The sequence below is a fragment of the Macrobrachium nipponense genome, chromosome 13 (genome assembly GCF_015104395.2).
Source record: "Macrobrachium nipponense isolate FS-2020 chromosome 13, ASM1510439v2, whole genome shotgun sequence".
NCBI classification, from domain to species: Eukaryota; Metazoa; Arthropoda; class Malacostraca; order Decapoda; family Palaemonidae; genus Macrobrachium; species Macrobrachium nipponense.
This window is the reverse complement of record NC_087206.1, coordinates 24,611,622-24,735,309: the sequence shown is the minus strand read 5'-3', so window position 1 is coordinate 24,735,309 and position 123,688 is coordinate 24,611,622. Positions and strand designations below refer to the sequence as shown.

The following is a 123,688-nucleotide window of genomic DNA, read 5'->3' as shown; positions in this document are numbered from 1 at the left end:
TACATGAGAGAAAACTAAAGGAAATTATGGATATGATAATTTTCATACATTAATCATTTCTTTATTTTAGAAACATTCAAGTAATAATACAGTATATCTAATAAATAAGAATGATATTGATACACTTTATTTAATCTCGTGATGCATGCATTTACAATGGTTTTCAAAGAGAACAGTGCAGAACAGAGTAAAAAGACGAGAGAGAGAGAGAGAGAGGGATGCTTCATCTTATCCCCCGAATATTCTTTTTTCAAATTCAGTTGACTGTTTTCTTGGAACGTTCTACACAAGGAAAAAAATTAACATCAAATGAAAAAAAAAAAATTTCATATTCAAATTTCTCAATTTATAGAAAAGTTCAGATAACAGACATCTTTAAGCATTTAATCACACACAAACACAACGTGTTTGAGCACCAACTATATTTACATCCGCTAATCCTTACCTTCACCATAAAGGACCCCAGCTTATAAGATTTGACCATTCTTAAGAGATTAACGAAGGGTATATTGTTCTTGACTGACAGATACAGATTTCGATACTTGACTGAGAATCGAGATTGTAGATGTGGCAACATGTTTGCCACGTTTCTCAAATATGATATTGAAAAACTTAAGAATGTTGATCATTAACAACTGTATACATAAAAATAACAATTTGTCGAAAATTGTATTTTTCCTAACTATACAAACCTGAGGTCCTTTACAATAGGAATGGTACTTAGCGGCAGCAGAACCGGTCGTAAGCTTTTCGAACAAGGGGTTCGGTAGTTAACTACTTGTTCGGCAGTTAGCGGTACATTCGACTGCGAGGCGAGGAGTCACTTCGCTTGAGACCCAGGAAACGCAGAGTGAGGGGTTGCATGAGGGGAACTATATGTAAAGGACCTCAGGTTTGTATAGTTAGGAAAAATACAATTTTCGACAAATTGTTATTTGTTCCAATACGGTATACAAACCCTCGGTCCTTTACAATAGGAAGACTCACTTATTGGTGGGTGGAATCTGAGTCTTATGAACAGACTGGTGTTCGTCCTACCTTGGATTCCCTCCCTGGTCGTAAGAGCAGAGGGAGGGATCCTAGCCTCTGCCCACCTGATCGGGGTGTGCACCGCAGGATCAGAGGTCAGACTTATGGACCAAATTATAAGAGGGAGGCAAGCGTACCTCTTATAATTAGCAAAAGCAAGAATTAGTTCCTACTTCAAGAGCCAAAGTAAAGTTATGGGTTTGTCTCTTGTTGGCTTCCACTCCCCCCCTTGTTGGGGAGTGGTGGATAAACACTTCTATCCTTACTGAAAGGGATAGAATGGGGATCGGTTGTGTAGCTTACCTGCATCGGCCTCCTGTTCAGCGTAGTGACGACCGTGGCCCTCTGCCCACAGGTAGAGGGAAGAATGAAGGAGGAAGAGAAGCCAGTCACACTATTTCACTCGTCCATACATATAGTCACACAAGGATGCGATGCTGTTCTGTCTGCTCGGGTGCTGGGTAGACTACACAACTTGTTGAGCAGCCACCACGGGTCCCAAGGAAAAGGTGTCCAAGGACCTGTGGGTGATATCCCGAAGGTAAAAAGAATTGAAGGTGGTCTGGTTGGCCCAAACCCCTGCCTTCAGAACCTCACCAGGGAGAAGTTCTTGCGAAACGCAAGGGTTGGACCAATACCTCTGACTTCGTGGGCTCTCGGATGAAGGGTATGGGTGTCGTCACTGTCAGCTGTCTCGTAAGCCCTCCTGATCACCTCACGCAGCCAGAAAGAAAGTGTTCTTGGAAACCTCTTTCTTGGTTACCCCTGTGCTAACAAAGAGGCGTCGACACCCAGGCCTGAGGTGCCGAGTTCTCTTCAGATAGAGTTCTCTTCAGATAGCGCCGTAGCGCCCTCACAGGACAAAGCAGCATCTCATCCGCATCATTATCGGTGAAATCCTTCAGGGAGGGGATCGTGAAGGACTCAAACTGGTCGTCAGGGACCGAAGGATTCTGAGACTTCGTTACGAAGTTTGGGACGAAATCGAGCGTCACGGATCCCCAACCCCTAGAATGCTTAACGTTGAAGGAAAGACCATGAAGTTCGCCTATTCTCTTTGCCAATGCCAGGGCCAGCAAGAAGAGGGTCTTGAGGGTCAGATCCCTGTCTGTCGACTCTCGGAGTGGCTCGAAGGGTCTGCGAGTTAAACTCCTAAGGACGAGAGTCACATCCCACCCCGGGGGCCTGAGTTCCCTGGGTGGGCAAGACCTCTCGGAGTTCTTCATCAGGAGGGAGATCTCAAAAGAAGAGGAGATATCCACACCTCGCAGTTTAAGGACTAAGGCCAGGGCGGCTCTGTAGCCCTTAATTGTGGAGACAGAGAGGAGCTTCTCTCGGCGAAGAAAGACAAGGAAATCCGCTTCCTGCTGAAGAGAGGCTCCACAGAAGACGGACCACTTCCCCTGGTAGACAGCCGCAGAGGACTGTCTAAGGTATCCGGCCATCTCTGTTACTGCGCTGCGAGAAAAGCCTCTCGCTCGCAAGAGATGGTGGATAGAAGCCAGCCGTGAAGACAGGGACTTGACGGATCGGTGGTACCATTCTACGTGTGGCTGGCACAGAAGGTTGTGCCAGGGGGGAATCTCTCTTGGCGTTCTGGCAAGCAGAGCCAGCAGGTCCGGATACCAAACAGCTTGAGGTCATTTGGGTGCCACCAGGATCATCCGAAGGTTCACAGTGATCAGCGCCCTGCTGATCACTGCGAATCAGACAGAACGGGGGAAAGGCGTAGACGAAGAGGTTGTCCCACGAATGCTGAAGGGCATCCTCTGTGGCTGCCCATGGGTCGGGCACAATCGATTAGAAAACCTGGAGTTTTCTGTTGTGCCGGATGGCGAACAGATCCACGACTGGGCGCCCCCACAGGTTGAAGAGCCTTTCCGCCACATCTGGATGAAGGGACCACTCGGTTCCTATCACCTGATCCTGACAGCTGAGCTTGTCGGCTACCACATTCCTCTTGCCTGGAATGTAGCGGGCCGACAACTCTATTGAGTGTGCCGCCGCCCACTCATGCACCTGCAGCGTCAACTGGTGCAGCGGGAGGGACACTAGGCCACCCTCCTTATTATTACCCATATTAAATGAAGGAGAAAACACGCAAACCATCATAGTGATGAATGCGCAGGGTTTAGTTACGAGTAACTCAAAAAGAAAAATAGAGTACTTAGAAGAACTAACCCAAATTGAAAAGAAAATAGATATAATGTATATAAGTTAAACCTGGTATTCCCAAGAGACTGGAAATGATGATCAAATAAAAGGGTTCCAAACTTATAGATCAGATAGAAAAAATAGGAATCAAGGGGGAACCGCAATATATGGGAAAGACAAAAAACAAGGAAAAATATATGAGAAATATAGTAACTCAGAATGTGAACTAATAGCGGTAGAATTTGAATCTGAAAAATTAATGAACATAGTAATATATAGACCTCCTAATACTAAAGAGTTTGACTTAATAATAGAAAAATTGGATGATATATGTAGAAATCACAAGGACTGGACTATTCTCCTATCTGGAGACTTCAACTTTCCTTTCGTAGACTGGAAAGAACGAATAGGAGATTGTGGTTGTGCTTATACATATAAAAAAGAGAGTAATAGTAGTGCAGAGAGAGCAATTCGAAAAGCTATTAGATATGCTTCTAGAATACAACATTCAACAAATAAATCACCTGCCAACAAGAATGGAAAATACTTTAGACCTAGTATTTGTGAACGAGATGAATTATGTTAAAGAAATAATAGTTTATAATGCGAGTATTTCAGACCATAATGTCATAGAATTAACAGTCCATTAAAAGCAAGTAAAAACAGAGATAAGGAAGAAATGAAAAAGTGGGAAGGATGGAAAATAAGAGGCAATTCGAAAAGCTATTAGATATGCTTCTAGAATACAACATTCAACAAATAAATCACCTGCCAACAAGAATGGAAAATACTTTAGACCTAGTATTTTGTGAACGAGATGAATTATGTTAAAGAAATAAGAGGCAATTCGAAAAGCTATTAGATATGCTTCTAGAATACAACATTCAACAAATAAATCACCTGCCAACAAGAATGGAAAATACTTTAGACCTAGTATTTGTGAACGAGATGAATTATGTTAAAGAAATAATAGTTTATAATGCGAGTATTTCAGACCATAATGTCATAGAATTAACAGTCCATTAAAAGCAAGTAAAAACAGAGATAAGCAAGAAATGAAAAAGTGGGAAGGATGGAAAATTACAACCTTCTACAGTAAAAATATAAAATGGTCCAGAAATAATGAAGAATTAAACAAAGATTGGGATAACATTTTCGTAAGTGATGACATAAGGGTAAATACGGAGATGATATATAAATTATTAGAGAAAATAGTGGATGAATATATACCGAAGAAGAAAAGTAAACATCAGTCATGCATACCAAGAGACAGAAGGATCTTGTTCCAGAAAATCAGAAAGTGGAAAAAAGGTCTTGCAAAAGAAAAAAAATGCATGGAAAGTTATAGAACTAAAAAGTAAGATAGGAAAATTGCAGGTCAAACAAAATGATTATACAATCAAAAGAAAATGAAAAACAGGGACTTGGAAGAAAAAAACCCTAATAAATATCAAGCAAAACCCCAAACTATTATACTCATACGCAAAAAAGATGATAAAAGAAAAATAGAAAAATAGGAAATAGGCCTCTAAGAATTGAACGGGAGATTAACGAATGAAAAAAAAAGGAAATTTGCAACATATTGGCAGAACGATATAAGAGAGAATTCACCCCTAGAATAGATAATGAAGATAATGATATAGAAGTAAGGGACGAAAATAGTGAATATTTAGCTGACATAGATATTAATGAAGCTGATATTGTGCAGGCTATTAATGAAATTAAAAATGGAGCTGCAGCAGGGCCGGATGGAGTTCCTGCTATTTTGTTAAAGAAAGTAGTTCATTCTATCGCAAAGCCACTTGCAATATTATTAAGACAAAGCGTAGATACAGGCACGATTTATGATGAGCACAAATTAACATATATTACCCCTACATTCAAAAGTGGATCAAGACTAGAGGCAAGTAATTATAGGCCTGTGAGTCTAACATCACATATTATGAAAGTGTATGAAAGGGTAATGAAGAAAAATAATATGAAACATTTAATAAAAAATAATCTGTTTAATATAGGACAACATGGTTTCGTACCCGGAAAAAGTACACAAACCCAACTGTTGGTCCACGGTGAAAACATATACAAAAATATGAAAAGCGGAAATGAAACGTGGTTTATCTAGACTTTGCAAAAGCTTTTGACAAGGTAGACCATAATATATAGCGAAGATTAGAAACAAGTATAGTGGATAAAGTAGGAAGATGGTTAAAAGAATTTTTACACAACAGAAAACAGATAGTTATTGCAAACTATGAGAAATCAGGATGAAGCTAAGGTAATTTCCGGTGTCCCACAAGGTACGTGTTTAGCTGCATTACTGTTTGTTATTATGATTGCAGACATAGACAGTAATGTTAAGGACTCGGTAGTGAGTAGTTTCGCCGATGACACAAGAATAAGTAGAGAAATTACTTGTGATGAAGATAGGAACGCACTACAAAGAGACTTTAACAAAGTATATGATTGGGCAGAGGTAAATAGGATGGTATTTAACTCTGATAAATTTGAATCAATAAACTATGGAGACAGAGAAGGAAAGCTATATGCATATAGGGGACCTAATAATGAGACAATCACAAATAAGAAAGCAGTTAAAGACCTTGGTGTGATGATGAATAGGAACATGTTTATGCAACGATCAAATAGCAATCTATTGGCAAAATGTAAAGCAAAAATGGGAATGTTGTTACGGCATTTCAAAACAAGAAAAGCTGAACACATGATTATGCTTTATAAAACATATGTTCATAGTCCACTTGAATATTGCAATATGATATGGTATCCATACTATCAAAAGGATATTGCACAAATAGAGAGTGTACAAAGGTCCTTTACAGCTAGAATAGAAGAAGTTAAGGACCTTGACTACTGGGAAAGACTACAATCCTTAAAATTATATAGTCTAGAAAGGAGAAGAGAATGCTACATGATAATCCAGGCATGGAAACAGATAGAAGGAATAGCTTAAAACATCATGGAGCTAAAAATATCAGAAAGAGCAAAAGCAGAGGTAGATTAATAGTGCCCAAAACTATACCAAGAAAAATAAGGAAAGCACACAGGAATTATCCACTACGGCACCACATCTATAATGCAGCGTCTATTCAATGCGTTGCCAGCTCATCTGAGGAATATAACAGGAGTGAGCGTAGATGTGTTTAAGAATAAGCTCGACAAATATCTAAACTGCATCCCAGACCATCCAAGATTGGAAGATGCAAAATATACCGGAAGATGTACTAGCAACTCTCTGGTAGACATTAGAGGTGCCTCATACTGAGGGACCTGGGCCAACCCGAACAAGATGTAAGGTCTGTAAGGTAAGGATGTATGCCACTACTGTGGTGTTGTTGCACATCAACACCACCGAGTGTCCCACCAGACGGTCCCGGAACTCTTGGAAAGCCAGGAACGCTGCCTTGAGCTCCAGGACGTTGATGTGAAGGTGCTTGTCGCGATGGTCCCACACACCTGCAGTCAGCAACTCCTCCAGGTGTGCGCCCCATCCCTCTGTCGATGCGTCCGAGAAGAGAAGCATCTCTGGGGGGGGAGTGCGAAGAGGCACTCCTCTTACAAGGTTCCTGTCGTCTATCCACCAGGCTAAGTCCTGCCTCACCTCCTCCGTGAGGGACACGGGGAAGAAGGGAGGGTCCCATGCCTGTGACCAACACTCCTTTAGTCTCCACTGGAGAGACCGCAGGTGAAGACGCCCGTGAGGGACTAGCCTCTTGAGACGACAGGTGGCCGATCACGACTTGCCACTGCTGAGCCGGTTGCTCCTGTCAAGACAGGAACTGTCTTACTGCCTCCCTGAACCTGCTGATCCGCAAATCTGTGGGGAAGACTTGCCCTGCTGCCGTGTCGATCAGCATGCCCAGGTACTTCATCCTCTGTTTGGGTTCGAGCTCTGACTTCTCATAATTCACAACGATTCCCAGATCGCAGCAGAATTCGAGGAGTCGATCTCTGTCCTGCAGCAACTGCGAGTGGGAGCTCGCCAGGACCAACCAATCGTCGAGATACCTCAAGAGACGTATCCCTACCGAGTGGGCCCAAGCCGACACCAGCGTGAACACTCGAGTGAACACCTGTGGGGCGGTTGAGAGACCAAAACAAAGTGCCCTGAACTGGTACACTGTCCCGTAGAGGATGAAGTGGAGGTACTTCCTGGAGGATTGATGGACTGGTATCTGGAAATACGCGTCCTTCAAATCCACAGAAAGCATGAAGTCGTTCTCCCTAATGGAATCGAGCACCAAACGTGCTGTTTCCATTGTGAACCGAGTCTGGCGAACGAATTGGTTCAAGGGAGAGAGATCTATCACTGGGCGCCAGCCCCCCGAAGACTTCTCCACAAGGAAGAGGCGGCTGTAGAAGCCCGGTGACTGATCCTGAACGATCTCCACAGCTCGTTTGCTCAGCATGGCTTCTACTTCCTGCTGAAGCATCACGTCCTTGGTCGAGTCAGGAATGTAGGTTTGGAGATGGACTGGGTCCGAGGGGAGGGGTGGCCAAGACTCGAAGGGTAGTAAATATCCCTCCCGAAGGACGTTTACTATCCAGGTCTCCGCACCGTTGCCCAATGGCTCGCCAGGCAACCCCCCCTTCTGGCAGCAGGTGAGGGGGAACGCCGTCCCTAGCGTTTCCCACCTCCTTTCAACTTCTTCTTACCCTCCCCCCCTCGTGAGGAGGAGGGCTGGTGACGATCGCCTCTAGAAGGAGTTCAAGGCAGAGCCTTTCCTTTGGGCTTCGACGATGCGATCGTCTTGGCCGCAGAGGAAGCGCTAACCAAACTCTTAGGCTTGGCCGCAGTAACTCGAGACTGCCTGGTGTACTAAACGGTCACTGTGTCAGTGCGCCATCTTTCCACCGCAGCGTCCACCATCTCTCCTGGGAAGAGAGAGGAGGAGCTCCACACCAGTCCGTTGCGAAGACTCAGAGCCGCCTCACGCCCAGCTGCCCTGGTCACTCGGGTGAGAACAGCGTATCTACGCTGGAGAACCAGGTTGGCCCACAGTTTGGCCGTCTGGTGGGCCAGGTAGGCAATAGCCCTACCCCCAGACTGGCACAGTCTCACAAAAGCCGGGTCCCCTTCAGGAGTGATGTTCCCTAAGGAGGCCGCGGTTTTCGACACTGTGAGGACCACAGGTCGAGCCACGAGACCGCTTGGAAGGCTGCCATTGCGGTAGACTCCAAGGCAAGTGCCTCCTGCTGCGAGAACCAGAGGTTCTCCAACAGGAGCTGCGGCAGAGACACCCCCGGAGTTAGCCTAGCTAGCTCCAGGTTAACCTGTTTGGGCGGCAGAGGGTCCTCCGAAGGCAAGTAAAAGCGCCTCTGTTGCGGTAGAGGTGGAAGAAGGAGCTTGGCAGACCTACTGGACTGAAGCGAACCCTCCTGTCCGGAGACGAGAGCGTCTACCTGGCCCAGCACGCAGCCAAAGCTGATCGCGGCAGACCCACCTGTCCTGGGTTCCTTCTTAGGTCCCCAGAACGCCTCCAAGCCCGATATGAGTTCGGTAAGTGGGAGCGGCGATCCTTCTCCGAGGTCGTTGTGCTGACGGATCAGCGCAATTACCTCTGTGAACGACCTCTGGATCTCGGGAGTTACTGCATCCTGTGGAGACGGACCGTCAAGCCCTTCCAACGAGAATGCCTCCCGAGAACCTCCTCCTTCCACAGGAGGAACCACGTGTACGATCTGGTTGGTCCGAGGACCGTGCCAGGTTCGTAGGGCGTCGTGGCGAGATCGCGAGGGGCGCGCCCTTTGTGATCGCTCCTGATCACCTCGCTCTTCCCGGTAAAGCCCGAGGAAGTTGAAGGGATCGTAGAGGCAGACCTGACACTCCCCCCGCGCCCACCGGCAGAGCCGGTGTGCTGAGGGGGCTGCAGGCGATCGTCAACCCGCGGTGGCGATCAGTCTGCAGGCCTGGTCGAACGGCTCTCCCGGGGAGAGCGGCTGGACCGAGAACAGCGGCGACGGTCCCGAGCGTCAGAAGAGCTGCTGCTGGTTCCCTTCTCCGCCCGGTCCCGGAAGGAGCAGCGGTCAGGGGTCCTGCAGAGTCCACTGTCGCGGTGGGAGCGAGGCCTATCCTCATGGCGCGTCACGCCGCCTGGACCAGCCGAGGCTGGTTCAGGCGACCGAGGGAACCGCTTCCTCGCCTCAGCCCGCGAGCAGTCTGGGACCATCGCGTCAACCCTGGGTGCCAGCGCATCGCCGTGAGAGCGATCGCTGGTCTGGTGAGAGTCGCCCGAGTGACTCCCTCCAGTCTTCCGTCCCGTGCCTGGATCCTGGCGCTGAGAGAACTCGGATGCCTGGGTCTTGGCTGTCCGGTCAGCTGCAGGTGACCGTACACTCGGTGACTCTCGCAAACAAGAGGCCGAGACAGTACCTGGCGCCAAGGCAGAGCCTCTGGCGCCAGGTGAGGAAGTGCCGGTGCTAGCCGACACTCCTCCGGTCCCCGTCTTCTTCTTCCTTGCAGAAGGAGAGACGGACCCTGTTCCCGAAGGAACAGAGGACTGACGGAAGTCCCAACCGTCCCACCGGAGCGGGACGGACCCTTAGAAGTCTCGGCACGAGACCTCTTAGGGGGGGAGGAGGCAGACTTCTTCTTCTTCGTCTTGGGGGCCTTAGAAGTTGAAGGGGAAGCGGTGGCAGGCGACGACGATGAAGACGAAGACGACACCTTCCTCCTCTTCCTCTTCCTCTTCATCATCTTCCTCAGCACCATCGTCAGGTCTTCCATCCAGGATGGAGCCGGGGCAGTTGCCAAAGCAACAGGGCCCAACTGCACCTGTCCGGAAGGACCTGGGGTGGGAGCAGCAACACCACAGGCAGGAATGATGGCGGCAGGAACTGGTACCAAGGCTGGAGCGGTAATGAAATCAGAAACAGGAGGCGGGGCAGGAACCGGCAGCATCCTCTGCACAGGAGGTAGATCTAGCGGCGAGCTCTTGGGACACCGGAAGTCCGGGGCTGCGGCAGGAGCGGGAAAACCAGGAGGCGGCGTAGCAACGGGCAAGGAAACCTCCGGCAGCGGAGCCTGCACAGCGGCTGTTGGGGTCACCGTGGCTACGTACTGTGTATACACAAGGTGAGGCGGAGCAGCGTAGCCCGGCTTGGATACCGTCGTGGTGGTAGGCCCGTGCGTAACCGGCGTAGCCCCTCTCGCCAGATGACTAAGCAGCCCCTGGACCGTCGGTGTCCCTTGCAGCCCCAGCGAGTACCAGGCCCTACCAAGATCGTCGCCCGTGATCAGCAAGTGAGGGGAGGAAAAGTCGGGTAGATTAGTTGGGGGTCCCCCATCGCCCGGGGGGGGGGGGGGGGGGGGGAATAGTTCCCAGCCCGAGCAAACGGAGGACCCCGAATACAACTGGATGTCGGGGTATCTCGCCCCCTCCTCTACGCTCGACTGATCGAGGGAGGAGAGGGAGCGAGAAACCTTTCCCGAAGGGGAGAGAGCTGAGCCGGAGGGAGAAATACAAATCGGTGACCAAGGGCATAGCCGGGGAGTCCTCTGACAACTCCTTAGCCAGCTTCTTCCTCCCCCCCATAGCGCTCCCACTGTGCCTCCGACCAAAAGATACAAGTATCACAAGTCTCGGTGCGAGAGCATTCATGCCCTCTACACCGAGCACAAAAATCATGAGGATCTACCTCCACAGAAGAGCGGAAAGCCCCACACTAAAGGCGGCCATACACGTACGCGACTGGCGCGCTGATTTCGTAGCGACTGGCACGAACCGGTCAGTCCTTATCGTGTATGGGGGCTATTGATGCCAGTCCTGTCGAGCCAGTCCTGTCCCGTCGTCATTTCAGCATGTTGAAATGACTGGCGCGTCGCAACTAGCGCAGCGGGTGTTTGGGAGGACTGAGGCCAAGTTTCAACATGTACAATACCTTATTTCCTCGTGGGAGTCGGGGCAGTACCTACTGCTGTTGTGAAAGGATGTTGCAGTCAGTCAAGTATTTATCTCATGATTCCATTCTGATTTTTTTGGACCTGTACAGAGCACTACCGTGCTTTGAGAAAATACGAAGTCCGGATTATTCCAATCAAGTAAAAAGACAAGCAGCTTATGAGCAATTACTGGAATTATGTAAAAAAAATAGATAAAGATGCAAACAGCTTTTGTGAAACCCAAAACTGCCAGCCTTTCATGGTAACTTTTCACTAATATAAATGAGTTTTACAATTAATTTGTAAAACATTTTAAAGGATAAACGTGGCGATAAAAACATTAACATTCTTAAACGACTGTGAATTTCACTAGTAATACAGTTGAGAGGAAATCTGTCCATAGTGATCGATATCACACCTTTCATCGATATTCAAATTCATTCATCTCCAGAGTCAACTTAGATTCCTGTTATACGAAGTAAAGTATGTTTAAGAATGATGCATTCCATATCACCTTGAGAGAGAGGGAGAGAGATTCTGATGCCGGTAAAACTTTGCGTTGGTTAAATAAAATGAAAAAGCTGAAAAGCATATAGTATATTCAGAGGTCCTCCTAAACTATATGAATGGATTCCATTACCCAATTACTGTACCTGAACCAGCAATAAAAATTAAGAACACCCCAACCATCATCAGTCATTCTTAAATCATTTCTATAATCTTCCGGGTTATTTTCCTTTAATTCTTTCATTTAAGTCATATGGTAAAACCTCTCTTTATTAGCCATGGTTTCACCCATACTTTACAATTTTTCTTGCATATTTCATGCTCATATTCGTCTTGCAGGAGTGCTATTATCATTATTGCACTTATCTTCCTTTTACTTGGTGCCATGATTTAAAAACTCACCATATCAGGACACTACAGGACTGAAAGGAACACGGCCACTGCATATTAGCTCTGCCCTCTCAAAATATGCGTGAGCAAGTCCTCTGCGTGTAATACCCAAGAGGACTGGAGCGCGCGCTAATCCCGGCAGGACAAACCCCATGCCAGTCGCGTACGTGTATGGCCGCCTTTACAGTCCCCAATACCCGGGCATAGTCTACAGTTGATGGGGGAACGAGGGAGTTTCTCCGGCTCTTGTTGCATAATTTCCATAATAAAAATGAAAACCAAAACAGACACGCACTTACTTTTGTACTTGCAACACAGGTGGGAGGCGGCATATACTTATATCTCTTGCGGTGGCGGGGTTGTATGGGGCTTCACTGCCAGTCCTGGAATTGAGAGGTCGATGGTTCGCGTTTGTCGATCACCAATTCTATTATCGCTTAATAAATTCCCCCTCTGTTAAACATATATGAAAATATATTAATTCCGAGGTAGAGCGAATTAGATATTAGGACATTTGTAGTTTGAATATAATATATATATATATATATATTAATATATATATATATATATATATATATATATATATATATATATATATATATATTGTTCAACTACCTCTCCAATTTAGGTGTCCCGTATTTCAATTTTCAAAATCTGGTCACCCTGCCCATGCAGGCTCATGACCCGAGAGGTAGTATGGTGTTGTGGCGCCTGTTATCCATCTTGTCGGTGCAAGTGACGAATGACGATACAGTTTAACTTCCCCTGTAAGTGTGGCGTCACACGAGCACTTAGGAGATTTTTTCTTTTTTGTGTTTTTGACAACGATTATGGTAGAATTTTATCATTCCTTATTTATATAATATCGGTGATGATTATGCAATATCATTTTATTAGTTAAGTTTTTATTTGGATTCGAAATATAGTTTCTTATTTGACTCTTTTGCCCAATCATCTGGCACGAAATTTTTGCTGGCCATTCATTCTTATATTCTTCACCGAACAATTAATAACCAAAAACAAATAAGAATAGCTAATTTCACTGTATATATCAAAAGAATAAATTATTAGGTGAACGAAAACTTATGGAAAACGTTGCAGAATATTTTTGAGTGACTGTAAGAAGTATATGAGGCATAGGATTAAATCGCTCATCGGTAATTTGGTAGGGGCGTTCAAGCGGTAAGCATAAAAACTTCCCCTAAATCCTAAAACTTATGTGCCGGGTATGTCTTGATAGCCATACCCCACAGGACACAGTCCCGCGTGCCACTCAGTACGGCAGACACCCTTTTATACAATCATGTACTCGAGAAGCAGCCGCGAAACAAGAGGATGTATCGTAACTATACTGATCGGAATATTTTATGCAATATTTTTTTAAATAAAAGCTTTACTTAAAATTATTTTAAAATTTTTATTTGAAAATAACATTTTAATCAAAATAATAATAATATAATGTAAAGATTTGTTGTGTATTGTACATAGCAGAGTTTATCTGTTTTTGGCATGGACTTTGTGGGCTTCCTTGATAAGTCAGATTTACATCGAACAACCATTTACTATTGCAGTCGTGAAAGTATTTCGGGGGAATTAACCTGTTAGGTTATCGGAAATTCTTTATAGTAATAATGGTTGCTAACCCCATGCACTTCCCCACTTCAGTCGACTAGCTACAAGTTGCTAATAAATAGCAATAAAATCCACGGAAACACCGCGGTAGAATTTTAAAAAATGGAGCAAGATATCTATTTAGCCTTGCGTGGGATAGAACTCGTTCTTTTATATGCAATGTGTATAACTAACTTGTATCGTTTTTAGAACTGCAACAGTGTACTACACCGGTGCTGTAACCTACTTGGTTACCTGTTGAGTCATTTTAAGCTTGCTTTCATTGTACTCTTTCCTATTTCATTTTTCACTTTCAACAGTTTATCATATCATTACTTACTCTACATAACAGATTCAGAGGAAGTTTACGGGAAAGAAATATTACCGAATGATTAACATGAGCTCATCTATGAACGCAATCATCTGTACTACTTGTTTTATTTCCAGAGACTATAGTTCGCTGTAAAAAATGGGAACCAGCTGGGAAGAAGAAGATATTTTGCTCACTTACAAGGCCGGTAACACAACTCGATGTACAGGCTATGTTTATTATTATCATCGTTACCTTTATTTCTTTGAAGTCCCTCGTTTCAACTTCGTTCGATCCATCTGGAGGAACCCATCATTACAGTTTTCTTGGACTTGTTTTTCTGTGCTATAATGTTATTAGATAGACAAGACCCAAGTTTCTCTTTAAAAGTCTCTTCGCTTTCGCACCTTTTCGGTATATTTGGTACAACTAAAGTGTACATTCTGGTTTTGGCGTATTCAAGGATTCTTTGTCTTTCTGTAGACGGTCAAGACTCAAAACGTGTGTTCTGTTTTCACGCTCTGGTTTCGTAACCATATGGATGAACGAGGCCGAATCTCATGCGAATGAACCGAGGCCAAAAAAATTTTCTTTTATAACAGTATCCTATTTTCACCGCATGAATATTTGATCTGTCATATTTAGATTTTATTACTTAGTACTCTAAAGCTCCTTACTGTTTTTCCAATACATACTTTTGAACTTTGTTTTTAATTTTGTGATATCAATCTTTTTTTAGTTTTCGTTCGTGATAATTTTCACTTCGTTTTCATCTTCCTTTTGTTAGAATCCATTGCCGCTCATCCCGTTCCATATGCTCTATATGACCAGGTAAAATTATGTATAATCAACATTATCCCTAATAATAATTAGACAGCGGATATACTAAATATGCCAATATCGCGCACAGTGACGTATGGATCAAGTCAAATTGTACATAACTTACGTTCGGTCATTCCATTCTTGCTCTTTAAAAAAAAAAAAAAAAAAGTCTTCATACATTCTTATACGAGCGATAAATTAAAAAGTCTTCATACATTCTTATACGAGCGATAAATTGTGTAAAGGATGATTATTTCTACAATTACAGGCAGCTGACTATTTCTTTCTACCTAAACATTAGCAGCAGTGCATAATAATATGCGCTAAAAGATCGCCACCTCCTAGAATTCTGTCTATAAACACCAATGCAACTACCATGGCACATCCGAAGATACATAAGCTTGAATCCTCTTACATCAGCGTCAGTGTTATTGAGAAAGAAACCAATTGTTTTCCCTAGGTTCAGTAAGCCACTACAGAAAATGTCATAGCATGATAATCATTTTTATAGCAATAATGTCAGATTGACCAATTCACCGAAAGACGTGTACTGCACATCGGGAAGTTTACCAATAAAAATATACCAAAGAGTTATTTGACTTCCAGTCATTTTAGGAGTTGTCGTAATGTGCAGGTACATTATCCTACATTCTAAATGTCATTGCCGTTTTATCATGTACTTTAAAATAATATAATTTACTGAATCACGAATTTCATGGAAAAATAGGTCAACGTGGGAATTTGAAAAAAAATTAATGGGATGAATAGTGACTGGAGGTCATGTCTCCTTTGGAAGTTGTTGTCCGTCGTGAGGAAGGGCCGAAGATCTAGATTGGTCGATGTATGGTAAAAGCTTTTCTCTTTCTTTGCATTACATCAATTTTTGTGCAATGGTTATAACTTAATGTGATGTTCTTGGAGTAGATTGTGATCTTTAAATCATTTATAGTACATCACCTGAAAATTTCAGTATCGGGAAGTGTCAGAAAGTCCAGAAAATATTTGGGTTTGACTTACCCAAGCCATTGTTATTGTGGCTTATGTTACGCCCATTTACCCATTTAAGTCTCGTATCTTTCGCCGAGACTTTTACCAGACTCCGAGGAGGTGAGTAATGAGTATTTGTATGAATAGTAGAATTATTGAAACTAAGGTGACATTGACTAGAACTTAATGACTACAGCTAATCCATAAGTAAAACTGATGTCGGCTTTCCGTGGACGGCCAATTCGAGGTACCGATCCCCAGGGTAGTCCTGGCAGGACTTAGCTGTCGACTAGTATGGGTGGGCGTTGACATCGGGTTTCATGATGGAAATTGGCCAGATTAATCCCCAGTCACCCTAAAATCCTCTTCCCCAGTGGGATCATTCCTAAGCTGATAGGTAGATCAGGTATTTCCGTGGGATAGGTAGCTACTAGCTAGGTACTATATAGTAGTAGGTAGCTAGCTACTACTAGGTAGTACCTATACCTAACCTTAGTAGTATAGCAAACCTACAAGGTAACCTGGTCCGCCCTTAACCTAGCTTTAACCTAGGGCGCTGTGCCGTGATCTGGGTGGGTCTTTGCCCCGTTAGACTGTGATATGACACACAGTAGAATGACCCAAGTGCAACTGGTAGGTAGTCTACAGTCGACCTATTAGCCTATTGCAAACTGATCTTGGTTTGCAACAAATGGAGGTAGCCTACGCATGCTCCTGGCCCCTCGTATTTTATCATTTTTATAGGCTAGAATCATTTTGGGTAAAACTGAAGATGACCACCATGGCTTGGTTTCCCCCAGTCACTGACTGGGATAAATACTGCCTTTTCTTCATTGTTTTTATGTAGGGTATGTGTATCCTTTTTTTATGTTGGGTATTTCTTTATGTTTTATTTATTTGGGGCATGTTTATCTTTTTGTGTTATGATATTTACTGCATTTTGTTTATGCATTCATCCCCAAGGCTGGTACTAATCAGGGACCCATATTGTACATTAATTGGTGGTTTCCAAACCAGAGGGACGAGGTAGTAGTCTCAGTTTTATCCCTTTTTGAATACATTGTATGGAGCACCTTCGTCATTATGGTTAAAAACCCAGTTTATTCCTACATGAATACAAAACAGAACTTTTTTTTCCTTGAATAGAGCATTCCTAGTACCACTGGAAACTAATAGTAACAAGGTGGTTAACTCATGTCTGTTGACTAATGTGTCAATGGTGAGTGTATCCTCATTACTATAATTTATCTCTGCCCATTAGTTGTCATTTTTACTTGTGATGATAATTTTTTAATGTTTACCTGTGTTAATAATTTTGCCATTTTTATCATATTCTATTACAAAATGTGCCTAAAAGTCATATGTTTTGGTTTCAATTTATAGTTAAAAGTTTAATGCCTAATTTTCAAAGCATATATAATTTTTACCCATTTTTCTTTCTTTTCTTTAATGTCCTCGCAAATGTAAAGCTATCAAAAGCAGCAGTGCAAGTTGTATCACTTCACCACATACTTATGCATATTAGGATGTGACTTAATTAGAATGAAAAAATACATTTATTACATGTAGTTGTAACAAGGGACTTTCAAGTGTCTTTTTCAGCATGAAGCCTCACCTCTGTTTCAAAACTAAAACCTCTCACTCAACCAGATAAATTAAATTTAATGATATAATGAGTTATGTCATCACTTAGCCAGCGAGTGCGTAGTGATGTCATGTCATAAAAGGGAAAATCATTCACCAATCGAGAAGAGATTTATCCCTGGGAATTTAAGCAAACTGCTTCACTAACTTGCTATTCAGAATGGGAAAACCCTGCAAAGGGCCAAGTGACAAGATTTGGGTTAACTAGGTGAGTGACAGGGCAATTTTCACATGTCACTAGCCCATTACCTGTTTTTTTTTTTTTTTTTTTTTTTTTTTTTTTTTTTTTTTTTTTTTTTTTTTTTTTGTCAGCTCTGGGTTGTGAAGTTTGTCATTTATCATATTATTATTATTATTATTATTATTATTATTATTATTTTTTTTTTTTTTTTTTTTTTTTTTTTTTTTTTTTTTTTGCTCTATCACAGTCCTCCAATTCGACTGGGTGGTATTTATAGTGTGGGGTTCCGGGTTGTTGGCATCCTGCCTCCTTAGGAGTCCATCACTTTTTCTTACTATGTGCGCCGTTTCTTCTAGGACCACACTCTTCTGCATGAGTCCTGGAGCTACTTCAGCATCTAGTTTTTCTAGATTCCTTTTCAGGGATCTTGGGATCATGCCTAGTGCTCCTATGATTATGGTGCACTAGGCACGATTCCAAGATCCCTGAAAAGGAATCTAGAAAAACTAGACGCTGAAGAAGCTCCAGGACTCATGCAGAAGAGTGTGGCCTAGAAACGGCGCACATAGTAAGAAAAGTGATGGACTCCTAAAGAGGCAGGATGCTAACCCGGAACCCCACACTATAAATACCACCCAGTCGAATTGGAGGACTGTGATAGAGCAAAAAAAAAAAAAAAAATAAAATAAAATAATAATAATAATATGATAAATGACAAACTTCACAACCCAGAGCTGACAAAGAAAAAGGAATAATGGGCTAGTGACATGTGAAAATTATATATTCAGAAGATGAACCCTATTCATATGGGACAACCCTACCATAGGGGCCATTGACTTGTAATTCAAGCTCCCAAAGAGTGTGGTATTCATTTGAAAAAAGTAACAGAAGGTTATCACAGATTTGGTTGCAATTATGATAGGTGCTGAAACAACCATTTCTTCGGTTAATTTGTTTTCTTTAGCAGCAACATTTGTCTTGAAACTTCAAGTTCACTACATTTTGAATTTTCATACAGTTTATTTACCTTGCCTTTCTACTATGTAAAACTTCGGTTTGATTAGAGAACCTAAGTAGTTGTGTGCCATCTTCTCTAGAGGCATGGGTGATGTTCTGTTTGTGCTCTTCCTGCTATCTCCAAACTTCTTGTCTTTGGGCCATTTGGAGAGGGTAGCTTATTGGAAATTATCTCTTCTGCCTTATTCTTAGGGGCTTTCTTATAAGCAATGATTTTTTTTTTAGAAGAGTCTTCACTTCTGTAGGACTAAGCCAGAAGTAATTGTTGATTAGTCTTGAAGGCTGTGACCGACTTGTGAGATTTCCTGGGAAGATAGGTCTATTCTTGTCCTATTGGCCAGTCTCTACAGAGCTGCCCTTGTGTATGGGGTCACATGTCTTCAGTTTACTTGCAGCATGTTCTTCACTAAGGGCTCAGAGAGCGTAGGAGATGACCTTGGTGAAGGGACGAGCATGTTTATGTGCTCCACTTCCTTTCTGTCTTTTTACCATCCCCAGAATGAGAGCGGGTTCCTCACTGCCCCTTTTGGATTTGTCCACTATCTTGACACACTTCTACAAACCTGTACTATACTAGACAGGTGTTTGGATTATAAGGTTGTTAAATTCACGAACAAGATGGTTAGGCAGTAACTGCTATCTGGTAGACAGGTAGACCCAGCTGAAGAAAGCGCCTCTGTGGCGTGGTCGGTATGGTGTTGGCGTGCCACTTCGGTGGCCGCAAGTTGGTTCTTGGGTATCCTATTGAGGGGCCAGAGATGTGTATTTCTGGTGGTAGAAGTTAACTCACGACATGGTTTGGAAGTCACGTAAAGCCGCTGATCCCGTTGCTGAATAACCACTGGTTCCATCAAATGTAAAAACCATACAATAAAAACAATACCCAGCTGAAGATGTATGTTTGTGAGGTCTTACTGACTAGCTGTTAATCACAATTTCCCAGACAAACCATGCAAGTAAGGCCAGGCAACAGGATCACCCTGCCTTTCATTTGTTTCCAACACTGTCTGGATCATCCAAGCCTTTACAGTATTGGAATAATGATGCAGAGTCATTACTTCATGCCCAGAAGTCTAGCAGTTTCAACATCCCATATGTTCAACAAGCTAGAGGTGCAGGATTACTTCCTCAGCTTAACCGGGTGGGAAGAATTACCAGTTGGTTGAGTGATTTACCCAGCCCTCCCCCCCCCCACCATCTGTAGTTAACTACCTTGTCTGAAAGTTAAGCGGACATTCCAATTCTGAAATAACTCAGGTTTGCATGCTGTGAAATTAAAAATTACTTTAGAAATTTATATTTGTTCCGATACATATACAAACCCTCGGTCCTTTAACGATAGGAAGGTACTTAGCGGCAGCTGAACTGGTCGTAAGCTTCGAACAAGGAGGTTCGGTAGTTAACTACTTGTCTGGCAGTTGGCGGTCAGCTCGACTGTGAGGAGAGGAGTCACTTTGCTTTCGGCCGCGCTAGTGGATGGACTTGCTGCTCGTCTCTCTGCCCTCTTCTGTCATATGCTTGGTTTGCTTCACTGCGTGAAGAATTTTTTTTGCTTTTCCTTTTACTGTGTGTTAGTGCAAAGGATATAAGTAAGTACGTGTGTGTTTTTTTATTCATACAGTGCTTTATTGTTATGGATATGGAACCATGAGAGCTGGAGAGACCCCCTCGCCCCCCCATCAGCCGCAGATTCTGCCCTGGTGTGGAGGGCCGTAAGTGTGGGGCCTTCCGATCATCTGTAGAGGTTGATCCTCATGATTTTTGTACTTGGTGTAGAGGGTGAGAATGCTCTCGCACCGAGACATGTGATACTTGTATTTTTTGGTCAGAGGAGCAGTGGGAGTGCTATGGGGGGAGGAAGAAGCCGCGCAAGCCGGCCAAGGAGTCGTCGGAGGGTTCTCTGGCTACGCCCTTGGTCACGGACACGCCTCCCTCTTTTCTCCCTCCATCTCAGCTCCCTCGTATGGCTCCTTCCCCCTTCGGGGGAGGTTTCTCACTCCTCCTCCTCTCTCGATTAGTCGAGGGGGGGGCAAGATACCCTGACATCCAGTTGTACTCGGGGTCCTCCATTCGCTCGGGGTGGGAACTGTCCCCCCCCCGAGTGATGGGAGGCCCCTTTCACTAACGCACCCGACTTTTCCTTCCTCAGACTTGCTTGCCACGGGGGACGATCTCGGACGGGCCTGGTACTCGCTGGGGCTGCAAGGAACACCGACAGTCCAGGGGCTGCTGAGTCACCTGGCAAGAGGGGCCATGCCGGTAACACACGGGCTGACCACCACGGTGGTGTCCACGTCAGGCAACGCTGCTCCGCCACACCTGGTTTAAACTCAGCACGTAGCCACGGTGACCCCGACAGCCGCTGTGCAGGCACCGCTGCTGGGGGTTTTGATGCACGCTGTGACGCCGCCACCTGGGTTTGCCGCTCCTGCTACAGACCCAGACTTCCGGTGTCCCAAGAGCTCTCCTCTAGACCTGCCTCCTGTGCAGAGGATGCTGCTGGTTCCTGCCCCGCCTCCTGTTCCTGAGTATGCTGCCGCTCCAGCCCTGGTACCAGTTCCTGCCGCCGTCATTCCTGCCTGTGGTGTTGCTGCTCCCACCCCAGGTCCTTCCGGACAGGTGCAGTCGGGCCCTGTTGTGTTTGGCAACTGCCCCGGCTCCGTCCTGGATGGAAGACTTGACGGTGGTGCTGAGGAAGCTGATGAAGAAAAAGAAGAGGAGGAGGAAAGAGTCATCTTCATCGTCTTCTTCGTCGTCGTTGTCTGCCGCCTCTTCCCCTTCAACTTCTAAGGCCCCACAGCCGAAGAAGAAGAAGGTTGCCTCCGCCCCTCCAAGAAGGCTTGTGCTGAGACTTCTTAGGGTCCGTCCCACTCCGGTGGGACGGTTGGGACTTCCGTCGGTCCTCCTGTTCCTTCGGGAACGGGGCCCGTCTCTCCTTTTGGCGCCAGAGGTTCTGCCTCGACGCCAGGTACTGTCTCGGCCTCTCGTTCACGAGAGCCACCGAGTGTACAGCCAAGACCCAGGCAACCAAGTCCACTCAGCGCCAGGATCCAGGCACGGAGCGGAAGACTGGTGGCGATGCGCTGGTACCCAGGGTTGACGCGACTGTCCCAGACTGCTCGCAGGCTGAGGTGAGGAAGCGGTCCCCTTGGTCGCCTGAACCAGCCTCGGCTGGTCCAAGCGGCGTGACGCGCCGTGAAGACAGGCCTCGCTCCCACCGCGACAGCGGACTCTGCAGGTCCCCTGATCGCCGCTCCTACTAGGACCGGGCGGAGAGTGGGACCAGCAGCAGCTCTTCTGACGCTCGGGACCGTTGCCTCTGTTCTCGGTCCAGCCGCTCGACCAGGCCTGCAGCCCGATCGCCTGCACGATCCCGCCATGACGCCCTACGAACCTGGCCCGGTCCTCGGGCCAACCAGATCGTACGCGCAAGTGGCAGGAGGAGACCAGGAGGGGTCTGTCGTGGTTCCTCCTGTGGAAGGAGGAGGGTCTCGGGAGGCATTCTCGTTGGACGGGCTTGATGGTCCATCTCCACAGGATGCAGTCACTCCTGAGATCCAGAGGTCGTTCGCGGAGGTAATTGTGCTGATTCGTCAGCACAACGACCTCGGAGAAGGATCGCCGCTCCCACCTACCGAGCCCACATCGGTCTTTGAGTCATTCTGGGGACCTAAGAAGGAACCCAGGACGACGGTGCGTCTGCCGCGATCGGCCTTGGCTGACAGCGTGCTGAGCCAAGTGGACGTTCTTGTCTCCGGACAGGAGGGTTCGCTTCGGTCCGGTAGGTCTGCCAAGCTCCTTCCTCCACCTCTGCTGCGACAGAGGCGCTTCTACATGCCTTCAGAGGACCCTCTGCCGCCCAAACAGGTTAACCCAGAGCTAGCTAGGCTAACTCCGGGGGTGTCTCTGCCGCAGCTCCTGTCGGAGAACCTTTGGTTCTCGCAGCAGGAGGCACTTGCCTTGGAATCTACCGCAATGGCAGCATTCCAAGCAGTCTCATGGCTCGACCTGTGGTCCCTCACAGTGTCGAAAGCCATGGCCTCCTTGGGGAACATCACTCCTGAAGGGGACCCGGCTTTTGTGAGTGTGCCAGTCTGGGGGTAGGGCCATCGCCTACTTGGCCCACCAGACGGCTAACCTGTGGGCCAACCTGGTTCTCCGGTGTAGAGACGCTGTTCTCACCCGAGTGTCCAGGGCGGCTGGGCGTGAGGTGGCTCTGGGTCTTCACAACGGACTGATGACAGTGACCGTCTGGTCCACCAGGCAATCTTGAAGGTGGCTGGGCAACCTCGGACAACTGTGGCTAAGCCCAAGAGTTTAGCTAGCACTTCCTCTGCTGCCAAGACGGTCGCCTCGTCGAAGCCGAGAGGAAAGACTCTGCCTTCGACTTCTGCTGTAAGGAGTGACCGCAACCAGCCCTCTTCCCAGTCCTTCTCTTGAGGAGGATCTGGGAAGAAAAAGTCAAAAAGAGGAGGGAAACTCTAGGGACGGCGTTCCCCCTCACCTGCTGCTGGAAGTTGGGTGGTGCCTGGTGAGCCATTGGGCAACATGGCAGAGCTACGGTGCGGAGACCTCGATAGTAAATGTCCTTCGGGAAGGATATCTACTACCCTTCAAGTCTCGACCACCCCTCACCTCCAACCCAGTCCATCTGCAAACCTACGTTCCTGGCTCGACCAAGGATGTGACGCTTCGGCAGGAAGTAGAAGCCATGCTGAGCAAACGTGTTGTGGAGATCGTACAGGATCAGTCGCTTGGCTTCTACAGCCGACTCTTCCTAGCGGAGAAGTCCTTGGGGGGCTGGCGCTTGGTGATAGATCTCTCTCCATTGAACCGATTCGTTCGCCAGACTCGGTTCACGATGGAAACAGCACGTTCAGTACTCGATTCCATCAGGGAGGACGACTTCATGCTTTCGGTGGATCTGAAGGACGCGTATTTCCAGATACCCATCCATCAATCCTCCAGGAAGTACCTCCGCTTCATCCTCGACGGGACAGTGTACCAATTCAGGGCACTTTGTTTCGGTCTCTCAACACCACCCCACAGGTGTTCACTCGAGTGTTCACGCTGGTGTCGGCTTGGGCTCACTCGGTAGGGATACGTCTCTTGAGGTATCTCAACGATTGGTTAGTCCTGACGAGCTCCCGCTCGCAGTTGCTGCAGGACAGAGATCGACTACTTGAATTCTGTCGCAAACTGGGAATCGTAGTAAATTACGAGAAGTCAGATCTCGAGCCCAAGCAGAGGATGAAGTACCTGGGCATGCTGATCGACACGGTAGTAGGGCGAGTCTTCCCCGCAGATTTGCGGATCAGCAGGTTCAGGGAGGCAGCAAGACAGTTCCTGTCTCTACAGGAGCAAGCAGCTCAGCAGTGGCAGGTCGGGATCGGTCACCTGTCGTCTTTCGAGAAGCTAGTCCCTCATGGGCGTCTTCACCTGCGGTCTCTTCAGTGGAGACTAAAGGAGTGTTGGTCACAGGCAAGGGACCCTCCCTTCTTCCCCGTGTCCCTCTCGGAGGAGGTGAGGCAGGACCTAGCCTGGTGGCTGGACGACGGGAACCTCGTAAAAGGAGTGCCTCTTTCCCCCCCCTCCCCGGAGTTGCTGCTCTTCTCGGACGCATTGACTGAGGGATGGGGCGCACACCTGGAGGAGTTGCTGACTGCAGGTGTGTGGGACCATCGCGACAAGCACCTTCACATCAACGTCCTGGAGCTCAAGGCAGCGTTCCTCACTCTCCAAGAGTTCCGGGACCATCTGGTGGGACACTCGGTGGTGCTGATGAGCAACAACACCACAGTCGTGGCGTACGTCAACAAGCAGGGGTGGCCTAGTGTCCCTCCCGCTGCACCAGTTGACGTTGCAGGTGCACGAGTGGGCCGCGGCACACTCAGTAGAGCTGTCGGCCCACTACATTCCAGGCAAGAAGAATGTGGTACCCGACAAGCTCAGCCATCGGGATCAGGTGATAAGAACCGAATGGTCCCTTCATCCAGACGTGGCGGAAAGGCTCTTCAACCTGTGGGGTGCGTCCAGTCATGGATCTGTTCGCCACCCGGCACAACAGAAAACTCCAGGTTTTCTACTCAGTTGTGCCGGACCCATGGGCAGCTGCAGAGGACGCTCTTCAACATCCGTGGGACAACCTCTTCGTCTACGCCTTTCCCCCGTTCTGTCTGATTTGCAAAGTGATCAGCAGGGCGCTGATCACCGTGAACCTTCGGATGATCCTGGTGGCGTCCAAACGACCTCAGGCCATTTGGTATCCGGACCTGCTGGCTCTGCTTGCCGAAGCGCTGAGAGAGATTCCCCCTGGCACAACCTCCTGTGCCAGCCACACGTAGAACGGTACCACCAATCCGTCGAGTCCCTGTGTCTTCACGGCTGGCTGTTATCCACCATCTCTTGCGAGCAAGAGGCTTTTCTCGCAGCGCAGCAACAGAGATCTCCTCTTCTTTTGAGATCTCCCTCCTGACGAAGAGCAAGAGGTCTTGCCCACCCAAGGAACTCAGGCCCCCAGGGTGGGATGTGACTCTTGTCCTTAGGAGTTTGACTCGCAGACCCTTTGAGCCACTCCGAGAGTCGTCAGACAGGGATCTGACCCTCAAGACCCTTTTCTTGCTGGCCCTGGCATCGGCGAAGAGAGTAGGGGAACTTCATGGTCTTTCCTGCGATGTCAAGCATTCCAGGGGATGGGGATCCGTGATGCTCTATTTCGTCCCGAACTTCGTAGCGAAGACTCAGAATCCTTCGGTCCCAGACGACCGGTTCGAATCCTTCACGATCCCCTCCCTGAAGGATTTCACTGATAATGATGCGGATGAGATGCTGTTTTGTCCTGTGAGGGCGCTATCTGAAAAGAACTCGGCACCTCAGGCCTGAGTGTCGACGCCTCTTTGTTAGCACCGGGGTTACCAAGAAAGAAGTTTCCAAGAACACTCTTTCTGGCTGCATGAGGTGATCAGGAGGGCGTACGAGACAGCTGGTAGTGACGACACCCGTACCCTTTGTCCAAGAGCCCACGAAGTCAGAGGTATTGGTCCAACCCTTGCGTTTCACAAGAACTTCTCCCTGGCGTAGGTTCTGAAGGCAGGGGTTTGGGCCAACCAGACCACCTTCACTTCATCTACCTTCGGGATATCATCCACAGGTCCTTGGACACTTTTTCCTTGGGACCCGTGGTGGTTCAACAAGTTTTGTAGTCTACCCAGCACATCCTTGTGTGACTGCATGAATGGACAAATGAAAGAGAGTGTGACTAGCTTCTCTTCCTCCTTCGTTCTTCTCCTCTACCTGTGTGCAGAGGGTCGCGATCGTCACTATGCTGAACAGGAGGCCGATGCAGGTAAGCTACACTACTGAGCTCCATTCTATCCCTTTCAGTAGGGATAGGAGTGTTTATCCACCACTCCCCGACAAGGGGGGGGGGGGGGGGGGGAGTGGAAGCCAAAAAGAGACAAACCCATAACTTTACTTTGGCTCTTGAAGAAGGAACTAGTTCTTGCCTTTTGCTATTTATAAGAGGTAAGCTTGCCTCCCTCCTATAAATCTGGTCCAGAAGTCTGACCACTAATCCTGGGGTGCACACCCCAATCAGCTGGGCAGAGACTAGGATCCCTCCCTCTGCTCTTACGACCAGGGAGGGAATCCAAGGTAGGACGAACACCAGTCTATTCGTAAGACTCAGATTCCACCCACCAAGAAGTGAGTCTTTCTATTGTTAAAGGACCGAGGGTTTGTATATGTATTGGAACAAATAACAATTTGTCGGAAATTGTATTTTTCCTAACTATACAAACCTGAGGTCCTTTACAATAGGAAGGTACTTAGCGGCAGCTGAACCGGTCGTAAGCTTCGAACAAGGGGGTTCGGTAGTTAACTACTTGTCCGGCAGTTGGCGGTCAGCTCGACTGTGAGGAGAGGAGTCACTTTGCTTTAGGCCCAGGAAATGCAGAGTGAGGGGTGGCATGAGGTGGGACTATATGTAAAGGACCTCAGGTTTGTATAGTTAGGAAAAATACAATTTCCGACAAATTGTTGTTTTACAAGAAAAGTTGGTTTAATATGATATTCCAAAGGGTTGTGTATTTTTAATGTTTCATTTTAGCACAGTGGCCTGAGTTTAAAAGTTAGAGATCTTTATTATGTGCTAAGTGTTGTTTAATACCATATTTTCAAGGTTTGAATATGGAAAGTAATATTAGCAATTTGTTGAAGATTGGGTTGGTATTTTATAATGAATAAAAATATTTAATCAGTTCTTTATGGTTTTGATTGATTGCCTTGAATAGATTAATACTTTGGTAGGGTGTAAGCTGAACGTATTATACTGTCCCATAAGTTCAACAGAAGTGTGATTGTAGTTGTTATTAATATTTTTTTTTATGTTCCTTACAGCCACAAGTGTTTTGGGTTATCCCAGAACACATTAAAGAAGCCTGTTGCCTACAAACAGTATGGAGGAGTCTATGTGGAATGTATCCAATAATCCCTATCCTTCTTGCATGAAAGAAGAACCATTAGCTAACGATGCTTCAGCTTCTCAGAGTCTGTGGGAGAGAGATGATGGCATAAATGTAGTTGAGCCAGTTGTGGAAATCAAGACAGGAGGTGATTATTTAGAAAGTGTGGATGGCATTCAACCAGATCTTCATGACCGAGGAGGGAGACCCGACTACTCATATAACTCTACAGGTGAGCTTTGCACATGTTTTGCCATTTTGTGGCTTTTTATGAGAAAGACTGTGTAACAAACAATTTTATATAAGTTACTTACCAAATAATTATATAGCTATAGTTTCTACTTTACGCGGCAGCTCAAAATACAAAAATGCATTATAGTGCTCTTTTGTTTTAGGTGTAGACAGTTTGCCCCCTCCCCATTACCGGGGAAGAATAAGTACAACACAACTGGAGCAGACAATTCATTTCTGCCGGTCAGTTACTAAATGGGTTGTTGAGCAGCTCTCATTGGATTTGTTTTGTCACCTGATGGTTTGGTTGGCTCTACATTAGGTGATGTACTTTATTTATTTTATTTTTTTATTTATTTATTTTTTTTGTAGTCCACTATTAATTAAATATTGAATTACTAATATTTAATAGCGTAGCAAATATTCTGTGTTTTGTTCATGAAACTTACCTGTCAGATATATATATATATATGTAGCTGTATTTTCTGAAGTCCGACAGAATTTTAAAAACTTCCGACACACGCAGTGGTCGGCCAGGTGGTTAGTACCCATTCCCGCCGCTGGGAGGCGGGTATCAGGAACCATTCCCATTTTCTATTCATAATTTTTCTGTCGCCAGTGCTGGAAACAGCTGTTTCCAGTACCTCCGTCTTAGATTTTGGAAACTTCATTGCCGCTAAGTATCCTAATTGTCTTTTAATTTATTTACTTGGATTTGTGGCTAGGCATACGCTATCTTAAATTGATTTGAATTTGATTCATTTTTGCATAAGATATCTGAATCTAGTTAGGCTAGTTTCAGAGGGTGTTGTCTGCAAAGATAGGGTGTGGCTACCGAAAGCTTCGGTAGATCCGCACTTGGTATGCACGAGGGGTATGAGTCTTGCTTCTTTGTTGAGATTTGTCATGTAAGGAGTGTGAGACTTTGTCTAACTTCCGTAAGGAAGACGTATGATTCGTATGTACGCAATTAATCAGTAAACATGTCCCTAATTCCGTAAGGAAAAACGTACGATTTCATGTACGCAATTAATCAGTAAACAAAAGTCAGGGTAGTGAACCTGCTAACCTTCCTGTAGATTTTTTTTTTTTTTTGCTTAACCCTGTAGTATGGCCTACGGGTTATGAATATGTCTGCGGGAGGTGATCGCTCTCCTTCATTGTTGTGAAGAGTGCTACTTCTGTTATTGTGTTTCTCATAACCCTGTAATGTTGCCTTCGGGCCCTAAACAGTGGTCTGTAGAGGTTATTGCCCTTTCTCTAATACTCTTTCGATTCGTATCTTAGAATCGAAAGTGCTTGCTTTAGAGAGCAATAGTGAAGTGGCTAAGTGCAGTGACAGTGCCCCTTGTGTAGTGGAGGGTGCGTCAGATCGGCCTTATTTCGCCTCTAGGCCGGGACCTCTGCTTGACTCCCAGGGCCCGGGGAGAGAGCATGTCGAAAGCCGAAGGAGCGTTACGAGGAACCCCCACCGATCTGGCGTGGCTTCGGCAGTTTTTCTGATGAAAAATCCCCAGACTGCCTAAGTGCGTGCACGTGCACGAATCCTGAAGGATTGCTTCTCGTCCTCCGAAGTGTCCTCCCCGCGCAGGGGTTGGAGCTTTCGGAAGGACTCGCGCCCTCTAAATAGAAGCTTTATAGAAGAGGACGCTTCACGTCCTCTCTCTCTCGTTATGCGTTCCAGTGAGAAGTAAGAAGGCGAACGTCGCCTGATCACGTGTACGTCTTTCCACCGAGAAATATGAAAAAGAAGTCTTAGTAGCAGGACGCTTTTGAGAGCGGACGTCCGAGCTTTGTTACTGTGAGAATAAGAAGGCGTTCCCCCGCCCCCTCCCCTCGTATTCTCACACGATCAACCCTTCTCCTGAGACTGTTTTCGTGCAGTCGGATTTCTCTCCGAGATGTATCTCGCTTGTTTGACGCCTGTCAGGGAGCGTGACGCTTTTCTGCCAACGACTTCTTTTGAACGCTCGGCTTGGACGGGACGTTCGGATGGACGCCAGGCGCGCGGGCCCGTGCACCCGCCAAGCGCGCACCAGTGGACGCCGAGCGCACGCCAGTGGATACCGAGCGCGCGCCGCGCGCGCCAGTGGACGCCGAGCGTGCTCGCTGCTCGCCAGTGGACGCCGAGCGCGCGCGCCAGCGCACGCCAGGTGTGTCGCCTGGCTGAACGTTTCTGTTGAACTCTTCAAGCTCTTGTTTACGATTTGGGCCTCAAGAATTTTTACCTCTACCTTCGGTGATACCTTATACCTCACATGCAAAGAATGTGAAGTAAGCAGTGCTTCGGAGGAAGCTTAAAGTGAACAGACAACTTCGTCTTCGAAACCCAGCAAGACCTCGGGTTTCGTGAATTCAAGAGGTCTTTGTCAATATTATATTGCTTTTCGCAAAGGTGGATGGAGTTAAGGAAAGCTCAAGGGAAGATCTCGTTTTCTCTACCGCAGTCAAGACTTTGCGATAAGGCAGTTACGGGTTATGTAAAGGCTCGATGTCCTGCACGTCAGGACTCTCGGCAACGTTCAGTAGGATTCTTGCAAAGGCACTCATCAAAAGGACGCTCTTCAGGAAAGCGCAAGACAGGACTTCCTTTGCCATACTGCAATAAATTTAAGCTTTAGCAGGCATTAGTTGTGATACGGGAGAGGAAGCTGGTTGGAGAGTTTCTTCCTCTTCCCAGGATAATTTTGCAAGCTTTTTAGCCCATCTGAAAGGTTTTTTGATAATAGATTTTGTTAGTTTCTAGTCGGGACTACGCTGCCGAATTGAACATCGTCGTTCTACCTGCCGTAAGCCCAGTCTCTTAACAGGATTCTTGCCCCTTCCTCGTTTGAGACGGGAATCGGAAAAATAAAATGCTCGACTTCCTGGATTACGTTTTGTCATTCAGTGACTTTCCCCCATTGACAATATACTATCGTTTTGTCAAGTAAGTGGGTATCCCCTCATTGACAAAATATCTCTTTGTCCCGTAAATGGGTTAGTTCTCATTGACAAACATCTCATTAACTTGATATTGCGTAAGCGAATAAGCTCTTATTGACAAGATTCGGAAGAGCTCTCATTCGTCATTCGCAGACTCGTACAAGAAATAGGGGAACTTGTAGACTACGTCAATGAACGCTTATGTTCCCAATAAACATAAGAAGCTTGAGCTGACGCTTCGATTCTCTTAAGTTTTGTTCATGAAACTTGCCTGTCAGATATGTATGTAGTTGTATTTCCGAATTCAGCTATATATATGTCTGCCAGGTAAGTATGAACAAACTTTATTGTGATATAATTTCATATTTTGCCTTGCGTTATTTTATTTCTGGTTGGTTCAAGTCAATATACACTTGCTGTAGTTACCTCTTCGGATTGGCAACCGAGAGTCTATTGTCTATTTTAAGGACATTTAATCGTTACTCCCTGCAGCCTTCCAGGAGTTTCCGATTTATCTTTTACCGTTGTATGGTAGTGTTCTGACGACACAAACGCATCTATATATTTAGCGTTTTCTGTTTCGCTTAAATATACCAGCTTGAGAGTCTTTCTGCTCAAAAAATAACGGACCTATTTTCTTTGTAGAATAGGGTAGCTGGCAACCCAGACATAAAGTTAAGAGACGACGTTCGTAAGCTGCTGGCTGCTGCTGTCACGCTGTGTCTGTCCTCCTCCTCCAGTCCAACCGAGCCAGTAACAGATCGTGCGCTGTCATACGCGGTAGGTTACGTCTCTCTCTCCTGCGGGATTGACTGACTAACCGTATCTCTGTGCTGGCGGTTACGTCTCTCCTGCGGGATTGACTGATTAACTGTATCTCTGTCCTACAATCACGGACTTTAAGCCTAAGATTGAGGGGATTTCTTACGTGAATCGAATAAACGGTTGCATTCGTTTTGCCTTACTATGTTCAACAGAGTTATCCTCTTAATCCTTTCGGTGCTCGTTACCAGCACGTATAGAACTACGAGTCTACCGCAACATTGCACTTTTATATGCTCTCCTGCTTAGGCAAAGCGCAGCCTTATTAGGGAAGTAAGGCATACTCGGGGAGGGAATGGATGAGCTTGCTGGGGACCATTTCCTTCCTGAAGAAGTTTGTTTCCCTGAATAGACTGCAATTCAGACCACAGTTTTTTTCCTACCGGGAAACTGAAATATTATTCAAGATCTAGGAATGATTCTGAACATCTCTCAGTGCGTCTATCACCTGAGTGATAGAAAGAAGGTGCCGGACATCTGGATAGGGTTTCAGATGTCCTGGATCTTAATCTGAAAGAAGTAAAGGCGATTCGGTAGTCCCTCCAGTCCTCGAAACGAGTTTTTGGGAACCAGTGGTCCAGATCAACTCTGATATTCCACAGCTCTCTCATATCTTAAGAAGTATCTTCTCTCGGTCCCTGTTCGAGTTTACGAGAAAGAGCCTATTATAACAACAGGCGTAGAATGTAACGATCCTCTAGGGGTTCGTTACAGGATTGCAAAAGTCCGTACGAATCGTCTCGATTGACGGCAGCAACTATTGACTTCCGAGTGGAATCTTTCTTTAGAAGTAAGTTGAGAGTTGTGGAGACTTTAGGGACGCCCTTTCATTCTTCTCTTCGATATGTTGAGGACGAAGAGGCTTCTTCTTCTCTGCTCCCTTATTCTCGATCCGGGATCGGTACCATTAAACGCCATCCTATGATATTGAACGGGGATGGATGTTTTAGTCTCTTTTCCCCTTTTTCAATCGCTTAGGAAATGTAATAAGAGGATTTATGACGTCACAGGGAGCGACAATGACGCTGATCGCCCCATGTTGGCCTTCAGGATCCTGGATTCACAGAGGTCACATCCTAGTTCACTTTTCAAGGACCTTTTCCGAGAGAGTCGGTCTACTCTAACTCGAAAGGTACCTATAACCTCTCCGCTCTGAGTCTGACTACGTTCAGGCTATCGAGATGTTGACAGGAATAAGATTACCGTCTTCCATTTCCGTCTGAAGAATGGGATAAGCTGGCAGTCACAACTATTAAAGAATACGCAAATATGTTGTTGACGGCCTTTGGGCTCAGAGATTTGCGTCTGTCAAACAACAGAGCCCTTCACGATCTTTGAGTTCTGTGGAATCTCGAATCTCGCTCACCATCTACTTTTTGTCTCACCTGTTTTCTCGGAGTCAGACACTCGTTGGGCGAAATCAGGGCGGAAACATTATAGTAGCCCTGAGTTTCTTGTTGACGAAGTCGGTTGCGTTTATACACCCCCGATGATCGTGTAACATGAGACCAGGTTGGACTGTCAGGCATTCTTCCTTCGGGACTGAATCGCCTTTTTGCTCCTCGCTCCTTTCTCCTGGCACCAGAAGCTCGAGTCAGGAGTTGATTCGCTGACGACGTTGGGTTGCGTTGATACACCCCCCAAGGTTTGCTTAGATTGAATCGCCCAGGCAGTCCAGACACTCATCCTTCAGCGAAGAATAGTGCCTTATGGTCTTCAGGGTACAGCCTTGCTGTCCTTGATTCGTCTGACTGGTCAACTGGTCGGTCACCTGACTTTAGTACAGACGGACTGACTGTGCATGTCCAGATCGAAGCTTTCAATATGGAACTTAGACGTAGTCTGAAGTTCTTGATGTCAAAGCATTCGAACCTCTCCTACCTGTTAACTTCTTGCATGTGATCAGGAAGGCCTTCTTCTAACCACCCTAGATACGACAAAGAGGGTTAGTGAGATTTTAAGCCATCGTCACAAGTTTTGGCTTTAGAGAACACAAGGCGGTGTGCTCTCTAAGCCTTCCGTTGTGGCCTAAGAATGGAAACCCGCCCTTTTGTCCTTGGGCCAGGAGCTTGGAAGCAAGGATGGCACAAGTTAGTGGGCAGGAGCCAGAGAGAGTCCTGTGCCCTGTCGGTCTCTCAAGTTTTATCTACATAAAACTCAAGAAAGTCGAAGTCATTCGGGGCAATCTGCAGTGTTCCGAAAAAGACCAGACTTGCCCATATCGAAGAACAGCCTGGCTTTAGTGTTAAGGAGTTCTTTCAAAAATGCTCCTTCATTGTTTTTGCACAAAGATTTGAAATCTTTTTATCTGAATGCTCACATGGCACTCAGCAACATCCTGAGTACCATGTTTTAGCGAAGCAACTCTGTGTTCACTTCACACTCCCTGCGAGATGTGAAGATGGCATATGAGATCTGCTGCTCGCTAGGGCCATACGTGTCTGCAGACACAATCTTGGGGCAAGAAGTACCACTCATCCTATCCTGTAGAAAATGGTTAGGAAGAGCTCTTAATTTAGTTGTTTGAGTCGCCGACAACGGCGACTTCTTAACTCTTAAGCCTTAGTTAAACACACCTTAACTTTGGCTAGGTTGGTCAGGTGGTGTTATATATATTTATATAATATATATTTTTTTTACTTCTTAGCGCTCATGGTATGGTCAATATGGGTCTAGTCACATTGTGGTCACGCCCCCGTTGACAGATCATCTGGAGTGCACCAGCTTTATAGGCTCTCTACCTCGCTGGCAACTCTAGTAAAGCAGAAGCAGACTTGGGTGACAGTAATCACGAAGTCAGCTATGCTAACAGGTGGAACCAAGATGTAAATCATCTGCATGCATTTGTTTCCCAAAATCCTTCTATTCTGTCCCTTCCCACCTCCAAAGGTGGGATTCAGCTATATATATATCTGACAGGCAAGTTTCATGAACAAAATGATATTGTTATGATACAATAAAGTTTGTTCATACTTACCTGGCAGATATATATAATCAAGTACCCACCCACCTCCTCCCCTCAGGGGACAGTGGAAATAAAAATTATGAATAGAAAAATGGGAATGGTTCCTGATACCCGCCATTACCCAGCGGCGGGAAATGGGTACTAACCACCTGGCCGAAACCACTGCGTGTGTCCGGAAGTTTTTTAAAATTCTGTCGGACTTCAGAAAATACAGCTATATATATATCTGCCAGGTAAGTATGAACAAACTTTATTGTATCATAACAATATCATATTTTGTATTGTGATTTACTTCATTATATCAGACACTAATATTTTAGCATTAGGTATTGCAGTAAAGGCTGCAAAATGAGTCTTGCGTTGGCAAAGTATGATAGACATTGTGCAGAGAAAGTTAATTGTGAAGAATGTAAGGGATAAGGAAACTTGGAAGACTTTCAAATAATCATTTGGACAAGCTTCATAGAGACAAACTGAGAAAGGCAGCAGGTAGGGCCGAAGCTAACACTTGAATTAGTCAGGGTGAATCTCCTAAAGTAGCAGTTGATATACCCATTCCTTCAATGCTTGTGACTGCTTTCTCCCCTATCTCCAGTCCTCCTATTTTTCCAGTTACTCCAATACCTGGCTCCCTTTCTTCTGAGTCCAATGCCGTTGTTAGCTTAGAACAGTGTTTTTCAACCTTTTTACCTCGGGGTGCATCTATGAATTAACAGAAACTTTAGGGCGCACCTTTGATTCTAGTCTTTACCATCTTCCTGCAAGCGGGCAAAATAATAGATTCAGCAAGAATATGCGACTTCATCTTTACGACAATCATTTCCAATACTTTGTAAGATTCAATTTGAGCTTTTTCAGACAACGTTACTCTACTTTTGAAAGCAAATGCTTGCTTTGTTGCTCAAGTAGTCTTTTGAAATAATTTGTCTTTTCCTTAAAGACTGCAATGTGATGTTTGAAAATGTTAACTTAATTTACTAGGAAGCATCGACTCATTTGACATTTTGCAATCACAAACCAAACACAATGGGAGAGGCTGATTTTCATCTCCAGTCCGTGTGAAGCCAAAACTTGAATAACTTTTGTTGTATTTCCGATTAGGTCTAATCTTAATTTTCTTAGCTTGACAGTTCACTTCACTCGAAACGGTTTCATCACTAACCTGGATTGCTGCACTGGTTAATTCTGTAGCCAACTGACCTCAAGGAAAATTGGGTATTAGCTATGCCCTTTCAAGGAAAATTGGGTATTAGCTATGTTCTTTCATCCACTGCACTGACCATATGGTGAAGTCATTAACCTGGATTACTGTACTAGATTAGGCTTAGTTTATTCTGGTATCTGGCCTCGGGAAATTTAGTATTATTCCTGCTTTGTTTTTATGAGAGGAAATCAGAGATACGAGTGACAGGCAGCTACTGTGGCTGAGAATCGATGGAAAATGCTGGAACTTAAGAAATTATGTTAACAGAAGAATATACTATTCTTCATCACAACAGTTCTACAATTTAATATTCGAGCACATATCAGAGAGAAAGAGAGAGAATCATGAAAAAAAAAACTCTACCAAAAGTAATAAAAGATTAAGATTGTCAGTTCCATTTCAACCACGAATAAGACTGAAGATTTTGTAGAATCAGTCAAAAAGTACTGGAAAAAGGACTGGTTTTTAACACATTTTTTATGGAAATGCTTATATCAGCAATAAAATAATAATTATTTTTTAGAATATTTTTCCGATACTGAGATTAAGGATGAAATAGTTAAAAATATATGTTTTCATTTAGCAATGAATTTTGCAAAGCATAAAACAAACACATAAACTTGTGAAAAAGTTGTTCGTGAAAGGAAAATGTGTCCATTAGCCTTAAGGAAAAAAAACTGAGGGTTGTCATTTTCAGCTAAGCAACTACTAAGAAGATTAGCAGGATAGAAATTCTTAAAGGGAATAAAAGAGGGCCAGTAATAAAACTTGATTTTCCAAAACCCCCAATGGGGGAAAAATGGGAAAAAGGGGGAAAGATTAAGGAATTTACCTTCCTGTTTAAAATGTCAACTATCAAAGACTTGACTCAGACATAGAAACACATACTCGGTGTCTGCAAAATTTATGAAAATAATAACAGATATTTTAAACAGAATATAATTTTCCTATTTCTTGGGGCACACCTGAGCACCTCACGGTGCACCCGGCCGCACAGGTTGAGAAACGTTGGCTTAGAACGTGTAGATCGTGAATTTAATCTTTCGGTTAATATCATTTCACAGATTGGTGATTCAGTGAAAATTCTCACAGACAAATTTGAAAGTGTCAGTTTGTCATTTTTGGCAGGGGAGATTTCTCCCAATCTTCCCCTTACGTGTTACTAGCAGGCATAGGTTCTTGCTATTAATCCCCATCCTGGGTGAGGAACTGTGTATTGGAGTTCATACATGTTAATATCATAAGTTTTGAATATTAGATTATGCTTAGTTGTATTTGCTTTGTTACTCTTAGATAAGGGTAAACGAAGTTCATCGGAATAAGTAATATTAGACTTATGTTGCAGGGCCATAATTCCCTGTTAAAGAAACCTACCCTGAGCTAATTAAAATCACATTTTCATGCAAATTGATATTATTTGAGATGAAGCTTACCTACTGTTAAAGTTAGCTCATATCTCCACGCCAATAGGAGAGTCAGCATTCCAAACAAAAGAAAAAACGATCGCTTGGCTGACCAGGAAGACTGTCTAGTTTACCTGTTCTCCACCAGGTGTGTTCAAATGTTTTGGCTCTAGTCAGAATTCTCCTTGCTGCCATTAGGTCTAGGCGAATGTTGATATTTGGTGAATCTTGGCTGTTTTTCTTCTATCACAGTACTGTAAATTTAATCATCCTAGGATGTCTTCCACTGGAAGCAAGTCAACCAATATCAGGTTATGTAGGAATGATTATTGTGTAACAAGAATGCCTACATTTGAGATAGATCAACATAATGTTTGTACCAGCTGCAGGGGTACAGAGTGTGTGATATAGAGATTAGGTGTGAGGAATGCAAGGATTGGCCTAAGGATATTATGCTCAAAAGTATTAGAAATAGGAAAAGAAGGGAAGCAGTTAGACTGCGGAAGCAGTTAATTAGGTCAGGGCATAAAATTGCCTTTTCTCCCATTCCTGTTGAGCCTTTGTCTGCAGTTACCCCTACTCAAACTACAGTTTTTTTTCCTATACTAGGCCTAATACTGATAATGATAGTACTAGCGTTTCCTCTGTAGCTCTTGACTTCCGCTTCCCTTTCGGTTCAGGAAAAGCTTATCGAGAAACTTGAACAGGATGTAAGTCTTATTTTAGATTCCGTTAAAAGTTTAACTGAATTTATAATAACAAACCATTTTGAGTCCCTCCATAGTGAGCGTTCTTTTTCGCGTTCCCCTTGTAGAGTTAAGGTGTCGGTGCCTTCGCCTGTATGTAGCCCCAGCCTAGGACTGCCATGCGACAGGTGGAGAAGTCCGCTGCCAGGGAATCGGGTCGGTTGTCGGGGCGATGAGGTTCTGTACCCTCCGACTCCTACCTCTCCTTTTTCACGCTGTCACGTGCAGTCACGCTTAACGCGTTCGCCGAAAGATCGTTTTGGTAAGCGTAAGTCTTCGCACAGCATTTCAACCTCGCCTTCATCCAGAGCTAGCAATGAGGTTTCTAGAACTGACAAGAGTAAGAATTTAGATATAGACTTTATTAATAATGATATCCCAGTAGCGGGTTGTTCTAATTCTTTTACATTGATTCAGTTAGTTGTTGAACCTATTTCGTCTGCTTCTACGTCTCATTCTAAATCTTTCTTGGCTATTCCTAGGTCTTCTACTGTTGGAGAGTCTCTGGTGGACTCTGCTAATGTCTCTCTTTCTCTTCTTTCTATGGTTACAGATTCTACTGTTGTTTCCAAACTAGATGCTATTCAAGCTGCTTTACTCTCTAAAGATGTCGTCTGGGATCGTTCCCAAGCTGCTTGAGACGCATTCGGGCGAAGTGGTACAGTTTAGTGTCAACGAATCTTCTTTGCCTCTCTACAAGTCCCATTTTCTTTGCTGACGGGTATTCCCTCTGCTTCGGCTTGGGCGACTGGTGTCGACACTAGTAAACAACTGCAGACTACTTCTCCTGGAGGCTCTTCGCCTATCGAGCCAAATTTTCGTTGCGAGGAGTCAGCTGCTGTCGTCTCGAATCTGTAACTGGCGGAAGAAGAGCTTGAGTTGGAAGAGTCTCCGTCAGTCTTTCGGCGCTTACTGGAATGTTGCGCTTCTCTTTATCCTTATTTGGTGGAGGAAAGAGATTCTGTAGAGACTAGGTCTTTTTTGTCTTCCAGCATTTCAACTGCCATTGAGTCTGAAGAAACCTAAGCTTTCGCCTTCAATTAGAGGACGTTTTGACGAAATATCTTGTCTTCTGGTGCATAAAGCTTCTGGTAAGTCTGCCAGCTCTAGTATTCCGGGGTTTTTGAAATCGCATAGAATCATTTACTATTACGAGACAGGCTCGTTACCGGCACTGAAACTGTCCTCGGTCGACGATGCTGATTTCCTTGCGTGTCTCGATCCTGTGAAAAGACGCACTCTTGAGACTGGTAAGGTGCTTTGGTCTAATTCAGAGGCAGAGACTGTCAAAGTCTTTGTTTAGAAGTATTGAGGTTTTGTCTTTTGTGGAACTTTCGCTAAGTACTAGTGCTGCTTCTTTGCGTCAGCTTAAAGACTCTGACGCCAGCAGGTATCAAAACTTGGGAAGAGTCTTTAGATTTTTTGTCTTGCCTGGATAAGGCTAGTTCAGACGCGGCAGGTGAATGTTCTCATGCTTTCACTAATTCGATCTTGAAGAAAAGAGAACAATTGTGCTCTTATCTTTCGACCAAGGTCTCTCCTTCTCAAAAGATGGCTGTAGTTTTGGGTTCCCCTGTGGACCGCCTTCTGAATCCATCTCTGTTTAAGGCAATAAGGGAGGATATTTCCATACAGGAAAATAGGGAATTTATCAGACAATCTTTTAAAGCGGAGAACAAAAGACCTGCTCCTTCATTGCCTTCTGGCCCTCTGGTGAAAATTTGTCCTTCCTCATCTCATGAACAGTCTTCAGCTGCTAATCCCTTTCGTAGGTCTTACCAGGCTCCAATAAAAACAAAACTGCTAAGTTTTTTAGGAAGAAATGAATCTTCATGATCTCAGGTTCCAGTAGGAGGTCGACTGCAGATCTTCTGGCATGTGTGGAGAGACTAAGGAGCAGAACCTTGGGTGATGGAGGTACTGAAGGAAGGCTACAAAATTCCTTTTCTGTCTCCTCCACCTCTGTCGTTGTCTCCAATTGCTCTTCCAGCTTATCGTCATAAGCAGGGAAAATTTCTTGTACTTCAGAAAGAGGTGGTATCATTACTAGAGACGAAAGTGATAAGAGAGGTGTCAGGAAACTCGCCTGGGTTTTACAACCGTCTTTTCTGGTGCCCAAAACGTCTGGAGGGTGGCGTCCAGTACTGGATGTGTTGAGACTCAACACGTTCATTCGTCTAACCTCATTCTCCATGGAATCACCCAGCACAGTACTAGCGGCAGTACAGAAGAACGACTGGATGATGTCGGTGGACTTGCAAGATGCTTATTTCCACATTCTGATAAATCCTCAGTCATGCAAGTTCCTGCGCTTTGTCTTCCCAGGGAAGACATTTCAATTCAGAGCTCTCTTCTTCAGCCTGTGCACAGCACCACAGGTACTCACAAGGATTTCAGCACCAGTAGGGGGATGGTGTCTTTTGTTGGGAGTGAGAATTCTGCTCTATTTAGACGACTGGCTAATGTTGGCCAACTCTTTCAAGGGAATTCTGAGGGCCAAGGATCTGTTACTTTGTCTGGCTCAATCACTGGGCATATTGACAAATTTTCAGATGTCTGCTCTGATTCCAACTCACAATTCTCTGCTCTGATTCCAACTCACAATTCTCTGCTCTGATTCCAACTCACAGTTCTCTATCTAGGGATGAGGATAGACACTCGCAGTTTTCAGGTTTTTCCATCGGAGGAACGGATAGACAATTTTTTATTGCTTGTAGGAAAATTTCAGCTCTTAAGAAAGCTTCCAGCAAGGCAATGGCTGTCTCTGTTGGGACACATGGCATCTCTGGAAAGATTTGTCAGTTTAGCAAGGCTCAGGATGTGACCAATTCAACTCTACTTGAGAGAATCTTGGGACAGGAAGTCCCTGCCAGACTCGCATTTAATTCCAGTCCCAGTAAGTCTTTGGGAGACGTTAGCATGGTGGAAGGATCGTCAAAGACTGGGAACAGGGACATCCCTAAGAGTAGTGAGCCCAGACCTAACCTTGTTTTCAGATGCTTCAATGACAGGCTGGGGAGCTGGCCTGGGAGGCCATAGATGTCCGGGGTATGGTCACTGCAAGAGAGGGAGTTACACATACACAATCTAGAACTGTTGGCAGTATTGAAGTCCCCCTTCAGTGCGAACAGATAGTCAGAGGAAAGGTAATAGCAGTATTTTCAGACAATGCTACCTCTTTGGCATAGCATACATCAGCAACCAGGGTGGAACAAGATCAAAGTCAATGTTTCTGATAGCGGAGAAGTTGTTTCTTTAGGTGGAAGCCAGGAACATAGTATTGGTTCCACAGTTCATACCAGGGAAGAACAATGTCTTGGCAGATCAATTGAGCAGGAAGGGACAAGTCCTACCCATGGAATGGTCTTTACATCCGCAAATCTGCCAGTCCCTGTGGAGTCTATGAGGAGCTCCAAATGTGGACTTATTTGCAACACCAATGAACAAGAAACTCCCAGTGTATTGCTCTCCATGCCAGGACCCTCAGGCTTGGGCAGTAGACGCATTTCTTCAAGATTGGTCCAACCTAGATGCATATGCTTTTCCTCCATTTGCAACAATAAGAAAAGTGCTGAACAAGTTTTAAGAATTGAATCACTGCAGAATAACACTAGTAGCTCCATGGGGGCCTCAGAGAGAATGGTTTCTGGACCTTCTAGCACTTTCAGTGGATCTCCCTCGTGGCTTTCCATTAAGGAAGGATCTACTCAGACAACCGAATTCCAAGTGGTTCCACCAAAGCCTCCGCATCTACACTTATCCGCTTGGAGACTCTCAACCGTCTCATTCGAGCGAGAGGATTTTCTAAAGTATCTCGGAAGTCTATCCTTAAATCAAGACGAACAACAACCTTGGTCTTGTATCAGAGACAATGGGTTGTGTACTGCTCCTGGTGTCGTTCTAGAGGGATTTCCAGCACCCGTACCTCTGTAAACAACATAATAAAGTTCTTTCGATATCTTAGATATAGTAAGAAGCTTTCTGTAGATATAGTAAGAAGCTTTCTGTAGCTGCTATTCCAGTACAGGCGGCCCGCGATTAACGGCGAATCGGTTTTACGGCGGTCGTCAAAAATATTCATTAAAAAAATAAGGCATTTTAAAGGTATTTTTACGGCACAATTTTCAGTTAACAGTGCCGCTAGCGCCATTGTTTAACGAGTTCATACATTTGTAGAAATGCTGTTCAGACCGTAAAGGTTATGCAAATTATATTAACAAATTCTATGGAGAGTTAATACGTAGGTATTAGGGTAAAATGTATGCCTCTGACGCTGTTCTATGCCGAAAATATCGAGTTACATAAGTGCAAATTTAGCTATGGATGTGTCGATTTATAAATGTTCATGCTTTTGTTTAAAATGTGTATGAAAATGTATTACGTGTAAAGTATTTTTATTTCTGCACAGAAATATGATACAGAGGCAGCTTTTGAAACTGCCCTTCACGTTTTCAAATACGATGTTTTTTCATGGTCTTTCTTGTGAGCCGCCGCCTGCCGCTCTTCCGAAAATATTGATTTTAAAAAAGTGCAAATTAGCGATTGATGTGTCGATTTTATAAATGTTTATGCTTTTATGTTTAAAATGTGTATGAAAATGTATTACAAATAGGGTATTTTTATTTCTGTGCAGAAATATGATAAAAAGGCAGCTTTTGAAACTACCCTTCAAGTTATCAACTACAATGTTTTTTCAAGTTCGTTCTTGTATGCCGCCGTCTGCCGCTCTTCCGAAAATATCGAGTTAAAAAGAGTGCAAATTTAGCGACCGATGTGTCGATTTTTTAAATATTTATGCTTTTATGTTTAAAATGTGTATGAAAATATATTACGTAAAGGTATTTTCATTTTTGTACAGAAGTAAGATACAAATTAAGGCAGCCTTTGTAACTATGCTCCACGTTGTCAGGGGATGTTTTTTCATGTTCGTTCTTGTCCACCACTGTTCTGAAAAATGCATTGTATTATTTTATTAATTATGCATCTTTTTCATAAATCCTTTAAAAAGTTATACATTATTTCACTGTATCCAAGAATATTGTATGTATTCTCATATTATTGTATTTTAAGATACTACAGCAAATTTAAGCCAGTGTTCGGCGGAGCGGCCAATGTTGTGGTTTGAAATCAGCTGATGAATACGAGTTTGTGCAATTCTGAGCGAATGCTCTTGCTTCTAGTTAGCATATACAAATATCCAGATAGTACTTGACTTATATGAGACAAAGTTATTTTTCCTTAAACAACGTGTTTTTAGGTGGAAATATTTATTGAATATGTCTCGTTGTGAATGTGAACTACTATTTTTTTTGTTAACAGATTACGTTGGCGGCATGTTTATTGCGTAAAAAATTATGTGATTCTATTCGCAATAATCCTTTATATCATCGTAATACGAACTTTACGTTATTTTTCTTATATCGGCGTGAAACCAACAGTAAAGTATGTTCTTTCAAGCACAGTAGTTTTGATTAAAATAATTTTATCCCAATTTTATCTACGGTTGTGTTTGATGGCATACGTTTACTGCGGTTTTATCCTTGTTGCCGATGTACGATAATAGTCATTAGCAGCTTGAACAGTTTTCTCAGCTTCAGTTATAACTAGGTTTAAATTTAACAGTATATTTCCCGATTGATCTTTAATCTATATTGATCTTTGATCTATAGCGAATAAAGTTATTACATTAAGATATCTCAGTTCTATTCTATACATAACGCTATTTATAACAACTACGGTAATGTTGTACTGTAGTACGATGATTGAAATACAAGCCAAACAGATGTTATCCAGTTCAGTTGTACTTAGAAAAAAAAAGTCTTTTCTCGTTCGGTTGTTCATGGCTGTACATGTTCACGCAACGAGTATAACGTTAAAACCATACTTTCATTATTCTCTTTTGCTGTTATTGAACTTATGTAACTAGAAGATGGATAAAGTTAGGCCATTGTAATTTGATCTCTCATAAAATCGGACTATCGTAAGACTAATGATCGTAACTTGAACACTACAGCTACCTGTACACTGTATAAACTTTATTATATCTTTACATACTCTAGACACCCAAAGGATTAAAGCTAGGCTTTTTTCACTTTACAGTATTTACAATGCTAAAATGTACTGTACAGTACTACTGTACAGTAAATTCTATAGTACTATACTGCATATATATAATTTTACTTATTGCGCCGTTGTGGGATTACGGCGCCTTTGACTGGTTTAGAGTTTCGAAAGAAGGTGTGCGGTGGCCGTAGGCTTTAAAATCGCTTAGCGTCGAAAATCGCTTGGCGTCAGCGGCCAGGAACGGAACCCCTGCCGCTAACCGAGGGCCGCCTGTATATACAGTGGTCCCCCCGTATTCGCGGGGGATGCGTACCAGACCCCCCCGCGAATAATTAGAATCCGCGAATGTTTGGAACCCCCCTCTATAAATGCTCATAAACTATCTTGAACATGCAAACACCAAAGTATCCCTTAAAGACCATCTTTCATCAAATATACATAAAATATCCTATTATGGTTCATATTAATCTTTCAAATATTATTAATACTATTTTAAAGTAAATCTTACATTTTATGTTTATACATAAATACATACTATGTACGTACTGAATGACTTAGTTACGTATGTGAAAATAATTCAGTCCCCCCATAAGTATTCAGTCATGCACGTTTTCTTTCATACTGTTACTATTTGAGACATCCATTTTCTTTTTACAAGGGAACAATGTAATGCGAAATCCCAAATACCAAATGTCTACTTAAAGTATTATCCTACATCAAATATACCATTGAATTGGTATTATTAATATCATTTAAAAGTAATCTTAAACTTTTACACATGCAACTTACCCGGCAGATATATACTTAGCTTATGTCTCTGACGTCCGACAGAATTCAAAACTTGCGGCACACGCTACAGGTAGGTCAGGTGATCACCCCCTACCGCCGCTGGATGGCGGTAATAGGAATCATTCCCGTTTTCTGACAGAATTTTTCTGTCGCCGGTGCTGACAACAACTTTGTTGGTAGCTCCTGCTTAGAATTTCTTGCTTGCTTCGCCGAGGATTATTTGGGAAGTATTTGATCTTTGGTTGTTGGCATACGCTGTGTGTTGGATTTAGTTGGTTAATATGTCCGATTTAACACCTGGAACTCTGTTTAGAGTATGTGTAAATGAGGGATGTAAGGTGAGGTTGCCTAAGGCTACTTTGGACCCTCACACTGTTTGTGTAAAATGTAGGGGGAGGGATTGTTCGGTTAAGGGATACATGTGATGTATGTGAGAGCTTAACTGAATTACAATGGAAAGAACTAACTTTGTATGTTAGAAAGTTAGAAAAGGATAGGATTAGAAAAGCTTCAGCTAGAAGTTCAAGTAGATCCTGTTCTGCGGAACAGGATAGTTATTTCTAACCCTGCAGTAGCTTCGCCATCTTCCTTTTTGGTTTCAGCTCCTTCCCCCCGCAGCGAACCCGCAGATGTGTCTGCCGAGAGAGCCGCTGTGGAAGCTTCAATCCGCAATTTGCAACAGCAATTGCGAGATATAAACCAAGGTAAGGGTGAAGTGTCTAGTGATAAGTGCAGTGTCCCCAGTGCAGTGGAGGGGGCGTCTGACCGACTCCGCATCGCTCCTAGGCCTAGACCTCTTTCAGACTCCCATGCCCAGGGGAGGAGGAATGTCGAAAGCCGCAAGGGGGATGTATGAGTATCCCCAACGGTCAGGCGTCCCTTCAGCAGGTCCTGTAGACTCGTCCCAGGCTGCTATAGAGAGCTATAGGAAAAGCCTCTTAAGGAAGTGTTTTTCCGACTCTGATTCGTCCTCTCCTAAACGAGGATGGAGCTCTTCTTCCAAATTGCGCCCTCTCAAGAGAGCCTGGAAACCTCCAGGAGAAGGCGCTCTTGACTCCAGCCTGGAGCCTTTTCCGGAGTATTCTCCTGCGCCTAAGAAGGCTATGAAGGATCCAGAATCCTCTCCAGAAGGGATTCGGTCCTCTACTAGAGATTCCTGTTGGACCTCCAAGAGAATCTCTCTTCTTTAGTAGGCTCGCTTTCTACTAGTAGGCGCAAGGAGCCTTCTCGCAGGAAGGACGCCTCTCTTCCAGTCAAGAGGTCTGTTAGGAAGGAGGAGTATTATAGGCGATCTTCTCCAGTAAGAACCTATTCGCCCCCAAGAGTAGACGACTCCTTTGAAACTTTGTCGAGACAAGGAAGATGGTATTTTCCTCGTAGAAGCTCTGAGGCTAGGAGTCATAGCGCAAAGCGCCAAGAAGTAGGCGCTAGATCCTCTCCTTGTAGGAGTAAGGAGAAAGTCTCCTTGCGAGAAGACAGCGATCGGTTCGTATCTGTCGAACATTCTCCTAGGAGTAGGATCTCTCTGCAAGTGGAAGGAAAGAACGAGAGCGCTCTGCTCAGAGAGATAGAAGCGAGAAAGGCTCTCCTTCTAAGGATGATTTTTCTAGAAGGCGCCAACGTTCGATAGGACGCCTGGATGATTGAATCTCGTTAAGTTACTCGAGACCTTATGATAGGCTTTCTTCAAGGGAGTCAAGCACCTCTCCTAGCAGGTTCCAAGATTCTACGAAGAACCTAAACAGGGGTTCGCGCCCTACTCCTGGAAGAGTATCTAGAGCGGACGCTTACCGTTCTCCTAGCAGGCGTCAAGAGCCTGAAAGGAGCCTAATCGTGGATCTGCGCCCTACTCCTGTAAGACGATCAAGAGTAGGCGCAAGCTCTTCGCCTCAAAGGCAGCAAGAGCCTAAAACGAGCCTTTCCAGGGATTTGCTCCCTAATCCTGGAAGATCAGGAGTAGGCTCTGACGCCTCTCCTCGTAAGATTCAGGAGCCTGAAAGGAGCCTTTTGTCAGGCGCGCGCCCTACTCCTAAGAGTCACAGAAGAGTAAGCTCAAGCGCCTCTCCTCACAGGCGCCAAGAGCCTGAAAGGATCCTGACTTTGGATTCGCGCCCTACTCATAGTAGGCGCTCGAGAATAGAAACGAGTGTTTCTCCGGATAGGTGCCAAGAGCCTAATGACGCAGGCTCTAGATCCTCACCTAGTAGGTATCAAGAACCTGGGGAGCGGAGAAAAGCGGAGTTTGGTTCTTTACCGAGGAAACATATCTCGGGTATTGAACTGGCTGCTCCTTCTGACGAGCTCTTGAAGGATAAGAGTCGCATACCTGCCAGGACTTCTTCACCTAAGAAGTCTCCCTCTCCGAATGTAACCTTGGAGGAAGTCTCGGAGGAGGAAGAGACGAAAGAAGTAGGAGTCTCTGATTATAAGAGACTTTCTGCATTACTTCTTCAGGAGTTTGGGGACTCGCTGCGTTCGGCTGATCCTCCTTCTCCGGGATCTCTGCTATCGAGTACTAAGTTGGCAAAATCCCCCTCTTTTGTCAAGATGCGGCCAACTCTACTCTATGAGAAAGGCCATCAAGAAGCTGGAGAACTGGCTCCTGGTTAAGAAGAGGGGCAGGTAAGACGGTGTTTTTGTGTCCTCCGTCTAGATTGACAGGTAAGCCGGGTGTCTGGTACGACACGAAGGAACCCATGGGGTTAGGCCTTCCGGCTTCCGCATACGCGGATTTTTCTGCTCTAGTAGAATCATCTAGAAGACGCTCTCTACTTTCGGCTAAAGCGTCTTGGGGAATGTGCGAGATGGACCATTTACTCAAGGGTCTATTTCGCACACTAGAAGTCTTCAACTTCATGGATTGGGCCTTGAGCGCAAGATCCGGAGTTTGTGACTATGGAGGTGTTATCAAGTGTCCTTTCATGCTTGGACAAGGCAGTCATGGATGGATCCACAGAAGTAGCATCTCTCTTTGGAGCAGGAGTGCTCGAAAAGAGAGCAGTTTACAGCTCGTTTCTCTCCAAGTCTGTTTCGCCCTTACAGAGAGCCTCTTTGCTTTTTTCCCCACTCTCGGAATACCTTTTTTCTCAGGAGACAGTGAGGAACATTTCTAGATCACTGTCGGAGAAAGCTACGCAGGATCTTCTTGCTCAGTCCGCCAAGAGGCTTAAACCTGCTGTGCCGATGGCTAAGAGAGAAGGAACAGCGAATAAAGTGTCTTTCCAACAGCCCTTTCGAGGAAGAACAACCTCAAGACCCGCATCTAAGAGTAGAAGGCCGTTCAAGAGAGGACGATCTTCTCGAAGACCATTCTCGAAGCCGCAGTGAGACAGGAGTCCTCCACTCCAGTAGGAGCCAGACTTTTGAGGCTTCTGCGAAAGTCTGGGCTCGAGAGGGGCGGACAACTGGTCCCTCTCGATCCTCGAGAGAGGATACCTGATCCCCTTCAGGGAAAAACCGCCTTTAACCTCCACTCCAAGGGAGTTAGCGGCAAGATACAGAGATCCTTTAAAAAACCAAGCACTATTACATCTGGTGCAACAGATGCTAGAAAAGAAGGCTATAGAAAAGGTATTAGACATTCATTCTCCAGGATTTTACAATCGCCTCTTTCTGGTACCAAAAGCCTCGGGGTAGTGGAGACCAGTGCTGGACGTAAGCGCTCTGAATCACTTTGTGATCAAAACAACGTTCACGATGGAGACGACGTCGTCAGTTCTTTCAGCGCTAAGACAAGGGGATTGGATGGTGTCATTGGATCTGCAAGATGCCTACTTTCATGTACCCATCCATCCCTCGTCCAGAAGGTATCTAAGATTTATGATACAGGGCCAAGTATTTCAGTTTCGCGCCCTTTGTTTCGGTCTTTCCACAGCTCCCCAAGTTTTCACGGGATTGATGAAAAATGTAGCACATTGGCTACATTTAAAAGGAATAAGGATATCGCTGTATCTCGACGATTGGTTAATTCGCTCGCAATCCAGGGATCAGTGTCTGGAGGACCTAAGGTCGACATTGGACTTGACTCAGTCTCTGGGACTGTTAGTGAACCTCGGGAAATCCCAGATGGATCCCCAGCAAAGCATTGTCTATCTGGGGATTCTGATGGATTCTCGGGGTTTTCAAGTGTGTCCGTCCATAGAAAGACAGGAACGGTGCATTCTAAAAGTGAAGACCCTCCTAGAGAAAGAACAATGTTCGCGAGGGATGGATGAGTCTTCTGGGGACCCTCTCCTCGTTGAACAGTTCGTTTCTCTAGGGAGGCTTCACATAAGACCTCTTCAATTCTTCTTGAAGGAGAATTGGGACCAGAAGAATCAGGATCTGTGGGAATCTTTTCCTCTGTCCAGAGAGATAAAGGAAAGCCTCAGCTGGTGGTTAGAACCAGGCAGACTGAACGAGGGACTATCGCTGCAGTTACCGAACCCTTCCCTAGTGTTGTTTACAGACGCATCGGAGACGGGATGGGGGGCGACGTTGGGGCCCGAGAGAAGTGTCAGGCACCTGGAGTGGGGAACAGGTGTCCTGCACATCAACGAGAAAGAGTTAGTGACAGTGCATCTAGCTCTCAGGCAGTGGGAAGCCCAAGTCGCGAACTCAGTGTTGCAGGTAAATTCCGACAACACGACAGCTCTAGCCTACATAAGAAAAACAGGGGGGGACTCACTCCCTCTCACTGTACAAGAAGGCGAAAGAGCTTCTTCTATGGTCAAAGGAGCGGAAAACATCACACTCTTTACGAGGTTTATACAAGGCGAAAACAAAAACGTCAGAGCAGACTTGTTGAGCAGGAGAGATCAAGTCATTTCCACGGAGTGGGACTCTACACTCAGAGGTCTGCAATCAAATTTGGAGCCTATGGGGAAGGTCAAACATAGACCTGTTTGCAACTCATTGGAATGCCAGGCTGGAGAACTACTGCTCTCCGATTTCAGATCCAAGAGCAGTAGCGATAGACGGCCTCCTCCTAAATAGGGAAGGAATAGACGGCTACGCTTTTCCTCCTTTCAAGATCATAGGAAACGTCATAAGGAAGTTTGTTCTGACGAAAGGAGGGAAATTGACCCTAATCGCCCCATTTTGGCCAGCTCAAGAGTGGTTCACAGAGGTACTGGAATGGATGATAGATTTTCCAAGGTACCTTCCTTTACGGAACGATCTTCTCAGACAGCCCCACTTCGACAGATACCACAAAAAAACCTCCCCGCGCTCGGTCTGACTGCCTTCAGACTGTCGAAGGACTCGTCAGAGCGAAGGGGTTTCACGCGCGGCTGCAAAGGCGATTGCAAGGGCCAGGAGACCGTCAACTATACGCGTGTACCAGTCGAAGTGGGAAGTGTTCCGAAGGTGGGCCAGGAATCAGAATGTATCCTCTTCCAGTACCTCTGTGACGGAAATAGCAGATTTCCTATTATATTTGAGACTAAAATGTAACCTTGCAGTCTCGACTATAAAAGGTTATAAAAGTATGCTTTCTTTGGTGTTTAGACATACAGGACTAAACATCACGGAGGACAAAGATTTACACGATTTGATTAAATCATTTGAGACTTCGAAGTCCAAGACAGCCAGACCACCCAGCTGGAACCTGGATGTGGTACTAAGGTTTCTCATGTCAGAGAAATTTGAACCTCCCAATAACTCATCGTTCAGAGACTTGACTAGAAAAATCGATTTTCCTCTTTGCATTAGCATCAGCTAAAAGGATAAGTGAACTCCAGGCTTTAGAAGGCACAGTGGGCTTCAGGAAGGATTCTGCAGTGTGTTTCATTTAAACCCCCTATTTTTAGCAAAAAATGAGAATCCTTCTATGCCTTGGCCAAGGACGTTTGAAGTTAAAGGATTGACTTCCCTGGTAGGGAGAGAGATAGAGAGAACCTTGTGTCCGGTAAGGATCCTCAAGTTCTATCTAGAGAGGAAAAAAACAAATGGGAGGAAACCAGAGAGCCTTTGGTGCTCGGTAAGAGATCCGAGAAGAACGATGTCCAAAGAATGCACAGGTATTCTTTATCAGAGAGATTATTAAAGAAGCACATATTGCCTGTGAAGAGGAATATCTCGGGCAGCTGAGAGTTAAAACGCATGAGGTCAGAGCCGTAGCAACCTCATTAGCTTTCCACAAGAATATGTCGATAAACGACTTAATTGGATCCACATATTGGAGATGCAATTCTGTGTTTGCGTTCTACTATTTGAGAGACGTACGTGTAACTTATGATAAGTGCTTCTCTCTCGGACCTTACGTGTCTGCGGATTGGTGCTGGGACAGGGGGCTGAAACCAATCTAGCTTAGTTTAGATAGATTAGGTAATTTTAATCTTGTGGTGTTGTTTTTATGGTCGATTGAAAGTGGTCAGGGAAAAGTACCACTTTCAATCGTATGTATAACAAAGTAGTGTGGTCAGGTGGTCGAGATTGGTTGTTTTCATGCTCCTTGTAATGTTTTGGACCTAGGCTCTGTCTTGTAAGGAGGGTTAGTTATCCCCGTTGATACGACAAAGGTGAAGGCTCTACCATGTAAGTGGGATAGGCCCCATTGGTACGATCCAAATAAGGCTCTGTCGAGTAAGCGGGCTAGCCCCCATTGACATGATCCAGCAGAGTTCTCAGTGACAGGTCTCATCCTCACTGGAACTCTTGAGGCAAGCAGACTCATAGACAGTACTCATGAAGTCCTCTGCCCAATAAGGTAGGAATCAAGGTATTTAAGTTTATTTATAGTACCTACAACAAAAGTTGTTTTCCCTGTTTTTTGAATTGCTATTCATATTGAGTAACTATCTCTTACCCTCCTCCAAGGGTGCCAATCAGCTAAGTATATATCTGCCGGGTAAGTTGCATGTGTAAAAATGAAATTGTTAAGATACAATAAAGTTTTACACATACTTACCTGGCAGATATATACGTTTAATGGCCCACCCATCCTCCCCTCAGGAGATAGGGGGAAGAAAAATTCTGTCAGAAAACGGGAATGATTCCTATTACCGCCACCCAGCGGCGGTAGGGGGTGATCACCTGACCTACCTGTAGCGTGTGCCGCGAGTTTTGAATTCTGTCGGACGTCAGAGGCATAAGCTAAGTATATATCTGCCAGGTAAGTATGTGTAAAACTTTATTGTATCTTAACAATTTCATATTTTACCATTAGAAATATAAACAGCCAATAGCAGAGAAAGAGAGAGAGAGAGAGAGAGAGAGAGAGAGAGAGAGAGAGAGAGAGAGAGAGAGAGAGAGAGAGAGAGAGAGAGAATGTTATTGTTACTGTTTAATCTCATTAAACGTAATATTATTTGTAAACTAGTACTGTATATTATTATTTTACCATAAAGATATACTTATACATACACTTCCAGCCCAAACAGAGGGCGATAGTTACCACTAGCGCATGCTAGTATCTCGTGTGGAGAGAGAGAGAGAGAGAGAGAGAGAGAGAGAGAGAGGGAGAGAGAGAGAGAGAGTTGTCCTTATTTAAAAGTGAAAGTTGGATAGATTAATTGTACTTCTGTAAAAAATTTAAAAACTATATGAATTTTGAATATAGGTTATATTAACTATTATTAGTTATTATTGCAAAAATATTAATAAAACATACACAAATATACCATTAGAAATTTCTCTCATCTCAGTTAAAAGAGAGAGGAGAGAGAGAGAGGAGAGGTTAAGAGAGAGAGAGAGAGAGGAGAGAGAGAGAGAGAGAGTTAACATTATACCTGAGAGATGGCAACACAGGTTGTTGGGACCCCAAGCCAACTCGGCTTGCTACTGGAGTATTCCAAGAGAAAGATGCAGGATTAAAAGGCATTTTCTTTCATTCTTACGTAACTTTCTTTTTATTTTGATAAACTTAAAATCTGTTGCTAATTCAACTTTAGGTATTTTTCCTTTAATGAATTTATATTAGTTGCTGTTTACATTAATATTGATATTTGAAAATTAGTAAATCCATCATCCAAAAAAAACCTTAACCATGAGCTTTGAGAGAGAGAGAGAGACGAGAGAGTATGAGGAGCGGAGAAGAGAGGACGAGAGAGAGAGAGGAGAGAGAGAGGAGAGATTATCGTCAGTATGGCATTTTGTAAAAATACCTTTCACATATGATTTTTGTAATTACAGTTATTATTATTATTATTAGTTATTTGAAAACTATTATCAAAACATATTTTCGCATCATATGTAGCATAAAAATCTCTCATCTCAGTAAAGAAAAGAAGATGAGAGGAGAGAGAGAGAGAGACAGGAGGAGGAGAGGAGAGGAAGAGAGAGAGAGAATCAGAGAGAGAGAAGAGAAGAGAGAGAAGAGGGTGGAAATCTCATGGAGACGTTGATGGCGTTAAGCAAACAAAGCAAGCTCCCGTTCCACCCCCTCGGTCACTTAAACTTGATAGTATATCTGAGTTTTAGTACCTGGAGGGGAGTTAGAGAAAGAATCCTGACTGGATTTGCCTTTCATTTCTTCCATAATTTTTTAAATTTTTTAAAATAAAGCTAAAATCTTACTAATTGCACTTATTGGATTTTCTTTAATGAATTGATATTATTGCTGTACGTATTAAATTAAATTAATTAATGAATTTTGAAAATAGTTAAATCATTATTTATTTTATCATACAAAAAACATAACATCTTTGTGAGTAGAGACGAGAGATGAGAGAGAGGAATTATTAGTTTTATTATGTTGATATTTAAAACTTTACATTAAACTTACTAACACAGTATTAATCAAAATTAAGTATTTGAAAATTAGGTAAATCATTTTTTGTATCATAAAAAATGTATTTAGTTTCATGAAAATAAACATCAAAATACCACTAATTAGTGATTATCTTTCATCCGGAAAATTCCGCGATAATGGGCGAGGTCCGTCCAAGCGAATAATTTCTATGATAGGTTACCAAAGAAAAAATCAGCGAATGTGTGAGCTCCGCGAATTCCAGAGAACGCGGAATACGGGAGGGGGGAACGCTGGAGATCCATTGCTGTCATCAGTGCTACAGGCATGTACAAATGAGATATTTCTAACGATCCAGATGTCTTAAGGAGGCAATTGAAGATCGTTTGAAATTGAAGTCCCCAAAAGTTCAGATTCAATTTCTTTTTTATCTGCAGGAATCCAATTTGAACCTTTGGAATCTGACTTCTTTGAAAGTTTCTAACCATGAAAAACGATCGTTTTGGTCAGCGCTAAGCGGACAGCCAACCAAAAAGAGTAAGGCAACGTTACAAGCATTCTCCAATAATGGTTAGCCATATTGTAGAGGAGATGCTCTTTATTTATCATTTATGCCCTTGTTCAGGGCTAAGAAATGATGTCAAGGCTAAAACTTCTATCTAGAACGCTAAGCAATTCCAAAATTTGACCTCATTAGGGAACCGAGTTAATAATTTAATTTTTGTAGTGGGTTAGAAAAACCTAACAACCCTTTATCTAAGAATGCAATGTATTTTTTTGTTGAAGTATTTAAACCCTTAAAATGCCGAACTGAGGACATATTATACGTTGACTAAAATTGTTCGTTGGGTTCTAATGGATGTACAGTTACGTCCAACTACAAAAAGTTTTTTTAAATATTCGTTGGAAAAATAGTATAAAGGCCTAGTTGGCCAAAATATTTTTAAATCACGCGCCATGAGGGATGCTGGGAGTTCACGGATCACGCTGGTTGTTTTTGTTTACCAGAGTTAGTCAGGCACACATGCACCAAATTGCTTTCTTGCTCGCACTAGAAAGCAGATCAGCGACGCCAATCTCAGAAAATTCTTTTAATCAAATCTTGTCAGTAAATTTTTTGTACCACCGTTTTATATGAGCCGTTACCATAAGAGTTTTATATATGAAAATGTGGGGCAATTTCATGTAAAAATACAACAAAAAACAAAAAAAAACCCATGATTGGTAGGCTTTTTTATCAGTTTTGGAAATATTTTCATATTAAAATCACGATTAAGTTGCCAAAATTTCAACCTTTGCGGTCAACTTTGACTCGTTCCGAAAATGGTCTCGAAAAAAAACCGCAATTGTTAGCTAAAACTCTTACATTCTTAAGTAATATTCAATCAGTAACCTTTTATCATTTTGCAACAAATTGGAAGTCTCTAGCCAAAGTATTTTGATTTATGGTGAATTTTTGAAAAAAACTTTTTTCCCTTACGTCTGCTCGCGGGTAACTCGGCTGAAAATCTTGGAAATTCTTTTGTCACTTTGTCATTAATTTTTGTTCACTGTTTCATATTAGGAGTTACAATAAAGTGTTATACGTAGAAAATGTGCACAATTCAGTGTTTTCATGTAGAATACAACAAAAAATAAACTTCATGGTTGGGTTGTAGCTTTTATCAGTTTTGAAAATATTTTCATATTAAATCTGATAAGTGCCAAAATTTTAAAACCTATTTCATGGGTCAACTTTGACTCAACTGGAAATGGTAAAAAAATAAAAAAAATTAATTGTAAGCTAAGACTCCCTTACATTCTAGTAACATTAAATCATTTACCTTCATTTTGCAACAAATTGAAAGTCTCTAGCACAATATTTTGATTTATGGTGAATTTTTTAAAAAACTTTTTCCTTATGTCCGTGTGGTAACTCGGCTGAAAATCGCAGAAATTTCTTCGTCACCATTTTATATTAGCCATTACATAAAGTTTTATATGTGAAAATGTGCGCAATTTCATATAAAGTACAAAAAAAAAATAATTCATGGTTGTAGCTTTATCAGTTTTGAAATATTTTTCATATAAAATCACGATAAATAGAAAAAATTCGACCCTCAGTCAACTTTAACTCGACTGAAATGGTCGAAAACTGCAATTGTAAGCTAAAACACTTACAGTCTAGTAATATTCAATCAATTACCTTCATTTTGCAACAAACGGGAAGTCTCTAGCACAATATTTCAATTTATGGTGAGTTTTTGAAAAAAACTTTTTTTTACATCTGCGCATTACGAATTCATGCATCATTTTGTGATAATATTTTCTCTGTGTTGCTTTGATCACTTTACAATTTGTTACATACGAAAATCATCGCAATTTAGTGTGCAATAAAAAAAAAAAAAATTTAACTCATTAGCTTTAACTGTTTTGCTTACAGCGCGATTTGTATACAGTGGGCCCCCCGTATTCGCGTTCTCCGGATTCACAGACTCACTGATTCGCTGATTTTTTTCTGGACCTTATCTAACCATTATTTGCGGTGAATTCGCCTATTTGCGGGATTTTCCGACAATAAATAACCACTAATTAGTGTATTTTGATGTTATTTTCATGCCTAAATACATTTTTATGGTACAAAAACGATTTACTGATTTTAAAATATTAACCCTTAAACGCCGAAGCGGTAAAAAAAAAATGTCTCCCGTGTGCCGGAGACGTTTCAGAGTGAGCGCGGGAGCGGAAAAAATATTTAAAAAAAAAAATCATAGCGCGCTTAGTTTTGAAGATTAAGAGTTCATTTTTGGCTCCTTTTTTTGTCATTGCCTGAAGTTTAGTATGCAACCATCAGAAATGAAAAAAAATTATCATTATCATATATAAATAATGCGATATATGATAGCGCAAAAACGAAATTTCATATATAATTGTATTCAAATCGCGCTGTGCGCAAAACGGTTGAAGGTAACAAGTTACTTTTTTTTTCGTTGTAATGTACACTAAATTGCAATCATTTTGGTATGTAACAAATTGTAAAACGATAAAAGCAACACAGAGACAATATTATCACAAAATAATGCATGAATTCGTAACGCGCAGATGTAAACACATTTTTTTTTCAAAAATTCACCATAAATCTAAATATTGTCCTAGAGACTTCCAATTTCTTTCAAAATGAAGACAAATGATTGAATATTACTATACTGTAAGAATATTAGCTTACAAATGCAGTTTTCGACCATATCTGACGAGTTAAAGTTGACCGAATGTCGAATTTTTTTTATATATATTTTTTTATATGCAATTATTTCGGAAATAAGAAAAGCTACAACTTTCAAATATTTTCCGTTTTATTCTACATGAAATTGCACACATTTTCATGTATAAAACTCTATAACTCTATATTAATCACGATAAGTGCCAAAATTTCAACCTTTGGTCAAATAACTTTGACTCGTCCGAAATGGTCGAAAAAACGCAATTGTTAGCTAAAACTCTTACATTCTAGTAATATTCAATCATTAACCTTTATCATTTTGCAACAAATTGGAAGTCTCTAGCAAAGTATTTTGATTTATGGTGAATTTTTGAAAAAAACTTTTTCCTTACGTCTGCTCGCGGTAACTCGGCTGAAATCTTGGAAATTCTTTGTCACTTTGTCATAATTTTTGCACTGTTTCATATTAGGCGTTACATAAAGTGTTATACGTGAAAAGTGCACAATTCAGTTTTCATGTAGAATACAACAAAAAATAACTCATGGTTGTAGCTTTTATCAGTTTTGAAATATTTTCATATAAATCTGATAAGTGCCAAAATTTAAACCTATGGTCAACTTTGACTCAACTGAAATGGTAAAAAAATGTAATTGTAAGCTAAGACTCTTACATTCTAGTAACATTAAATCATTTACCTTCATTTTGCAACAAATTGAAAGTCTCTAGCACAATATTTTGATTTATGGTGAATTTTTTAAAAAACTTTTTCCTTATCCGTGTGGTAACTCGGCTGAAAATCGCAGAAATTTCGTTCACCATTTTATATTAGCCATTACATAAAGTTTTATATGTGAAAAAATGTGCGCAATTTCATATAAAGTACAAAAAAAAAAATAATTCATGGTTGTAGCTTTTATCAGTTTTGAAATATTTTCATATAAATCACGATAAATAGAAAAAATTCGACCCTCAGTCAACTTTAACTCGACTGAAATGGTCGAAAACTGCAATTGTAAGCTAAAACACTTACAGTCTAGTAATATTCAATCAATTACCTTCATTTTGCAACAAACGGGAAGTCTCTAGCACAATATTTCAATTTATGGTGAGTTTTTGAAAAAAACTTTTTTACATCTGCGCATTATGAATTCATGCATCATTTTGTGATAATATTTTCTCTGTGTTGCTTTGATCACTTTACAATTTGTTACATACGAAAATCATCGCAATTTAGTGTGCAATACAAAAAAAAAAAATTAACTCATTAGCTTTAACCGTTTTGCTTACAGCGCGATTTGTATACAGTGGGCCCCCCGTATTCGCGTTCTCCGGATTCACAGACTCACTGATTCGCTGATTTTTTTCTGGACCTTATCTAACCATTATTTGCGGTGAATTCGCCTATTTGCGGATTTCCGACAATAAATAACCACTAATTAGTGTATTTTGATGTTATTTTCATGCCTAAATACATTTTTATGGTACAAAAACGATTTACTGATTTTAAAATATTAACCCTTAAACGCCGAAGCGGTAAAAAAAAAAATGTCTCCCGTGTGCCGGAGACGTTTCAGAGTGAGCGCGGGAGCGGAAAAAATATTTTTAAAAAAAAATCATAGCGCGCTTAGTTTTGAAGATTAAGAGTTCATTTTTGGCTCCTTTTTTTGTCATTGCCTGAAGTTTAGTATGCAACCATCAGAAATGAAAAAAATTATCATTATCATATATAAATAATGCGATATATGATAGCGCAAAAACGAAATTTCATATATAATTGTATTCAAATCGCGCTGTGCGCAAAACGGTTGAAGGTAACAAGTTACTTTTTTTTTCGTTGTAATGTACACTAAATTGCAATCATTTTGGTATGTAACAAATTGTAAAACGATAAAAGCAACACAGAGACAATATTATCACAAAATAATGCATGAATTCGTAACGCGCAGATGTAAACACATTTTTTTTTCAAAAATTCACCATAAATCTAAATATTGTCCTAGAGACTTCCAATTTCTTTCAAAATGAAGACAAATGATTGAATATTACTATACTGTAAGAATATTAGCTTACAAATGCAGTTTTCGACCATATCTGACGAGTTAAAGTTGACCGAATGTCGAATTTTTTTTATATATATTTTTTTATATGCAATTATTTCGGAAATAAGAAAAGCTACAACTTTCAAATATTTTCCGTTTTATTCTACATGAAATTGCACACATTTTCATGTATAAAACTCTATACTCTATATTAATCACGATAAGTGCCAAAATTTCAACCTTTGGTCAACTTTGACTCGTCCGAAATGGTCGAAAAACGCAATTGTTAGCTAAAACTCTTACATTCTAGTAATATTCAATCATTAACCTTTATCATTTTGCAACAAATTGGAAGTCTCTAGCAAAGTATTTTGATTTATGGTGAATTTTTGAAAAAAACTTTTTCCTTACGTCTGCTCGCGGTAACTCGGCTGAAAATCTTGGAAATTCTTTTGTCACTTTGTCATAATTTTTGCACTGTTTCATATTAGGCGTTACATAAAGTGTTATACGTGAAAATGTGCACAATTCAGTTTTCATGTAGAATACAACAAAAAATAACTCATGGTTGTAGCTTTTATCAGTTTTGAAATATTTTCATATAAATCTGATAAGTGCCAAAATTTAAACCTATGGTCAACTTTGACTCAACTGAAATGGTAAAAAAATGTAATTGTAAGCTAAGACTCTTACATTCTAGTAACATTAAATCATTTACCTTCATTTTGCAACAAATTGAAAGTCTCTAGCACAATATTTTGATTTATGGTGAATTTTTTAAAAAACTTTTTCCTTATGTCCGTGTGGTAACTCGGCTGAAAATCGCAGAAATTTCTTCGTCACCATTTTATATTAGCCATTACATAAAGTTTTATATGTGAAAATGTGCGCAATTTCATATAAAGTACAAAAAAAAAATAATTCATGGTTGTAGCTTTTATCAGTTTTGAAAAATAATATTTCATAATAAATCACGATAAATAGAAAAAATTCGACCCTCAGTCAACTTTAACTCGACTGAAATGGTCGAAAACTGCAATTGTAAGCTAAAACACTTACAGTCTAGTAATATTCAATCAATTACCTTCATTTTGCAACAAACGGGAAGTCTCTAGCACAATATTTCAATTTATGGTGAGTTTTTGAAAAAAACTTTTTTACATCTGCGCATTATGAATTCATGCATCATTTTGTGATAATATTTTCTCTGTGTTGCTTTGATCACTTTACAATTTGTTACATACGAAAATCATCGCAATTTAGTGTGCAATACAAAAAAAAAAAAATTAACTCATTAGCTTTAACTGTTTTGCTTACAGCGCGATTTGTATACAGTGGGCCCCCCGTATTCGCGTTCTCCGGATTCACAGACTCACTGATTCGCTGATTTTTTTTCTGGACCTTATCTAACCATTATTTGCGGTGAATTCGCCTATTTGCGGGATTTTCCGACAATAAATAACCACTAATTAGTGTATTTTGATGTTATTTTCATGCCTAAATACATTTTTATGGTACAAAAACGATTTACTGATTTTAAAATATTAACCCTTAAACGCCGAAGCGGTAAAAAAAAAAATGTCTCCCGTGTGCCGGAGACGTTTCAGAGTGAGCGCGGGAGCGGAAAAAATATTTTTAAAAAAAAATCATAGCGCGCTTAGTTTTGAAGATTAAGAGTTCATTTTTGGCTCCTTTTTTTGTCATTGCCTGAAGTTTAGTATGCAACCATCAGAAATGAAAAAAATTATCATTATCATATATAAATAATGCGATATATGATAGCGCAAAAACGAAATTTCATATATAATTGTATTCAAATCGCGCTGTGCGCAAAACGGTTGAAGGTAACAAGTTACTTTTTTTTTCGTTGTAATGTACACTAAATTGCAATCATTTTGGTATGTAACAAATTGTAAAACGATAAAAGCAACACAGAGACAATATTATCACAAAATAATGCATGAATTCGTAACGCGCAGATGTAAACACATTTTTTTTTCAAAAATTCACCATAAATCTAAATATTGTCCTAGAGACTTCCAATTTCTTTCAAAATGAAGACAAATGATTGAATATTACTATACTGTAAGAATATTAGCTTACAAATGCAGTTTTCGACCATATCTGACGAGTTAAAGTTGACCGAATGTCGAATTTTTTTTATATATATTTTTTTATATGCAATTATTTCGGAAATAAGAAAAGCTACAACTTTCAAATATTTTCCGTTTTATTCTACATGAAATTGCACACATTTTCATGTATAAAACTCTATACTCTATATTAATCACGATAAGTGCCAAAATTTCAACCTTTGGTCAACTTTGACTCGTCCGAAATGGTCGAAAAACGCAATTGTTAGCTAAAACTCTTACATTCTAGTAATATTCAATCATTAACCTTTATCATTTTGCAACAAATTGGAAGTCTCTAGCAAAGTATTTTGATTTATGGTGAATTTTTGAAAAAAACTTTTTCCTTACGTCTGCTCGCGGTAACTCGGCTGAAAATCTTGGAAATTCTTTTGTCACTTTGTCATAATTTTTGCACTGTTTCATATTAGGCGTTACATAAAGTGTTATACGTGAAAATGTGCACAATTCAGTTTTCATGTAGAATACAACAAAAAATAACTCATGGTTGTAGCTTTTATCAGTTTTGAAATATTTTCATATAAATCTGATAAGTGCCAAAATTTAAACCTATGGTCAACTTTGACTCAACTGAAATGGTAAAAAAATGTAATTGTAAGCTAAGACTCTTACATTCTAGTAACATTAAATCATTTACCTTCATTTTGCAACAAATTGAAAGTCTCTAGCACAATATTTTGATTTATGGTGAATTTTTTAAAAAACTTTTTCCTTATGTCCGTGTGGTAACTCGGCTGAAAATCGCAGAAATTTCTTCGTCACCATTTTATATTAGCCATTACATAAAGTTTTATATGTGAAAATGTGCGCAATTTCATATAAAGTACAAAAAAAAAATAATTCATGGTTGTAGCTTTTATCAGTTTTGAAATATTTTCATATAAATCACGATAAATAGAAAAAATTCGACCCTCAGTCAACTTTAACTCGACTGAAATGGTCGAAAACTGCAATTGTAAGCTAAAACACTTACAGTCTAGTAATATTCAATCAATTACCTTCATTTTGCAACAAACGGGAAGTCTCTAGCACAATATTTCAATTTATGGTGAGTTTTTGAAAAAAACTTTTTTTTACATCTGCGCATTACGAATTCATGCATCATTTTGTGATAATATTTTCTCTGTGTTGCTTTGATCACTTTACAATTTGTTACATACGAAAATCATCGCAATTTAGTGTGCAATACAAAAAAAAAAATTAACTCATTAGCTTTAACTGTTTTGCTTACAGCGCGATTTGTATACAGTGGGCCCCCCGTATTCGCGTTCTCCGGATTCACAGACTCACTGATTCGCTGATTTTTTTTCTGGACCTTATCTAACCATTATTTGCGGTGAATTCGCCTATTTGCGGGATTTTCCGACAATAAATAACCACTAATTAGTGTATTTTGATGTTATTTTCATGCCTAAATACATTTTTATGGTACAAAAAAACGATTTACTGATTTTAAAATATTAACCTTAAACGCCGAAGCGGTAAAAAAAAAAATGTCTCCCGTGTGCCGGAGACGTTTCAGAGTGAGCGCGGGAGCGGAAAAAATATTTTAAAAAAAAAAATCATAGCGCGCTTAGTTTTGAAGATTAAGAGTTCATTTTTGGCTCCTTTTTTTGTCATTGCCTGAAGTTTAGTATGCAACCATCAGAAATGAAAAAAATTATCATTATCATATATAAATAATGCGATATATGATAGCGCAAAAACGAAATTTCATATATAATTGTATTCAAATCGCGCTGTGCGCAAACGGTTGAAGGTAACAAGTTACTTTTTTTTCGTTGTAATGTACACTAAATTGCAATCATTTTGGTATGTAACAAATTGTAAAACGATTAAAAGCAACACAGAGACAATATTATCACAAAATAATGCATGAATTCGTAACGCGCAGATGTAAACACATTTTTTTTTCAAAAAATTCACCATAAATCTAAATATTTGTCTTAGAGACTTCCAATTTCCTTTCAAAATGAAGACAAATGATTGAATATTACTATACTGTAAGCATATTAGCTTACAAATGCAGTTTTCGACCAAATATCTGACGAGTTAAAGTTGACCGAATGTCGAAAATTTTTTTTATATATATTTTTTATATGCAATTATTTCGGAAATAAGAAAAGCTACAACTTTCAAATATTTTCCGTTTTATTCTACATGAAATTGCACATTTTACATCGTATAAAACTCTATGAAATGCCTAATATGAAACGGAGCAAATATTCCGAGAATGGGACTTACGCATTTCGGAGATTTTGTAGCGGAGAATCCGCGCGCTGAGGGAAGGAAAGTTTTTTTTTAAATTCACCATAAATTTAAATATTGTGCTAGAGACTTCGAATTTGTTTCACGATGAAGATAAATGACTGAATATTACTAGACTGTAAGAGTTTTTATCTTACAATTGCGTTTTTTCGACCATTTCGGTAGAGTCAAATTTGACCGAACGTGGTTTTTTTTCTATTTATCGTGATTTATATGCAAATATTTCGAAAATGAGAAAAGCTACAACCTTCAACTATTTATTGTTGTATTATGCATGAAATTGCGCACATTTTCATATATAAAACGTTATGTAACGGCTAATTTAAAATGGTGCAAACATTACCACAATCGCACGTATATGATTTTCGGAAGAGTTTACCGTCGCGGACGTAAAGAAAATGTTATTTTTTTCATAAATTCACCATAAATCGAAATATTTTTGCTAGAGACTTCCAATTTGTTGCAAAATGAAGGTAAATGCTTGAATATTACTAGAATATAAGCGTTTTAGCTTACAATTGCGATTTTCGACCATTTCGGTAGTCAAAATTTACGAAGGTTGAAAATTTGTCACTTATCATTTTTTATATTAAAATATTTCAAATTGATAAAAGCTACGAACCGTGGGTTGTTTTTAGTTGTATTGTGCATGAAATTGCGCACATTTTCATATATAAACTTTATGTAACGGCTAATTTAAAATGGTGCAAACATTACCACAATCGCATGTATGATTATTTTCGGAGAGTTACCGCGGCGGACGTAAGGAAAAAGTTTTTTCATAAATTCACCATAAATCGAAATATTGTTCTAGAGACTTCCAATTAGTTGCAAAATTAAGTTAAATGATTGAATATTACTAAACTTATAAGATTTGTTCCGATACGTAATACAAAACCTCGGTCCTTTAAACCAATAAGGAAGTAGCTAGCCTGGCAGCTGGAACGGTCCGTAAGCTTCGAACAAGGGGAAGAACGGTAGTTAACTGCTTGTCCGATCGTCGCGCGCCGCGCGACTGGAGGTAAACAAACCACTTTTGCTTTCGGCCGTGTGTGGAAGGCGTGTTCGCCATGCTCTGCCCGCTTTGTCGTTTGCTTTGAGTTTGAGTATTTGCCTCTCTTTCTGTATAAATCAGGAGTGACTGTAAGTACTTTTACAATTCTATTGATCTTGCAATGAGTGAATTGGAAGAAATGGAGATATCACCGCGCCCTCCATCGCCCGTAGAGTGTGTCCCGGGCTGGAGGGGCGTAGATGTGGAGGTTTCAGGTCATTCGTTGACGTGGACCCCCACGAGGTTTGTACTCGTTGCCGGGGCGAGAGTGCTCCCGCAACGAACCTTGTTGTCACATGTATGAATTGGTCCGAGGGCGCAGTGGGTGCTGTACGAGGGCAGGAAGAGACTTACGGCCGGCCAAGAAGTCATCGGAAAGTCCAGTGACTCCTTTGGTGACGGACACTTCGTCCTCTTTCCTTTCCCCCCTGCCCCCCGGCCAGCCCCCACGTTTCGCGCCTTCCCCTGCGGGGGGGGGTAGGGGGGGGGGGGGTCGGAGTCCTTTTCCTCTCTCGATCCGTCGAGTGTGGATGAGGGCGCCCGCTACCCGGACGTACAGCTGTACTCGGGGTCCTTCCGTCCGCTCTGGGGGGGTGTTTCTTCCCCCAGGCGACGCGAGGAAGCCCCTCCAACTAACCCGACTATTGCTTCCGCAGTGTGCCATCAGCGAAGGACGACTTGGGACAGGTGTGGGAGTCGCTGGGACTGCAGGGAGTGCCCAGCATCCAGGGGTTGCTTCAGCGGTTGGCTGGGGTCGGCGGTGGTCACTCATGGTGCGGTGACCACCACTACTACCACAATAACGACACCAGCGTATGAGATGCCACCACATCTGGTATATACGCCCCATATAATGTCGGTGACACCCACGGTGGCTATACAAAAACCCATTGCTGCCGTGCCAAAGAGGAACGGTGCCACCACCACCTGGATTTTTTCCTTTGCCGACCCCGGACACTTCCGCTGCCCAAAGAGTACCCCCCTGGACCTGCCGCCAGTGCCACGGATGACGGTGACTGCCGACAGGACGCCTGGCTCTCCCGTGGTACCTGCCGTGCCTGCCGTACCTGTTGCCGTTCCAGCTACTCTTTTCCCTTTCAGATCGGCCTGCACATTCCCTTTCAGATGTTCCATGCCGTTCCTGCTGTGCCCGGACCTGTTCCTGTTGTTCCTGCTGCTGGTGGTGTTGCTGTCACAGTCTCAGGTCTTTCCGGGACAGGTGCAGTCGGGCCCTGTTGCTTCGGCAACTGCCCCGGCTCCCTCCTGGATGGAAGACCTGCGTCTGTTCTGCGGAGCCTGGCGAAGAAGAAGAGGAAGAGGAAGAAGGTGTCGTCGTCGTCTCATCGTCTTCTTCGCGTCTGCTGCCTCTCCTTCCCCTTCGACTCTAAGGCTAAACAGCGAAGAAGAAGGCTGCCTCCTCCCCCCCTAAGAAGACTCCTTCGGGATCTTCTAAGGGCCCTAAGGGCCCGGCTCGCTCAGGCGAGCTGGGGAGCTCTTCTGCTGGTCCTCCTGTTCCTTCGGAACGGGGCCCGTCGCTTCTTCTGCAAAGAAGAAGTCGACGGGGACCAGAGGTGCACCAGCCTCGGCTGGTGCGTCCTCACCTGGTGCTAGCGGTTCTGCCGCTCTAAACCAGGTTCCGTCTCGGCCGCTTCTCGTTCGCGAGAAGCACCGAGTGGACGCGCTCTTCCAAAGAGGACCGTCCAGCCAAAGTTTTGACGCCCGAGCTCGCTCGCCGTCAAGACAGCGGCGCGGAGCAGAAGACTGGCGAGAGTCGTGCACACGACTCTCGCCAGGCCAGTGGACGCTCTCGCAGCGATCAACTCGGCTCGCTCGGGCTGACGTGACGGTCGCTGACCGGCCACGGGTTGAGGCGAGGAAGGAGTCCCCACGGCCGCCAGGTACCAGCCACGGCTGGTACCAGCGGTTTGACGCGCCGAGAGGACGCTGGCCGGTCTCGACGCGACAGAGAGCCTAGCAGGTCACCCGTCCGCCGCTCCCGATGGGACCGGGCGGAGACGGTGACCAGCGGCAGCTCGCCTGACGCTAGAGATCGGTCTCGACGTTCTCAGCCGAACCAATCGCCCCAGGCGAGAGCAACAAGGCTAGGCCTGCTGCTCGACCGTCACCGCGGGTTGACGATCAGCAGCAGCCCTCCACGCACGCTGGTCCTGCCAGCGAGCGAGGGGGGAGCGTCAGTCTGCCTCCTCCGTACCTTCAACCTCCTCGGGCTATACCGGGAGGAGCGACGGTACCGAGGAGCGATCACGAGAGGTGCGCCGCTCGTGACCCAGCTATGACGACCGTCGGCTCAGGCACGGTCTTAGGACCGACCAGAACGTACGCGCAAGTAGTTGGAGGCGACCGTCAGGGGTCTGTCGCTGTTCCTCCTTCTGAAGGAGGAGTATCGAGGGATATGCTCTTGCTGGAGGACTGGACGGTCCTACTCCACCCAAGGACGCTGTAACGCCTGAGATACAGAGGAACTTCGCAGAGGTCATTAAGCTGATGCGTCTGCCATAATGACCTTGCGGAAGGATCGCCGCTACCACCAGCAGAGCCCACAAGTCCCGGCTTCAATCATTTTGGGGTTCCCAGACGGGAGCCCAAAATGATGATGGGGTTTTGCCACGATCGGAGAGCTTGCGGACTCGGTCCTGGATCAGTGGAGAATCTCGTCTCAGGAACGGAGGACTCGCTAAAATCCGGACGGTCCTCTAAGCTGCTTCCTCCTCCTCTACAGCGGCAGAGGCGATTTTACGTGCCTTCGGAAGACCCGATACTGCCGAAACAGGTTAACCCGGAGTTAGCGAGGCTGAACTCCAGGTGTTGTGCCCTGCAGCAGCTCCTGTCGGAGAACCTATGGTTCTCGCAGCAGGAGGCACTTGCCCTGGAATCTACCGCTATGGCAGCATTCCAGGCAGTTTCCTGGTTGGATTTGTGGTCCCTCACAATATCCAAAGTAGCGGCCGGCTCTGGGAGTTCTGCTCTCTGAAGACGACGCTTCTTTCAGGAGACTGTGCCAGTCTGGAGGAAGAGCAATCTCTTACCTCGCCCATCAGACTGCTAACCTGTGGGCCAACTTGGTTCTTCGACGTAGGGACGCAGTCCTTACCCGAAGTGACCAAGGGGTGGGCCGGGCGTGAGGCGGCACTCGGGCTACGAAATGGACCTCTTAGGAGTTCCCCAGCTCTCTTTCCTGAAGAGATGGTGGACGCTGCGGTGGAACGGCGGCGCACTGACGAGAGTGACCCGCTTAGTCCACCCAGGCAGTCTCGAAGGTTTCTGGGCAATCTCGAGTAACTGCGGCCAAACCAAAGAGCGTTGGCTAGCGCTTCCACGGCGGCGAAGACGGTTGCACCGTCCAAACCCCGTGTGAAGACTCCAGTTGTTTCAACTTCTGCTAAAGGAGGGCCGCAACCAGCCCTCCTCCCAGCCCTCCTTTTCCCGAGGACGGTGCTGGAAAGAAGTCGAAACGAAACGAGGAGGGGAAACGCTAGGGACGGCGTTCCCCCTCACCCTGCTGCCGGAAGTGGGGGGGTTGCCTAGCGAGCCATTGGGCGACTTGGCAGCGCTACGGCGCCGAGAAACTGGATAGTAGAACCGTCCTTCGGGAGGGATATCTACTACTTCGAGTCTCGGCCCCCCCTCATCTCCAAACCGGTCCATCTACAGACCTATGTCCGGGGATCAGCAAAGGACAACGCTCTTCGACAGGAGATCAAGACCATGCTGGCGAAACGAGCTGTAGAAATCGTGGAGGACCAGTCACCGGGCTTTTACAGCCGCCTCTTCCTAGTGGAGAAGGCATCGGGGGGCTGGCGTCCGGTGATAGACCTCTCTCCCCCTGAACCGCTTCGTTCGCACGACGCGGGTTGGGTTCACGATGGAGTCGGCACGCTCAGTGCTCGACTCGATCAGGGGGAACGATTTCATGCTTTCGTGACCTGAAGGGCCGAAGTACCGTATTTTCAAATACCCATCCATCAGTCCTCCAGAAAGTACCTCCGCTTCATCTTCGACGGGACGGTGTACCAATCAGGGCACTTTGTTTCGGTCTCTCAACCGCCCCCCACAGGTTGTTCACGCGAGTGTTCACTCTGGTGTCAGCTTGGACCCATTCGAACGGGATACGTCTTCTGAGGTATCTCGACGATTGGCTAGTTCCTGGCGAGCTCCCGCTCGCAGTTGCTACAGGACAGAGATCGACGATTCTCTCAAGTTTTTGTCGCGATCTGGGATCGTGATAAACTACGAGAGTCCGACCTCGAACCCAAGCAGAAGATGAAGTACCTGGGTATGCTGATAGACACGGTAGCAGGGGCAAGTCTTTCCCGCAGACTTGCGTATCAGCAAATTCAGGGAGGCAGCCGGCCGGTTCCTGTCGCGGCAGGAACAGGCCAGCACAGCAATGGCAAGTCGTGATCGGGCCATCTGTCGTCACTCGAGAAGTTAGTCCCCTCACGGGCGTCTTCACCTGCGGTCTCTCCAGTGGAGACTAAGGGAGAGTTGGTCTCAGGCCAAGGATCCTCCTTACTTTCCCGTGGCTATCACGGACAAGGTGAGGGCAGGACCTAGCCTGGTGGCTCGACGACAGAACCTCTTAAGAGGAGTGCCCATACGCACTCCCCCCCCCCGGAGATGCTTCTGTTCTCAGACGCATCGCCAGCCGAGGGATGGGGCGCACACCTGGAGGAGTTGCTGACTGCAGGTGTGTGGGACCATCACGAGAAGCACCTTCACATCAATGTCCTGGAACTCAAGGCGGCGTTCAAACGCTCTCCAAGAGTTTCAGGACCGCTTGGTGGGACACTCAGTTGGTGTTTGATGTGCGACAACACCACAGTAGTGGCATATGTCAACAAGCAGGGGGGGCTAGTGTCTTCCGCGCTCATCAGTGACGGTGCCAGGTGCACGAGGTGGCCACGGCTCACTCGATAGAGCTGTCAGCACGCTACATTCCAGGCAAGAGGAGGTGTAGTAGCAGACAAGCTCAGCCGTCGGTATCAGGTGATAGGGACCGAATGGTCCTCTACACCAAGACGTGGCGGAAAGGCTCTTCAACCTGTGGGGGGGGGCGCGACCGGTAGTAGAACTGTTCGCCACCCGGCACAACAGAAAACTTCAGGTTTTCTTTCAGCTGTGCCGGACCCATGGGCAGAGCTGCAGAGGACGCTCTCCAACACCCCTGGGACAACCTCTTCGCTTACGCCTTTCCTCCCTTCTGTCTGATTCGGAAAGTGATCAGTCGAGCGCTGGTCACTCATCAATCATCAGAATGATCCTGGTGGCTCCCAAACGAAACCGACAAAGCCGTTTGGTATCCGGACCTGCTGGCTCTTCTTGCGGACGCACCGAGAGAGCTACCCACTTGGCACAACCTTCTTAGCCCAGCCACACGTAGACAACGGTACCACCAAGCAGTCCAGTCCCCTTCAACCCTTCACTTCACGGCTGGCTGTTATCCACCATCTCTTGCGAAACGAGAGGCTTTTCTCGTTAGCGCAGCAACAGAGATGGCTGGACAACGTCCGACAGTCCTCTGCAAGCTGTGTACCAGGGGAAGTGGGCCGTCTTCTGTGGTTGGTGTCGTAGACAGGGTCTGTCTCCTCTCAGAGCCACTCTTCAGCAGGTAGCGGATTTCCTCGTGTTTCTTCCCGAGAGAAGCTCCTCTCAGTACCCACAGTTAAAGGATATAGAGCCGCCCTGGCTCTCGTCCTAAAACTGAGGGGGACTGGACATCTCGAATTCGTTCGAGATATCCTTGCTAATGAGGAGCTTCGAAAGGTCTTGCCCACCCAGGGAACTCAGGTGGCCCCCTGCGTGGGATGTGACTCTCGTACTTAGGAGTTTTTTTTTTTTTTTTTTTTTTTTTTGACTCGAAGACCCTTCGCCACTCCGAGAGTCGTCAGAACAGGGAATCTGACCCTCAAGACCCTCTTCTTGCTGGCCCTGGCATCGGCGAAGAGAGTAGGGAACTACATGGCCTTTCTTATGATGTTAAACATACCAGAGGCTGGGGATCTGTGACGCTCGATTTCGTCCCGAACTTCGTAGCTAAGACTCAGAATCCGTCGATCCCTGACGACAGGTTCGAGTCTTTCACGATCCCCTCCCTCCTGGACTTCACCGATAACGATGCGGATGAGATGCTGCTTTGTCCTGTGAGGGCGCTACGGCACTATCTGAAGAGAACTCGACATCCTCAGGCCTGAGTGTCGACGCCTCTTCGTTAGCACTGGGGTTACCAAGAAGAAAGTCTCCAAGAACACGCTTTTTCTTTCTGGCTGCGTGAGGTGATCAGTGGGAGAGAGCGTACGAAGCTGATGGTAGCGACGACATCCGTACGCTCCGTCCGAGAGCCCACGAAGTCAGAGGTATCGGACCCTCCTTAGCGTTCCGTAAGAACTTCTCCGTGGCGCAGGTCCTGAAGGCAGGTGTCTGGGCCAACCAGACCACCTTCACGTCCTTCTACCTTCGGGATATTGCCCACAAGTCCTTGGATACTTTTTCCTTGGGACCTGTGGTGGCTGCTCAACACGTTGTGTAAGCTTACCCAGCACCCGAGCAGGCAGAACAGCATCGATTCCTGGTAGACTGGAGAATGAATGCGTGAATGAGAGAGTGACTGGCTTCTCTTCACCATCTTTTTCTACCTCTACCTGTGGGCGAGGGATACGGTCGTTACCTTGCTGGAAGGGAGTCAGATGCAGGTAAGAACTATTCAACAGAGCTCCATCCTATCTCTTTAACCAGAGATAGGAGTAAATATCCACCACTTTCACTCCAACAGGGGGAGAAAGTGGATGCCGACATGAGACAAAACCATTACTTTACATTTGCTCATGTAAAGGAAAAAAGTTCTTACAATGCTGGTACGAAGAGATACCTTGCCTCTCTCTTAGTACTCGTCGGCCCAGAGGTCTGACCATTGATCCTGCGGTGCACACCCCGATCAATCGGACAGAGGCTTGGATCCCTCCCTCGCTCTTACGACCAGGGAGCATTCCAGGGATGGACGAACACCAGTCTGTTCATCAAAAAGACTCAGATTTCCCACCAGAAGTGAGTCTTCCTATTGTTAAAGGACCGAGGGTTTGTATTACGTATCGAACAAATGACAATTTGTCGAAAATTGCATTTTCCTAACTATACAAAACCTGAGGTCCTTTAACATATAGTCCCTCCTCATGCCACCCTCACTCTGCGTATTTTGCATGGGCCACAAAAGCAAAAGTGATTTGTTTACCTCCCAGTCGCGCGGCGCGCGACGATCGGACAAGCAGTTAACTACCGTTCTCCCCCTTGTTCGAAGCTTACGACCGTTCCAGCTGCCGCTAGCTACTCCTATTGTTAAAGGACCTCAGGTTTGTATTAGTTAGGAAAATGCAATTTTCGACAAATTGTCATTTTTAGCTTACAATTGCGTTTTTTTTTCGACCATTTCGGTAGAGTCAAAGTTGACCAAAGGTTGAAATTTTGGCACTTATCGTTATTTATATGAAATATCTCAAACTGATAAAAGCTACAATCATGAGTATTTTTTTGTTGTATTTTACATAAAAATGCGCACATTTTCATATATAATAGTCCATGTAACGGCTAATTTAAAATGGTAAAAAAATTATGTCAAAGTGACTAAATAATTTCCGAGATGTGTCACAGATACTTTTTAGTGCGGCAAGAAAGAAATTCAAGCGCCTGCGTAACGATTGTAAACAAAACAACACCTTGATCCGTGAACTCCCAGCATCCCCCAAGGCGTGATTCAAAGAGTTTCGGCTGGTAGGCCTTCCTAAAAGTATTTTTTCCGCGAAAAAAATTTTTAAAAAAATTTTTAAAAAAACTTTGTATGTCGACGTAAAATACGTCCAGTCGGCACTCGAGAGACAAAAAATGTCGACGTAAAATACGTCCAGTTGGCGTTTAAGGGTTAATATTGATCAATACTGTATTAGTAAGTTTAATAAGATTACATGATATCACATAATAACTAATAATTCTCTCTCTCTCCCTTACCGGGATGTATGCTTTTTGTGTGATAAATGATTTACTAATTTTCTAATATTAATACAGTGGTACCTCGAGATACGAAATTAATCTTTTCCGAGGCGGCCTTCGTATCATGAGATTTTCGTATCTTGGAACACATTTTACATGTAAAATGGCTAATCCGTTCCAAGCTCTCCAAAACCTCAGTAAATTATATTTCCAGGCCTAAAACACATGTTCTAGGGTTACAACGCTGATCTGACGGAAGAAATATGACTCCAAAAAGGCAAAATACTGTACATACTTGAGTAATATTCAACTGCATGTAATGTTCAACCCCATTTTTACTGCATATATTAGGACTTTAGCATATGGTCCCTTAGCAATAAGCCTAGCCTATGTTAGCGGTTGCTACTGTAGCCTAGTCTATGATTCTGACATCTAAACCTAAGAGCTAAAAGCTTAGAATATGCCAATAAAATGTATAAATAATCAGTATGTACTCATTTCAAATAATTATTAATTAATCATTAACTATAATACACAAACAAACAAAACAAACCTTCCAATCGATTGTTTACATTCAGCTCTTACCCGTCTTACGAGTATCGAACGAGCACCAAGCAATCATTTTTCCTAGCACACAGTAAGCCATAAATTGTCATTAATATCTCTCTTCAACTAATGAAACTACCAAACAGTATAATAACCATTCATTTCTATTCTTATTCTATCTTTATCTAATGGAGATAGATACCGAGTTACTGACAGCTATAATGAAAGATAACGTATACGTAATAATGTTAATAATAAAAGAAGAAGAATTCTAAAAATACGTTATTTGTTGGCAGTCTGATTTATTTTATATTTTATGATATCTAATTCACAATTTTTTTATTAAATGTATTGCATGTACTCATTTCAAATAATTATTAAGTAACCATTAACTATAATCAACAATAACAAAAAGCTTCCAAACGTCTGTTTTACATCCAGCACTTATGAGTATCGCATCGATCGACAAGCAATCACTTTACACAGTAAGCCATAAATTTTCATTATCTCTCTTCAACTACTGAAACTACCAAACAGTATAATAACCATTCATTTCTATCTTTATTCTATCTTTAGCTAATGTTTTTTTTTTTTTTTTATTAAATGTATTGCATGAATAAGTTTTTCAATTTACAGCATCCTTTTACCAATAGAATACTTAAAGCACAAAGGGTAGATGCTGACCAATAGGAGAGCAGGACCATATGGGGTGACTAGCATCAGGAACCAATGGGAGAGAGGAGGATGGTGGCTGAGTTTACTCACGTTGGCGGAGACGGGAGTTTTAAAATTGTTTCTCAGTGGTCCCGGGCGAATCTCGGGACTTTACAGCAACAACCTTTCGTATCTTGAAAACTTTTCGTATGTAGAGCAGTAAAATTTTTCGTAAGTTGAGCCTTTCGTATCTCGAGGTACTACTGTATTAATGTAAAGAGCAATTACTCCAAGAAAGAAAATACTACATTGAATTAGTAAGATTTTAGTTTATAAATTTCAAAAATTATGTAAGAATGAAGGAAATCCCATTATGTAAGAATGAAGGAAATCCCAGTCTTCACGCAATCTTTCTTTCGAACTCTCCAGGTTTCTCTCTCTCCACCTTTTTTTTTTTTTTGTCCTCCCTTCTCGACAACCTTCCTCTCATCTCCTTATCAATTCCGTCTGCCAGTCCTCCTCCTCTCTCCTCTCTTCCCCCTCATCTCTCGTCCCTCCTACTCCGCTCTCTCTCTCTACTGAGATGAAGAGGATTTTTTACTGGTTCACACATATGTATATGTTTATTAATATTTTCATTTGATAATAATAATAATAATATTGTAATTTCAAAAATCATATATGAAAGTATTTTACAAATGCTACGATAATCTCTCTCTCTCTCTCTCTCTCTCTCTCTCTCCTCTCTCGCTCTTCTCTCTCTCTCTCTCGTCCTCTTCTTCCTATCCACTCTCTTCGTCTTCCTCACCTCTCTCTCCTCTCTCTCTCTCCTTCTCTCTCTCTCTCTCTTTACAGAGATGTTTTATTTTTTTGGATGATGATTTACTAATTTTCAAAAATCATATTAATGTAAACAGCAATAATATAAATTCATTAAAGGAAATACTAAAGTGAATTAGCAAGATTTTAGTTTATAAATATAAAGTCATGTAAGAATGAAAGAAAATGCATTTTACCCCCGTCTTTGATTTCCTGGGAGCCAAGCAGAGTTGGCTGGGGTCCAACAACTGTTGCTGTCTCGATGATCACGTATTTTCTCTCTCTCTCTCTCTCTCTCTCTCTCTCTCTCTCTCTCTCTCTCTCTCTCTCTCTCTTACTGAGATGAGAATTTCTATGGTACATGTGAATGTTTATTAATATTTTTGCATAATGATGATAATAGTAATATAATTAATTTCAAAATTCATATGTTATAGATTTTATAGAAGTACAATAATCTATCCATTTCAGTTACTTTAAATAAGGATAACCCTCCCCCCACCCTCTCTCTCTCTTGCCACACAAGATAGTGTGTCTTAGTGGTAACTCTCACCCTCTGTTTGGGCTGGAAATGTATGTATAAGTGTATCATTAAGGACATTACTACATTTTATGGTAAAATAATAATATACAGCACTAGTTTACAAATAATATTTAGTTTCGTGAGATTAAACAGTAACAATACCATCTCTCTCTCTCTCTCTCTCTCTCTCTCTCTCTCTCTCTCTCTCTCTCTATCTCTATCTCTCTCTCGTCTCTCTCTCTCCTCTTCTCATCTTCTCTTTGCTCTTCTCTCTCTCTCTCTCCCTCTTCTCTCTCTCCTCATCTTTCAACTTTACTTACGTATGTTTATTTATTTCTTTTGTTGTAAATAAATGATTTACCTTTAACTAACTACAAATTTTCAAAATATTAATAAAGTTAATTAAAAAAAGCGAATTCCCAGTCTTTTTTTATCTCCACTTGGCAGGAACGTTGGGCGGAGGAGTATAAATTGACAGTGTTGATAAATACGTCATTGGCTGGAAGGAAGGAGGAGTTCTGAAACAAGTTTAGGAATTAATTTTCTCTCTCTCGTCTCCCCCTCATTAATTATTCACTTCTTGTCTCAGAAATAATTCATAATTTCATCTTGAATGGTCAATATATGATGTTGGCCAATCACGTGGATATCTCATGTTGCCATTCACTCGGTCTCTCTCTCTCTCTAATCTTCTCAATAATTCTCTCTCTCTCTCTCTCTCTCTCTCTCTCTCTCTCTCTCTCTCTTATTGGCTGTAGGCATATATTTTTAATGGTAAAATGTTTAAGATGACTTTGAAATGATATTAGTAATATAACCTCAAAGATTAATACAGTAATAGGTTAGTAATTTTATGTATATTTGAAGTAGGATGTTATTAAAGGTATACATTTGGTATCTGAACTTTCAAGATAGGCAGTTATAAGCATTTTTAATAGTGGTTCTAACTATTCGCGGGTTTTAACTATTCACGGGGGTGTCTGGTACACATCCCCCACGAATACGGGGGAACACTACAATTATATTTGGAATTTTTTTTTTGCTCTGTCATATATTCCAATAGTATTTATATATGATAATGATATTTTTTTTCATTTCTGATGGTTGCATACTAAACTTCAGGAAATACCAAATAACGGAGTCAAAAATAAACTCTTAATCTTGAAAACTAAGCGTGCTGTGATTTAAAAAAAAAACTTTCCGCTTCAGCGCTAACTCCCGAATGCCGCCAGCATACGACAGACACTTTGGTAAATAGAGGCTCGGCGTTTTAAGGGTTAATAAGACTTGGCACATGAAAAACTAGACCCAGAGATCTTACCTTTATTGAAGGTAAATATTCATAGTGTAAGAGCAGTTGCTGCTACTTTTAGTTTTTTAAAGAATTTGCCTCTTAAGGATGTAATTAATGCAGCTCAGTGGAACTGTAATTCAGTTTTTGCTGCTCATTATCTTAAAAGATGTAGAAATTGTGTTTGAAAACTGTAAAGCCCTTAACCCTCCTGTAAAAGCGGGTAAAGTCCTTTTCCTGAACCGAAAGAAAAAGCTATCTTTTAGGCTCTTTATTTTAATCCTGGGTGTTGGTTTTTTGGGGAGCATGAAGGTACATTTGTTGTAATGGAGCCTACCTTTGTATCATAGGCATTTACTTTGTATTTTGCTGTCATTTTTGGGGGCTTTTGGACCCAGGCACAGGGGTCCCATCACGCCACTTCTATTCATTCTGACTGAAAATGAAGTGGTTTTCTCCGCAAGGCTGCTCTGGACTGCACACACATTAGAGCCTTGCATCCTGAAGGGAATCCACCTCCTGGTGGCAGTATTATCCAGGAAGGATTCCTGATCAGGTAAGAATGTTTTGAGTTTCATACAAGAAGCTCTTAGCTCGCTTGGCTGAGCGGAATTTGTCTAGCTGCACTACCCACCATCCTTTATCTCAGTGTGGGGATCAGTTAACTTTAACAGTAGGTAAGATTCATCTCAAATAATATAAATTTTCATGATAACATTTATTATTTGGATACTTACCTACTGTTAAGGTAGACTCCACCCAGCCTCCCCACATTTAGTGGGCCGTCAAGGAGAATTCTGACTATAGCTAAAACATTCGAACACACTTGGTGGAGAACAGGTAAACTAGACAGTTCCGGGTCAGCCAAGCGATCGTTTTTTCTTTTGTTTTGTATGACGACTCGCCTATCGGCATGGAGATACGAGCTAACTTTAACAGTAGGTAAGTATCCAAATAATAAATTATATCATGAAAATTTATATTTTTGTATTTTGTGTTAGGTGCCACAACAATTCTGTTGGGTAGGTGGTAACTCTTTAGGGATCATATTACTTGTGCTTTTAGCTCCTATCAGGGGATCTTATTCATGAGGTAAGTGAGCAGCAATAAGGATATTTCTGGTATATGACACAAGTAGTCGTCTACTTATGACCTATGCGACTTATGAAAGACTGACTTTATGACAGCTACGACAATATAATAATATATAATAATATTTAATTTTATATTTGGCTAAAATACGTCGAGCGCGCATACGATAGTTTTTCCCGCTACCGGCAGCGCGCTCATCTCCAAGAGATGCTCAGCTTTAGTCAGTGTTTCTGTGTGTTTGAGTCCTTTTGGTTAGCCTATATTGTACATTGTTTCTTTTCTCCAAACCCCAATCAAAGATATCTTCAAAAAGAAGATCTTGCTCAATTTCCAAGCCTGCTAAGAAAGCAAGAAAGGCTATTGATCTAGACATGAAAATGAAAGTGATAAAGCAGTCTGAAGGGGGGAAGAAAGTTAGTGTAATAGCCCGGGATCTTCACCTACCGCATTCTACTGTGTCGACAATTTTGAAGGATAAGGAACGTATTCATGAAGCAGTAAAGGGTTCAGCACCTATGAGATCAACTGTGATAACGAAACAATGAAGTGGACCCATACACGAAATGGAAAAACTATTAAATGTGTGGATTGAAAGCCAACTCCAAAAATGTGTCCCATTAAGCCTTCACATACTGCAAACGAAAGCTTTAAAAGACGTTGAAGGAGCGTGCTGGAGTAGATTATACTCAAGAATTTTCAGCAAGTACAGGTTTGTTCAAACGATTTATGAAAAGATTTCAATTGCATAATGTCCGAATCACTGGGGAAGCACCGAGTGCAGATGAGAAAGGTGCGAAAAAGTTCATTGAAAGTTTGGATGAAGTCATTGTAGAAGAAGCCTATTTACCAGAACAAATTTTTAATGTTGATGAGAGTGGATTATTCTGGAAACGAATGCCGGAACGCTCCTACATTTACCAAGAGGAGAAATCCATGCCTGGATTTAAGGCATCTAAAGATAGGCTGACTTTGTTGCTTTGCGGTAACATCGCCGGGTTTAAGCTGAAGCCATTTTTTATTTATCATTCCAAAAACTCGCGAGCTTTTAAAAATGTGAATAGGCATACGCTACCAGTCTACTATCGTTCCAACAAAAAGGCATGGATGACTCAAGCACTTTTCGAAGACTGGTTCGTAAACTGCTTTATTCCCCAGGTTCGTGAATATTGTTTCGAAAACACTATTCCATTCAAGGTGTTATTACTTTTGGACAATGCACCCGGGTATCCACCTCATCTAGCCGATCTCCATCCCAACATGAAAGTTATATTTTTACCACCCAATACAACTCCCCTCATCCAACCTATGGACCAAGGAGCTATTGCTACCTTTAAGGCAAATTATCTAAAAACCACCTTTTCCCAATCTATATCTGCTACAGATGATGATCCTGACTTATCATTACACAGTTTTTGGAAAAAATACGATATTCTTAAATGCATCAAGAACATCTCTGCGGCATGGGAAGCTGTGACAAAGAAATGCATGAACGGTGTTTGGAAGAATTGCGCTAAATGCTATGTGAATACTTTTGATGGGTTTGATAATGAGAATGAACTAATAATGATTCGTGAAAAAATTGTGAAATTAGCCAAAGGTCTATCGTTAGAATGTGAAATGGAAGAAATCGAGGAATTGCTCGACAAAGAGTTGGAAGAACTAACAACTGAAGATCTGATTGCGCTGGAAGAGGAAAAGTTGCAGAAGAAGAAAGGAGAGAAGCAGCAGCAGAAAAGGCGGATGAGGAGGAGGAGCCACAAAGAATGTTCACGACCAAAGGCTTAGCAGAAGGTTTATCACAGTTAAATAAACTTTTAGCTCATTTTGAAGGAATGGATCCAAATATTGAAAGATTTTCAAGAATAGAACGCATGGTTCTTGATGCTTTTCGGCCATACTGGGAAATTTATGAAGAGAAAAAAAATGGACCATTCAAACAAAACTAAGCATGTTTATGTTTAAACCAACATCTCGGTCTACCCCTGCCCCCTCTACTAGTACTAATACGAATGACCCCGACGATCCCCAGCCATCCACCAGCAGATAATAATTTATTTTATTTTATTTATTTATTTTTTTTTCAAATTTCAAATGTTACGTAATTTTTATTTTTTTTGTATGTTCATGTTTTTGCTGTACTGTAAATCAATTCTATCTGTGCATTACTGTAGTTTGCCTGAAATTTATAAAGAAAAAATAATTTACTGTAAAATAAAACTGTGTATTACTACGTACATAGACATGTTGGCAACAGTACAAATGGTCGCTAGAGAAAACAGCAGACGATGTTTTGTTTTCTGTTTTCAGATGTAAAATTTTGTTGGAAAATGGTAAAAGATTCGTATTTTTGTCATTCATTTTGTATTTCTATGTTTTGCAAATAAATCAAATGTAATAACAAATTATGTATTTAATTCAAACCTATAAATAAATAAAAGTAAATAATACGTGTAGCCGATTGTCAATGCAAATGGCGGATAAGAAAATGTAAACAGACCAGACAGATGGTTTGAATGCCTACAATAAAAATGTTAAATACAGTAATAAAAGTAAGTATTAATCAACGAGTTCAAGCATGATAAGATTTCATATGCTAAACGTAATAATAGGTACTTACATGCACATTTTTGGGATGATATAAAATGTATATATATGTAGGCTAGTCAGTTGTCAATGAAAATGTAAACAAAAAAAATACGTACATGTACATGCATGTGTGTGTGAATATGGTAAAAAGGATAAAAATACAGCTTAAACATGATTCAATTTATTCAATATGCTAGAAGAAAGACAGTATACAGTGCATACTTTGGATATAATATATGATGGATAATATACGGTAGGTACAGAATACATGTACATAGGCTATGTGGTTCGTAGGTATAGAATACATGTACATAGGCTATGTGGTTCATCAACTTATGACGAGATCAACTTACGACAGCTCGGTCAGAACCTAATGCCGTCATAAGTAGATGACTACCTGTAAATTGGGTATAGGGTGAAATCTCTAACTTTCTCCCCCAAACAATGTTGGAGTTAGCAAATAGTAGGAGGTAAGTTTCACCTCAAAAGTAATGATGTACTCACCCTCAGTCATTGAGATCACTCTCTCCTTCCTTCTTAAGAGATTAAGAGAAGAATGAAAACCATAGGAGTTGTTGTCTTACCCCCTTCAAAAATATATTGGGAGTAACTATCGGGAGTGTTCATTTACGTTTTTTTTTTTTTTTAATTTTAACACTTTAGATAAAGCAAATGATAGAGGGTAATTACATGAAAAATTTATTTCATCATAAATCAGTATCATTATTTGTGAAGAAATAGGTTGAGCCCTTAAATTTTCCTCAACCATTTGTTTACTGTCTGTTAAATTTACTCATAAAAGTTAAGAACAGTTTAGGAACTTTATGTAGAAAAATGGTATTGGCTGTTCATAAAAGTCTTTTCTTGTTTTAAGGTGTGGTTGCTGGATATCACAAAAATGACTTGGACTTGATGCTAATGTACAGTGAGGCTAACAAAGCAAAAGAACTTGAAACTGGTGAGCTTTGCCATGAGAAAGGATATCCAGGGATGGAACATACAGTTGGTGTCACTAAATGTGAGGCTGTTGGAGGTCAAGATGAAATGGCAATGTGTCAGAAGACAGGTCCTTTAATGTTCAGTCATTCAATATTAGAACCAGGTAAATAACCTTAGAATTTTTTGTCTATTATTGTTAATGGTTAGAAATTTTGCTAAGCATAAATCTTCTGTCAAGGAGAATGACTACCTGATATTTTTAGGTCTTGCATTGTAAGGTTACTTACCAATCATAATAATTAAGAAAGTCTTATGAGCATTTGAATAGGTAGAATTTGTTCAGATTTTTTTTATTCCATGATGAATGAAAAATTCTACATGAAATATCTTCATTTTCATTTATATACATTATTCACTTTTTATTGTGATTCCCTGTCCTATTGAAAGGTTTAGTCACATACAATTTTGTTTTTACTTGCTTTTTCTTCACATGTAAAGTTATGAACAGTTGAAGAAAGATTATTCTTTACACTTGAAAATTGTAAATGGAAGCAAAACACTAATAAATTATAGATCAGGCCAGAATAAAACTACAGTGGACCCCCCGTATTCGCGTTCTTCGGATTCGCGGACTCACACATTCGCGGATTTCTCTCGGGAACGTTTCCCTGCATTATTCGCGGAAAATTCGCGCATTCGCGGTATTTTTCTATGAGAAATATCCACAAATTCCTGGTTTTTGTTATCAATTTCATCATAAAATGCACTTTTTGTGATAAAAATATTAAAAAAACCAATTATGAAAATTTTTAGTGGTTTTTCTTAAGTTTTAACTAACAAAATAGGCTGTTTTTAGCGTTTTTATAGGGGTTCCAAACATTTGCGGATTCTAACTATTCGCGGGGGGGTCTGGTACGCATCCCCCACGAATACGGGGGGACCACTGTAATTATATCTGGTTCCCTAAAGTAGGTAACATAAGTAGACTTAATGCACAGTCTGACATGCGAATAACTGCAAGGAATAGAAGACATATATGTCAGCAACCTAGCCAAGTGGCAGTCAGAATCCCCGGGTAACTTTTTTGTTAAGCAAATGTATACAGGCGGTCCCCGGGTTACGACGGGGGTTCCGTTCTTGAGACGCGTCGTAAGCCGGAACATCGTCAAAAATCCTAAGAAAACCTTACTTTTAATGCTTTGGGTGCATTGAAAACTATGTAAACTGCATTCTTATGGCATTTTTCATCAAAAAAACCTTCAAATATTGATTATTTTGCATTTTTGGTGTCATATTTCATCTCCCAGATGCGCGTTGTAGGCGTCGTAACCCTGGAAATAATGTTTATTGACAAGCGTCATAACCTCGGAACGTCGTAAGCCGACACCGTCGTAACCCGGGGACTGCCTGTATAGTGTTTCCCCCATATTTGCAAGGGATGGGTACCAACCCCCCCACGAATAGTTGAAACCCCTATAAAAATGCTTAAAACTGCCTATTTGTTCCTGCATGTTATACAAACCCTTGCTCCTTTACAATAGGAATTACTTTTAGCATAGGCTGGAAATCAGTCATAGAAGAATAACAGGGTAGTTAAGCAGTAACTACTTGTCTGATAGTTGGGAGTCCCACCCAACTGGACGTAAACATTCCACTTTGCTTTTGGCTGCCATGGTAAACAGATGTGCTTTCGGTCTCTGTCCTTTGTCGTCATACAAAGTTCCAGAACTCTGGGAGATCTGTCTTTTTCTTGTCTATGTTTGTGCTTTGTTTGTCCGTTTTTATTTCTGCAACATGCAAACCCATGAATTGAATAAGGCTAATCACCCCCCATTTTTGCAATGCATTTGCCGTGTAGTGGGGGACAGGAAGTGTGGCAGCTACCAATCTAAGCTTGATGTGGACCCTCAAGTCCTCTGCATAAATTGCTGATGGTGTGAATGTTCATTTGATAATCCTTGTGAACCTTGTGTCTCTTGGTCGGCAGAGCAGTTGGTGGGAGATATGATGGGAGGAAGCAATCTCGGGGGGGAGTTTTCTGAGGGTTCGTCAGAGGGTTACACGCCTCTGGTGACTCCGTTGGTGAGTAATCCCTCGTCTTCCTTCCTCCCACCATATAAGCTTCCTCGCCTTGCTGTTTCTTCCTCAGGGGAAATGTCTTCTGCTTCTTTGCTTGATTCATCAAGCTTAGAAGAAGGGGTGAGGCTTGGTATTGTACTTGAGGGCTTCTGCTCGATCCAGAGGGGATCTTTCTCCTTCAGGGCGAGTAGGACCTCCTCCCACTAACCCGACTTTTGCTCCCTCAGGTGTGTATGCCTCCGCAGTTGGGGATTTGCAGCAGGCTTGGATGAAGTTGAGGTTGCCTGGTGTCCCATCTCTGCAGGGGATGATGCATCATTTTTTGTCAGCCCCTTTGACTCATATGGCAGATGCAAGGACAACCACAACACTGTCCATACCTGGATATGTGGCACCATCTTACCTTGTGTATATGCAACACGTTACCACAGTAACACCTTCAGTGGTCGTGTCATCAGTGTCAAATATTTTGAGAAGGCAAACCCATTTCTGCCCCCTCCTCCTCCAGGTTATGTGGTTCTCTAACCCCCAGCTACTTACGATCAGCCCCAGAAACCATCTCTACTGGACCTTCCTTCTGTCTCAGTGCCCACGCCTCCTGCTGTACCAGTTCCTGACCATGTGAGTGCTGCTATGGTGATGGCACCTCTGGTCCCAGCTGCCCTGGAGCTTGCTGCTTCGGCGGGTGCTTCAGTGGCACCTTGGATTGGGGTTCTGACTGCTGCGCTGAGAAAACTGACAAAGAAGTAGTCCAAGAAGAAGCGTAAGGTGTCGTCGTCTTCCTCCTTGTCTTTGTCGTCGTCTGCCACCTCCTCCCCTTCTTCTTTTGAGGCTTCCCCGCCTAGGAAGAAGAAGGTTGTCTCCCCTCCAAGAAGTCCCGCTTTGGCACTACTAAGGCTAAGGCTCCACCGAATCCGTCGCGGCGCGTCGGGTGCGTCCAACACGGCTATCCGTCTATGAGCGTGTCCATCTTCTGCGAGAGTGGCCCAACCAGACAAACAAGTGATGGTTACAAAACGGACAATTCAAACTTCAGCAGTACTTGCCGTTATGAAGGGAGCGCACGAGGTTTTCCTCCGACTCGGTGCTGTCAACCAAATTAGAGGGGTTGAAAAGTAGGAAAATCTGGACTTATGACATAACTTTAGAAGAGGAAAGAGTGGAGAATATGCAAAACTCTTTCGTAAGTTACGATAGCGTCCAGACAAGTTTTTTTTAATATTGTCGTATGCCGCCGAAAACCTTTGATTTGATTCACGAGGGCATTATATCTTGAATATCAAAATTTGATACCAATTACAGAAGATCCATATCAACGTAAGAAACCTGTAGTAACTGAGGGAAGGATTACTGATTTCGAAATTTGTAAAGTTGCACTTTTATTTTATTTAATACAAAAATTAAAATACATAGAATTGTGTGTAAACTGAACACTTTGATACAGGAACTTCTGAAACAAAGATATTTACATAAATGTATCCATTAGAATATAATAAAAAAATACTTTAATCCTCTATCATAACCACAAATCATTACATTTGATTATAACTCAAAGTTGAGCATGTGGTTCAAATGCAGGTTGTTGTAGGTCTACCACAATTTCTTCCTTCATGCGAACCCCAGCTCGGAGACGCACGTCCACGTGTGACTAAAAACAAAACGTTTTTTTCCTTGTGCGTCCAGTCCGGTAACGCACATGACATCACGCACGCTCATGCGCCGTGTGGGGCCACTCGTGTTTGAACTATGACAGTTAATCGAAACGCACAAAACGAGTAGCCGTGTTGGACGCACGCGACGCACAGCGATGGATTCGGTGGGGCCTTAGCCTAAGGGTTTGTCTATGCTCTGGTGAGAAAGGTGGGCCTTCCACTGGTCCTCCCATTACCAAAGGAACGGGAGCAGCCTTGCCACCCTCAGGGGCGCGGGTCGGTGACCTTAGGAGTTCAGGCTTCAGCTTGTACTTCAGGCTCTCGTTTGTAAGTTTCCCCGAGTGCACACACATCTACCAATGAGCGTGCAGCTAGAGTCGGTGACACTGAGTCTGCTTGCCATCATGACTCAGGCACGGTGCGGAGGGAAGGGGTGAGTCGCTCAGGTGACTAAGCCCTTGCCAATGATTGCTCGCATAGCGATCGCTCAGCTCCCAGGGTTGATGTGACGGTCTTGCGAGACCGCACAACTGTTGAGACTGTTAGGAGATCCCCCATTCAGTCCTCTCGAGAAGTTTTGACCTCCTCGAGGACTAGGATGTGTCGTGAGGATGGTACCACTCTCACCATGCAGGGGAGACTTTTCTTTGCCCGATCATCGGTCACGTTTGAACGGACCAGGTGTCGCATAGCGTTTCTCCTGATGTGCATGAGCATTGTTACAGTTCTCGGGGGAGTGTTTGAAGAGCACTCCTCTAGACCCACTAATTGATCCTTACCGGGGGTTGGTGATCGATTATGGCCTGCTCTGTCTGTTAGTTCTGGTAGCAGACCGAGTGGGAACGTCTGATTTTCCTCATCTGTCCATTCAACTTCCTTGGGATACACCAGGAGGGGTGAGGTGACCAGGGGGAACCATGGTGAGTGTTCTTCCCACGGTTCAGCTATGAGAACTTACGTTCCCGGCACAGTCTTAGGACCTGAGAGGTCTTATGCTCAAGTGGTTGGAGGAGATCATGGGGTCTGCTGAGGCCCTTCCTTCTAAAGGAAGAGGATTAAGGGAGGGACTCATCCTGGAAGGGCTTCATGGCCCATCTCCCCAGGATGCAGTTACTCCCAAGATCCAGAGGTTTTTCGCAGAGGTCATTGCGCTGATTCATCAGCACAGTGACCTAAGGGAAGGGTTGACAGTAGCTCATTCTAACTGCCTTTTGCAGTTGGAGTCAGAATTTGCTTAGGGCCAACAGATCGCACAAGCTGCTTCCCCCTCTTCTACCTAGACCAAGGCGATTCTACACGCCCTCGGAAAACCCCCTGGCAACCAAACATGTTGACCCAGAGCTAGTTCACCTAACTCCCAGCTTGCTGCTGCAGCACCTTGTTTCAGAGAACCTATGGCTCATGCAGCATGAGGCAGTGGCCTTGGAAGCTACTGCTATGGGAGCTTTCCAAGCAGTCTCATGGCTGGATCTGTGGTCCCTCAGAGTATCCAAAGTCGCTTCTTCTTTGTGACCGATAGTGCCCAGAGAAGACTCGGCTTTCGGGAGACTTTTCCAGTCTGGAAGTAGGGCTATTTCCTACCTGGCCCACCAGACAGCAAAGCTGTGGGCCAACCTGGTTCTTAGGAGGAGGGACGCTGTCCTTTATTGTGGGCCAGAGTCTGCATTGGGTTTAAGGAATGGACTATTGCTGGGTTCCTCCTCTCTCTTCCCTCAAGAGATGGTGGACATTGCGGTGGACAAGCATATAGCTGAAGACAACAATCGACTTGTCCACCAGGCAGTTACTAAGACTTCTGGGCAGTCGTGCAACTGTGGCTAGGCCCTCGAGCCAAGCTACCTCTTCCTCTGCCTCCAAGAAGACTTTCTTCAAAGAGCCCGCGAGGAAAGACCCAGCCTTCTTCGTTTGCTTTGAAATGGGAACAACCACTTCCCCTTCAGCTCCCCTTCTATCACAGAAGGGAGGTAAGCGAAAGAAGAGAGGGAAACACTTGCCATCGGTGGGGTTTGCCTGGCGAGCCATTTGGCAACATGGCGGTGCTATGGAGCCGAGACCTGAGTGGTAGATGTCTTTCAGGAGGGCTATCTTCTTCCGTTCGAGTCAAGGCCACCTCTCACCGAGTCTCCAGTCCAATTACGAACTAATGTCCCTGGTTCAGTCAAGGATCTGGCTCTGCAGGAAGAACTGCAATCAATGCTGAGCAAGGGAGCTGTAGAATTTGTGCAAGATCTGTCACCAGTGTTCTACTGCAGAGTCGTCTTAGTGGAGAAGGCTACTGGGTGCTGGAGACCTGTGATAGATCTCTCTCCCTTGAACCAATTCATTCGCCAGACTCGGTTCACGATGGAGACGGCATGCTCTGTGCTCGCCTCTATCAGGGAGAACGACTTTATGCTTTTGGTGGACCTGAAGGATGTGTATTTTCAGATACCCATCCATCAGTCCTCCAGGAAGTACCTTCGCTTTATTCTTGAGGGGACAATGCTCCAATTCACAGCACTTTGTTTTGAACTCTCAACCGCCCCTCAGGTGTTCACGAGAGTGTTCACCCTGGTGTCTGCTTGGTCCCACTCGGTCGGGATATGTCTGTTGAGGTATCTTGATGACTGGCTAGTCCAGGTGAGTGAGCTCTTGCAGTTGCTACATGACAGGGATCGGGTTCTAGATTTTTGTCACAATCTTGGGATCATGATCAATTTTGAGGATAAAGTATCTGGGCATGCTGATTGATATGGTAGCAGCATGGGTCTTCCAGCAGAATCGAGAATCAGCAAGTTCAGGGAGGCAGCTCAACTGTGTCTGTCTCGACAGGAACAGCCTGCTCAGCTTTGGCAGGTTATGATTGGTCACCTGTCGTCACTAGAAAAGCTAGTCCTTCACAGGTGTCTTCACCTGCGGTCTCTTCAATGGAGACTAAAGTGGTGTTGGTCACAAGTTTGAGATCCTCAATCCTTTCTCATCCCTCTAATGGAGGAAGTGAGGAAGGATTTGGTCTGGTGGCTAGACGACAGGAACCTCTTTGTAGGAGTGAGTTGCACATACCCCCTCTGGACATGCTTCTGTTTTCACACATCAATCAAGGTTTGGGGTGCACACCTGTAGGTGTTGCTGACTGCAGGAGTTTGGAACCAACATGACAAGCAACTTAGCATCAATATTCTGGAACTCAAGGCAGCTTTCTTAGCCCTCCAAGAGTACCAGGATCGAGTGATGGGACACTCCATGGTGTTATGAGCGACAACACCACAGTAGTGGCATATGTCAACAAACGGAGGCCTAGTGTCTTTCCTGTTGCATCAGTTGACGGTGCAGGCGCACGAGTGGGCTGCAGCACACTCGGTCGAACTGTTGACCAGGTACATTCCAGGCAAGAGGAATTTAGTGGCCAGAATCAGGTGGTAGGGACAGAGTGGTCCCTACACCCAGACGTGGCGGAAAGGTTGTTAGACCTGTGAAGGCGTCCAGTGATAGATCTGTTCACCACCCGGCACATCAGAAAACTTCAGGTTTTCTTTTCCGTGGTACCGTACCCAAAGGGCAGCTGCAGAGGATGCATTCCAACATCCATGGGACAGTCTCGAGGTTTACACCTTTTCCCTGTTCTGCCTGATTCGCAAGGTGATCAGCAGAGTGCTGGTCACCAGGAATTTTCAGATGATTCTGGTGGCTCCCAAATGGCCTTAGGCTGTTTGGTATCCCGATCTGTTGGCTCTTCTTTCCGAGACACTGCGAGAGATTCCCCCTTGGCACAACCTGCCATGTCAGCCGCACATAGAGCGGTACCACTCGGCAGTACACACTTCATGGCAGTTGGTTATCCACCATCTCTTGCGAGTGAGAGGTTTTTCTCGCCGAGAAGCAACAGAGATGGCAGGATACCTCAGAAAGTCCTCTGCGACAGTGTACCAGGGAAAGAGGGCCGTCTTCTGTGGTTGGTGTCATGGATGGGGTCTCTCCGCTCAGAGCCACTCTTCCCAAGATTGCGGACTTCCAAGTCTTTCTTCATTGAGAGAAGCTCCTCTCTCTGTCTCTCTGCAGTTAAAGGCTATAGGTCATCCTTGGCCCAGGTCCTAAAACTGTGAGGAGTGGATATATCCACTTCTATGGAAGATCTCTCTCCTTTTGAGTAGCTTCAAGAGGTCTTGCTCACCCAGGGAACTCAGGCCTCTTGAGTGGGATGTGACTTGTCTTAAGGAGTTTGACTAGTGAACCTTACGAGCCTCTCTGGAAGTCGTCAGACAGGGATCTGACCCCTTAAGACCATCTTTTTTGCTGGTTTTGGCATCAGTGAAGAGAGTAGGTGAGCTTCAAGGTCTCTCTAATGATGTTAAACACTCGAGGGGATAGGGATCGCTTACACTCGGTTTTGTCCCAGATTTTGTAGCAAAGACTCGGAATCCTTCAGTCCCTGACGTTAGATTTGAGTTCTTTGTGATCCCCTCCCTAGAGGACTTTTGTGGTAACAACCCAGATGAGATGCTACTTTGTCACGTTAGAGTGCTATGGTGCTTTCAGAAGAGAACTTGTCATTTCCAGCCTGAGTGTTGACGCCTCTTCGTTAGCACTGGGGTGACCAAGAAAGAGATGTCCAAGAACACTATTTCTTTTTAGCTGGTGATCAGGAAAGCGTGTTCCTCCAAAGGGAGGTATGATACTGGTACCTTTCGTCCGAGAGCCCAGGAAGTCAGAGGTATTGGTCTTTTTGCGTTCGGCAAAAACCTGTCGGTTTCACAGGTATTAAAGTTGGGTTTGGTCCAACTAGACCACCTTCACCTCCTTCTACCTTCACGATATAGCCCTTAGTCCTTGGATACCTTTTCCTTGGAACCCGTGGTGGCTGCTCAACAAGTTGTGTAGCTTACTCAGCTCCTCTGACATGGACAAGGTTGCATATCACTTTGTGTAACTGTGTGAATGTAGGTGTGAGTGAGAGAGTGACTGGCTTCTCGTCCTCCTTTCACTTGTCTCTCTTCCTATGGACAGAGAGCTGTGGTCGTTACATGCTGGAAAGGGCAGGTGATACAGGTAAGCTATATTACTGAGCTCCATTCTATCTTCTTTCATTGGGGTATGGAAGCATATATCCATCCATTCCCTAAAGGGGTGAAGAGGACATTAACATGAGACAAACCCAATACAGTGGTACCTCGAGATACAAAATTAATCAGTTCCGAGGCGGCCTTCGTATCACGAGGTTTTCGTATCTTGAACGGCATTTTACATGTAAAATGGCTAATCCGTTCCAAGCCCTCCAAAAACACCCCAGTAAATTTCATAATAAAGCTAAATTGACCTATAAACAATGAAATATTACAACAATTTGGACTATTCAATACCTAACTTAATACGTACTAGTAGTACTAATATGTATGTACCTGTAAATAAAGTGTATTAGTGTACATGGTATACAAGAAATACCGTAAGTACATACGCACGTATGTAGTAAAATGTGGAAGCTTACCTTTCGAGTGAGTTTATCTCCGAAAGTAGCGACAGAGGAGGAGGACAAACGTCAGAAAACTTCTTATAGTACATACTCTTAACTTTACGAAACACATAAAAAAATGTGAGGAAAACATAAACTAAACTTTACGAAACACATTAACAAAACTGTAACACTTAACTTTACAAAAAAACTTCAAATGAAAAAATTTATTATTTTTTTTTTTTTTTACAAAATTTCAATTTTTTCACCACTTTCAACTTTCTATTTTTTTTGTAGTATCACTTGGTTCTTCCTTTTTGCTTACTCCTACTAAAGGCCTCTTTAAAAAATAACTATCCAAGGAAGATTGCTTCTGCCTGCTTTTGACAATGTTCCTGAAACAACTCAGGCAAACGTCATCGAACTGTGCAAGCATATGCCCTGTGTAAGCCTTTTCAGGGTGTCTCTTTTCTACAAATGTTTGCACTTTATGAAAAGCAGCTAAAGCATCCTTAATTTATGCTGTTGTCATAGCGTTGTCGTCCTCCTCCTCGCCGCTGCTAGAGAACTCTTCTTGAACAACGTTATGTTGCATGGCCTCCAACTCCTTCTGGTCATCCGTCGTAAGCTCCTCTTGGTGCTCCTCAAGTAGGTCATTGATGTTGTCCTCGTCGATGACCAGCCCCATGGATTTGCCGAGTGCAACGATCTCGTCAAGATCTGGTTGCGAAACAGTTTCAGGATCGTCAACTGTTCCTGAATCTGCAGCACCAGCTTCACCCACGTCGAATCCCTTTAAGTCTCGGGCGGATACGGCATCAGGCCAGAGTTTCCTCCACGAAGAATTCAAAGTTCGCCTCGAAACCTCCTGCCAAGCTTGGTTGATGTGCCAGATGCATATCACAACATTGAAATGCTCCTTCCAAAATTCACGCAAGGTGAGGTTCGTGGTGTCGGTGATGTCGAAACATCTCTTGAAAAGATGTTTCGTATCCACCTCCTTGAAGTTCAATATCACTTGCTGGTCCATGGGCTGGAGGAGAGGGGTGGTGTTAGGCGGAAGATAAAGAACCTTGATAAACTAATACTCCGCTAGGATATCTTCCTCGAGGCCAGGAGGGTGAGCAGGGCCATTGTCCAACACCAGCAGACATTTCAGAGGGAAGCGCTTCTCTTCCAAGAATTTCTTCAGTCGGGCCGAAACACAGATTTACCCACTCGGTGAACAAAAGTCTCGTTACCCAGGCTTTCGCATTAGCCCTCCACATCACTGGAAGCTTCTCCTTAAGCACTTTGTGGGCCTTGAAGGCTCGAGGAGTCTCGGAATGATAGAAAAGTAGGGGCTTCACCTTGCAATCCTAACTGGCGTTCGAACAAAGTGCGAGCGTAAGCCTGTCTTTCATAGGCTTATGCCCGGGTAGCTTCTTCTTTTCCTGCATGATGTACGTCCGACGAGGCATTTTTTCCAAAAAAGGCCAGTCTCATCACAGTTGAAGACTTGCTGAGAACTGTAGCCATCGTTGAGCGTCATCTCGTCGAACGTCTTAATAAAGGCTTCGGCCGCTTTCGTGTCCGAGCTGGCAGCCTCCCCATGCCGCACCACCGAATGGATGCCAGTCCGTTTACGGAATTTTTCAAACCACCCATGAGAAGCCTTGAAGTCTGGGGTTTGCGTTGATGTCCCTTCTCCGTCATCTTCGGTATGGGCAATCAAATCGTTGAAAATAGCGCTAGCCTTGTGGCAGATTGCCATCTCCATTATCGTATCACCAGCAATTTCTTTGTCTTTTATCCAGACAAGAAGCAGCCTTTCCATCTCGTCGTGCACGTGGCTCCTCTTGCTGGACAAAATAGTGACGCCCTTGGAAGGTGTAGCTGCTTTGACGACATCCCTCTGCTTAAGGATGGTGCCTATTGTCGACGGATTTCGGCCATATTTCTTGGCGATCACACTCAATCGCATACCAGTTTCATATTTTTTAATGATCTCCATCTTTGTCTCCAAAGAAAGCATCCTCTTCTTTCCTACTTCAACTTTCTTGGGACCCATGACTACGTATATACTGTACGTAATTAAGTTATGTAGTACGTATACGTATGAAGTAGTTCTCACACAACACAATAAAGTAGTACTACAACAAAATTGCTAACGAATTTACAGTAATAAACGAAATCGTATAGAACGAACGAATACTGCGTGCTTATGATACCGATGATGCCGCACAGTGGCTGAAGAAGCACGCCGCTACGTAGGTGCATGATGGGAGAGATGCTGACCAGTAGGAGAGCAGGATCTTATGGCGGTGACTAGCATCAGGAACCAATGGGAGAGCGGGAGGATGGTGGCGAGTGTACTCAGTTGGCGGCACGTGAGTTTTAAAATTGTTATCGGTGGTCCGGGCGAATCTCGGACTTTACAGCAACAACCTTTTGTATCTTGAACAATTTTCGTATGTAGAGCCACAAAAATCTTCGTATTTGCTTTTGTATCTCGAGTTTTTCGTAAGTTGAGCCTTTCGTATCTGGAGGTACCACTATACTTGTATATTTGTCTTTCTGCTTCTGACTATAAAGTTCTTGTTTGCTGTTCATAAGAGGCTACGCTTGCCTCCCTCTTATGAATTGGTCCAGAGGTCTGGCATTGGTCACGCAGTTCCCATACTCCAACCAATTGGACAGTGGCTAGGTTCCCTTCCTCGCTCTTATGATCAGGATGGGGACCTTGGTTAGGCAAACACCAATCTGTTCACATGACACTATCAGATTCCTTCCTCCAATCGGTGTCTTCCTAATGTAAAGAACAGAGGGTTTGTATAACGTATTGGAACAAATCACAATTTTTTAAATTGTATTTTCCTTAACCATACAAACTTGAGGTCCTTTACACTTTATGCCCACCTCATGCCACCCCTCAGTCTGTTCCTGGGCTTAAAGCAAAGTGGAATGTTTACATCCAGTCGGGCGGGACTCCTGACTGTCGGACCAGCAGTTACTGCCTAACTACCTTGTTATTCTTCTACGACTGATATCCAGCCTACGCTCTATGCTGAAAGTATTTCTTAATGTAAAGGCATCAGGGTTGTATAGTTAGGAAAAATACAATTTACTCTAAAAAATGACAAATTTTTAACCAATTTGTATTTTTCATAACTTACAAACGTGAGGTCTTAACATTAGGATAAATACTCAGCACCAGCTGGAAACCGGTAAAGTTTAAAATAATTGTGAACGCAAGGGACTATTGGCATCTGTGCTTGGTCACGAGACATGTGGAGCCACCCACATACCCCTCTTTAACTTGTGGCCCCGTTAGTTATTCTTCCAACCCAGGTTATTTGATAGAGGGGTGGTTAGAGGTGGGCCTTTGTATGTTAAGACCTCAGGTTTGTAAGTTATGAAAAATACAAATTGGTTAAAAATTTGTCATTTGTTCATATACGAAACAAACCTTCGGTCTCAACATTAGGATAGACTTACTCTTGGTGAGAGGTAAGTACTATTAACCAACTGGGAGTTTGCCACCTTTGATCAGTTTTCTGAATACCAGAATTCTATGAAACAACTGACCAGTATTTCCAAATCTAAGACATATATGAATATCATAGAGTCAGACTTCTGGCTTCTACACAATGTCATAGTTCATTGCGTCCGAGGAAGATAAGAAGATCTGTTCTTCTAACAAACCAATTCATCCATTCATGTAGGTTTGTTATCATTCCTCTTCCCCTTGCTAAAGAGAGGAATGTCCTGCTACTGATAGGTATCTTACTGATACTCACCCTAACAGTATGGCTACTTCACTCACCTGTACCTTGTCTGTTCCAGCTTATGATGGTACTCTCTTCTTACTACCCGAAGTAAAGGAGACAGAAATTTGAAAAGGAAAGAGGCCAGTTATCTCCTCCATTTCACATTCATACCATTATCTTACACAAGATACCAACTGACCCGCCATGGGTGCTGGATGAGTTACACCATTTGTTGAGCAGCCACCAAAGGACCCAAGGAAATTGCGTCCAAGGACCTCTGGGCAATCTTATTTATATACAGGATTTTGAAAGTGGTTTGTCATAACAATGAACCCACTCTCAAATTTCAGTGAACAGACAGACACCTTAACATTGCTCAATTTGAGTTTCGATACAGTCACAGACCAACCGTCATGATCATTTTAACAGATAAGTTCTTAATTGCCAGAAGGCACATATTCCTCTGATGACCTTCTCTTCTGTATAACCTCATTGGTACAACTTGACAACAAGGAGTAGGCTTGACCGATCGCCTCTGTTTGGCCTGTTCCTTTATGTCTACCACCTTTTTGTTCTAGGTGACGTAGTTCTTTCTATAACCACAGAGTACTTTGACAAGTCAAAGCCGGCCCTCCTGGAGGTCTCTTACGCATACTCACACCGTCCTGAGCATGACTAAGAAATGTATCTGTCATCATGACCTTTGCTGCATTGACTCATTATCCCGGATTCTGGGGCAAATTGGAACTGTTGTTCCTAACTACTTTTGAGTCTACATCAAAAACCTGGTTATTGAGTACTCCCACTCTACCAAGGTCAGAGGAAGACCACCATCCACAATCAGTTTCCTGTAACGTGACTGATGTATGTGCCTGGTGGTAATCCATCAATTCTACTCTTAAACAGAGTATGTTTTCACTTATCAGATCGGAGTTCAAATGTGCCCCAGCCAGTTCACTGCTTCTGATTCATCTGAAGATTACTCATTGTGAAGTGATATTCACATGCCCAATCACCAGTCCAATGTATATCACCATACATGTAATTACAGAGAGACTTCCCTCTGTTCTGACAACCTCTCCACCTGATCATTGTCTACTGACAGAATGCCTTTAATGAACAGAAACCTCCTCTATACAGGCAGTCACGGCCAAAGAGTCATTCTGTATATGTGAGCTAAAGACCTTTGGAGTTGTGTTACATCCGAGGTGACACTCTACACCCAAAATCTTAAAACTATTAGTTCGAAAAGGGATACTGGGCAACCTCGAGACCTTGATACAAATTCTACCTATTGGTGGTGCCTCTTCCCCACACGAACCTGGTAGCGATGATTGTGTTACGGTAAACTTTTATCAGTCACTCATCTTGGGTCCTCCTTAATTACTGGAACCCATTCTTCCATTTGGAACATGGAGGAACAGGTAGAACCTAGAGTTTGTGTAAGCTCCAGATTGTTCCCAGTAACCCCAATGGAATCCTCAGGCTCCTCAAAGGGTGAAACCCCTGAGACAGCTCTTACATGGTTTTTCCATTATACGAGTTCCTCTCTGGACGAGTGGTTTGTGCACTCATCTGCCAAACTGGTGGTCCAAGGTCCAACTTTCCAACCACGAAATACCGTATGCGGTGATCTGTTACAATATACGGGCATATGTTCGATATGCTACCTTCCAAAGGGAAATCCTGTATTGCCAGAAACCACCATGGTGCTATTCTCGAGTAACCTAGCCCAGAATTCACCCCACCTCACTCTTGAAGAATGGGAAACTCCCCACCTTCCCCTTCCAGATATGATGAAGTTATAATGCCTTGCTTCAGCCAACTGAAGCTCAAACCCTCTATGTTAGATTCATGACTTCAATATAGAAACTAGACCAGGATGGAAGAGACCCATTTGTAGATTCTAGGTTAACCTAGCCAACAACCACTTAGACTAGTCTAAGTAGGTATAGTCAATTAAGAATTGACTAACTTATTTTAAGTTGGCAAGACCAGGTAAGGTTAGGCTAGGTTAACTCTTCCACCAATTAGGCTAGGTTAACTCTTCCACCAATTAGGCTAGGCTAACTCCTCCATCACTTAGGGTAGGTTAAGTCCATCAGAGATGTACTCTTAACTAGGCTAGGCTAGTATAGACTAGCTTAATCTAGAAACTAAATGACTCAGGTTAGGGTAAAGTTGTTCAAGAAAGTTTGGGCTATACATGCTAGGCTCCAACCACAACCTTCTAGGCTGAGGTGGTAAAAGTGTTTTGAATGGATAGCCTAGGCACTAGTCTATGCTCAGCTATACTTGTAACCTTACTAATTCGCCCAAACTAGGATAGTAAAGGCATGTTCAAGTAGCCAGACCATGCTAAGTCATCAACCCACTGTTAGGTTAAGTTGACATGTACATCGGAACCATCTAACCTATGAGTTAGGCTAAGCTAACTAAGAATTGTACCACTCAGACTAATCTAAGATAGTAAATGCAGGTTCAAAAACTAAACTGCAACCATTAGCTAGTCCAAGCCAACACCTGCATACCCAAACCAGTTAGTTCGGACAGCCTAAGCTAAGAACTACTACTCAGAGTAACTAAGATAGTAGCAGTAGACTCGGACTGGCTGGAATAGGCTACGAATTTAAAAGCACTTGTTAGGCTAAAAGGTATGACTCAATTAGCACCTTGGTTACAAGTGCCCTACTTAGGGTTGGCTACCTCCTCCTTTTGAGTTAAGTTTCCATGTGGTTTCATTAAGAAGAATGGTTCTACAGTACTTTACTTCTAAGGAACCAAGCTTCCGATTAACTTTAACTACTTCTGTAAGAGTCAAAGCGTTTGGTCAGTATTCTTATAGGAACAAACCAGATTATACCAACAAGTTTATAAAACATGGGAATTCTTCTTACCTGTAAAGGTTTGAAGTTTTCTGGGGTCAACCCAAAGTCTGTTAACTCCCACCATTCAGGCTGTATACGATTACAAAGAGGAATCCATAGCCTTCCAGCAGTCTGTGCATTTACGTGTTGTAAAACTGACTCTACATGACTTGAACAAGGTATGTAATTCATACACCTTCGTATCCTTTTTCAATCCAAATACCATGTCAATCCCCAGGGGAAGCATACTGGCAGGTGTCTCCGTGCTCCCTGAAAGGTTATTGAATTGACGAATCAAATCAATCACCTCTGCATACGAAGCCAGAAACTCTTGTTTTTTCTCCTTCCTCCGGTTCTAACGTACTTTGTTCAGCCACAGGAGACGTTAACTCACTCCTATCCTCTGACAAACGTCCGGGTGCGTCATGGCTGTCCGACCCTTTGATCTCTAATGGCCACTGGTGGCTCGATCTCGAATAGTCAGTAGGATTTGAGAACGTATCTATTTGCAATCCAATATGCAAATATGAGAGCAATTTTATCATATTTCATTACTCTGACATCTAGAGTCCATGGAAAAAGTTTGTAAAAGCATCTGCGTATATATTAAGTTCACCAACGGCATTGTAGTCTCTCTTAGTCTCTTTGTAGTGGCCGCTGGCAACTCCTCGTCGGCCGCTAGCCCAGCACCGTTGACGCTTTCGCTCGTTCGGACTCTTGTAAACGACCTCGTCCTCGTGCTTTGAGCTTACCAACCACTGACTTCTTGGGATGTGACAGTCCTGGCCCGAAGGTGAAAAAGAATTTACTCTTCTCCTCTTGGTCCAAGGATCAGTCACGAAATCCCGTATCCTCCAACGCTTGACTGGTACATGCAGTAACGTCATCGAACTTAGTGATGACACCAGCTAGAGGAAGAAGAGAAGAAGACAAATCATGCCTTTTCTTTTTTGTCTTTCTTAGCAATTTTCTCCTCTAGATCTTGTAATTTCTTCATTAGTGTGTGTACCAATGAGTCAGAAAGTGTATTTGGTTCCGGAGGCAGCAAAGTAGATCGAGAGCAGTAGACTGTGACGTCATTGTGGCATCATGAATCCACGGCCATTTCAGCTTAAGCTTTCTTATTCTAAACATAACTGGAGCACACAACGGCACAGCCGCTTATCCTACGAGAAAATTCATATTTCCCCACAAGTGTGTGCTCCCCCACAAGTGTGTGCTCCCGAAATGAAAGCGTAACATAATGATGCCACCGAAGACGACAAGAGGTTGCAGCAGAAGGCTGTGACATCATGACTACTGCCATTTTGAAAGCGGTTTTGGCTATGACGTCATCACGCTTGATGAAAGCGTGAGGCTGTTGAAGTTATTCTTGCAGCCAAGATCAAGAGACCCAACCTGCTGTGGCACTTTTACTTTACAAGGATGTGACAGTCCTGGCTTGAAGATGAAGAAGAAATTATTCTTCTCCTCTTGGCACGAGGATCAGTCACGAAGTCCCTGATTCTAGCCTTCTCCAACTCTTCACAGCCACACTAGACTAAACTTCCATCATTCACTTGTTCGACAATTACAACTACTTCTTGTGCTTTCATATAATAGGGATGTAACAGTCCTGGCTCGAAGATGGAGAAGAAACTTCTCCTCTTGGCTCGAGGATCATCTACGAAGTCCCTATACTTCAAGGATTGGCAGGAGAACGCAACTTCCAGGATTGGCAGGAGAACGCACTGGCGTCAAAGCCAGTCACATAAGCTTGTTGACGCCTAAGCGGAAGGATACAGAGGAAAGACTTTCATATTTTCCATTATGTGACTGTTATATCTCCTAACGCTTGTAATTTCTCCCATGTAAAGTACTCTTGTACCTCGAAGTGAAAATGGAAGTATGTCTCCGTGTTGGCCGCAGCTGTGAAGTGACGTCATGGCGGTCGCCATGTTTATGACGTCACTGAGCATCTCAAATGCGAAGCCAGCACCCTATCAGAAGTACAAGGCTGCTGTTGTTATTCTCATAGGCATTGCAACCCGACATTAAAGGCTGTCGTGTTGCACTATCTTCTTTACAGATGGTGACGCATCCGACCGCCATTCAGTGCATATCAGGATAAAAGGGACCTTGGATGCCAGCTCGATGTTATATAGCAAACCAACAGTCCTTCTTGGGTTGATACTGATAACCCTAACGCCGACCGCCCACCTGCATCAATTCTGCCCACGTATCTGGAATGAAAACAAGATGGCAATGCACACCTCTCCCCGAAGAGAAAGGAGCACAATTAGTCATAATTACTTCCCAAGGCACATCCTGATACACCCAATCATTGGATTTACAGGCAATACATATGAATATGTGATATTCCAAAGCACAGGCAACGAATTAACTGTACCTTAAGCGTTTCTGCACCTACGACTTACTACACGATGAGTACCTCGACGCGAAATCGTCAAAGAAAATATTTGGGCGTTTATCTGCTTCTTGTGATATCCAGGAAGTCTGGAAGCATGAGAAGGCTTCATGTTCACATGCCCGGGAATTCCAAACCACATGTTCAAAACAATAGGGGGACAAACTAAATCGGCAATAAAAGGACGGAGGCAAAGCACATCCTCTCTTAAAGGCGGTAAGAAAATAACTAACGGGATCACAAGTTGAAGAGGGGTATGTGGGTGGCTCCACATGTCTTGTGACCAAGCACAGATGCCAATAGTCCCTTGCGTACACAATTATTTTAAACTTTACCAGTTTCCAGCTGGCGCTGAGTATTTATCCTAATGTTAGGACCGAAGGTTTGTTTCATATATGAACAAACTGAGATTTTGTTAGTTAAAACCCAAGAAAAACTCACAAAATGTTTATAGTACCAGGTTTTTTATTAGTTTTATCACAAAAAGTGCATTTTATGATAAAATGAAAAAAAAAATTGTTGATAATTCTCATAGCAAAATACTGTGAGTAGGCAAATTATGGGGGCTACATGTTCCTGAGAGAAATCTGTGAATACAGGGGGGGTGTTCACTGTAGTATTACAGTGTTACCTTGATCTACAAGTGAATATATACGAGTTTTCCGAGGTACAAGTTGTCACTCGGTCGATTTTTTGCTTTGTTACGTGAGCAGAAAATTGAGATACGAGCTTGAGATGCGCCTCCCACGTAGATGGCGTAGTGACGAAAATCAAGCTAAGCAAAGAAGAAAAAGTAAATATGCATCTTTTCCATGAGTCTTTCAAAAAGTTATACATTACTTCACTGTATCCAATAAAATAGTATGTATTCTCATATTATTAATTAACTAACATAGCTGTAAATATTTTGGTTTGGAAATCAGCTGATGGGGAATACGAGTTTATTTCGCTATATTTAAATGAATTCTGAGTGAATTTTCTTGCATCTAATTAGCCTAAATGAATATCTAGATACTTATGTGAGACAAGGTCGTTTTTTGTTGTATGACATGTTTTTAAGTCAAAATATGACTTGAATACATCTCGTTGTGATTGTGAAAACAACAGTAAACTGTGTTCTTTCAAGCCTAGTAGTTTTGATTATAAAATTATTTTCTCTCAATTTTATCGACTGTTATGTTTGATGGCATAAGTTTAGGGGAGTTTTATCCTTGTTGCTGATGCACGATAATAGTCATTAACAGCCTGAACAGTTTTCTCAGCTTCAGCTACAACTTGGTTAAAATTTAACAGTATATTTCCTCGTTGATCTTTGATCCATAGTAGATAAAGTTATTACATAAAAATATCTCAATCCTATTTTACATAACATCATTTATAACGTAATTACGGTAATTGTTTACTATCATACAATGGTTAAAATACAAGGCAAATGAATTTTGTTGTTATCCAATTCGGTTTTACATAGCAAAAAAGTTGTTTTTTGTTCAGTTGTTCATGGCTGTACACATTTATGCAAGGAGTATAATGTTGAAAAAATACAGTGGTACCTCGACATACGAAAGGATCAACTTACGAAAAACTCGAGATACGAAAGCAAATACGAAAAACTTTACAGCTCTACATACGAAAATTGCTTAAGTTACGAAAGGTTGTTGCTATAAAGTCCCGAGATTCGCCCGGACCACCGAGAACAATTTTAAAACTCCCGCGCCGCCAACTGAGTAAACTCGCCACCATCCTCCCGCTCTCCCATTGGTTCCTGATGCTAGTCACCCCATAAGATCCTGCTCTCCTACTGGTCAGCATCTACCCCTTGTGCTTTAAGTATTCTATTGGTAAAAGGATGCTGTAAATTGAAAAACTTATTTATGCAATACATTTAATAAAAAAAAAAACATTAGGTAATGATAGAATAAAGAATAGAAATTAATGGTTATTATACTGTTTGGTAGTTTCAGTAGTTGAAGAGAGATAATGAAAATTTATGGCTTACTGTGTACTAGGAAAAGTGATTGCTTGGCGATCGTTCGATACTCGTAAGTGCTGGATGTAAACAGAAGTTTGGAAGCTTTTTTTTTTTTTTTGTTGGTTTATTATAGTTAACCCTTTTACGCCGGAGCGGTAAATAAAAAATTGTCTCCCGTGTGCCGGAGGGGTTTCGGAGTGAGCGCGGAAGCTGAAAAAATATTTTTTTCAAAAAATCACAGCGCGCTTAGTTTTCAAGATTAAGAGTTCATTTTTGGCTCCTTTTTTTGTCATTGCCTGAAGTTTAGTATGCAACCATCAGAAATGAAAAGAATTATCATTATCATATATAAATAATGCGATATATGATAGCGCAAAAACAAAATTTCATATATAATTGTGTTCAAATCGCGCTGTGCACAAACTGGTTAAAGGTAACAAGTTACGTTTTTTTCGTTGTAATGTACACTAAATTGCGATCATTTTGGTATATAACACATTGTAAAACGATAAAAGCAACACAGAGAAAATATTATCACAAAATAATGCATGAATTCGTAACGCGCGGACGTAAACAAATATTTTTTTCAAAAATTCACCAAAAATCTAAGTATTGTCCTAGAGACTTCCAATTTCTTTCAAAAGGAAGACAAATGATTGAATATTACTATACTGTAAGAGTATTAGCTTACAATACTGTAAGAGTATTAGCTACAATTGCAGTTTTCGACCATATCTGACGAGTTAAAGTTGACCGAATGTCGAATTTTTTATATATATATTTTTTATATGCAATTATTTCGGAAATAAGAAAAGTTGCAACCTTCAAATATTTTTCGTTTTATTCTACATGAAATTGCACACATTTTAATATATAAAACTCTACGAAATGCCTAATATGAAACGGGGCAAATATTCTGAGAATTGGACGTACGTATTTCGGAGATTTGTGGCGGAGAATCCGTGCGCGGAGGGAAGGAAAGATTTTTTTTAAAATTCACCATAAATCTAAATATTTTGCTAGAGACTTCGAATTTGTTTCAAGATGAAGATAAATGACTGAATATTACTAGACTGAAAGAGTTTTAGCTTACAATTGCGTTTTTCGACCATTTCAGTAGAGTCAAATTTGACCAAACGGTTTTTTTTCTATTTAATGTGATTTATATGCAAATATTTCAAAAATGAGAAAAGCTACAACCTTCAATTATTTTTTTTGTATTCTACATGAAATTGCGCAAATTTTCATATATAAAACTTAATGTAACGGCTAATTTAAAATGGTGCAAACATTACCACAATCGCACGTATGAATTTTTCGGAAGAGTTACCGCGAGGACGTAAAGAAAATGTTATTTTTCTCATAAATTCACCATAAATCGAAATATTGTGCTAGAGACTTCCAATTTGTTGCAAAATGAAGGTAAATGCTTGAATATTACTAGAATATAAGCGTTTTAGCTTACAATTGCGTTTTTCGACCATTTCGGTAGAGTCAAAGTTGACCGAAGGTTGAAATTTTGGGAATTATCGTTATTTATATGAAAATATCTCAAAACTGATAAATCTACAACCATGGGTTGTTTTTAGTTGTATTGTGCTTGAAATTGTGCACATTTCCATATATAAAACTTTATATAACGGCTAATTTTAAAATGGTGCAAACATTACCACAATCGCATGTATGATTTTTTTCGGAAGAGTTACCGCGCGGATGTAAGGAAGAAGTTTTTTCATAAATTCACCATAAATTGAAATATTGTGCTAGCGACTTTCAATTAGTTGCAAAATTAAGGTAAATGATTGAATATTACTAGAATATAAGCGTTTTAGCTTACAATTGCGTTTTTCGACCATTTCGGTAGAGTCAAAGTTGACCGAAGGTTGAAATTTTGGGAATTATCGTTATTTATATGAAAATATCTCAAAACTGATAAAATCTACAACCATGGGTTTGTTTTTAGTTCGTATTGTGCATGAAATTGCACACATTTCCATATATAAAACTTTATATAACGGCTAATTTTAAAATGGTGCAAACATTACCACAATCGCATGTATGATTTTTTTCGGAAGAGTTACCGCGCGGATGTAAGGAAGAAGTTTTTTCATAAATTCACCATAAATTGAAATATTGTGCTAGCGACTTTCAATTAGTTGCAAAATTAAGGTAAATGATTGAATATTACTAGAATATAAGCGTTTTAGCTTACAATTGCGTTTTTCGACCATTTCGGTAGAGTCAAAGTTGACCGAAGGTTGAAATTTTGGCACTTATCGTTATTTATATGAAAATATCTCAAAATTGATAAAAGCTACAATCATGAGTATTTTATTGATGTATTCTACATAAAAATGCACAAATTTTCATATATAATACTTCATGTAACGGCTAATATACAATGGTACAAAAATTATGTCAAAGTGACGAATTAATTTTTGAGATGTGTCACAGATACTTTTTAGTGCGGCAAGAAAGAAATTCGCGCTTGCGCGCCTGCGTAACGCTTGTAAACAAAACAACACCTTGATCCGTGAACTCTCAGCATCCCCCAAGGCGCGTGATTCAAAAGTTTTAGGCTGGTAGGCTTATAAGTATTTTTCCGCGAATTTAAAAAAAAACTTTAGTAAGTCGACGTAAAATACGTCCAGTCGGCACATGGGAGACAAAAAATGTCAACGTAAAATATGTCCAGTTGGCGTAAGAGGGTTAATGGTTACTTAATAATTATTTGAAATGAGTACATGCAATACATTTAATAAGAAAAATTATGAATTAGATATCATGAAATATAAAATAAATCAGACTGCTATCATCGAAGCCAACAAATAAGTATTTTTTAGAATTCTTCTGTTTTGATATTACGTTCCGTATATGTTTCATTATAGCTGTCAGTAACTCGGTATCTCCATTAGGTAAAGATAGAATAAAGATAGAAATGAATGGTTATTATACTGTTTCATTAGTTGAAGAGAGATACTAATGAAAATTTATGGCTTACTGTGCCCTAGGAAAAGTGATTGCTTGGCGTTCGTTCGGTACTCGTAAGAGCTGAATGTAAACAATCGATTGGAAGGTTTTTTTTTTGTTTGTTTTGTGTATTATAGTTAATGATTAATTAATAATTATTTGAAATTAGTACATACTGATTATTTATACATTTTATTGGCATATTCTAAGCTTTTAGCTTCTTAGGTTTAGATGTCAGAATCATAGACTAGGCTACAGTAGCAACCGCTAACATAGGCTAGGCTTATTGCTAAGGGACATATGCTAAAGTCCTAATATATGCAGTAAAAATGGGGTTGAACATTACATGCAGTTGAATATTACTCAAGTATGTACAGTATTTTGCCTTTTTGGAGTCATATTTCTTCTGTCGGTTCGGCATCGTAGAACGTGTTGTAGGCCTGGAAATATAATTTACTGGGGTGTTTTTGGAGGGCTTGGAACAGATTAGCCATTTTACATGTAAAATGTGGTCCAAGATACGAAAACCTCATGATACGAAGGGCGCCTCGGAATGGATTAATTTCGTATCTCGAGGTACTACTGTACTTCCATCATTCTCTTTTGCTGTATTTGAATTTATTTAACTAGAAGATGGGATAAAGTTAGGCTATTGTAATTTGGTCTTTTGCTCCTATAAGTTATCGTAAAATCGGATTATCATAAGATGAATTATCGTAACTTGAACACTACTTTTACACTTTAAACCTTATTATATCTTTACATACTCTTTCTATTATATTTGTATAAAATATTTGCTATTTAGAAATGTATTTTCCTTATTTAATAACATGAAACATCAAAATATGGGGTGGCATTTTGAGGGTTGCAATGGATTAAGGACATTTTTAAGTATTTTCGATGGGGAAAATTGATTTGATTTGCGAGCAAATTGAGCTACAAGCTTGGCCACATAATGAATTAAACTCGTAGGTCAAGGTACCACTGTATTGAGGTTCTTTGCAAAAACATACTAGGGGGACCAGTTTTAATTTTGCATTATGTATCTCAATTTCTTATCATTTCAGTGACTTTTTCCATCCATTTTCTTTACAGAAACATCAGATCCACAGCAGGGTCTCATGTCCATATCAGATGTTTCACAAGCATGTATGCTGAAACCGTATGCTGGAAATGAAGGTACAGTAGGCAACATGTCAGAAAGTGATCAGGCAAATAATGGTTTTGATGACCGTTACAGAAGTCCCTGCCCTTTCTGTGGAGATATGTTTACCCACGTTATTGCACACATGATGACAGCTCATTCTGATGCCCCAATGGTGGCCGAGGCCATGTCACACGAGAAAGGAAGTCCCCAGAGAAGAGCCCTTTTTATTGCCCTTAAGAATAAAGGACATGCTCTCTATAATAAGTTTTCCCAGAAAGATTGTAAAGAAATTGAAGTTCCAGATCTGGGGAAAACCCCAAATAACCCAACCCAGAAAGTAACATGTAAATATTGCTCCAGAAATTACAAAGCTCATAAGATTCGCTATCATTACATGAAATGTTCAGCATATAAGGAGTCAACTAACCACAACACTTTTACTTTCAGAAGAGAAATGAGAAAGCAAGATCACTATAAGAAGTGCATGAACATAATGCAAGCCTTTCCTTTTGTGAATGAAAAGGTAGCAAGTGAGATTCTGGCTCGCATGAGACAAGATAAAATCACCTCGCACATTCTGAATGATCCTCTGTTATTGAAGTATGCTGAAGTTCATTCCCAAGGAAATGTTAATCCTAGTTTTTTGCACAAAGTTAAGCAAGATTTGCGCAATTTAGGGAAGCTGATCTTATCATTGAGAGAAAAGGATGACAACATACAATACATGGCTGATGTTTTGAAGCCATCGTCGTTTGGTCTTGTAGTACGTTGTGTACAGGAGCATTCAGGTTTTAATTCTGTTACTTGTTCTTATGAGCACACATCTACACCCATGAACACTGGTTATACTTTAAGGAAATGTACAGAATTATTAAAAGAAGAAGCACTTAAAACTATGGATGAAGGATTAATCCAACAGTGCAATGAATTTACAGATCTGATGATAAATGACTGGAAAGATTGTATGAGTATTGATGTGGCTCGTAACAGGAAACGTGAAAAGTTACCTCTTGTCCAAGATATCAAAGCATTACAGCTTTACTTTGATAGGGAAATGAATATAGGTCTGAAAAAATTGTATGAAAGCAAAGCTGCAAGTCATTGGAGGAGGCTCTCAAGATTGACCCTTGGGAGTATTGTGCTTTTCAACAGAGGAAGCAGCAGGAAAATTGATCGTATGACGATGAGTGACTTTGAGAATGGTTGTTCTTCAGACACAGTTTTGCCAGAATTGGAGGACAAACTTTCACATATAGAGAAACAGTCTGCAACTAATCTGACAAAAATATACATTAATGAAAATCCTGGTAAAAAGGTTCCCATTTTATTAAAACCATTGCATATTGAAGCTGTCAAACTAATGAATGAACTGAGGGACACAGTGGGTGTTGTAGATAATCCTTTCATATTTGCCCGTCCTGGGGGTGAAACTCCATTGAGGGGTGATGTGATAAGGGAATTTGCCCATCGGGCTGGTTTAGAACAGCCAAATAATATTACACCTTCAAATTTAAGGAAACATGTCATTGTTACTAATCACCTTACATCTTTTCCTCGTCGGCGTGAAAATGCACAAGTAAAACGGAGAGCAGCAAATAGTATTGATCGGAACAAATATGCGGAAGGTAAATTAGTCCACGTATTTTAGCAGATTTTCTTATTTTTATTATTCTGTACCATACTAGTATTTGAGGAGAAAGCTTTTAAATCTTAAGAATTGTTTTTAAGGTTTATAATACAGTTTGTGACTATTATTGACTGTGAAGGTGTTAGTTTAAGCAGACCACTGAATCTTCTAAGTTGATGTAGTTTTAACTTTGTCGCTTGTAGAGTTTCAGAGAATGAGACTTTTTCACTTGTAGAGTATCAGAGAATAAGACTCTTTCCATTTTAGGTTATAGTCATTATGAGCAGACGGGAAATGATTCTCAAGAAATGTCAGAAGATAGGGTGTTGGAGGCCAATGGAGTCACATTAATGGAACCAAAGCTTGAAAATGATGAAGGCAGCATGGAAGACATTAAAAAGGAGTTCAATTTTAGAGGTAAGTAACATTTGATTGTACTAATTAGAGAAGTCAGATAGTGTAAACAAATGAACAATTACCTAACACCAACTCTTACAAAAACATTTAAGAAATGGGTGAACAGCAGGCTAAGTAACTGGGATAGTCTAGTAGATATTTTAAGGTTTCATTCCATTTGACCTAGCCAGTCAAGTGCTAGTTATGGTCAGGGTTTCTATGTCCACAAAATGATGCTGATCACTGCTATAACATCAGTATAACTGGTTTGTGGATCATCTTCAGTCATTGGTGGACTATCATAGGAGCCTTGCCATCCTGGAGGAGTCAATGCTTCTTTTCTTATGATTTCAAACTTCATCCTGCATCCATCTCTAGGAGAAGCTGTTTATTCTGCAATGAAACATTCGGGCAGTACATACTCAGAAAATGTTGCTCTCACATTGTGAGGCCTCTGAGTTAGCTGCATGCCTGTTCAGGCAGTTACTCATTACAAAAATTTGTTTAGTGAGGGTTTGTCCTGTCTAATAAGAGCTGTTTGTCTCTAACTTAAGCTAACTTAAGCGGACTAGACATCCAAAAGGCTAGAGCCCCTTGCTCATTCTTATTTTCAAATCATGATTGGAACCACAGCTCCAAGAATACTATATTCTTCTCGGTGGGTTAAATCATCTCTCAGACTTATGTTAAAGTTTCTGAGACGATGCTAGTTGTGTAAGAATGACTGTTCATGAGATCTGGCTCATCAGCTTCATTATCTTTTAAGAGGAATGTTGAGATAATAGCCATTTTAAATGCTATTAATGGAAAGTCACTTGACTAGCCATATTAAATGCTAGTAATGGAAAGTCACTTGACATTTGCCAGTTTCTATCTTGAGGATGTTATGAACAAGGTGATAGAGTTGTAATTGTTGTGACCGTAAAGTGACGGAAGCTTTGCTTAAGCGTCTATGCAGCATCCCTTTGCTCCTAGGTGCAACCTCGTTTAAACATGAAACACTCAGTAAGGTGATGACTAGATCATTTAAATACAAAAATCACGAAATGAATAAAACAATTACAATATTAGAAGAAAATTTACCAAAAAATGTGTATGTTATTATTAGAAATTGATATAGGCAGTCCCCCAGTTATCGATGGTCTTTGTTATCGGCAATCTGGTTGTATGGCCATTTTTGGAGCCGAACTGTATGGATTTCCAGTTCTTGGCGCTGATACATACCTATTAGAGGAGCAGATAACCAGTTATCAATGCCAATAAGTGCTGAAAGTAGCTGAAGCTATTTTCAGTTATCATCAAGCCGCCGGAATGGAACCCCCACTGATAACCAGGGTCTGCCTGTACATTTAAATCACTGTACAACAAAATATCTGCAAAATTTAAAAAAGAAGTAATTCAGGGAAGAATAATTTTATGGAGGAAATATGTATCAAATCTCTAATAATACTCCTATATAAAAAATATGGGAAAAATTAAGGAAAATAATGGTACCCTTGTTAAACCACCTAGACATATCATGTTAAGGGGGCTATAGGGCAAAAAATGCAGTCATGAATGTAGTTACAGGGTAATTAGTAAACGTAACTCAATAAGCCAAAAACATTGATCCGTACAAGAAAATGCAATATTTCTTCTGTTATCGTAAATTTTGATAATTATTGTCAAAGAAATTGAGAGCAATGACATCTGTAGAGATTCCATGAGTTGCAGAAGGTTAAGTCAGTCAGTTACCAAGTTCAACCACGATTCAGTGCGAGCACAAACCCCAAGTAGTCTTCACTTTCAAGTTTCACCTCTGACATTCGCTTGCTTTAACGTATATTTATCTTTGTTTCGACAAAAATTTCATCATGCCAATGAGGAAAAGACAAGCAAAACATCTTGCCAAAATACAGACGAAGAAAATTCACTCTAATGTGATTACAGAGTATCATAATATACGTGATATTAGCGTAGTTAGTGAAGAGAGAGAGGGAAGATTGTGTAGTAAGTAACGCCCCCATCTTGCCTGGCGCACGCCACACTGTGCCTAAGCTACGATTTTTTAGCAGAGCAACAGTGGCAGTTGACATGCTGACAAACTGCATGATCTGGACTGAATGGGTTCAACCAGCAGGTTTCCATGAGCTCAACAAGTGATTGAACGTCAGCCTCATCTCTTCAATTCCTGGGCAACTGTAGATCTGGGTGATTGACATGGGATTCGCTTCAACCTACCATTTGCCTCAGCTGCCGCAGGTAGGCACTCCAGTACTCAGACGTCATGGTAGTAGTAGGTGCTTCGGTGGTTTCTTCTTACCATAGGTAACGGCAAAGACTAAATCACTACCAAAAGATGTAAAAGTCTTTTGACCCTTTCAGATGGACTATTGCACTCACATTCTTCTGTCAGCAGTGTTTGCAGGAACTCAGTGATTGCCTGAGGAATGACGTCCTCATCTCGCTGTACATTAGGTGGCCACACTGGACTGGTGTCTTCTCTTTTAATGTTGTTTCTCATCTGCAAAGCTGCCTTTTTCACCACATCTCCAGAGTTGACATTCTTAGCATGTATTAGCTCCATTTTCAAGGCGTAGGTGTGTTTAGCAAGCTCACTCATAGACAGGCTGTCTGGGTATAAAAGGAGCTTTCCTTTGTCATCAGAAATAATATGGATGGACCCTGCAAACTCATTCTCCAACTTCGAAGATGTTTCTTGGTCGAATCTTTTACCTGACTGATACCGAAAGAGCTCATTGTTGACAGTACCCTGGATGTGAGGTCTGTCCTGGCTAGTATTTGTGGGATCGGGAAGAGCTCATTCCTTATATACAAGAACAGTTCCTCATAGGCATGCATTTCTGCAGCCTCATACTGTGCCTCTGAATCGTCTTGTTCCACTGTATCAGATGTGTCAGCAGACTCTCCACGTGTATATGCACTGTAGCAGGACCTGTGGTAGTGTCCCTCAGCAACAAGAAGTTCTCTACTAGTGATGGCAAGCAGTCTCTGATCTTGCCTGTTAGTTGCTGCTTTTCGAACTCGGTCATCAGCACGTAACTCAGAGCACTGTACGAGGGGTTCCCTAGTGTTTTGACCCTTTAGGTATTTGCTAGATTTTTCACAGAAGATACACTTATTTTTAAAATTACTCTCGAAGTGCTTGGTGCCTCTCTAGATGATCTTCTAGAACGGTCTTCTCTAGGTTCCACAGAATCAGCTCTTTTGGTGATGACGTCCAGAAGCTTCTTCATCGTGAAAATACTATGGCACTTACGATGATAGTGAACTGGTGGGACTTTTCCCTTGGGCAAGTTTTTGGCCAGCTCCAAAATAGGGATATGTTGTCTGATCTCTGCCGCTCTCAGTAGCGATTTCTATGAATCTAGGTTCTGAGGTGAAACTAGATTGTCTGAAGCCTCATCGGAGCAATGGATGATACAGGTCATGCATGCCCACTGCGGGCATGCATGACCTTTATCATCCATTGCTCCGATGAGGCTTCAGACAAGGTACTGTCTTCTTTGCAATTTATCATTGCTTTCAGGACACTATCAACACCCATAACATAGATAGAAAGGCACATAAATTTTTTCATCACAAAACATTCAAGAGCACAACGTTACTTCTTATCTATTATGGCCAGTTCCCTTGAATTATGTTGCAGACTGTTCCAATCGTATGTTACTGCTATCGGCATGAGCTCGTTGAAATCGGAAAGTGTTATTCAGTCTTAATCTCCTAGTATTAGTTATTCTTAACTAAAATAACTTAACTATTTAAATACATATGGTGCTTAATGCGCTGGTGGCATCTGAAATAAATTTAGCTTAAGTTCTATACCTGAAAGTTCCAAGTTTTTCAGATTCAGCAGTCTCCCTGGAAGCAGCAACGTTTCCATTGAATTCAAAACTGAAATAGCTGAAAACTGAAATGCTGTAAGCTGAAAGTTAAAAGCTGCATTCTTTTGCACGATTATGATCAACCAATTAATTCTGGTAATGTTATGTAATGCCCAATCATCAATTTTCACATGATATTGGCTGATTTTGCACATTTCGCAAAGGCGCCGACCCCCAAAAATTGTAACATGAAAAATAGTATGAAAAGCTGCTTTTGTGCAAAGGTTATCACATATTAAATCACTTATATTAATCCCATAAACAACTTAGTAGAGGTAAACTTTTGCCCTCTCAGATGGTACCAACATCTGGTCTGGCCCATGGACTAAAGGAGTGGCAGACCAAGTCTGAGAACTGTGACCATCTTGCAGCTGCCGGCGCTGAACAAGTGAAGCTACAGTATGATCAGCATGCCCGCCCGCTTCCTAGATTGAACATTGGCCAAACAGTAAGGATCTAGGATCTGACTTCCCACTGCTGGGACAAGGTTGGTGTCATTATGAGCTGTGGTAGATCAAGGGACTTTGAGGTGCGTCTTCCCAGTGGCTGATTTCGGAGGCGTAATCGCTGCTTCCTATGTCCGGTGCCACCTCCTGGTGATGACCCTCTTCCCCACATCCCTGTGGCCTCTTGCACAGACACAGTAATGTCCTTAGTATCTAACCCTCCATTTGTCCCATGCAGATCTTAAAGGCTTTGTGGAAAAGAGCCCGCTCAAGATGGAACTACAAACGTGAGGGGTTGTGAGGGAGGTGTAGATAAATGAAATTTGAGACTACATTCACTATTATTTTACCATGATGCTTATATTCATTACATTATCATGTACCCATCTGTTATGATTATTACGGATGTCTCATGTATAATAAATACACCGCTTATGTACTATATATTATATTTCAGTATTTTAATATGAAAATGGCAATGACCCGAGGACATGGTAACATTGTATTTTTCCCGCCTCTGGCCATTGCTTATCAGTGTATCATCCTTTCTTCTCCTAAGACAGATGTCTCTCCATCTACTTGTATATACTACTCTAATGAACCTATTTGCTTCTGCATAGTGTTTCCTTCCTCCCATCAAGAGAAACAGTCACAGGATGTAGTAAGCCCTTAGCCCTATTATGGCTCAATAAGGAGCCCCAACAGTGACTGGAAGCTTGTATGGCTCAGATTCACACCAAACTTTTTTAAGGTAAGGAAAAGGAAATTCTATTTTCGGGCTCGTTCAGTAAGTGGTGCGACAACAGACTCTTCATAAAAGGGTCCCAACAGATAGGGGAAGAATGAAATAGGGAGTTGCAATGGGGAGCAAAATGTTGGAGTCCACTTGTGCTTCCTTTCAAGCCTTAATGCAACACTCCAGAAAGTTGCAGTGTGCTCCCCATAGGGTCCACATGTCTTTTTTGCTACTGCAGTGAACTTTGTTCTGGAAGACTCTGGAAGCTCATTAATAGGTGGGGCCTAGTATGAAATTCAGCCTTGGCTGTCCTGAGATTTTTCTTAGTGGTTCCAAATTGCTGGGTAGCCACATTCAGTGGAGCCTTTTCTTTCATAAGGGAAGACAAGTGTTGGTCATTCCTTTGTAGAACTGTCAGATATTAGGATGGTGGAGACAAATGGCTTTATTTCTGTCATTCTCTCTCATTTCTCAGTTGCTACAACATTTGGAAATTCCGTTTTCACATGATTAATTGTTTCAAAAGTGAAGACATAAGGCTGCCTCCCAGAGAGGCTATTGTTTCTGTAAAATTGTTGTTGCATTATATTTTTCATTAAATTGGAGACAGGTTGCTTCTATAGCTTGTATTAATTTGGTTGTTTCTGTGGCCTTCAATGCTATATTATTAGGCAGGTTACCCATCTCTTTCAACAGTTTCTGAATTCTTACTGAAGGAGGAACTAAGTGCCATTCAGTATTGGGAAAAGCCACCCTGTCCTGAAGTTTCGTATGTGTAACCTCAAGCAGTTTCCCTTTCATTAGTGAGGTATTTTTCATCTCAGGAAAGGATGTACATTGAGGGTTTCTCGCTAAAGGTTTTCAGTATCATTCTGAGGGGCAGATATTGGTGTCCTTGCTAAACATTCTGATTTGAGGTTTTATTGTCTGACTTGGTCTTGCTATCGCTACCAGTTGGAGCTCTGGAAGTGAGTAGATTGTCTCTAACTGATTGAACTTCTTTTTGGGCTAGATTTTTTATTACCTTGTTTCCATGACCTAAGATTTTTGGTAAGAACACCTTTCTCTGCTTGGGCAGACTGTGTGGCCTCTCTATCCTCTAGTTTAAAGGGTGAGAAGTTTACATATCACCAAATTCCATATCCAGGACTGACCGAAATTCCTCTTGGGAATCATGAATGGCATCTTTGATATGCTGATCCTCAGTAGCAAGGTAATCCTTGATACTGTCTTGATTTCCTCCCAGAATTCTGAAAGTACTGAAAATGGAATTGGGAAGCCTACATGAACTGATGAGATAAGGCAGTCTTCAGTGGTGATACGACTGCCTTAGCTTGGCAGTATGTATAGAAAGTACAGAAAGCTTAATTTCCCTTCAGCAAAGCCTGAATGAACTGATGAGCCAAGGCAGTTGTATCATTACTGCCTGGCAGTGTAGAAAATACAGCAAACACTTTTCTTATTGGCGCTGCTGTTAATTAGGTAGCAGCACATATCATCGCCAAAAATCCAGTTATCATCTTCACTAGACAAGCACCGTAAAACCGGATTGCCAATAAACAAGGCTGCCAATAACTGGGAACTGCAGAGTTTCCTGTCAAGGAAGTCTACATGAACTGATTGAGCCAGGGCAGTTGTATCACCACTGCCTGGCAGTACAGGCAGTTGCCAGTTAATGGCAATCCGATGCAAAATTCTGCAATTTATGGCACCATAACGGGCTGAGTTTCGGTTGTCGACGATAATAGAGTTATGGTGCCATAACATACCTATCAGAGGTGCTATTCACCGATTATCAGCACCATTAACCGAAACTCGGCACCATAAGCGCCATAAATCACAAAGTTTTGCTTATTGGCAGGTTCCGCTTATCAATACCCTGCCAAGAACAGTAACCAGGGACTGCCTGTATAGAAGTCCAAGGTAGATCTTGGTCTCCTAGAAGGTGCAGATGCTTCATATGAGGTTGGGTGGCCCTCAGTGCATGATTGCTACATGGGATAGGCAAGATTCTTACGTGAAGTATCTCTTTCCTGTAAAGCAGAAGACTATATTCCCTAGATCATCTGGATACAGAAGGGAATTTTCAGCGGTATTGCCCATTCTTGTCTGGTGTATGTGACTTCTCTCCTAAGGAAACCTGTTTTTTGATAGCATAGTCGCTGTGTCGTCCTCAAAGGAGCATTACAAAGAAATTGACAGGTGACAAAAAACAAGCTCACAAATTTTCATCCCAAATATCTCAAAGTTTTAAGATTAAATGATTTCAGGTCCAGTGTCAAGCCACTAGTTTTAGTAAAAAAGATAACGAGCACAAATAGGATATACTTTTAGCATAAAGTTCTATGGTGACTTACCTAAGTATGCTGGGTATGGTTGCAACATTTACGCACCTTCTCCAACGATAGTCAACATATCCACCTGTTACAGAGACCCCTGGTTTTCTGTTGTGGTGCCTATGGGGTCAGAACTAACCACACCACTTACTGATACACAGTGCATTCGAATTTGTTCCAGCTCATGGCAGTAGTGTTTTAAGAATACTGACTGATGACCAACCAGTACATTCAGAAAGATCTTCAAATGATACATTTCGGAAGAAGGCCAATGATGTACATACTTTCCTAATATCATGTGATCTAGGAAAGGAATGTGGGTTAGCCTTTTTAGTGAGGGACACTAAAATTATTCTTAGCCCTTGTAGAGAGAGTGGTTTGTTCGTCCTAGGATGTAGGAAAATTGGACCTTCTGAAACATTTGTCCTGACCTTTGGTAATCCTTAAGTGCTTGAATTGGGCATAATGTTTTGTCTGCTAAATTGAGTTTTCTAACAAGAATAGATTTCCTCTTTAAAGGATTCTCATTCTTGGCCAGGAATGATGGCCCAGTAACTGGTTATCAGCAGTTTGTGCGATATATCGTCCCTGTCTAAGAGAGCCCAATTCACTAATGTGCTCCTGATGCTAATGCTACCAGGAAGATTGCTTTTTGAAGCATGCACATGGTGGTTACGTCAGGTCCGTTGAATTGAGGAGTACATAAAATTTTGAGTACCTTATTCAGGGACCAAGTAATTGGAAGTCTTTTGGGAGCAGGTCTCTGTAAAGAAAAGGACTGCAGAAGGAAAGTGACAACTTCTATGTTGGAATCAATCCCAAATCCATAAAGCAAGAGATCTGTTAATGCAGCCTTGTATGCTATAATTGTTGTAACTGCAAGATGTTTGTCTTCGAAGAGGTGTATAAGAAAATTCATTAGTGTTTCTGTAGAAATCTCAATTGGGCTCTCATTCTGGATATAATCTAACCATATTCTCCATACAGACACGTATTGCCGGACAGATGATGTCCGTAGTTTTTGCACTAGGTACCTAGCAATATTGGGTGAGTAGTTTTCACGGTAGATTATATTTTAAAAATCCACATGAGAAAGTCTTGGCTTAGAAAGGAGTATGCATAAATGACTTTCCCTCCTTTCTGGGATAGTACAGTGGATGGTAATGGAATTGACCTCTTTGTCCGCTGTTGAAGTAGTAGGAACCAGTGCCTGTTTGGCCAGTTTGGGGCTATTGGGTAAGCTGTTCCTTTGAAGGTTAGGCGCTTGTTCAAAACTTCGAAATCTGGGACAATGGAGGAAAAAGATGTACCATCTAGTTGTTCCAGTCCTGTAGGAAGGCCTCTCTCGCTATCGCTTGATTGTCCACATTCAGGGACACATATACTGGGAGTTTTGGACCTTGTGAAAAGGATATGCTTTTTGCTGTGCAGGTTTTTGTCCCTTTTGCGGTCTGTCCCTTCTGACTACCTACCTGCATATGAGGAGAGCTATTGGAAGTGAATAAAGGCCTATATGATTTTTTATCAGAGCATGCCTTTTTTAGATTTGGTAAGGGGAAATTTCTGGTTTTTTGTTTCCTGAAATCTTTTCCCAGTAGAGTATACACTGCAATTTTGTTGACGAGCTTGTTCTTTTATTTGAGTCACAATAGACTCCTCAAACAGGTCTCTGCAGAAGGCATTAGACTGTAATAAAGCAGTCACATTGGGAAGCAACTTGTTGGCGTTTTCCAGTACCTCTCTTCGCCAGTCCAAAAATTCATAGAGAGCTTCCCATAATGTTCTCATAAGGCTTTTTGCCACAACAGCAAAAAGCATCCTAGATTCTTCCAGAAGCCTTTTTGTGGCTACTTCTGACAATGAGGAAGTGGTTAAGACACTAAGGAGGTGGGTCCTAGCACGAAACTCGGATGCTGATGTACCCTCTGAAATCCTTCTCATTGGAGTACCAAATTGCTGAGTTGCAACATCTAGGGGGAGCTTTTTCCTATTAAAAATAAATTGAAGCGTTGCCCATTCTTCGGTGGAGTTTTCTGAAACCGGGATAACTGAAGCAAATGGTTTTAGTTCTGCCAGTGGTTCATGCTTTCTGGTTATTACATAATTTTGAAAATGTGTTTTCACATAGTTTATGATTTTAAATGTGAGGGGGCAGAAGGCTGGTGGTACATGGTGAGTCACCTGAGTCTTGTTCATAATGGAAGTATAAATTCCTGTCCCATTTACCTGGTGAAGAGTTTCATCTACAGCTCTTAATGCCAAATTGCCAGCTAAGAGAATAGTTCCCTTTTGAGGCTTCTCCACGTCTGGCACAGGTGGTATTAGACGCCATTCAGTGTTAGGAAAGGCTGCCCTGTCCCTAAATTCAACATGTACTACTTCTATCATGGTCTTTCTCTCATTAATAAGACCTTTACCATCCTGAGAGAAAATACACATTGAGGCATCTCGCCAAGGATTTTCAACATCAGAGTAGGATTTTAGAGGTCTGCTAGATTTTGGTCATAAGACTCATAACCGGGACTGGCCATTTTGTTGGTTCCAGTTGGGTTTGCACTCTTAACTCTTGTTTGGGCAAATTTGGTTTCAACTCTCCCCATTCTATTGCAAGATGCAAGATGTTTACATTTTGGTGTATCATGCAGTACGTCCATTATCTGTTACCTTTCAGCAGCAAAAGCATCTTTGATGTCTTTCATTATTTCCTTACGGAAGTGATCCAATACCGCAAACTGTGTATCCCTTTTGGGGGAGCTTGTGAAATCTGATTGTGTATCTACAGCTGAGCTGCAGCTGTCTGTTCCCCAGAGGGCAGAAGTTCTGGGTGAATTGCTATAACCCTCTGAAATTGCTGCAATTTCCATTGGGTTCAGGTAGATCCTTATACTATCCCTTTTGGGGGAAGAATACTGATCGGCTTCAAAAAAGCTGCATGGGAGATTAACTTTCTTCTACAATGTTTTTCCCATGGCTGATTAACATCTGTGTCCTTGGTCCTTCTGGGTTCAGCAAGGTTCTTTCGGTATCAATATCTACCTCAGAGTCTTTGAACACTTCACCTCTAGGTGAGGATTCCTCTAATTCCTCCTCAGGATGTACCTGGGGGTTAGTGATGAAGGGTTTAAATATATGCTGCTGGAATTTGCCGGATAGATATAATCTTCCCCTTCCTCACCTTTGCTAAACCCTAGGACCCATTGAGACAGTCAAAAGCAAACAGTTTCACCTTTAAATGCTTGCTGCCAAGAGCACGCTAACATATCAAGCGACCAAACAAATTTTCCCTGATCGTTACAAGGACTATGCCTATGGCAGGTGGTATGGGCAGTGCCCACTGGCAAAAATCACACTGAGCAACTAGCTACGACACACCTTAATTGAAGGCCATTTCTCATGTCTCAAGATAGCCCTGTAGTTGTTATTAGGAAAATTTTATTTTAATATAAATTATTTTTAATACTGTAAAACTGTAAATATTAACGAGTAGTAGATATCATTTTATTAGTCATTTTAATTACAAATGTACATTGCTAGTACATTCTGTAAAATATTTATGCAATTCTACGTAATAACTCCGCACATTCTGTCATTTTTATGTTTCTGACACTAGTCCCTGGGGGTAAAATGAACCCCCCAAAAATAATGGTTAAATTTCAGTTATCAACTCAATTACTTTTAGACAATTGTAATTTCCATATAAATACTTGATGCAGTTATTACCTAGATTTGCCTAAATCTATGTTAATTCAAACCTTTTGAGGATTAAATTACCTTTGCAGCCTTGTTTATTTTATATTACTTAGCCCCTATGTATTGGTTATGTTTAGGTTTTAATTTTAATTATAACAACACCCAATACTATTCAAGTTAGTTTATGACTAACTCTATTTACTAACCTAGGCAAGTTTCCTATAAGGCTTGGGTTTGTATCCTTGTTATAATCTATTCCTACCAAATAAGGTTAGGATTTTACTTATTACCAACAAGGATTTAATATGTAGCCTAATAGGTTAGTAAGGCTACATAACTAAGTTACTATTTACTGAGTCAAGTAATCGAATAGTTTTAGCATGTTATATTTCTGATAAACTAGCCTATGTAAAACCATTATACCAACACTAACCTTCATGTTAGGTTATTTTACCTTATAAGTAAATCAACACTTACTCTAGGCATAACTTACAGTAACTAATTAGAATTACAATTTCAGCACCCAATTCAACATGTTACTTAAAAACCACCACTTAAAATGTAGCTCTGAGTTTTCAGACTACTATTACATTTGGCACCCATTGTCAATTTGACTAGCCTTAGAATATGTATTCTAGGCTAACAACTTTGACTAATAGTTTGTAAGGGTTCACTACTTAACACTAGGAATGACTAATAGTGTTAGTAAGGGTTGATACTTAACACTAGGAATTATCCGGCTTGGTTTATTTCGGTCATACTAAATATGGCAAAATAAAACTAAATGGTGTAGCCTGTTTATCTACTTCTAGGTATACTTATCACTGAAAAATTAGGGTTATGTAATCATCTTTTAAGATATACTATCTTAGGTTACGGGCTACCAATAATAGCCATTCCTAGTCTAAATTTACTTGTCCTTAATTGACTAGGCTACTGACTCATGTAGGCTACTGCCTAGGAAATCATAGAAACCATTATCTTAAAATATTAACTAAATTAATAATACAATATGATGTAGTTCTTTAGGCAAAAAACTTAAAAAAAAAAAATTATTTAAAAACACTTTTCGCATTCATAAAGGCTAGCCTGGAACATGTATCTCGCCGATCATGTACTCTAAACAATACAGGATGGGTAAACAAAACACTAGTTTCCGTATTCACAATGAACATTTTTTTGTTCCACAGTTTTTAGCCTGTTTTAACTAAATCTTAAAACTAAGCACTCAACTTTCAACCTTTGGCAATTCCATGATTTCTGGAGAGCGATCTCAAAGAAAAAAATCTCAAAATAGAGGAGCACTGGTTGAATAGACTTACATCTGTGTTGATCAGAGGAGTAATGGTACTTGGTCTTGTAACCGGCCTGAGGATAAAACAAGATGGCCGATGCGCATGCGCAATAGTCACTTCTACAGGTTTTGACGTAGAAAACTGGATACAGCTTCGCTGAAGACAAGATAAAATGCCTTCTTGTCGTTGAGTTCTTTTTACTCTATCACTTGTCATAGTGTTTATCATTATGGTATAATACCCCGGCTAAAACACCAGGCTAAAAGATATTTCTTTTTATATTAGTCTGATCACCATGGGCTGCTGGCACACACCATGGAGGGTAAATCCTTTGAGAACGAAACAGTGACTATGCTATCAAAAAAATAATATTTTAAATTATCATACCAAAAATATGTAAAATCAGTATATCTGAGATTATAAATTGTTTGGCAAAGCTCACCATTATGAAAAGGTACTTTTGTATTCCCTTAGGAAAAAGACAAACATCACAGCAATGTTATCAACACCAATGACATCACCACTGGCACAGTAAGAATCCATTCATATCAAAGCCACATGAATGTATTTCCCTCAACACTTGAAAGGAATCCTGAAATATAAGTGGAACTGGGGAACTGTCTACATATATCACAAACAATTTAGTTTGATTATGAAATACTACAAAGGAAATAATTTAGTTTGATTATGAAATACTACAAAGGAAATAGTAAAGACAGTCCCCAGTTATCCGCAGTCCGGTTTAACAGTGCTTGTCCAGCAATGATGATAATTGGATTTTCGGTGCCAATCCCTGGGGATTACTAGACTTGTGGACAGACTAGAGTGTAATGAGGTACTAGATGGCTGACATATGCTGATGTCAAGCAATATTCTAGAGAGACTTTGAGGATGAACAGTGGCTATGCCAAAAGAAATAGTGTTTTTAGATTTTCAGATTTTATTCAGAAAGATATGTCAGCTGAGGCTGTATACATCTAGAATTTTAGAACAGGTTTTTCTTGTTGAAAAGGTGGTGGGGAGTTAATGGGCTGCTGAACTTTCTTCCCCTGGAAGTCATATTAATATGTAGTGTGTACAGTTCATTAAAATAATATAGAATTCATGAAAAATGTTTCTTCACAGATTGTGGCAACAGATATTGGTTTTTGGGTTATAATTCTTCAGATTTTGAATTTGAATCCGGTGATGATTCTGATTATGAACCAAACAGGAGAGGAAGAAGTAAAGGTATAGTATATTGTACTTTATTGTGGTTACTAGACTTTATTTTATTTTGCTGCGATTCCTTTAATTTTAAAGCATGAGAAAGTTGTCATTATATGCAATTTTACTTTAAGAATTTAAGCCATTCAAAATTTTTTTTACAAAGAAGTAATTGCTTTTTGATTTAAGAGTCTTCAGAAGGCTATAAACTACACCATTTTTATCTTGTATAGTACTAGTTTGCAATTTGATTTCATAAGTTAATTTGTAAAAGAGTGCAACAAGCTTAACTCCCTTCACTACAGAATTCCAGTTTTCAGTGACCTTGAAGTCATATGAAAGTAATTTGGAAGATCATAAACTGAACTAATATCAGATCTCTCTCAGATCACTATTTATAGTATTTAAATAACAGCCTCAACCATAAAGGAACTTGATCTTTAGCAGTTATGTATCAGAATCATTGTGAGAGAACTTCATTAGTAAGAAAGTTATCTTGAGAGAACTTAATATTAAGCAAGTTGTCAAGTGAGAAAAAGAAATTGTTGAACACTCACTGAAAGTTGTAATTAAAGCCTGTGAACAAAAGCATCTCAATTTTTGTTATATAGTAACAATAACAGAAACTACTGGATTTTTTGTGTCAGGATCCTAATTAAGACTATTTTACCAGTTACCATAAGAAATCATGCTTAAACAGAAATATGATACATCAAATAAGTGTGATTTTATTTTATTTTTCTTCCAGTATAGACAGCAAATTCATCACTGGGGACTTTAATAGGCTTTAATTATTATTGGTGTTTGTTAGTAATACGTACCCGATATTTTTTTTTAGATAAGGACACTACATATAATTGAGAATTATATGTATAAAAATTTGAGGGTGGAAAAATATGAAGAAATTGACTTAGAAATTAGACTTTGGATTAATTTGTTATCACCCTTTAGTCAAGTAACAACAGTTCTTAGGCATGTTCTTCGACACTCGCCAAAACTAGAGGACCCTTGTAACCTATATGGGGGGGAAAATGCAATGGTACATTGGGTTTGCTATGAACAGTGAACATCATGCTCGCCTGTCAAGTTGATGCCCAAACCATCTGTAACAGGCTACATGAGGCCAAGATATTATTTCGCCATATTCCTGCCAAGAAACACTTCCTAACAGAGAAACACAAAGAAGAGAGGCTAGGATTTGCATTAAAATATTAGCAGGTGGCCAATAATTTCTGGAAGAAAATTATCTATTGCAATGGGGAGGAGACATTCCGTACTGATAAGTATGTTAGTCTTCTTCACTGCTGGCATTTAACATTAACTAAGTTAATGTGGAACTGCTTGGTAATTTTAATTCTTTAGAAGCTTAGATAATAAGAAATACAAAAGTAGGCATAAAATGTTCAATAGTTAATTTCATAAGAGGTGTGAAAATGATAGACCTAAGTAGCAAGGAAAGAAACGAGAAATTACATATGTTGTATATACAAGATTATATATATATATATATATACAGGCAGTCCCCGGGTTACGACGGGGGTTCCGTTCTTGAGACGCGTCGTAACCCGAAAATCATCGTAAGCCGGAACGACGTTTGGAAATATGTCTTAAACTAATAAAAAGTTATAAAAACCTTACTTGTAATCCTTTGGTTACACTACATGTTGTTTCCTGTAGTTTTATGTACAACCTGGAGTTATTTTCATAAAAAAATGCTGGTTCTTGAAGGTAAAAACTATTGTAATCCTCTGGTGACACTACATTCTTGAAGTTTTATGTACAACCTGGAGTGATTTTGCTAAATCTTGAGGGCTACAATAACAGTTGATTACTATTTACATATCATATAGACTAATTAAAGTAAACGTATCTTTAAATAGGCTTATATATTAGTATCAACAAAACATTTCCTGGCTTGAGTCAGAGGCCGTTTAATGAAACGAACACTTTTCTGTCCTATCTGTTCAGAAAATAAACGTTACGTCAATCCCCGAGACCATTGTTGCCAAGACTCCTCTCTCTCTCTCTCTCTCTCTCTCTCTCTCTCTCTCTCTCTCTCCCTCTCCTCTCTCTCTCTCTCTCTCTCTCTCTCGATCTCTCTCTCTCTCTCTCTCTATCTCTCTCTCTCTTATCTCTCTATCTCTCTCTCTCTCTCTCTCATCAAATTACACTGGAACCTTGACATACGATTGCCCTAATATGCGAATGTTTTGAGATACAACTGAAAATTTGCGAAAATATATGCTTTGATATACAACGAAATATTTGAGATACGATTTTGCGATGAGTGATAGTTGTATAGACGACCGATAAATGGCGTTCAGTCTGTTTGTCGGTGCTGCATCGTTAACACGTTTAGTTCGTTGTATTTGTGCCTATTTTTTGTGTTTTTTTGTCTATTTTATTATTAGCCATGGGTCCCAAAGCTAAAGACAAAGCAGGTGATAAGAAAAAACCCAAGAAAATGATTTCGATGGAAGCAAAACATGAAATTATAGCAAAGCATGAACATGGCGTTCGTATCGTCAATTTGGCAAACGAGTATGGTCGAAATCCTTCTACAATATCCACGATCATCAAGCAGAAGGAAGCTATAAAAACCTTCCAAAGGCATCACCATTATTTCTAAACTAAGAACTGATTAAAAAAAATAAATAAAAATTAGTTTAGCAATGTTATTTCATTTGTGTTTATTACGTTGTTATTAGTGTACATACGTAAATAAAAAGAGGACAAATCATTCCCTGCCACCCTTCCCTACCTCCTCCCCCTGCTGGCCTCACTCATCTTTCGTTGTGGTAAGTAAAATTCCTTTCTTTTTTTTTTATTGATTTTATTAACATTTATTATCATTTATCACATTGCTATGTTATTTTATCATTATGTGTGTTATTACTCATTTATTTGTGTATAAATTGTGTATATTATATGTAATTTAGCTGTGTTTAGGTGTGGTTTCATAGCGCTAGAACGGATTAATACATATTACATTATTTTAAATGGGAAAAAATGCTTTGAGATACAACTATTTTGATATACGACGATGGTAACGGAACAAATTAAATTCGTATGTCAAGGTTCCAGTGTACTGGATAATGTTTCTCTTTGGATACTTCGATTTTGCCAAATCTTGAGGGCTACAAGAACAGTTGATTACTATTTACGTATCATATAGACTAATTAAAGTAAACGTATCTTTAAATAGGCTTATATTATTAGTATCAACAAGACATTTACTGGCATGAGTCATAGGCCGTTTAATGAAACGAACACTTCTCTGTCCTTAACTCGAAGCGTCGGAAGACGCCTCTCTCTCTCTCTCTATCTCTATCGCTCTTCTCTCTCTCTCTCCTCTCTCTCTCTCTCTCTTCTCTCTGATCAAATCTTACTGGATAATCTCTCTCTTTGGATACTTGGAATTTGCGTTGTAATCTGAACCAAGAAAACTTCGTTTTGTTATTATTACTGGAAACAAGTAATGATTTTTTCATTATTTGCGCTTTTGGACTGTTATATGTAAACTTTGCACATCGCAAGCCAGTATGTATTCATTCGCTCGGAAACTAGTTCCGCATATGAGGCGTCACTAAAAAACATAGAAAAATACGACATAAAAAGTGTTGAAAATCATCATAACCTCAAAATTTTTGTTGTAATCTAACCAGAAACTTATTTTTATTAATATACTGTGCTAAACTATAAAGTTTTTTTATCATAGTATGCGTTTTTTAAAAGCGTCGTTAACTCGGAGCGTCGGAAGCGTCAGCGTCATAACGTTGGAACAAATGTCGTAACCCAGGGCGGATTTTTCAATTAAT

At 42.0% G+C, this 123,688-nt stretch overlaps 1 protein-coding gene and 1 non-coding gene across 2 annotated transcripts; one reads left to right on the top strand and one right to left on the bottom strand.

Annotated features, from left to right (window-relative positions):
- Positions 1 to 13,144: 13,144 nt before the first annotated feature.
- LOC135225908 (U11 spliceosomal RNA) lies at positions 13,145 to 13,273 on the bottom strand. The gene has a single exon (XR_010317121.1). It is a non-coding gene; the product is annotated as a U11 spliceosomal RNA (small nuclear RNA).
- A 2,248-nt stretch (positions 13,274 to 15,521) lies between these two features.
- Positions 15,522 to 121,915, top strand: LOC135225689 (uncharacterized). Its single transcript, XM_064265038.1, has 7 exons — positions 15,522 to 15,566; positions 26,947 to 27,243; positions 79,925 to 80,152; positions 104,203 to 105,879; positions 106,149 to 106,298; positions 119,790 to 119,894; positions 120,619 to 121,915. Exons 2-7 carry the CDS (start codon positions 27,006 to 27,008, stop codon positions 120,621 to 120,623), a joined length of 2,403 nt encoding a protein of 800 aa, XP_064121108.1. The 5' UTR covers positions 15,522 to 15,566; positions 26,947 to 27,005; the 3' UTR covers positions 120,624 to 121,915.
- The last annotated feature ends 1,773 nt before the right edge of the window (positions 121,916 to 123,688 follow it).

Coding starts and splice junctions, on each gene's coding strand:
- LOC135225689 (XM_064265038.1), top strand. CDS start 27,006: ATGGAGGAGTCTATGTGGAATGTATCCAATAATCCCTATCCTTCTTGC. Junction 27,244..79,924: donor CTACTCATATAACTCTACAG/GTGAGCTTTGCA, acceptor TCTTGTTTTAAG/GTGTGGTTGCTGGATATCAC. Junction 106,299..119,789: donor AAAGGAGTTCAATTTTAGAG/GTAAGTAACATT, acceptor GTTTCTTCACAG/ATTGTGGCAACAGATATTGG.